Source organism: Sus scrofa, chromosome 2 (genome assembly GCF_054392235.1).
Source record: "Sus scrofa isolate SSC_HxYL_T2T_F1_AM1 chromosome 2, Sscrofa_HxYL_maternal_Yorkshire_Landrace_v2.0, whole genome shotgun sequence".
NCBI classification, from domain to species: Eukaryota; Metazoa; Chordata; class Mammalia; order Artiodactyla; family Suidae; genus Sus; species Sus scrofa.
In genome coordinates, this window is record NC_139384.1 from 85,752,108 (window position 1) to 85,886,378 (window position 134,271).

A 134,271-nucleotide genomic window follows, 5' to 3' on the forward strand; every position below is an offset into this window, starting at 1 on the left:
CAAATAACAAATGCTGGAGAGGGTGTGGAGAAAAGGGAACCCTCCTGCACTGTTGGTGGGAATGTAAATTGGTACAACCACTATGGAAAACAGTATGGAGGTACCTTAGAAAACTGTACATAGAACTACCATATGACCCAGCAATCCCATGCTTGGGCATATATCTGGACAAAATTTTCCTTGAAAAAGACACATGCACCCGCACGTTCATTGCAGCACTGTTCACAGTAGTAAAGACATGGAAACAACCTAAATGTCCATAGACAGATAATTGGATTAAGATGTGGCATATAGGAGTTCCCGTCGTGGCGCAGTGGTTAACGAATCCGACTAGGAACCATGAGGTTGCGGGTTCGATCCCTGCCCTTGCTCAGTGGGTTAACTATCCAGCCTTGCCGTGTGCTGCGTGCGGTGTAGGTTGCAGACGTGGCTCAGTTCCCGCGTTGCTGTGGCTCTGGCCTAGGCCGGTGGCTACAGCTCCAATTGGACCCCTACCCTGGGAACCTCCACATGCCGCGGGAGCGGCCCAAGAAATAGCAAAAAGACAAAAAAAAAAAAAAAAAAAAAAAAAACCAAAAACAAGATGTGGCATATATACACATGGAGTACTACTCAGCCATAAAAGAACAAAATAATGCCATTTGCAGCAACATGGATAGAAATAGAGACTCTCATACCAAGTGAAGTAAGTCAGAAAGAGAAAGACAAATACCATGTGATTTCACTTATATCTGGAATCTAATATATGGCACAAATGAACCTTTCTACAGAAAAGAATGGACATAGAGAACAGACGTGTGGTTGCCAAGAGGGAGGTGGAGGGAGTGGGAGAGACTGGGAATTTGGGGTTAATAGATGCAAACTATTGCCTTTGGAATGGATAAGAAATGGGATCCTGCTGCATACCACTGGGAACTATGTCTGGTCACTTGTGATGGAGCATGATAATGTGAGAAAAAAGAATGTATACATGTATGTGTGACTGGGTCACCCTGCTGTGCAGTAGAAAATTGACAGAACACTGTAAATCAGCTATAATGGAAAAAAGAAAAATCATTATAAAAAACTTTAGAAGTCAAATCATACAAAGTATGTAACAAAATTAAACTGGATATCAATAACAGAAAGTTATGTGGGAAAAAAACTCCAAAGATCTGGACATTCTTTTAAGTGATTTTTATTTTTCCCATTATAGTCAATTTACAGTGTTCTGTCAATTTCTACTGTATAGCAGAGTGACCCAGTCATATGACCTGGAATGAACATATGTATATATACATATATATTATTTTTCTCACATTATCCTCCATCATGTTCCATCACAAGTGACTGGATATTGTTCCCTGTGCTATACAGCAGAATCTCATTGCTTAACTATTAGATGTGGAGATTAAACAAGAAATCCTTAATAACCTAGACAGAAGAGGAAATCATGAGACATGAGAAAATACTTCTAATTCAATAAGAATGAAAACACAACATGTCAAAATTTGGGAGATGCAGCTAAAACAATGCTTAGAAAAATTATAGCACTAGATGCTTATATTATACATTATGTGAATATACTTAATGCCATTGAGCTGTACTCCTAAAATGGATAAAATGATAAATTTTATGTTACAGGCATTTAACAACAATTGAAAAAAACATAAGAGGGGGAAAAATAAGCTAACCCCACTTTTGCATATGTCATTGGTTAAAGCCAGTTGCAGGCCCCGCCCACACTGAAGGAGATAAGGTGAACTTAGGGCTGGGCAGGTGCAGATATGGAAGCTCTTTTCTCTGAACTGGACAGACCTTCCCAGCTCAGGACTTTCTCCCTGACCCTCCAGCCCTGCACAATCTGCCCATCAGGTTTCCAGCTGGATTTCATTCTCCCACCATTGCATTGACTTGACCCTCATTCATGCCTTTCCTGTAGCCAGGACTGCCCACCTCTGGCCCTTGACCCTCATCCTTGTCTTTTCACGCCCCACCCAAATGCCACCTCTGTCCTGGAAAACTTCCATGACCACCAGAGGACTTGACTCTTGAGTCCCTGGGTTTGCTCAGCAAATCCCTTCCTTCGAATTTCAATTTCCTCATCTGTACAATGGGTCCAATGCTGTCCTCTTCGCAGCTTTGTTGTGAGAGCTAATGCAATGTCAGGTGTCCCCAAGCCTTCTTTCTTTCATCAGACTTTTATTGAGCACCTGCTGTATGCTAGGTCCTGTACTGAGCTCCAGGAAACATAACACAACCAAGGCAGACCCCAGATTCAGGAATTTTGGGGGACTCTGGCCTCATCTAAGCCACTGCCCACCTGCAAGCCTGCACAAACCTCCTCTTTTTACATAATTTCCCTTGCAGTATGTTCTCCACACCACAGCAAGAGGGAGAATGAAAAAAGGCAGATGTGCTTGTCTCACTTCTCCCTCTGATAAAACTTTCCATGGCTCTCTATTGCCTTTTGGATAGGGACCACATCCTCATCAGTTCTCCAGGGCCTGTGATGCTTGACAGCACCCGGCCCTCCTTGCTAAATTATCCCAACTCCACTCCCTTCAGGCTACCCTTCTTAGTAGAAAGGAGGTGATATCTAGGGAAAGAGAGTTCTAGACAAAGGGCACAGCCAGTGCAAAGGCCCTGGGGAAGGACCATGTCTGGTGTGTTGGAGGAACAGCAAGGAGGTCCATGTAGCTGCAGCAAAATGAGCAAGTGGGAAAGAGGGAGGAAGGAAGGTGGGGGCAGGGGTGGGGGGGGGGAAACAAGGCAGGTTGTGCAGGGACTTGTGGGCTGTGGGGAGGACTTAGTCTTTTACCCCCAGGGAAGTGAAAGACTGGGTGGCTGTGACAGAGGAGGGTGGGCCCTGACTCAGGTGCTCACAGGCGCCCTCTGGTGGCTGCTTCAGGGAGGACAGACTGTGGGAGGAAGTGAGGGCTAGGCCAGGGCAGAGGGGACTAAGCTGGTCCAGGTGGGAGATCAAGAGCTAGGTCAAGTGGAAGCAAAGGAGGACAGCGAAGTGGGAAGATTTAGGATAAGCGTTTGAAGGCAGAGGAGACAAGACTTGCTAATAGATTGAGTATGGAGCAGGCAAGCAAGCAAGAAGTCAACGATAACATGGAGATATCTGGCCCCAGAACCTGAGAGGATGGAACTGCCATCTGCTGACATGGAGACGATGTAGGAGCAGCAGGACTGGGGGGGGGGCAGGAATAGTTCGATCCAAAAAACATCCACTTGGCAGTATCAGGTGGATTCGTCCTTCTGACACTGGGCTCCATTGAGGCTTTGATGGGGGGGGTACAGACAAGTAGAGAGTAGGCCCTTGTGCCCCTGGGCTGGCTGAGGACCTGGGACTCTTTCTGCACCCTGTCCCCAGAACCCGCTACACACCCTTATACCCACCCACTCAGGGCCCTCCGGCCAGGCCCTGGAGCTGTCCACGACCCCCAGTGCTGAAACTCCAGCTCCAGGGAGGAAGCAGGTTTTGGAGTAAAGTGCAGGACATGAAGTGAGCGCCCCAAAGATATCCCCAGACTTCACTCATGATAGTAATGCTCTTTCAGTGCTATCAGTCTGTGCTTGTTTCTAGGCCTCACACATCCCAGCCTGCATTGTACAGACCCCCAAACAGAGGCAGGTTTGTGTAGCTCTAAGTAGGTTCCAAACCCCCTACTTTATAGGAGGATACTGCGTCTTTAAGTATCACTGACTGTCACAATCACCCCAGCTCCAAAGAGAGGCCTGGGTTTGGGCAGTGGATTGGCTGATGGTCTTATGAATATGTAGATAACCCCCATAGGTAGGCTCAGGAAAGAGGGGGCAGAGAGGGGGGCAGGCACTGGGGGCGTGGTTAGGGTGCACGTTTTGTTCCCTGCTGTCTCTCCAGTACCTACCTACAGCAGCACCTGGCACACCCCACACCACCAACACTCAATAAATGCTTGTTGACATCTGAATCCAGTAGGAGTGAGGTCCCAGAGTTCACTTTTCTCATTCAGGAGGCCCTATTTTGCCTACTTACAAAGTTATAACTATAACGGCTGTTATTTGTGTGCATTCATCTCTGTCTCAATCTTAGATTATGCATAGCATTTTACTGATGAGGAAACTGAGCCTTGGGGAGAGAATGAGGTTGCTCTGAGGTTGCTCAAAGGCATGCGAACCTTTTCTTTCCTTTCCTTTTCTTTTCTTTTTTTGGCTGCAGCATGCAGCAACTTGATGTGGGATCTCAGTTCCTAGACCAGGGATTGAACCTGGGCCACAGCAGTAAATGTGTGGAGTTCTAGCCATTAGACCACCAGGGAACTCCCAAGGGCAGGCAAACCTTGAATAGCTAAGCAAATATTGAAGACCCAGAGGTGAGCATGCCAGTCTCCATCCTCATGGGTCTCAAGTCCTATATCGGTCACTCTGTTTGACCATCACGTGCCCTGCTTGTGTCCTCTGTGCAGGCTTCAGGCCAACCAGGCTATTCTCTCATTAGGACTCCCATCATTTACGCCTCTACACCTTGCCCAGTGCCATTCCCTGTGCTCAGAAGGTTACGTGTGCCTCCATCCCAACCCTGCATCTCAGAACTCTGGGAGGTGTTGGGGAAATCTGCATGTGCAAAGGCCAAGCAGCCAGACCACATTCAATCTATAGAGAGTAAGGGAGATGGGGCTGATCTCACAGGCTTTAAGGAACAGCCTAAGAAATTTGGACAAGGTAGCTTTTATGTCCCAGGAGAGAGGCCAGGGATCTCCTCACCACCTCATCCAGCCCCAGCGCAGGCACGGCACACTTCAGGTGCTCAATAAACGCCTGCAGCATTTCAAGCGAAGACTCCAACACTACTTAAGGAAGGCGCGTGTCTCTGCTGCCCCCTGCTGGTGGCCAGGAGCGAAGCCTCTGGAAAGTAAATTTTCAGTGGGGTTGATTCGACACTTGTCGCGCTTAGTCTGGGCTTTATAAATACCAACTCGTTCTTTCCCGCAGCAACCGTCAGAAGCACGTGCCAGACTAGCCTCATTTTCCAGAGGAGGGGGAGGAAACTGAGCTGCAAAGAGATCAGCTACTGGTCTGATAAATGTCCTAACAGGGATTCAAACCCTGGGCAGACTCCAGACTTGAGTCTCCAGATGTAAGCATTATGCTTTTTTTTTTTTAATTTTTTTTATTTTTTTGTCTTTTTGCTATTTCTTTGGGCCGCTCCCGCGGCATATGGAGGTTCCCAGGCTAGGGGTCGAATCGGAGCTGTAGCCACCGGCCTACGCCAGGGCCACAGCAACTCGGGATCCGAGCCACGTCTGCAACCTACACCACAGCTCACGGCAACGCCGGATCGTTAACCCACTGAGCAAGGGCAGGGACCAAACCCGCAACCTCATGGTTCCTAGTCGGATTCGTTAACCACTGCGCCACGACCGGAAGTCCCTCTGGCTTTTTTTTTTTTTTTTTTTTTTTATGTCTTTCAGATAAAGGTTACCGTTTTCTCACAACGAGTTTTTCTGAGGTTTATTCCAGGTACTTTATAGTTTTTTGTCACTGTAGTTATGAGGTTTTGCTGATGTGTTAGTGAGCATGATGAATTACCTTAAAACTTCACGGCTTAAAACATTTAGTATCTCACAGTTTCAGAAATCTGGGGTAGGGGTTCCCGTCATGGCTCAGAGGTAACAAACCTAACTAGTATCCCTGAAGATGGGGGTTCGATCCCTGGCTTCACTCATCCAGCGTTGACATGACCTGTGATATAGGTTGCAGAGGCAGCTTGGATCCCATATTGCTGTGGCTGTGGTGCAGGCTGGCAGCTGTAGCTCTGATTCAGCCCCTAGCCTTGGACTTCCATATGCTGCAGGTGTGGCCCTAAAAAGACAAAAAAAAAAAAACCAAAAAAACCCCAAAACTCCTCAGCTTTAGGGTCTCCCACAGGCTGCAACCAAGGTGCTGGGCTGGAGTATCATCTGAAGGCGTGACCAGGGCAGGGTCTGCTTTCAAGCCCAAGTGGTTGCTAGCAGGCTTCAGTTCCTCACTGGCTGTTGGCCGGGGGCTGCCCAGCTGTGGGCCTCTCAAGGGCAGTGCAGCACTTGAGTTAAATGTAGGTGCTTCCCCCAAAATTACCCCCAAACCTGTCTTTTCAGTATGTCATCCTTCAAAAATGTATTTAAAATAAATTCTTAGTTTCCTAAATAATACCTAAATATATTCACCTTATAAAGATGGCAGCTAAGGCTTTACTTAATCTTGGCCTCCAATTTTTCACTCCCCCAAAGCCACCCCCTTCATCATTTAGGCTAATATACTTCTAGCTTTTTCTTCTCATTCTTATAATCATATACATGTCCCCATGTCCCCAGAGAGAATGTTATACACACACACACACACACACATACATATATTTTTCTTTCTCACTCTCTAGCTCTTTTTCCAGCTTTCTCTCCCCCCCATCTTTGGATCACATTTTCTCTGGCTGCCCATGTCATAAGAAGCCCTGTAGAGAAGTCCATGTGATGAGGAACTGAGGCCTCCAGCCAACAGCCATGTGAGGAAGCCAGCTTGGAAGCAGTTCCTCCAGCCCCAGTTGAGCTGTCAGGTGAGGCAGCTCGGGCTGATGTCTTGATGGTGACCTCGTGAGAGACCCTGACCCAGAACCACTCCGCTAAGTTACTCCTGGATTCCTGACCCATGGAAACTCAGTGACATAATAAATGTGTGCTGTATTAAGTGGCTAAATTTAAGGAGGGGGGGGTTAATGTGTTAATCAGCAACAGCTAACTGATACATCCTGAGTGTCACTTAGCGTATTCCCCCCGGCTGAACACCTATATCACAGCCAGGGCTCAGCCATCCCAAGCAAAGCCCTACCCACTCTATGGAGACACTCAGGTAGAACCGCCTGAATTGGAAGGGTGCATATTCTAAATGTTTAACAACTTAGAGTCCAATTTAAAAGCTTAGTAGGACTATTGCAAGTAGTAACTTGAATTACAACCTAATACTTTTTTTTTTTTTTTTTTTTTTGTCTTTTTGCCATTTCTTGGGCCGCTCTCGCGGCATATGGAGGTTCCCAGGCTAGGGGTCGAATCGGAGCTGTAGCCACCGGCCTACGCCAGAGCCACAGCAACGCGGGATCCGAGCCGCGTCTGCGACCTACACCACAGCTCACGGCAACGCCGGATCTTTAACCCACTGAGCAAGGGCAGGGATCGAACCCGAAACCTCATGGTTCCTAGTCGGATTCGTTAACCACTGCGCCACCACTGGAACTCCACAACCTAATACTTTTGAATTTCAGCCACTACACAGGACAGGGAAGTGGGACAGCAAGTGGTTAAGAGACCAGCCTGAGAACCTGGGTTCAACTCCTTCTCTGGGCCCCAGTTTACTGACTGATAAAGTGGGACTATTAATAGGACATACCTCACGAGGTTGTGGCAGATTGAGCTATGTCCCATAAAATGTTTAGACCAGTGTTGTCCAAGAGAACTTCCTAAAGTGATGGACATGTGACTCTTGAGCCCTTGAAATTGTGACTGAGGAAGTAACATTATAATTTGATAAGTTGACTGAAATATAAATAACCACAGGTGGCTGGTGTCTACTGTATTGGATGACACAGGCTTAAAACAACGTTTGGCAAATAGTAAGTGCTTAATAAATGCTTAGTAAGAATATTATCCTGCCAACTTCTTCTCCAGAGTGCCAATTTATACCCCACTAGCAGCACAGAGGTCACCCCAGGAATCCTCCTAACACCCCAATCTCAAACACCCCTCCCCTGCTCAAAACCCTCTATGGCTCCAGATTGACATCAAGATAATGCCTAAGGTTTGCTGGTCTCCTTGTAGTTACAACTTTTAGCATGCTTGAGAATTACTTTTTTTCTTGTGGGGATGGGGTACTTTTGATTTTTGTTGTTGTTGTTGTTGTTCAAAAGTACTTTCTCTTTGGAGTTCCTGTCATGGCTCAGTGGTTAATGAACCCGACTAGTATCCATGAGGATGTGGGTTTAATCCCTGGCCTTGCTCAGTGGGTTAAGGATCTGGCATTGCGATGAGCTGTGGTGTAGGTCGCAGATGCATCTCGGATCCCGCATTGCTGTGGCTGTGGCATAGGCCAGCAGATACAGCTCTGATTCGACCCCCTAGCCTGGGAACTTCCATATGCTGTGGTTTTGGTCCTAAAAAGACCAAAAAAAAAAAAAAAAGTACTTTCTCCTTGACTGCAAGTTTGGGAGGGTGGGGACAAGATCCAGCACACAGTAGGTGGTTAATCACAAAAGAACCTCTGTAACCCAGCTTCTATCACCTCTGCATCCATCTCTTCATTCATTGCTGGAGTCTCAGCCAATGGTCCAATGACCACAATATTCCAAGCCTTTGAACCTTTGCCCGGGCTGTTCCTTCCAGCCAGAAAACCCTCCCAGGTAGATTCAGACTCACCTTTCCAGCTCCCACCCCAACTGGGCCTCCTTCTCTCTGCTGGAGCTGGAGCAAGGCACTTCCTGTCTCTGAGCCTCAGTCTCCTCAGCTGTAAAAAGGGATGAGTTGTTGACAAGATTAAAACGCCTGGTTTCTGCAAAGCCCCCAGCAGGATATTAAGTAGTTCATGAAAGGGAGTTAGTACTCATCCCATGAATTTGGAAAGGCTCACCTTGGATGTGATGAGCTCTCTCTACTCACACCTCTACTCCAAGCTTTACCCTGGAGCCCACTGTCCCCCACTCTGAGTCTCTGGATCTTTGTTTGTTTTCGTTTTTCGCTCTTTTTAGGGCTGCACCCACGGCATACGGAGGTTCCCAGGCTAGGGGTCCAATCAGAGCTGTAGCCACCAGCCTACGCCAGGGCCACAGCAACATGGGATCCAAGCTGCGTCTGCAAACCACACCACAGCTCCAGGCAACACTGGATCCTTAACCCACTGAGTGAGGCCAGGGATCGAACCCTGCGTCCTCATGGATGCCAGTCAGGTTCATTAACTGCTGAGCCACAACAGGAACTCCTCAGGATTTTTTTTTTTAAAGGAATTTTGAATCCTTTATTAGAGTGGGGGTGGGTCTGCAGGGCCTTTTGCTTTCGTTTTTTTTTCTGCCAAAGCCCTGTCATCTCTTGGATCCCACCTCCTTCAGGTCTTACCTCTTCAGGACACTTCTGGGTCCTTGAGGGCCTCAGGCCCAATGAAGGGGATTTCTGCCTCAACATTCCAATTCAGCTCTAGTGTGTAACACATATTGGGGCAGAGACACAGGAACTCTCACGTGTTCCTAGTGGTAACCCAAAGTTACTAAGACCCAGCAATTCCACTCCTAGGTACGTACCTGAGAGAAACCTACACACAAATAATTACAGCAACATGATTCACAATGGCCAAAAGGTGGCAACAACTCAAATGTCCATCAATGGATGAGTCGTCCCGCCACACACTGGAATACACTCAGCCTTAAAAAAGGAAAGAAACACACTGACACTTGCTACCACGTAGATGGACCATGAAAATACCACGCTCAGTGAGAGAAGCAGACACAGGACGACACACCGTGTGGGATTCCATGGATGGGAAACATCCAGAACAGGCATGTCCACAGACACAGAGAGTGGGTTCCTGGTTGTCAGAGGCTGGGAGAGGCAGGTGAGGAGTGACTACTGATGGGAAAGGGGCTTCTTTTGGGGTGATGAAAATCTTCTGAAACTGGAGAGTGGTGATGACTGCACAACTTTGTGAATGGGCTTAAAGACACTGAACTGTTCACTTCAGAATGGTAAAAACAGTGAATTTTTGTGTTACACAGATTTTAACTCAATTACAAAAACATGTATGATATAGTGTCTCTCCTGCCACCCCCTCCCCCATGCCCCCGCAGGCTGCCTCCTCAAAGGCAGAGCCCAGCACCATCTGATCACCACTGTGGCCCTGGTGGCCAGCCCAGGGGTCAGGCACTCCATAAATGTTTTGCTGGATGAATGAACGAGCATGTGAATCAACACATATAGGCACCTGCTCGTCTTGAGAAAGAACACTCCATTTCTTCAAGGTCTGGATGAATCAGACCGGACCCTGGCCATGGGAACATCAGAGCCTTCTCCTCCCACACCTGCTCACTCGGAATCCAGATTTCTCACCAGCTCAGGCACACCTGATACGGCCAGATGTACTTGATCTTTCTCGACGAGAGAGGGCAAATCAGTGAGGACCCAGGCCTTTAGCAAGTAAAACTTTTATTAAATAAACTTTCAGTTTCTCCAGACCAAAGAGAGGCGTTTGGGACATGAAGATGATGTCTGCAGCTTCTCACCTGAAACACGCCACCGTGACAAGGACCTCGAGGCTCAAACAAGTCAACCCGAAGTTCCCTCCAAGTCTTTTTCTTGTCTTTCTTTGTGTGTGTGTGCGTGTATGTATGTGTGTGTGTGTGTGTGTGTGTGTGTGTGTGTGTGTGGCGGTTTGTCTCCAAAAGTCAGTTTGCAAGTTGAAACTTCATGAAATTACTCGTAGCAGAAATAAAGTACATCGTACAAATCACGTAGGTCTTTGACGTGGAGTATAAAAATGGTATTTACAGCCAGTAAACATGGACCAGAGGATACACGCCACTGCACGCCAGCACGCACTCCCAAGCAGGCCTGGCGGGGGCGGGGCAGGGCGGGGCGGGACACGGACGAGGCCCCGTAGCCCCTGAGCACACACGCTTGCACACGCAGACGCACAGGACACAGGCACGCGAGAGAGTATCTCGGAACAATTATCAAACTCTGGAATATCGAAACAGGTTGGTCAGAAGATTTTTTTTTTCCTTCCTTTTTTTGTTTTTTGTGGGTTTTTTTTTTTTTTGGCTATGTTTTTTTTCTTTTTTTCCTTTTTTTTTTTTTTTTTTTTTTTCTGGGTCGGTCAACACATTTTGGTAGAAACAAAAGGGAATGCTTTTTTTTTTTCTTTAAAAAATTTTTTTTTCTTGAGCTTATTAAGTTCTCTGGCGCCTCGTCTGGCGTGAGGCCCCACCGGACGTCCGAAAAAAACCGAACTTGACTCTGTGCTTCAAGGGGGGTTTTCACGGTTTGAGTAGCTATACAGAGGCACCCCACAGGATATCCCTCCCCGCCCCAAGTAGGAAACAAAAATCCACTGTTTGATTTTGCCCCCATTTCTCTTCTTCTCTTTTCTTTGTACCTGCTCAGAAAGACCGAAAAAAAAAAAAAAAAAAAAAAAAACTTTGCAGAGGTATCTCCGGTGAAGGGGTGCTTGGCCAGTGCAGGTTGGGCCTGTCCAGTGCACGTGGCAATCTTGGTCATGAGATTGTGAATTCCAGGCTGGTGATCCAAAGGCAGGGAGGGTGTCCACCTGCCCTTGGGAGAGGGCTCAAGGGGTGGGGGGCTTCCCCCCAACCCTCTGCGCCCCCGACGGAAAGCTAAGGGCTATTGGTCACATGAGTAAGGCTATGACTGGGCGGGGGGGCGGGGGGAGGCTTGGGGGAGGCCAAGGGGTCTCTTTTGTGCCTACATCAGGGGAAGGCAGGGCCCTGGGACGAAGGGCATGGGGGCTCTGGAAGCTGCAGCTAGGACCAGGGACACTGAAGCCGGCTGAGCCCACAGGCCCGCGAGAATAGAGAATCGTCGGTGGCGGGGGGTCAAAAGTCCTGGAGGTATATCGCGTTAGGTGCTGATTCCCAGTGCTTCGCCGGCGCCCTGGTCTGACATGACAGCGGGAGGCAAGGGGACACTGGGCTGCCCCGCCAGCCTCAGCCCTTCTGAGCGTCCCTGCTGAGTGACCGGCCCAGGGTCACCTTCTCTTGGATGGAAGGAAGTTGAAAAAGTTTGGTCCCATGATCTATACTCAAAAAATATATATACTGTCTATAGCTCTATATATATATGCATATATATATATAGGAAAAGTTGTGATTTCGTTTGGGGAAGCCACAAAGTTTGTGTGTCAGGGGGTGGGGGGAGCAAGGAGATCTCCCAGGATCCCCCCACCCCCACCACCGCAGACCACGAAGCCCCCTCCCTGCTCCATGTGGCCTTCAACAGAGCTTCACATTTTGGGGAAGGGAGTAGGGGAGAAGGGAGAGGAGGGGGGGCTGGTGTCCAAACTCAGTTGTAATTTACGGAAAAGTCCTGGATCAGTTGGAAGCGGGAAACCCTCCTGGGGTGGGAAGGCCCCTCACCTGGCGGAGAAGGGAGGGGCGTTAGGGAGCGGCGATGGGGGAGGGGGCGCGTCGGCCGATGACATCACCTCCCACCCACCCCACTCCCCTGGCCAGACTGGGGTCTGGGAGCCCAAGGGCCCCCATCTTTGCAAAAAGAGTCCATTTCAGGGTTTGGAGGCTGACACGCCCTGCTTGGAAGGGACTAAGGGTTGCCAAGCCCGTGTCCTTATCCGGCTACTGGGGACAAATATCTGTTCCCGACCCCTTTCCTCTGCTCCCTGCCACTGAAGCTCCATGAAGCAGTTCCCCGGCCCCATTTCTGGTCACAGTGCCTGGTGCACAGCAGGTGCTCAGTGAGGATGAGCTGCCAGCAAGTTCAAAGCGCAAGGATCGCTGGTTGCTGGCTTCCGGGGCGGGGTGGGGGTGGGGGTGGGGGGTGGGGTGGATTTCCGTTGGCGCCCTCCCAAAGACATAGGACCCTGTGACTCAGCACCCTCAAATCTGTAGGTGCTGCCATGGCAGGGTCTGGGAGCAGGAACAGCCCCTCACTGAGCACCTGCTTCGCACCAGACCCAGGCGAGCCTCAGTGATCTCAGTGGCCACGGTGGTAAAGAGGAGAAAAATCAAAACGAGTTATCGCCAGCTTTCCAGGTAGGTGGCGGGTCCTGGGCTCAGCTGGGAAGACACCAAGTGCCCTGAGGGATTCCGTCCCATGGCCCCTGGGGGAGACCACCTGCACGGGCCCATTTGACAGATGAGGCTTGTCAAGGCTTAAGATCGGTTGCAAGTTTCCCCACTGGCCCCTTTTAGGCTCACAGTTCATTCCCCAGAGAAGTAATGAATTGACAGAGCTGGTCACCCTGATGGCACAGACACTCTTGGGTATCTGCGCCTTTGTTGGAGGGGATTTCCCTCCCACCCTGGCATGCCATTGGGTGGGAGCAAACTTTTCACTCTTCCATCAACCCACGGGGTATGAATTATGCCAAATGAAGAGTTCCCAGAGGGGCCTGGCTAGGAAAACAGATTCCTAAGACAGGACAGAAGACCCTCCCCACAGCCCGCCCCCACCCCAGACCTGCCTTCCAGGTGAACTTGGATTCATCATTCAAAGCCTTCTCCAGGAAGAATGCCCTAACCACCCTCCCCACTCCCATCCCATTGCTCTGCTTCCAGCCCTGACAGGGAGGACCAGGGGGACTTCGTCCAGCTCTGTCCCCATCAACCAAACCTGGGGGCTCCTCGTAGCCTCTTACAGCATCCCCCCAACCTTGGGGGGTTTGGAGAACAAGGAGGGGGTGAGGACAAGACCAGGGTGGGGGTGGGGCCGCCTGGCGGCTCACCTGGGCCAAGCCCGCAGCCTCAGGGCGGCTGTGGGCGCGGTCAGTAGGGGTGTCCCGGATCTTTGGGCCGCTTCAGCTGCACTTTGAGCCTCTTCATGCCGATCTGAAAGCCGTTCATGGCCTGGATGGCGGTCTGCGCGCTGGCTGGGTTGTCAAAGCTCACGAAGCCTGCGGAGACCGGGGTGGACCCACGATGGTGGGCAACACGGGCGTCCTCTGCTCGCTCCAGTGCTGCAGCCCTGGCTGCCCGGCTCACGGGGTCCTGGGGGTGGGGGTGTGTGCTTGCAGGGGCAGATGGCCCGGGAAGGTGGGAGGGCTTGCCAGAGGATGCACAGCAGCCTTGGCCTGCTTCTGACACCACCTGGACTTGCATGTCTCTGGGGATGGGGCGCTCACTCCTTACCTGGGGTCTGCTCTGCTGAGACCTCCCAACAGATGTGGGGGACAGGTGGGGCCCCTGTGGGTCACAGGAAGGCCACATTCTCCCTCCCCACCATGTCTGCCTCCTTCTATGCCCTGATGCCAACCCTTTAGCTCCTGTGAGACATCTATCCATCTGCAGTCTTATCTGCCCATCTGATTCTGTCCTTGTGTGCATGTGTCTGTCTGTCCTTGTCTCTCTGTCTTTATGTGTGTCCTGTGTCTTTGTATCCTTGTGTTTCTTCTCTCCGTCCCTCACTATCTGCCCCTTCTTTTTTTTTTTTTTTTTTTGGCCGTGCCCAAAGCATGCAGAAGTTCCCAGGCCAGGGATCAAACTCTACCCACAGCAGTGATGATGCTAGATCCTTAACCCACTGAGCCACGCAGGAATTCTTGTCTCTTCTCTTTTTGTGTCTCTCTCTGTTACCATCAGTCTGTCTAGCCCCAGTCTCCCTCCACCCTGGGCCATCGTATTTTTTTTTCATATTGAGTTATTTTATTTTTTTCCATATTGTAATATTTTTTTCACTATGGGCCATCAGAAGTGCTCTAGCGCCACCCCCGCCTTATTTTATACCAAAGTAACTCTCTCCCTACTCCCATCCCTTGTCTGTTGGTCCTCACGGACTTCCTGGAGGACTGTGCAGAGGCCACAGGGGCTGGGGAGCTCTCAGAGGGGTGGGAGCCACATGTGCTAGCATTTAGGGGCGGGATACCCAAGCTCTGTGTGAGAGGCTGGGTGGGAGGTCAGGCAGAGAAATGATGGGATCAGGGCTGAGGTGTCTGGCTGAAGGGTCTCACTGGGGAGCCATAGGGAAACCTGGGACTGGGATGGGTGGTTATCTTCCTATCACCCACACCTCCCCTTAAGTGGATGAGAAAACCGAGCCTCTGAGAAGGCATGTGACCCCTGACTGCTGAATGCAACTGAGAAGGTTTTCCTCTAGAAATTTCCTTCTTCCTTGTGGAAGCAGGGTATAGAGGAGGGGGCCTGGGCACTGGAGCGGGGCGGGTGCAGGGGGAAGCCCTTTACTTGCTGTGTGACCTCAAGCATGTTGCTTGACTATTCTGTACCTCTTTTTCCTCCACTTGTAAACTGGAACAATTTTCTCTTTTATGGGCGAATAATAAGTATATATAGGAGATGTTTAGAATAGTCAAAAGCCGATCCTTCAAAGAGGATAGGGTGGGGTTAGAGTCCAGATGTTGGTTCTAGTCTAGGTTCTGCCTGTTTGCTGCTGTATGACTTTGGATGAGTTACTCACCTCTCTGAGCTTTAATTTCTTCTGTTTTGGGGGTCAAGGAAATTCTCCCCACAGCCCACAAGGCCCTGCATGACCTGCCTGCCCTCACCCCCTCCTTCTCTCCTCCTCACTCACTCTGCTCCACACACAGAGGCCTCCTCACTGTTCCTCCATTGCATCAGGCCCCATCCTGCCCCAGGACCTTTGCAGACGTGGTTCCTTCTGCTTATAACACTCTTTCCCTAGATTCCCCCATGGCTGGCTCCTCATCATTCACGTCTCAGTTGAAACATTGCCTCCTCCTTATCATTTTCTTACTAGTTTCATTTTCTTACTCATTTTTCTTACTAGTTTCATTTTTTCTCCATGCCATTTATAACCCCCTGGCCTATATCCTATGTTTGTTTCTTTCCATCTCCTCCCCCTAGACCTATGCTTTCTAATTCAGTGGTCAGCAGCCACTGGCCACAGGGGGTTATTTAAATTCAAATTGCGGAGGGCAGGGATTTTTGTTGGTTTCCTTCACTGCTGTGTGCCTGGTACAGAGTAGGTGCTTCATAAGTGTTCATTCTGATTATAAATGTGATTCTTTTGAACCAGACCTGTCTCATGACTGACCACACCCTCCCACCCCACCATTTCCAAGGGCAAGGGGCACATGGGATGGGGCCTGGTAAGCAGGGAGGGGCACCCACAGCACAGACTCACCAAAACACTTGCTCTGGTTGGTGGCCCGATCCATAAACACCTTGGAGGAGATGATATTGCCGAAGGGCAGGAACATCTGCGTCAGCTCCGTGTCTCCAAACTCCTGGGGGAGGTGGTAGATAAACAGGTTACAGCCTTCGGGACCTGCAGGTGGGGGAGAGAAAGACATAAAGCCCCCAAGGAGAGGAGGTGGACCCCCGGGGGAGGGGCATGAGTCCGGAGCTCACATCTGGTGTCTCCAGCTGTTGGGAGAGGGGTGCCCCCTTGACACCCAGAAAGAAGGAGCATCAAAGTAGGGGAGAGGGGAGGCAGGGCACCTTCACCCCTTATCTATATAACCCCAAACTTGGACCCTCCAAACCTCTAATGGCCCCCGGGCCTCAGGGAATTTATAAAACTCAGATGACCCCCATCCCCCAGAACAGAGAGAAATCCCTCCATCCCAGACCCCAAATAATGCAAAAATCCCAGACAACCCCAACCTCTGGAAAATCCCTAAACCTCAGACTCCAGGTCATTTACAGAAATCAGATGAACTGGGCGTGGCATATATGGACATGTTGCATTGTCTTTGCAATAACTCTAAGTCTAAAACGGGTTTTGTTTGTTTTGTCTTTTTGCCTTTTCTTGAGCTGCTCCCATGGCATATGGAGGTTCCCAGGCTAGGGGTCTAATCAGAGCTGTAGCCGCTGGCCTACACCACAGCCACAGCAACGCGGGATCCGAGATGCATCTGCGACCCACACCACAGCTCATGGCAACGCGGGATCCTTAACCCACTGAGCAAGGCCAGGGATGGAACCCAAAATCCCATGGTTCCTAGTCGGATTCCCCAACCACTGCGCCACGCCGGGAACTCCTAAAACGGGTTTTAAAATGAAATGTTCAGGAGTTCTCCAATGGTCTAGTGGTTAAGGATTCTGTGTTGTCACTGCTGTGGCTCAGATTTGGTACCTGGCCTGGGAATTTCTGCATGCTATGGGCACAGCCAAGAAAAATTTTTAAATAAAAAATAATAATAGGAGTTCCCATTATGGCTCAGTGGTAATGAACCTGACTAGTATCCATGAGGTTTTGGGTTTGATCCCTGGCCTCACTCAGTGGGTTAAGGGTTCAGCGTTACTGTGAGTTGTAGTGTAAGTACAGACATGGCTTGGATTTGTCGTTTCTGTGGCTGTGGTGTAGGCCGGCAGCTGCAGCTCCAATTTGATCCTTAGCCTAGAAACCTCCATATGCTGCAAAGCTCGGCCTTAAATTATAATAATAATAATAAATAGGAAGATAATTTAAACATAAAATGAAACGTTCATTTTTTGAAATGACCACATAATAAAATAAGACAAGTAATTCCCTGGTCCCAATCTCCAAACATCCAGATATTTTTTGTTGTTGTTGTTTTTGGTGTTTTGGGTTTTTCTGCTTTGTTTTGTTTTTGCTTTTTTTTTTTTTTCAGGGCCACACCCTAGGCATATGGAGGTTCCCAGGCTAGGGGTTGAATCGGAGCTGTAGCAGCTGGCCTACACCACAGCCACAGCAATGCAGGATCTGAGCCACATCTGTGACCTACACCACAGCTCACGGCAATGCCAGATCCTTAACCACTGAGCAAGGCCAGGGATCGAACCCTCAACGTCATGGTTCCTAGTTGGATTCGTTAACCACTGAGCCACGACGGGAACTCCAATCCAGATATTTTTTAAAACCTTAGATAATCCTCCAAACCTGGGATAATTTTCAAAGCTCAGATGATGCAAAAATAAAATCAAGTAAAATAAAAAGGTAATTCTCCAGTCCCAAACCCCAAATATCCTGAAGCCACAGATAATTTTAAATGATATACCATACCAACCAGAGATAATTTTTTGAAACACAACTAACTGTCAAAATCATCCCTTTCCCTAATAATACCCACTGCAGGGCTCACATAAGAATAAATAATAATAGGGAGTTCCCTGGTGGTCTAGTGGTTGAGATTCAGTGCTTTCACTGCTGCAGCCCGGGTTCAATCTCAGGTCTGGGAACTGAGATTCCTCATCAAGCTGCTGCATGCCAAGGCCAAAAAAGGAAAAAAAAAAAAAAAAAAAAGAATGAATAATAAGAGCATTTAAAATCCTTGATTATTCGAAGGCATCAAGAGTCCTCAAACCTGCTGCTAATCTTAAACCTACAAAAGACCTTCTCCAAGGCCCCCCAAAACAAAGGTAACCCTCAAACCACTGAGAGTCCCCCCGTCCTTGCAATGAATATTCCCCACCCCAGAAAATACAAAAATCAAGATTAGCCATTCACCTCCACTTTACCTTTCTATTAGGACCACAGTTGCCCTAATAGGATTGTTTTTCAAAATGCAAGTATGTGTACCACACAAGTGACACTTTACAAAACAATTTTGAGCAGACACAAATTTTGTGTTTGCCTGTGTGTTATCTCCTCTCCAAGAAACACCTAGGTGAATGCAGACAGTCACGCCCAGCTGAACTGAATCTCCTAAGCAACACACACGCATACACACAACTCCAAAAACCAACTTTCTCAGTTCTCCAAGTGTATTATGAGCCACACCTGTCCCCATCTGAGGTTACAACTCTCCATCTGATGACAGACAAGCCTTTCCATCACTTCACAGTCACTCACATGGAGCAGCCCTTCAGCTGCCTCGTCCCTGTGCAAACTTCCGGTCTTTTCCAAGATAGTGCCCAATATATTATCATATTCATGTATTTCTTAACCATCAAACACACATACAACTGTGCTACCATTTTTACTAGGGTCTTATCTTTTATTTCCCTTTTTTTTTTTTTTTTTTTTTACCATGTCAGAGCCAACATTTCTGAATTGTGTACCCCTGACCCTATTTCTCCCACAAGCCGAGAGGTTCTGCAAACTCTGGTGACTCTCCAGAAGGCATATGTCATGTTATAGCAGCAGGGACTGCATCTGGACCAGCTTTTACCTACTGCACTCCGGCAGCATTCCCCTTCCTGCAGACCAAGGGCAAGTGAGAAATTGTACAGAGCCTTACAGAACTCAATGAACAGGCCAGGCCATTTGGAAGCTTCCCATGTCATGGGGCGACTTGGGGCTTTCCCAGTTTAGTCAACACTCCTCAGCACCCACCCATCCCAACTCCAACTAGATACGTTAAGGAGAGGAAGAGACTCCCAGGTGCTGAGTGCCTACTAAGGGTCAGGAACAGGCCTCTTGGCACAGATGGTTGCCTATGTGGCAGACAAGGGCAATGAAGTGCCTTCCTTAAGATGTTACAAGTCAGATCTGGGCGGATCTGAATCCTGGTTGTCCGACTCCAGAATTTTAACCCCTTTTCCCCTTGACTTTAATGAGGAAGCCTTATTTTACCTGAGATAGCTTATTATCCCACCCCTAAACTCAAAAAAGAGTTTTCTCTCCAAAATTTCTGAGAAACACCCCGTTCTGGACAGGGCTCCTGGTGGTGGCAGGTCACTGCTATCCCTACCAGGTCGACTAGAGAGAAAGAATCAGCTGCACCCCAAATACCCAGGGGCTGTGCTGGGACTTGAACCCATGTCTGTGCAGACCCCAGGCCGAGCTCTTAGCCGCTTGGCTGCCGGGCCGAGGGTCCTGGAGGTGGAGGGGGCGGTCAGAGGGCGGGGCTGGCGCCCAGGGGAGGTCACAGCCCCCTCACCTTCTCGCTGCTGCTGCTGCAGGAGGGGCGGCGGCTGGGGGACGCTGTGCGCGATGGGCGTGATGGCCGCGGTGGGGTACATGGCTGCAGAGACCAGGAGTGAGACACAGGGCAGAGGCGGGCGTGAGGCCGGCAGGCAGCAGGGTGCACGTGGGGGCGGGGCTAAGAGGTGATGGGCGGGGTCACGGCTGAGGGTGGGATCAAGACCCGCTGTTGGGGAAGGCGAGGGGCGCGGTCACTGGAGGGCGGGTCTGAGGGAGGAGCCAAGGCAAAGGGAGGAGCAGAGTGGGGCGGGGCCGTGAATCGAGGGGTGGGGTCGTGGCTGAGGGCGGAGCCAAATCCAGATTCGTGTGATGGGGTCGTGATCACTGGGGGGCGGGTCTGAGGGAGGAGGGGCCAAGGCACCAGAGAAGAGTAGAGTGGATGGGATCCTACATGCCTAAGGGCGGGACCAAGGCAGTCTTTAGGAAAAAGAGCCAGAGAAGCGGGCGAGGCTCCGGCAGAGGCTGTTCAGAGTGTGGGCAGGACATGAAGGGCGGGACCAAAGGCAGGCTTGAGGGGCAGGGCTAGATGTTAAAGGAGGGAGGGGGGCCAATAATTGGGATTGGGCCCAAATTAGGAGTCCTGACTAGGCAGAAGCGGGAGAACAGAATGAGAGGGCGGCCCCTGAGGTGTGTGGCTAGGGGCGTGGCGTGGCTAGCCCAGGAAGCTGGGAGCCGAGGGGCTGGGTCACGCGGGGTCGGGGCGTGCTGCCTCCCTCCCTACCTGTGTACTGCTGGACTCCGGAGAAGGCAGGATGGAGAGTCTCGGCCACCGTCGGGCTCTGAGCTGCGGGGCGGAAGAAGTGGCTGAACGGGGCGGCGCAGCAGAGGTCTTCCATCCACCCCGCAACAAAGGTCAACCCCAGCTACATTTCTGCATAAACGTTTTACAGATATGATCCTCATTTTACAGGTGGGAAAACTGAAGCTCGGAGAAGTGAAGCAGCTGGGCCACTCAGGTAGGAAATGGCAGAAACCGAACTTAATTTCTTCAGTTTCTTCGATTCCAGAGAGGTTTAACCATCACCCCTAACTCTTGTCCCCATTCTGGCCACCCTGCTCCACACTTTCTTCTCAGGATTCTCCAGGCCTCGAGGCCTCTGCTTCTAATCACTACCCACCCCCTTCCCTTCCTCCTTTTCCCTCCTTCACACCTCGATCATCAGACAAGCTTTGGATACCCCATGCGGCTGTGACCTTCCCAGGGTCCCTATGCGCGGACTAGGGGGAGGGGAGAGGTTGTCTAGGCAACCAACGCTGGAGAGTCTGGAGGAAATTGAGCCAAAAAACTACTTGAACGGCGAGAGGCTGCTAGAAGATGGAGTGGTGATGGAGGAGTAAGACAGTAAAGGGGTCACACCAACGAATTACTTTATAGAGATAGAAGAGTTTTGTAGGAGTTCCTGCGCTGGCTCAGCGGAAACTAATCTGACTAGCATCCATGAGGATGCAGGTATGCAGGTTCAATCCCTGGCCTCACTCAGTGGGTTAAGGGTCCAGCATTGCTGTGAGCTGTGGTGTAGGCCAGCTGCAGCTCCTATTCTACCCCCAGCCTGGGAACATTCATATGCCGAGGGTGTGGCTCTAAAAAGACAAAAAAAAAAAAAAAAAAAGAAAGAAAAGAAAAAAGAACAGCTTTGTATGCTGACTGTAGTGGTGGTTACATGAAACTTTACCTGTGATAAAATGGCATAGAACCACACACACACACACACTGTAAATAGTGAAGTGTGAATAGGCTCTCCAATTCCTTTTGGGTTCATACTGCACCGATGTCAGTTTCCTAGTTTTGACAACATACTGTGGTTACCTAAGATGTTGGCATCTGGGGACACTGGGTGAACAACAGTACCTGGACTTCTCCGTACTATTTTTGAAACTCTCTGTAAATGCCAATCATTTCAAAATAAAAATAAACAAATTCTCTGCGGTGGGAATGCAGATGATGTACTTCACCTAAGCAAAGTATGGGGAGATGTGTGCCTTGAAATCATGGCACAGGGTAGAGAAAGGTGAAGACCTCTGCTTCAGGAGGACAGACCCCAGCCCAAGTCAGTGTATGATCAATACTGAATGAAGGGGGGAAGAAATCTGGGCACTAGTATTTTCTCAACTGGTAATGATTAATAATGAAGATTGATGGTGGCTTTCTTGGTGCCAGGTGACACGTTAGCATTTTACATACTGACTGCATCATCGGTACAACCTCACAGGATGACTGGTTTTATCTGCCCCATTTCCAGATGTGCAAACTGAGACTCAGAGACTTAAAGAAACCACCCAGGGTGCCCAAACTGGAATTTGAACCCGGAAACGTCTGGATGCAAAGTTCCTATGTTTAAACTCTTTCTCTGTGCCCACAGCTATTATCTGTCCAACCGGGACTCCCTTTGTCCTGCCCCTTTGTTCCCTGGGCACCAAGGCATAGTCATGCTTGTCCCCGGGATGCCCTCCCTGCCAAGCTCCTAGGCCCTGGGGACCCCATGAGTTACCTGGATAGGGCACAAGGCCATTGGCATATACGGTTTCTAGGGCGGGGTGCCCACCAGGGAAGGGCACGACACCTGCGAAGCCATTGGTGATGGGAGCCACAAGGCCGGGCACGGCGGCGGTACCAAGCAGCGGGGGCGAGTGCAGTCCTGGGGAGCAGAAGAGCATCATGTGGCACCCGGTCCCAGCCCCGGCCCTGACCACCCATCCGCAGGCCCCTGATGGACTCTCACCAGAGGCAGGGGCGATAGGCGTGGCAGGCAGCCCATTAAGGCTGACGGCGCCGATCTGCTGGATGTGGCAGGGTGAGAAGGCCACGCCGGGGCTCAGGTAGCTGCCTGAGGTGGACAGGACCGTTGTCTGCTGCTGCATGAGCTGGGGGAGGAAAGGGAGTCAGCTTGCACAGTCAGTGTGGCACCTGGCCTGAGATCATGGCTCAATACCTGGGGAGGGTCAAACTGTGCGTCTTGGCCCAGGTCAGGGTCAGGGCTCAGTGAGGAATTAGAGCTCAGCCTGGGCTCTAAGGTCAAGGCCTAGACTAGGTTCAAGGCTCATTTAGAACTTGGTCAAGGATTGGGGTTCAGCCTGGGATTAAGGCTCTGTCTGGGACCAGGGAACCGCCAATGTTGAACTCATCCAAGAATAGGTCTCAGTTTGGAGTCAGCCTGGAGGTTTATTTAGATTTGGGGCCAATCTAGATTTGGGGGATAGTCAGGATCTGGGGGGGTCAACCCAAGGTTGGGTCTTTTTTTTTTGGCTGCCCCACAGCCTATGGAGTTCTTGGACAAGGGATCGGCTCCAAGCCATAGTTGCATCCTAAGCTGCAATGCCAGATCTTTAACCTACTGTGCCCAGCCGGGGATTGAACCTGAGTCCCAGTGCTCCCAAGACACTGCTGATCCCGTAGTGCCAGAAGGAACTCCCCAAAATTGGGTCTTAATTTGATGTTCACTGAGGGTTGGGGCTCAGGCCAGACTGAAAGGCTCGGTCTGGGTTTGGTCTCAGCCTGGATTTGGGGGCTGAGCCTGAGGCCCTGTCAGTTCAGAGTTGGAGTTCAGCTTGGGCTCAGAGCTCAGAGTTCATAGTTGGGGGCTCAGCTGGGGTTGGGGTCAAGAAGCAGCCTGGACTTGGGGATTCAGCCATAGCCAGAAAAGGACTCTGAGTAAGAGAGAGTAGGCAAGAGACAGAAAGATGGAGTTCCTGTCGTAGCTCAGCGGTTAACAGGCCCGGCTAGCATCCATGAGGACACGGGTTTGATCCCTGCCTCACACAGTGGGTTAAGGATCTGACATTGCCAGGAACTGTGGTGTAGGTTGCAGATGTGGCTTGGATCCTGTGTTGCTGTAGTTGTGGCCAGTGGCTACATCTCTGATTGGACCCCTAGCCTAGGAACCTCCATATGCTATGGGTGCGGCCCTAAAAAGACCCCCCCAAAAAAGAAAGATGAGCAAAGAGGCAAAAACCCTCAATAGACTGAGCCGGACCCCCAAAGTGGTCTCAGTAGCCCTACTGAAGGCAGAGGCCTGTGGGCCAGGGTCACTCACAGCCTGGGCGTAGGCACTGTAGGGGCTGAAGGGCAGTGTGAGGGATGGTGTCAGGATGCCCAGCTGGCCCACCATCTGCTGCATGCGCCGCAATGTCCGCTCCTTGTCAGTGTCGGCAAACTTGACCACCAGGCTGGAGGAGGCACCCTGCAGGGGCAGCCACGAGCAGGGAAGGAAAGAAGGGGGGACCCCTGGAGTCTGAGGGGTATTGGGGTGTAGATACCAGCAGCTGTAAGCCCTGCCCATGAGGCCCCACATGCCACAGTAAGTACAGCCTGGAGATCAGCATCTTGGGTCTCGCACTTGACCCTGTGAGCACAGGTGGGGTATGTGGGCCCCAGTGTAGGACCCTGTCAGCCACAATCTCAAAAAGGTAGAGAATCCAACTGCTAGAGAGGAACAATGGGGCCCGGATGGAGGACCCTATAGCTGCCACTCACACCTGAGAACAGGTAAGTGTCCAACCATCAGAGATGTTGAATACTTCCTTTCATGGAGAGCTCACTCCCTATCCGGTCCGCTAGCTCCATCACTGGACAGCTCTGAGTAGAAGAAAGCCTGACCTTGGGTGAGCTGACCCCTGCCTCTCCAGGAACTAAAACTAATGCCTGGGTACCCAGACAGCAAGAGAAGGGAAGATCTGGGACTATCCTGCTCTTCACACCTACTTTCCAGAAAAGTAGAAAGGAGAGTGGGTTCTCCAAGGCCTGTCTTCCCCATGACAGATCAGGACATGTATGTACAGTGATGGAGGCACCTGGGCAGGGCCACCCCCAAAGCCTGTGTGGTCACCCCGGCCTCTCAATGTTGCATACCCACAAGCTCCAGGCTTCAGTCTTGTCACTGCCCATCCCCACTCTGGCCCCACAGGGACTTTCCAAATGATGGGGCTCCTTCCCTCTCCTATGGAAACACTCTGGGACTCCCCATCACCCTAGGAGGAATCCCAGGCTGCTCAGCCTCCAAGAGCGGGTCCCGCCAGCCCCACCTTCCCCTGCTCCTGCCCCTCTGGGGTTCACACACATTTGCACACACTTCCACATGCATTCTACCCACAGACTCACACTCACCATCCACATTCACACACATGCATACACTCACAAATACATACATGTATACTCATACACTCATATGCACACATGACTGCCTACACTTAGATTCACACATGAGCTCACCCATCCACAGGCACACTCACACTCACTCTTGCCTTCACACACACCTACAGATGCACACATGCACGCTAATTCCCCCACATCACCCAGGCACACTCACACCTACTTATAAACACACATGTGCATCAACCACATGCTTGCACATGTGCACTCATACACACACCCACTCAGTACACTTGTCACATGAGTACACACGTGCATAGGCACCAACACATACATACTCACGCATCCATATCCATTTACATACATCTCATGTGCACACTGACACACTGACACCCATCTACTAACCATCCTTTCACACACAGACACACATGCACACTCTCAGACATGTGCACACCAACACACACCAGCAGTACGTCCATGCACACCCCACACTCACTCACATGCTCACACACATACAGACACACAAACTCACACATATACCCATCCACACCATCATCAGGGACTGCACATCTTCCCCTGCCCCACCCCATGCCCTCTCTGAAGAAGGGCCCGGGGCTATTGGATGGCTGGGGTGTAAGGCCAGGCCCCCTCACCCTTTTCCCACCCGCCTTACCATGACCCAGGGCAGCTCTGACTCACCGGCATGGTCTGGCTGCCGTGCAGGGCGTGGATGGCCGCCTGAGCCTCCGTGTGGGAAGAGAACTTCACGAAAGCACAGCCTGCTCCAGGAGAAGGAGAGAAGGTGAGGGCCCATAGGAAAGGGGCTGGCAGCCCTGCATGGCCAGTCAGCACAGTCATGGGCAGCCCGAAAGGCAGACAGTCAGACAAATGAGAGATAGCCAGCCATTTGTTCAGACAGACAGCTAGACAACAGCGGATTGGACAGTAGGACAAGGACATAGCCAGCCCGATAGCTGCTTGTGGAACACACCATCAGAGCGATGGTGGGAGGTGGTGCAGGGATAGTGGGAGGTGGTGCACAGTTGGGTAGTCAGGCCCTGCCCTGTAGAACAGGTGACAGGGGGCAGGCTCAAAGGACCTCCAAGCCATGAGATCCAAAGCTGTAATCAGATATGCAGAATTAAAATGACAAATCACCAGACACAGACACAGAAGATGCAGCGCTGTGGGCACACATAGGCAGGGGATACACTTGGACCCAGACAGATACACCCACGTGACCAGAACTGGATGGACAGGGATGAAAAGTCACCACGCAAGGGTAGAATCAGGCAGACAGAGACCCCCAGACACAGGCAAATCCAGATAGACAATCATAGGGAGAGACCACCAGCTACCATTCCAGACAGACAGAGGGCTATGGACGAGCCAGGCAGATCTGGGGGAGGCGGGAAATGGTCTGGAACCGGATAGCAGGGACAGTTGCACCACTTTGTGAATATACCGAAAAGCACTTCACTGTACACTTTTAAACGGGAAATTTTACAGCATGTTATCTTATCTCAATTTTAAGAAAGAGCCAGGCAAATAAATAGTCAGGGACCATCAGACACATTCAGTCCTAGTAAGATAATCACTCCCAGACAAATGAACCCAAGTACGCAGAATCAAGTAAACAGACAGAGACCACTAGACACATGAAGCCATTTGGTTATTGAGAAAGAGTGGCAAGGGAGTTTCCGCCATGGCGTAGTGGAAATGAAGACAAGTAGTATCCATGAGGTTGCAGGTTTGATCCCTGGCCTCGCTCAGTGGGTTAAGGATCCGGCACTACCATGAGCTGTGGTGTAGGTGGAAGATGCAGCTCGGATCCTTTATTGCTGTGGCTGTGGCTCTGGCCGGCAGATATATAGCCCAGATTGGACCTGTAGCCTGGGAACTTCCATATGCTGTGGGTGCGGCCCTAAAAAGTTAAAAAAAAAAAAAAAGTGGCACAGGTGGCATGAGACTCAACCCTAGGCACATATAGTAATGTGAAAGGCAAGAAAACAGGTTGCTGGAAGTGGTTCAACACTCATTTCTAGGGGGTGAAACTATATAGGAACGGTGAAGTGAGTAGGATCAGGCAGACAGTCCACAGGACACAGGCAAATCCAGATGGGAACAGTTCCAAGAACAAAGTCAGGTGGAGACTGGCAGCTGCAGACCTCGTGGGACCGGAGTCTCTGCTCGCCCCGCCCGCTAAGGGCTAGCCCCGCCCACAACCCCGCCCCCGCCCCCGGGATCCAGGGCCCTCTCCTGTGCCCACCCGCCCCACCCATTCAGTCCCGTCCCACAGCCCCCCCCTCCCCCGCAGGAGCCAGCCTCGCCCCCAGCCCTTCACCTTTGCTGCTGCCATCAGGCCCTCGGAGCACAGTGCACTCATCGATGACCCCGAAGGGCTGGAACAGCCGCAGCACGTCCTCCTCTGACTGCTGCTTGTTCAGCATCCCCACAAACAGCTTCCGGTCCCCTGTCGGCGGAGACACCACCTCAGCCGAGTCCCAGCCTCCAGGAATTTCTCCGTCCCTCCGGCAGAGTGGAGGCAGTGGGGCTCCTGGACCCTGCCGGCCCCTCTTCAGCACATGTGAGGGAGGACACAGCCGCACGCTGCCCCTGCCTCGGTCTCTCCATTCTCCACGTACCTGGGCATTCCCATCTCATGCAGTGCCCCCTACAAGAAATGCCCTCGCTGCCCTGCGGCTCCCACCTCATGGGAAAAAAATGGCCCTCCTTCCTGTGCCCTCAGAGAGACAGCCTACACATAGTACCAGGACTAGGAACTGTCTTGCCTGGCCTGGTCCCTGCTTTTCTGTCTGCCATCTATATTTTCCAGGCAGGGGTGTAAAATCTGATGGCCCTTACATCCTGTCAGTGCCCAGCAGAGCTCCAGGCCCAACCTTACCAGGGCTCAGGAGGGGACAAGCAATGAATGAATGTTGAATGAGTGAAGGCAGGTGTGTGCACAGGAACAGCTGTCTGGGGAGCCTGGGGTTGGCTTGGGACCTGGCTGGAGGCCTAGCTGGGACCTGCCCAAGTCTAAGGCCCAGGGGCCAGTCTGGGCCAGATTCTCATGTGAGGCCCCAGAGCCCTGGCCCTCTGGGTAATTGCACTGCTCCCCTGTAATCAGGAACGTGGCAAGCTTCCTCTTCCAGCAATGGTGAGCTGGGTCACTATGGAAACCCCTTCTCTGGAAGCTGTCACTCATGGAGGAGGGAGGGAGGGAGAGACACAGAGTCAGAGAGAGAGAGAAAGGGATAGGGAGAGACAGAGACAGGCAAAGAGAGAGACAGTTAGAGACAGAGAGACACACAAGCACAGAGAGAACCAGAGAGAAAGGAAGAAGGAAAAGGTAAGGAAACAGAGATATGGAGGGAGAGGGAGACAGAGAAGGATAAAGAAAGAAAGAGAGAGATGGAAATATGTAGATCCCACCTCTCTAATCCCTGACCTACAATGGCAACCAGGTTGGAGAGTGTAAAAACAGGCTCCCAGCCCAGATGGGCTTTACCAGACTCCTACACATACACAGAGGTCTTAAAAGCCCTGCCCCTCACATTACCTCCAGGGCTGGCTGTTCTCCCTCAGCCCTCAATCCATCTGAGATGGGGAGGGGGGCTCAAAAATATCCAAGAATGACCAGCATTGGATCCAACTGGGGACAGCCAAGCATCTCCCCCATGGCACACACCTACCCTGAGGTCAATCTCACAGACACTGGGCCCAGCCTGCAAACCCGAAAGCCCAGCCTGGAACAGTCAAGCATGCATGCTTTACATACACCGCCACTCACGGCCCAGGCATGCAGATGTGCACATAGATGGGCAGACACCCCTGCCCCACGCCAGTCAGAAACACACACACACATGTGCATACAGGCAAGCCCATGTGTGCATGCTCACTTACTCAGATGTGCAAACGTACACACACACAGTCCAGAAAGTGATCGACGGTCCTTCAGGGACCCCATCCCCTCTGTGTCTAAAGATCCCCATTGTTGCACCCCGAGATGAGTGGGGTATTTCAAGTTCTAGGGGAAAGCATAGGACCTGGCCACATCCTTCACTGCTGGGCCTGTGGCCCTGTGCTTAGCAAGAGGGGACCCAGCCTCCCTACTCTCCCACACCTACCCTAGCCGGGGGGCCTCTGCCTTTCCCACCACCTTTCATGCAAAAGTTTCCCTCCTTTTCCCATTCCTCTGCCAACCCGCAGCCTGGTGGCCATGGAGAGATGACAACTACCTCCGCGGCTTTCACTGTCCGCAGGTTTCACCTGGATTGGCCGCGCCATCTGTGGAGAGACAGAGGACGGAGGTCAAGGTCAGTAGTGGGGGTGGTGGGGGTGGGAACTTCACTTGAGCTCTGCCAGGCAATCCTGGCTACCTCCCCAGCCTCAGCATCCCACCAACCTCTGGCAGCAACAAGCATGCCTCCCCAGGTGTATCAATTTGCAATGACAGCCCAACTCCTGCAGTGCCTGTATGTGATGTGACTTTGTGGTTCTTCTCATCAAGAACTGGAGTCTATTTCCCCACCTTTTGCATCTGGACTTGGCCATGTAACTTGCATTAACCAAAAGAATGTGGTGAGTGTGAAGTTGTGGAGTTCTAAGTCTTGGCCTCAAGTGACCTTGTAGCTTCCATTCTTGCTATCTTGGAACCCTTGGGATTGCCAAAGACAAGTTCAGGTGAGCTACTGGAGGACGGAATAGCTCACCTACAGAGACACCTGCTGACAGCACATGGGAGTCCTGGCCCAGCTAGCTCCCGCCGAGCCCCAACTGACTGCAAATGCATGAATGACTAAGGACAAACCAGCAGAAGAACTGCCCAGCTAAGCCCAGCCTGGGATTGTTAGCCTACAGAATCATGAATAAATAAAATGTTTGGGCCAGTCTGTTACTCATTAGTGGCTGACTGATACACCAAGGCAGCTATTTTCAGTTGGCTCTCTTGGGTGGAGGGAACTGTCACATCTGAATGGACCAGCCTGCAATCTGGACTCACTGTTCTGGATAATTTTCTTTTCTTTTTTGGCCACTCCATGGCATATGGATTTCCTGGGATCAGATCCCAGCCACAAATTGAGACCTATGCTGCAGCTTTGGCAATGCCAGGTCATATAACTTGTCGTGCAAGGCCAGGGATTGAACCTGTGTCTTGGTGCTGCAGAGGCACCACCAGTCCTGTTGTGCCACATAAGGAACTCCTGTTCTGGATACTTCTGTTCCCCACCCCCAGCACTGAAACTGATGTTTAATGGAAGAAATCTTTCCCTAACACCCGGTCCTCCAACTTGCTCAGCCATGGATATAAGCTAATGTGGATATTTCAGAACAGACTTGAAGGGATGTGAGGTGGGGTGGCATTTGCCTCCCCACTGGTTCTAGGACAGAATCTCCCTCTCAACCTACTGTCTCTGGTGAACTAATCACCCTTCAAAACCCAGCTTAAAAGCCCCCATGGGGGCAATCCTTCCACCTTTCTGGGTTCCTTCCTCCCTCTGCCTCAGGGCAGGAAATGTCTATGCCTTTCTCTGTCTCCCTCCAGGCTGAGACCATAGCATTATCCTCCACCCCCTCATAGGGCAGGGTACATGAGAGGAGTTTGCTGAATCAAACTGACCAGGAGGAAGTAGCCAACACCTACCAGCATAGAAGGCACCTGGTTCCTCCACAGCTGGCCTTAGGTTGGAGCAAGTGCTGGTCCCAGCCCCCCACCCAGGTCAGACAATCTCAGAGTAGATCTCCATTCAGAAGTGCTTGATAAATGTCAGTTTTTCTGATCACCATGCAGTTGCCCAGCAAGCTTCAGAGAGAGGCACAATTTTTACCCCATTTTTATGGATGTCAAAATCAAGGCCTGCAAAGGTTATTTGTCTGCTCCCCCTCCCCTCTGAGAGTCTCTCCCCTTCAAATAATCTCTCTGAGTGTATGTCCAGGGCATATATGGGCCTTCTCAATTTGAACTCAGCTTTGGGAACCCCAGAACCAGAGAGGCCTCTGTCTCCTGCTTCCAATGCCCATAATTCCCCCAGCCCAATCTTCCAGCTGCCCAGTCACACCCTCAGAGGGTCCCTGACCACCTGGGAAAGGCCAAACCACATCTCCTTTCCCCCCACCCTGACATACCCAGACACACCCTGGCCCCTCTCCACCTGGGTACCACACCCCTCTAGCTGGAGGCAGCAGGGGAGAGTATTTCAACCAGATGGGACCAGTTTCTGGGCTAGGGGCAGACTGAAGTGGTGATGGGAGGTGGGAGGGAGAGGGCACCTGAGCTCCAGACTTCTGTTCCCCCACCCCTCCACCGGCCTCTGCTGGCCCTCACCTCCTCCCCCCTTCCCAGCACCTTGGGCAGATGAGGATGGGGTTGCCATGGCAATGCTGATTCACCACACGGAAGCTGGCAATTGTTGTTGCCATGGAAACCGCCTCTTAGGGGCGAGCCCAGCTCCTGCCTTGCACAAAAGAGATATTTAAATATAATCTTCTGGAGATGGATGAGTTGAGGGAGGGAGCGAGGGAGGGGGACCATGGGGAGGGACCCTGCCCCCATCACTGCACCCTCCACCCCCACCCCATTCTCAAGGCCTGGATACCTGCTTCCCATCTCCCCCACCCACTGCAGAGCCTGGGACCTTCTCCCTCCTACTGGGAGGCCCCTTCCGCCTCCTGGGTGGCCCCTTCCCCCTCCTGGGTCAGCTCGGCAGTGGTGGCGGTGGGGTAGAAGGGGTCCTAGTGTGGCTCTGAGAAGCCAGGTGGGTAGCCCCCTTCTATTTCCCCACTGGAAAGCCGAGGCTCCAAGGCCCGACCATCCACACCCCGTGGATCCGCGCTTCGCCTTACCCACCGGCCTGGAGACGCGCGCCAGGCTGGCATCCATGTGCCGCCGCCCGCCCGGCTGGCCCTGGGCGCACAAGCGCGCACACGCCGCACGCACGCTCGGGCTCCAAGCCTCGCTCTTCCGCGCCCAACGCCTAGGCGATCCGCCCGCCAGAGGCCAGGCCCTGCCGGCGCTGCCCGCCCAAGCCGGGAGGAGGCGTGCCAAGGGAGAGCTGGGTCTCCCCCCACCCCACCCCACCCCTCCTGTCGCCCCTGCCCGCCCATATGGCTCTGCCCACCTCCTTCCGGCTCCCTCTCTCCATCTGTCCCACTGAGGTCTCTGCCGAGTGCCCTCCCTTCTTCCTCCACCTTCTCTGGCTCCCTATCGCTGCAACCTTTCCCTGCCCCCTCCCTTCCTCTTTTCATTTATTCAACAACATTCCCGTGTACCTAATGCTGAGTAATTTTGCAACCTCAGGGAGCACCCCACTAGTCTGCCGGAGAGGGAAACAGGCATATGCAGACACCCCCAGACTCATGGGGTCAGGGTTGGAGCAGAGGCAAGGATCAAGTGCTTGGAGAGCCAAGAACAGTGAAGAACTGAAGGATTTCCTGGGGGTGCACTGAAGATGAAAAATCTGCAGTGGGTTTTGAGGTACAAATAGAAGTTGGCAGCCCAATGGTCCAACATGGTGGAGCGGATTGGAGCAATACCTACATCCACCGACTAGTTTAATCTCCAAACAACTTTATGAGGTGGAAAAATGCCCCTTTTACAGATGGGCAAATCAGAAAGGGAGAGGAGAAAGAAGCAGAGGACTGATCTCCTGCCAGTTTCCTCAGTGGCCTCTGAAGACCCAGGCCCTCCAGCCAAGGATCAAGTGGGCTAGGGCTCTGGGAGTGTCTGTGTCTTTGGGGGTGGGCATACATTACATGGCTGGGACACAGTCCTGGCTGGCTCTGCTGCCCAGCTTTTGCTGAGTGATTTCAACCAAGCCACACACTATTGGGAAAACAGGGCCCCTTATTTCTGACCTGTGTGTATTATGGATGGGGAAACTGGGACTACTGGTGGCGGGGCAACTGCAGGTAGTCCTCAGTAGACAGACTGGGGCCCCAAATATTTTCTGGGATTTGCAAATTTGTGCCTTTAGAAGATGCAGTGGCCCAGGGAAAGCCCCAACTAGTTTGTTTCTGGGTGGCGTGGAGAGGAGGGAACCAAGATGGACCCCTATCTAGGTCGCCTGGGCCACCATCCCAGCCTCTTCCTCTCCCACCCAAGCCCCAGCCCAGCCCCCATCAAAGCCCCAAACCAAGCCCCTCTCCTGCTCCGCATGCTGCCATGCCTCCCTTTTGCCCTCAGGGTAGAGTGCCAGCTCCTGGCATTGGAGGATCCTCTGCTGCTCAGTCCCAGTCACTCCTGCCCCCTCTGCCTCTCACACTCTGAGGACACTGGGTGGGACCAGAATGTGACCCTGAGCACCCCCCTCCTTGCCCTACAAGCCCCCCTAAATGCCACCTCCCCCGAAGCCTTCCCTTCCACACCCATCTGCTTTGGTTGCTCTGCCCAGGCATCGTCCCAACACACAGACTTGTCCCTTTTTGAATGAGCTCTTGAGGTCAGGGTTGGGGGGCTCTGGGACCCCCTCCCCAGCAAGACCCAGCACAGGGTCCACAAACGAGAGCTGAGTTAAGACGAGACAAGACCTGTGGTTTGCAGACTCCTGTCCCCTGGGCAAGAGTGAGGCAGGCGTGCCGGGCACTGTGCCCGGCACGGGAAGTAACCCAAGAGATTATGCCAGGCATGTCTGCACTGTCCCCATTTCATGGGAGAAAACGAGCTCGGGAAGAGATGTGGCTGGCTAGAGTCCCACAGCTCCACTTCCCTGGGACCGCGTGTTCATCCATTCATCCAGCATATATTTGCCGAGCGTGTTCTCTGCATCTGGCCTGTGTCACTTTACAGGATCCTCATAACACCCTGCAACCCCATTTTACAGACAAAGACAGTGAGGCCTGGGAAAGCCAAATCATTAGACATTCGGCACCTTTGGGCCCCCACCTGTTCCCAGGGCTGGCTCGACTCTGAGCCAAGTCATGGGATGGAGGGGTGGGTCCTGGGAAGGGGGTTCAGGAGGGACCTGTCAGGGGGAACTCACAGCCAGACACACTCATCCCTTTCCAGGGTGCTCAGATGTCCAGCAAGGTGGTGCCAGATCTGGGGTGTACCTCACCCCCCAAGAACTTCACAGAAAAAGAGATGATGCAGCCTCACATGGCCCAGCCATCCAAGAGTCCGGAGCCAGACCTGTTGCCTGACGGCCGAAGGGGACCCTTCCCATCCTTAGGGACCCCATCCTGGGCTTTGAGAGCATGGCACAGAGCCTCTGTGGGAACCAGAGGCATTGCCCAGTGTGGATTCCAGGGTCCTGGGGTCCATTCCAGCTTCTATTCTGGGATTCTGTTATTTAGCGTAGGATCCTATTCCAGAATGCTGAGATTTGATTAAACTGCATCCCCCACGGACGTCACTCTCATACCCAAGGAAGGAATCAGAAAGGGTGTCCCTTGCTGCAGAAAGCAGCATGATGGGGTAAGGGGGCTGGGCTGAGCCCTGGCAGGGGTGTGGGGGAGGGGATGAGGGAGGGGGAAGCACGGAGAGCTGGCAAACAACAGGGGCCACTTCCCTCCTGGTTCATCAAGAGATGAAAAGACTGGAGTTCCCGTTGTTGTTATGGCTCAGAGGAAACAAATCTGACTAGCATCCATGAGGATGCAGGTTTGATCCCTGGCCTTCCTTGCTCAGTGGGCTAAGGATCTGGTGTGTGGCCATGAGCTTTGGTGTAGGTCGCAGACACAGCTCAGATCTGGCATTGCTGTGACTGTGGTGTAGGCTGGCAGCTACAGCTCTGATTTGACCCCTAGCCTGGGAACCTCTATATGCCGCGGTGCAGCCCTAAAAAGATTAAAAAAGAGAGAGAGAGAGAGATGAAAAGACAGATACTGTCTCCCCCAATACACACACACACATATATACACATGGGGACAGGAGAGACGGTGGCTGTCTCTCTCTCTCTCTCTAATGTGACCCCATCTTCTGGCGGAGACGCCTAAGAGGCGGACTCAGACACCTGTGCTCAAATGCTGCTGACAGGCAAGGGGGGCCTTCTGCCCCAGGAGCCCTGGACTTTCCTCATGCAATGGAAATCAGCGAGCAAGCCTCCAGCGCTTGTTCTGTAAGGCTGATTCCACTACCACCGGTGTTTTTGGAGAAGGAGGCTCAGCCCCCAGATCCCCCCCTTCTTGCTCATGAGAAGTGGAAGATACACGAACTCCTGGGTTTGCGCCTGATCCAGAGGCATCAGGTGTCCACCAAAAGCAAAACACCAGGAAGGATCTCTATGTGAAACAGCAAAACCGGAAACAACCCAAATGCCCACCAGCAGGAGAACAGACAAATAAATGGTGTATTGGGGCCCGGGAATACCACACAGCGATGACAAAGCACATACCACTGAGGCATGATATTGAATCTCATCAGTGTCATGCCAGAAGAAAAGTGGGGGTGGGGTGATTACCACAAAAGTCAGTACAGTGGCTCCTCCAACAGGGACAGGGTCTGGGGCTTGGGGACAGGGGATGGGGTGGTTTCTGGGGCACCAACTGTGTGGTGATAACAGGTGCTTGCTTTATAATCAGCTGGGTTGCATGCATATTTCTCTAAGTGTGTATTTTTCAAATTTGAAGAAATATGTTTCTTCAAGCCAAGCTCTACTCCCAGAGGATAGTGCCCAGAACTGGGGGTGGTCCTCAGGGGCCCCTCTGTCCCCGGGGTCCAGCTCTGAGCCATCTTCTTATTTATCAAACATCTGTCCTCACCTCCAGGGGGCAGGGGCTAGCTTGCAAGAAACCCAACCAGAGAAGCCAGAGGCTCAAGGCCTGTGGAATGGGGCGGGTGGGGCTTCAGGCATCACCCTGCTGGGTGACCTCAGATGAGCCCCTCCCTCTTTCTTTGCCACAGTCTCTCCATCTGTCCAGTGGTGCTAGCAGCAGCCCCAGTGCCCCACTGATGGGGCAGTTGTGTGGGATGCCCCTGCAGTTCTGGGGAACAGTGATAATTCTAGGGAAACTGAGGCTCATAGAGAAAAAGGGTATTGCTTGAGACTCCTCGCTCCTCCCCAGCCGTGAACTGTTATCAAAGAGAGACCTGGAACTTCATATCTAGACGTAGGATGACACTACACCATGCTGCTGGTCTAGACCTTTCCAGGTCTGCATTGTAACATGGTAGCTGATCCCAGGTCTAGAATATTCTAGATTTGAACTGTCTAAGATGGTAGCTCTAAGACACATGTAGCCCCTAGCCACATGTAGCTGTTGAAATGTTTTGCTTTTTTTTTTTTTTCCTTTTAGGGCCACACCCACAGCATATGGAGGTTCCCAGGCTAGAGGTCCAATCAGAGCTACAGCTGACAGCCACATCCACAGCCACAGCCACAGCCACAGCCACGCTGGATCCAAGCTTCATCTGCTACCTACACTGCAACTCACGGTAACACCAGATCCTTAACCTACTGAATGAGGCCAGGGATTGAATCCACATCTTCATAGATACTAGTCGGGTTCATTTCCACTGAGCCACAATGGGAACTCCTAGCCGCTGAAGTTTAAATTTACATTTATTAAATTTTTTTAAAAATTAAATAACATTAACAATTCAGTTCCTGAGTCACATTTGCCACATTTCAAAGGCTTAATAGCCACACAGAGATATGGCCACCATAGCACAGCACAGCACAGACAGAGCATTTCCACCTTAGTAGAAAGTTCTGTTGGACAGTGATGGTCTAAAATGGGGATTGGTGGAGAGTTCCCATTGGGGCTCAGTGGAAACGAACCTGACTAGCATCCATGAGGATGCAGGTTCAATCCCCGGCCTCACTCAGTGGGTTAAGGATCTGGCATTGCTGTGAGCTGTGGTGTCAGTCGCAGATGTGGCTTGGATCCTGAGTTGCTGTGGCTGTGGTGCAGGCTGGCAGCTGCAGCTCCAATTCAACCCCTAGCCTGGGAACTTCTATATGCCACTGGTGTGGACCTAAAAAGACAAAAAAAAAAAAAAAAAAGAAAAATTTTAAACAATGGGGATTGGCAACTGCACCCCAAACCTGGCCCCTTGCCTGTTTTGTTGATAAAGTTTTATTGGCACACAGCCATGTCCATTCGTTTACTTGTTGCCTGTGATTGTCTTATGCTTTGAGTAGATGCAACAGAGGCTGTATGGCTGGCAAAGCCAAAAAAATGCTGCTCTCTGATCCTTTACATAAAAACTTGGCTGATCCTTGGCCTAGAACATTATAGAACTATGCCGTCCAGTACAATAGCCAACAGCCATTTGTGGCTACTGAGTGCTTGAAAAGCAGTTTGTAGGACTGAGGAATGGAATTTTAATCGAACTTAGTTATAATTATTATAAAGAAAAACTGAAGTCTAAAAACCTGATACCTGACTCCATTCTTGGAAAACCTTTTTTAAAGTAAGTTTAGATAGAGCGACTTGGGCAAATGAATCTAATTTTCACCTGTCAATTTTATAAAATGCAAATACAGATTGAGCCTCTCTGATAACAACTGAGGGTTCCAACTGAAATGGACAGGGGTGGGTGCAATAATCCCACCGGATTTTTGGAACACTTAGGATGAAAACTAGGAATGTGGATGATGTTGATAATAATCATTACATGGGCCATACTGACTACCTGTTGATAAATTTTGGAGAGATACTGGGTTAAAATGAAAGCTAGCACTAAAATTCATTTCACCTATTTCTGTTTCCTATTTATTTATTTATTTAGTCTTTTTAGGGCTGTACCCATGGCATATGGAGGTTCCCAGGCTAGGGGTCAAATCCGGAGCTGTAGCCACTGGCCTATACCACAGCCACAGCAATGCCAGATCCAAACCTCATCTGCGATCTACACCACAGCTCCTGGCAATTCTGTATCCTTAACCCAATCATCGAGACCAGGGATCAAACCTGTGTCCTCATGGATGCTAGTCAGATTCGTTTCCACTGAGCCATGATGGGAACTCCCTCTGTTTACTCTTTAAATGTTGCTCCTAGAAAAATGTCAGTGCTATATGTGACTTGCATTCTAGTTCTGTTAGCACTGTTCTAGAATATTCACCAGCTCCTTATGTTCCTAAACAGCATTTCTCAACCCTGGAACTATTGATTTGGGGATGGATAATTCTCCACGATGGGGAAGGGGCTGTCCTGTGCAGTGGAGGGTGTTGAGCAGCATCCCTGGCCTGTAACCCCGGGATGCCAGGAGCATCTCCCAGTTGTGACAAGCACAAATGTCCCCAGACATTGCCCATCGTCCCTGGGGGCAGTAAACACCCCCATTAAGCTTTGTGTGTTCCCACACTCAGCACACCAGGCAAGCTCCTGCCTCCAAGTCTTGGTACACCATGTCCTCGCACCACCACCATCTGCCACAGTCCTCCCCATCCCTCAAGATTCAGCTCAAATGCTCCACCTCCAAGAGGCTGCAGTGTCTGCCCTCCACGAGGTCATCAATGCAGGTCACCCAGTTCTCCCTTGAGATGCTGTCCCCAGTCACCCTTCCAATGTCTGGTCATCTTGTGGGTTGAATGGTGGGCCCCCCTAAAAATATGTCTAAGTCCTAACCCCTGGAACCTGCAAATGGGATATTATCTGGAAAAGGCATCTTTCCAGGGGTAATTAAGGGATGGGTCTTGACAGGAGGTCATCCTGGATTTGGGGTGAGCCCCAAACCCAATGACTGGTGTCCTTAGAAGAGAAAGGCAGTGGGCAATAGGAGAGATGCAGACACAGAGGAGAGACCACGTGATGATGGAGGCAGGGAGTGGAGTGGTGTGCCTATAAGCCAAGGATTGCCAGCCACCACCAGAGGCTGGGGGTCGGGGGAGCCTGGAACAGAATCTCCCCCAGAGCCTCCAGAGAAGGGCAGCCCTGCTGACAGCCAGCCTCTGGCTCCCAAACTGTGAGCCATTAAGGTTCTATTGCTTTTTTTTTTTTTTTTTTTTTTTGTCTTTTGTCTTTTTAGGGCCACACCCACAGCATATGGAAGTTCCCAGGCTAGTGGTGAAATTGGAGCTGCAGCTGCCTGCCTACATCACAGCCATACCATCATCACAATGCCAGATCCGAGCCACTTCTGTGACCCATAGCTCATGGCAATGCCAGATCCTTAATGCACTGAGCAAGGCCAGGGAGCGATCTCGCATCCTCATAGATACTAGTCAGGCTTGTTACCACTGAATCTCGACGGTTCTGTTGCTTTAAGACAGTTTGTGGGGCTTTGTTAAAGATGCCCTAGGAGACAGGTACGCCCCCTGATTTACCCCTACCCTCAAAGCCAGGGTCTGCCCTCTAGGGGCTCCCAATCCAGGGGGAGACATAGGCAGACACAGATATCCACAGCCCCGAGAGTCAGGGATGAGCAGAGGGACAAGATAAAAGTAGAACAGAAGCTCTCCAGGTAGGAAGGCAATTCCCCATGGATTCTCAGGCTGGAGTTCTGGTGGGATCCTTAATATCCGGTGAGTGAGAAATATTTTTTTTTCAGGGCCCCACTTGTGGCATATGGAAGTTTCCAGGCTAGGGGTCAGATAGGAGCTACAGCTGCCAGCCTACACCACAGTCACAGTGACTCGGGATCTGAGCCCTCTCTGTGACTTACATGACAGCTCACAGCAACACCGGATCCCCAACCCACTGAGTGGGGCCAGGGATCAAACTCGAGTCCTCATGGATACTAGTTTGTAACCCACTGAGTCACAACAAGAACCCCAGCGCGTGAGAAATCTTTAGGAGCTAAGGACTTCCGGAGACCAACACAGATGAGCTTAACATCTCCAAAAACAGAATTCACTTGGAGTTCCCGTGGTGGCTCAGAAGAACCAAACCTGACTAGCATCCATGAGGATGGAGGTTCGATTCCTGGTCTTGGTCGGTGGGTTAAGGACACAGTGTTGCCATGAGCTGTGGTGTATGTCACAGACATGGCCCAGATCTGGCATTGCTGTGGCTGTGGTGTAGGCCAGCGGTTGCAGCTCTAATTGGACTCCTAGCCTGGGAACCTCCACATGCCATGGGTGTGGCCCTAAAAAGATTAAAAAATAAAAATAAAAACCACTTTGCACCCACACTTCTCCCACTCCTCTCTCCATCCTGGTCAGATGGACAAGGTGGTGCTCATTTTGGAGACAAGGGTAACTGAGACTTTGAACGAAAGTCACTGTCAAAGTCACACAGCTTGGGATGGGAACCCACAGGAGCATGGAAGTGGGGGAAGGGGCAGTGCATGGAGGAGAGGTTCTGCAGAGCAGGGTGTGGGGACTGCAGGCTATAGGGAAGGAGGAGAAACCAGTTCTAATGGGATGCTGGGGCCAGTTTGAGCTATGCTGGGTCTAGGGTGCCACCAGGGCGTGGCTTCTGCACACAGAGTGTGTTTATTCCACAGGGTCTAAATCACCTTTGCATATGCTGTTCCCTCTCCTGGCACACCCTTCCTTCTCATCTTTCAAGTCTCTTCTCAAATGCCACCTCCTCAGTGAAGCCCTCCATGACCTTCTCTACAGTTTCTTCCCTCTACCCCACCCTGTTATACTCTTCCAGTGCTGGAGATCAGAGAGGCTAAGTTCCTTACTCACAGTCACACAGCAAGAGCAGGCTGGAGCTAACTGATGAACACTTGGGCCTCCTTGCCATTCCACCAACACACCAAGCACCATCCTGCCCCAGAGCCTTTGCATATGCTGTCCCTCTGCCTGCTAATGCTTCCTCATCCTTCAGGTCTCAGCCCAATGACAGTTGCATGCTAAGCCAGATTCCCTTGTGCAATCTGCAGAGTGCACAACCACACCGATGTGAAGTATAGAGCACAGGAGGCAGTAGGTACAGTGAAATGCTTATTCTGGTGATGACTTCTGTCTCTCTGGTCCTGAGTCCAAAGGCATGTAGGCTGCACAGCTGATTCCAGGCAGGATCTTAGCCTTCCCTCCATCCACCCCTCTTCCCATACAGCACCCAGGACTTACCCCGGGCAAGGTCTTCTGTTCGTGCAGGGCAGTCTGAGCTTTGATGGCAGAGTCCCTGGCACAGTAGGTAAGAAAGGCACAGCCTGGAGGGGAGAGAAATAGGGGTGTTAAGAGAAAAGGATGCCATACCCCATGTTCACAGCAGCATTATTCATAACAGCCAAGAAGTGGAAACAAACCAGGTGTCCAGTGACGGATGAAAGGATAAACTAAACACGGTCCACCCCTACAAAGGAATATTAGCCTTAAAAATGAAGGAGATTCTGACACTTGCTACAACATAGATGGACCTGAGGACATTATGCTCAGTGAAATAAGCCAGACACAGAAGGACAACTACTGTCTGATTCCACTCACAGAAGGTCCCTGGAGGAGTCTAACCTATGCAGACAGGAAGTATATGGTGGAGGCTGGGGGGCGGCGGGGCATGAAGAGTTAGTATTTCATGGGGTCAGAATTTCAGTTTGGGAAGAGGAGAAAGTTCTGGAGATGGAGATGGGGGTGGTCGCACAATAGGAGTGTACTTAAAACCACTGAACTCTGCACCTAAAAATGGTTAAAATGGTAAACTTTATGTTATGTGTTTTTAATAATCACAATTAAAAATTTTTTGGAAAGAAGGAAAAATGGAAAGAAAAGGCTGGAGCCCCCTTAGTGGGGGCAGTAGGAGTAGCTTGGCTCTCCCCTCCCACACCCACGCATCGCACTGGGTGAGATGGGGAAAGACAGAGAGAAAAAATAGCTGTTAATTAAATCCATAGCTGATGCTAAACAGCTGGGCGACATCGGGGTGGGGTGGGGGTGTGGGGCCTGGGGAGGGGGCAGAGATGCTGTCCCAGGCAGGAGGGTGGCGAGGGCACCAGCAGCCCTAAGGAGCGGGTAGAGGCCCCAGAACTGGAATGAGGTGCAAAACGGCTTGGCCACTAACCTGCTTTGTGGCCTTGGTTGGGGTGCTGCCCCTCTCTGGGCCTCAGTTTCCCCCTTCAGAATGAATGGCCTCGGAATACCACGGGATGGACCAACCAAGGGGCGGGGCGAAGCTAGAGGGGGGTGGGTTTGGTGTCAAGGGGTAGGGCCAATCAGGAGAGGCAAGGGGCAGAGCCGCCTCCCCCCTTCCAAGTGGTCCAGAACAAGGGTGTGATTGGATGACGTGCTGGGTGGGGGAGAGAGGGAAAGCAAAGCTTGACAGCCACAGAGACAAGAAAGGTTAAGAGACAGAGACAGAAGAGAAGGGAGCAGAGGAAGGTGCCCAGAGAAAGGCCAATGAAATCAAGGCTATTTTGAAAGATGTTTGCCTGAGGGGGCAAGGGGATGCTGACAGGTGTCAGGTTCCCCGGGATGGTCGCAGGGGTTCTGGCCCCAGCGCTGGGCCTTGCCTCGCTATCCTCTGTGAAATGAGACCCTTGTTGGGTGCCCTGATGCTGTCGGACCCTGTGTCTTCCACCCCCAGCTCCCTCCCCTTGGTCTCTCTGCCTCCACTCACGGGGACCCCCTGTGCAGACCCCCTGGGAACAGCTCCATGGTGTCCAATTCCGTCCCAGGTCTGGAGCTAATTAAAGCTGCATTCTGCTGGGCTATGCCCGCTACGTGGATTCTCCCACCAACTGGGCTTGGTGATGGGGAGGGGTCCCTGCCCCAGGCCTGAGAGGTGCCCTGGAGCCCTGAGGAGGGTGGCACAAGGCAGAGGAGGACAGTTTCTAGCATTTAAAAAACATTTGTGTTGGGAATGTAAAATGGTGCGGCCGCTGTGCAGAATAGTTTGGCAGTTTCTCGAAAAAGTTAAACATAGAATTACTATATGATCCAGGAATTCCATTTCTGGGTATATACCCCCAAAGAATTGAAATCAAGGGCCCAAAGAGATACCTGCACACCCACATTCATAGTGACATTACTGACAGTAAGCAAAAGGTGGAAGCAACCCAAATATCCATCAACAGATGAATGGATAAGCAAAATGTGGTCCATCTCTACAAGGACCACCAAGGAAGAAAAGAGATTCTGATACCTGCTGCAACATGGATGAACCCTGAAGACATCATGCTCAGTGAAATAAGCCACAGAAGGACAAAGACTGTCTGATTCCGCTCTTAGGAGAGCCTAGACTCAAATCCACAAAGACAGGAAGTAGATGGTGGGGCCGGGTCTGCAGGAGGGGATGGGGAGTCAGGGTTTCTTGGGGACAGAGTTTCAGTCTGGGGAGATGAGAAAGTTCTGGAGATGGATGGTGGGATGGTTGAACAACAGTACATATGTACTTAATGCCACTGAGCTGTGCACCTAAAGATGGTCAACTTTTTAATATATATCTTACCAGAATAAAAAATTATAATTGGGATGTATTACAAATACACTCTCTTGTGTGCTTAGCTTATCCTGCTTTGGTTATATTTGATGCATACATCTTCTCCCAATACATGCCTTGTCTTTTCATTTATGTGTGTGTTTCTATTTTGTGAATTGAATCTCCCAAGGTCTTCAGGGAAAGGAGAGGCACTAAGAAAATTGGCCATAGGGCCTGAGAGAAATTAGGCATGATTGGCAAGAAATTGGGCTGCAGGGAGTTGTAAAATAGGGGTGAACCCCTTTCTCCTTGGGTCCTTTCTTACTCGTGGAACTCTGTATGCAGAATGTGGAGCGTGCTGGCCTTGAGAGGGTAGGTGGGACCCCTGAGCAACCCTTCATCAGCCTCTAGTCTGGAAGGTTTGCAGAGCAAGGGGGGAAGAAAACCCTAAACAAACAAAACATGAGCCGCTGTCCCTGGTACTGAAATGTCTCCCAGTGGTTTTCTTGGCCCCGTATCTTTTCTGCCTCTGAGCTTCTCTTTTCTAGTTGGCGAAAATGTGTGATGTTTACCCATTTCTGGATAAACAGAGCCTTGAATTTTGGTTTCTATTAGGGTTGAATTGTTTATCCCCTCCCCCAAATTCATATGTTGTTCTCCTAACCTCCAGGACCTCAGAATGTGACATTATTTGGAAATAGGGTTGTTGGAGATATAATTAGTTACAGAGAGGTGATACTGGAATAGGGTGGACTCTAATCCAACAGGACTGGTACCCTTAAAAAGGGGGGTGTATTTAGACAGAGACACATGAACACAGGGAGAACTCCATGTGAACGTGAAGGCAGAAATCCAGGTGTTGTATTGACAAGCCAGGGAGCAGTAAGGATTGCCAGCACCACCAGAAGCTGGGAGAGAGGTCTGAATCAGATTCTCCCTCTTGGCCTCAGAAGGAGGCAGCCATGCTGACACCTGGATCTCAGACCTCTCTGGCCTCTAGGAATGTGAGAGAATACATTTCCTTTTTTTTCCTTCTTTCTTTCTTTTTAGGGCCACACCTGCAGCATACAGAAGTTCCCAGGCCAAATCGGAGCTGTAGCTGCCAACCTATGCCTCAGCCACAGCCAAACGGGATCAGAGACACGTCTGCGACCTACACCACAGCTCACAGCAACGCCGGATCCTTAACCCACTGAGCAAGGCCAGGGATCGAACCCGCGTCCTCATGGATACCAGTTGGATTCATTAATGCTGAGCCCCAGCAGGGATGCCCCACTTCTGTTTTTTAAACCACTTGGTTTGCAGTACATTGTCTCAGCAGCCCTAACAAAGGAATACAGGTCCCAAGGAGCACAGACTTTTAGTGATGTTCACAAAGTTCATTAGTCTCTAACACTAATAAGCTTATATGCAATATTGATTCATTTAATCCCCATAAGAACCCCACAAAGGAGCTGTTAGCATTGTCCTCCTTTTACAGACAGGGGGTTGGGGTACAGAGAGAGGAAATGACTTGTCTGCGGTCACACAGGGGGAACATCTCAGGCAGTCAGTTTCCTCTGACTGTGTGCTAGACATTGGGACTCACTGCCTGGAGTTTGCATCTTAAACATTTCCCCCAGGGCCTATGGGTAGTGTCACAGGCACCCGCCTTACCTTTCCCTGTGAGGAACCTTAAAATAGTACCACCTTTCTGAGAGATAGGGGGCTGGATCAAATGCTGAAGAGGCTTTGGACCCTATTTCAATGGTGTGGGGAGGTGGGTCTGCTTTGCTGTGTCCTAGTTCAAGAGGGACACTCCCAGGAAAATTTCAGCCCATCCAGTGCCCACACTGGGTCAGCCTCTCACCAGATTCCAGCCCTGGCTACCCCTACCCCACCAACTTTCTCAGGTGTTCTGCAAATCACACCACCAAATCCCACACCAGGCAAGCCCTGGGGTTCAGCAGAGGTGGGGCAGGTCCAGAGGGCAGGTCTGCCTGCGAGAATGGACTACCCAGAATGCTCAGCACTTGACAACCCTATGGTTCCCTTCACCTCCACCCCCATTTTCCCAGCCTGGCTAAAGACACCTGAGATGGAGCAGAGACCAACAGAGGGATCCTTGGGAAGCAAGAGATCTCCTCAATGTATGAAAGTTGTCTATCAGTTAGATCCACCTCATCATGGCCCTTCTGCAAGAGAGGGAGCTCCCCGTCCCTGGAGGTAAGCAAGCAGCAGCTCCCCAGAAAAGGCTCTCCTTTGCTTGGGACTAAATATTGGGGTTTTGGAGGTTTATTGGGGGGGGGCTTTTTAGGGCCGCATCCACAACATATGGAAATTCTCAGGCTAGGGGTCAGATAGGAGCTACACCTGCTGGCCTACACCACAGCCACAGCAATGTCAGACTCAAACAGCATTTGTGACCTACACCGCAGCTCACAGCAATGCTAGATCCTTAACCCACTGAGCAAGGCCAGGGATTGAACCCACGTTCTCATGGATACTAGTCAGGTTCATTACTGCTGTGCCACAACAGGAACTCCTAAATCTCAGTTAAGCTGCCAGTCTGTGGTCATTTGTAATGGCCAACCCAGGAAACTAGCACAGATGGGGACCCAGGAGAAGGTACAGTTTGGAAGGAAGATGTGGAGCTCGGTTTGGGCTCTGCTGGATCTGAGGTTTGGGGGTCATTGGGGGAAGCACCCCCAGGACCAACTAAAAAATCCCCCAAATGGCCCAGGAAGAAGTACCATCTGTGTGCACAGAACCAAGCCTTGGTACAGCTGCTTCCCCCACCTGTCGGCTACTTTTAATCCCACGTTACAGAGGAGTGAACCCAGGCTCAGATATGCTGAGCAGCTTTCCTGAGCCCATATGGTAAGGGGAAACAACCCCTAGTATTAAACCCAAGAGCCGAGGATGACTTAAGTCGCTGGAGTTTGTTACACTGATCTAGTGAACTAAAAAAAAAAAAAGTTTTCCTTTTTACTCTCCATTGCTCTTATTCTCGTGCATAAGTCTGGGATTTTTGTCACTTCCCAGGAATTTTGGTGGGTAGGTCTGGGGACTGTCCCTGATGGATGGTGGCTGTGTCACTGGCTGCACCCTGACCCCAGCCACACCCCAGGCCTTGGCCTCTCACTGTCGGCCCTTGAACTCGCTGTTTCCTACGCCTTCCTCCGCCTACACGACCTTACCCTATCTTTGCCTGGCTCCTTTCTCCTAAGCCTTCAAGTCCCAACTGGGTCACTTCCTTGGGAAGCTTCCCCATCCCCAATCGACGCTGGGTTCAGAAGGGTGGGGGCAGGAAGTGTCCCGGTCACTGATGTGTCCTCAGTGCCCAGCACTGGGCCCAGCACACAGCACAGGCTCAGTAAGAATTTGGCTACCTTTCGTGGTCTTCATCCTGGCTTCGCCCCGCCCGGATCAGAGCAGTGCCCGCCCCTTCCCCCGGCTCCCGCCCACCCCCTCACAGTCTGTCCTCCCTGCGGCCACCAGAGGGCGCCTGTGAGCACCTGGGTCCGGTCCCGCCCCTCCTTGGCCCACAGCCCTCCAGGGCTCCACCTCCCAGGGATAAAAGCCCAAGTTCTCCCCATGGCCCGCAAAGCTCTGCACTACCTGCCGTATTCCCTCTCTGCCCTCCCTTCTTCTCTCTTTCCCCCTCGCTCACTCTGCTCCAGCATCACAGGCCTCCTCACTGTTCCCCCAACACTCCAGGCACGGTCCTGCCCCAGGGCCTTTGCACAGGCTGTTCTGGAATATACTTTCCCCAGTTATTTGCACAGTTCACTCTCTCACTTCCTTCAGGTCTTGGCTAAAATGCCACCTCCTCAGTGAAACCTCCTTTGAGCACCCTGTTTAAAATGACAGTCCTCAACCACCTCCTACCCTGTTCTATTTTTTCCAGTGCCCTTATCACCATCTCATATGTCACATATTTTAATTTTTTGTTTTGTTTGTTTTCTGTCTCCCCAACTGAAATGTCTCATCCAAGAGGATAGGAAGAGGTTTGTGTTTTGTTCATTTTGGGGTAAATAGTGCCAGGCACACAGCAGGTGCTCAATAAATACTATTTGACTGAATGAATGCTTTTGCTCCCCAACTGACCTGCCAATAGCAAGACCACCTCCTTGAGGGCAGCGACCGAATCTGATTCACTTTTCTCCCTCCCCTCCCCCACCATGCCCAGCATGGGGTCAGTCAGTATTTCCTGAGCACCAATCAGGCACCTGCTGTGCGGAGAAACAGCTGCAGGAAGACAGCCTTGTTCATTTCTCCCTGGTCACTATCATCTCCTCCTCCCCTGCCCAGCCAGGACCTCAGCCGAAACCCATGTGTGAACCTCTAATCTCAAATCTCTTTGATCCCACCCCTGCATGCTGGCACCCCAGGTTCTAGATCCAGCTCTAATCTAGTGACTCAAGATGGGGATCTGGGGAGTTCCCGTCGTGGCGCAGTGGTTAACGAATCCGACTAGGAACCATGAGGTTGTGGGTTCGGTCCCTGCCCTTGCTCAGTGGGTTAACGATCCGGCGTTGCCGTGAGCTGCGGTGTAGGTTGCAGACGCGGCTCGGATCCTGCGTTGCTGTGGCTCTGGCGTAGGCCGGCGGCTACAGCTCCGATTAGACCCCTAGCCTGGGAATCTCCATATGCCGCGGAAGCGGCCCAAAGAAATAGCAAAAAAAAAAAAAAAAAAAAAAAAAAAAAAAGATGGGGATCTAACCCTGCCCCATGCCTTTCTGCTGTGTGATCTTGGGCCAGCCACTTGACCTCTCTGAGCCTCCACTTTCTCATCCATAAAACCATAATACCATCGGAGTTCCCGTCATGGTGCAGCGGAAACGAATCCGACTAGGAACTATGAGGTTGCTGGTTCAATCCCTGGCCTCACTCAGCGGGTTAAGGATCCGGGGTTGCCCTGAGCTGTGGTATAGGTGGCAGTCAAGGCTCGGAGGTGATGTTGCTGTGGTTGTGGTGTAGATGTAGCTCTGATTCGATCCTAGCCTGGGAATCTCCATATGCTGCAGATGCAGCCCTCAAAAGCTAAAAAAAAAAAAAGAAAAAGAAAGAAAGAAAAGAAGTCATAATACCATCCATTAGGGATGATAGGAGACACTCCCTTCTGCTCTGGGGCCACTCTCTCCTCCTCCCCCTCCATCCTCTTATCCTGAAGTCATCCCCAACTTTGCTGAGAATAGTGGGGCTGATGGGAACTTCTTCCCTATGCATGACTCCTCCCTCCATTTATAAACACATTAGTTCCTGTTTTGGGGGCAAGACCAAGGACACAGGGCTCACAATTCACTGGGTACATAGTCTCTGGGCTGACCTCCTACCTCCCTGGCTGCTGCTCCTTAGCCTCTGTTGCTGCCCCCTCTTCCACCCCAGCCTTATACACTGGGGCTTCTCAGGGCTCATCTGGACCCCTGATCTCCTGTCTGCAGCCATCTTGACTCCTCCAACAGGTTTAGTCACCATCACTGCACCAGTGATTCCCTCCTCAGGGTACCCACCGAGCATCCATCCGCTTGTCCATCCACCCACCCATCCGTCCATCACCTATTCATTTATCATCCATTAACTTATCTAACCATCCAACCACCTTCTGTATTTCAGGCACTGTTCTAGGCACTGGAGACATAGCAGTAAACACGAAAGGCAAAAACATCCCATCTAAATAGGGCTTCTAGTCTATTGGGAAGAGAGAAAAACAAATAAAATAAAAAAGTAAAGTCTATGGTATGACAGTTTTCATCTTCACAGAAAATAAAGGAAAGCAGGGAAGAGGGATTTGGAGTGCTGGAGAGTGGCTGACATTATACATCATGTCTGCAGGGACGGCTTCACTGAGAAGGTTAAGTTTGCAGTGGATGAGGGAGACAGCATGTGATTATCTGGGGGATGTGTGGTCCAGGCAGAGGGCATGGCCTGTGCAAAGGCCCTGGGGTAGGACTGTACCTGGTGTGTTGGAGGAACAGTGAGGGAGTCCTTATGGCTAGAGCAGAGTGAGTGAGGGGGAGAGAGGGAGGAGGTGAGAGCAGTGAGGGGACAGGGCAGATCATGCTGGTCCTAGTGGGCTACAGGGAAGGACTTGGCCTTTTACCCTCAGGGAGGTAGGGGCCCTGGAGGGTTGTGGCAGAGGAGGGCGGGGACTGACCCAGGTGCTCACGGGCACCCTCTGGTGGCGTTTTCAGGGAGGACAGATGGTGAGGGTGAGGGAGGAGGACGGGGGACCAGGGCAGAGGAGACTAAGCTGGTCCAGGTGGATGATGACGGGGTGGACAGGAGAGGGGGAAGAAATTAGTGGTTCTGGAGAAGTTTAGAAGGCATAGCTATCAGGAGGGAGGGGTAGGGAGGCGTGACAGAGAGGGGAGAGTCAGGGGGTGACTCCAAGTCTCTGTCCTGAGCACCGTTGAGGATTTGTCTCCATCACACCACACTGACCAGCAACTGCTCAGGCCAGAATGGTGGTATCATGCTAGATCAGTATCCCCCCTCAGCACTGCTGACATCAGGGCCGGGTCATCCCTCTGGGGAGGGGTATCCTGGATGCTCTGGGGGTGTGGAGCAGAATCCCTGACCCCCACTCAAAGCCCCAAGTTGTGACAGCCACAGATGTCTCCAGACACAGCCTGGTGTCCTCTAGATGCAGGATCTGCTACGTGACACTCACTTTACTAGATCCCTCCTATTCCTCACCTCCCCCCACCAAGAGGTGATGATTTATTAATTTTAGTTTATTTTGTATCTTTGGGCCACACTACCCATGGCATACGGAGGTTCCCAGGCTATGGGTCAAATCAGAGCTGTAACCGCCAGCCTACGGCACAACCACAGCAACGCAGAATCAGACATCTGACATCTGCGATTTACACCACAGCTCATGGCGACGCTGGATCCTTAGCCCACTGAGCAAGGCCAGGGATCAAACCTTCGTCCTCATGGACTCTAGTCAGATTCGTTTCCACTGAGCCATGATGGGAACTCCTGATTTGACTGTTTAAATGTGTCTCTAGGAGTTCCCATTGTGGCTCTGCGGAAACGAATCCGACTAGTATCCATGAGGACTTGGGTTCGATTCCTGGCCTTGCTCAGTGGGTTAAGGATCTGGCGTCGCCATGAGCTGTGGTGTAAGTTGCAGATGTAGCTCGGATCCTGCGTTGCTGTGGCTGTGCCTTAGGCCGGCAGCTGTAGCTCTGATTTGACCCCTAGCCTGGGAACTTCTATATGGCACGGGTGCGGTTCTAGAAAATTAGCAAAAAAGTATCTCTAGCTGGTCCTTCCCCTCCACGCCCAGCTCAGGCCTCACCCTTTCCACCTGGACAACGGCTGGGAAGCCTCCCTGACCTGTGGCCTCCTGTCCTGCCCCCATCCCTCCACACAAGCCACCAAAGAACCATCCCCCCACTCAGCTCTCATCTGCCTATGTCCCTCCCCAGCTTTAAACCCTGCCATGGCTCCCCAGTGGCCTCAGGTCAAAGCCAAGATCGCCAGCCTTAGCAGCGCTTCCCAACCTCACCACTGCTGTGTCCTGGCCACTTTCTTCAACATTCTCTCCACTGCCCTTAATGTCCCTCTGCTTGTAATTCTCCAGACACACAGCCCCCTTCACGCCTCCAGGTGCCTGACTCTGGGATTCCAATCCCTCCCTGATATTCCCATCTTTCCTCTAGGCAGCTTTTTCCCCAAATCACAATCTAAAGACACACATAACATAAAATTCACCGTCTTCACCATTTCTAAGGGCACAGCTCCATGGCGTTAAGTACATTCACATTGTCCTGAAACCATCCCCACCATCCATCTCCAAAACCTTCTCATTTTCCCAAACTGAAACTCTGTCCCCTTGAAATGCCGACTCCCCCTCCGGCAGCCCCCGCCCCACCATCTCCTTCCTGTCTCTATGGATCTGACTCCTCTAGGGACCTCCTGGGAGTGGAATCAGACAGTCTTTGCCCTTCTCTGTCTGGCTTCTTTCACTGAGCATCACGTCCTCAAGGTCCATCCATGTTGCAGCAGGTGTCAGAAGCTCCTCCGTTTTCAAGGTTGAATCATATTCCACAGTCTGGATAGACCACATGTTGTTTATCCATCATCCCCTGATGGACACTTGGAGTGATTCCACTCTTGGCTTCTGTGACTCATGCTGCTGTGAACATGGGTGTACAAGTATCTCCCCGCTTTCGGTTCTCTTGGGTCTGTACCCAGGAGCAGAATTGCTGGGTCACATGGTAACTCTGTGTTTAACTTTCTGACAAACCACCAGACTGTCTTCCACCCTGGCTGCACCATTTCACATGCCCACCAGCCCTGCACAAAAGTTCCAACTGACTTCTCCTCCTCAACAACACCTGCTGTGTTCTGTTTTGTTTTCATAAAGGCCGTGCTGGAGTTCCCATCGTGGCTCAGTGGAAACAAATCCGACTAGGAACCATGAGGTTGCGGATTTGATCCCTGGCCTTGCTCAGTGGGTTAAGGATCCAGCGTTGCCGTGAGCTGTGGTGCAGGTCACAGAGGTGGCTCAGATCTGGCATTGCAGCGGCTGTGGTGTAGGCCAGCAGCTGTAGCTCTGATTCGACCCCTGGCCTGGGAACCTCCATGTGCCATGGGTGTGGCCCTAAAAAGCAAAAAACAAGAAAAAAAATTAAAAAAAAAAAAAAGGCCATCCTGAGGGGTGAGAGGTGGCATCTTATGGGATGTGCTTTATGTGATGTTGCCCAGCCCTCAACCCAGGCTCACCCTCGACCCCAGACACCCCTCTCTGCCTCTCCCCCAACACACATCAGAACCCTTAGAACCAACTCAGCCATTCTGTCCGCTTTCTCCCAATGCACTGTGCTTCTCACGGGCACACAGTAGGTCTGGTTCGTTTAAAAGTGGCACACAGTTGCAGGACTCAAAAAAAACAGCTGAGAGAGGGGTTGGGCAGGTAGGTGAAGAAATGACCTTGCAGCCCTGCGCACCCACTTGGGGTAGCTCTAGATGCTGCCAGATCCCTTCCAGGGTAGACAATGCTATGATGAATATGCTGTGTGTCCCTAGGGAGGTGCCCTCCCTTCTCTGAGCCTGCATTTCCCCACTGTCTATAAGGTTAATCTAAAGACCCCCAGCTGTGGTGGGAATGTCTCTTCTGGCCCCTCCTCCTAGCAGAGGGTCAGGGACAAGGACTTGATGAGTGGCCCCTCGTCACCTCTCAGATGTGCAAACCCCACCATCAAAGGCTGCTGGGAGAAGCAGGAGGCTGGTTGGGGGTGCTCATACATTTACCCTTCTCAACATCCCCAGACAACCCGTCATCTCTTAGGAGCCCCTCAGAGGAGCTGGGCTCAGCCATGGTGGCAGAAATATCCAGCCACATTCTGGGACACTTGGTGCCTTAGTTTCCCCACCTAGAAAATGGAGAACCCATCCATGTTTTCCAGACATGGAGCTCCTCCTAAGAGACTCTGTCCTTTCCCTGCCCACAACCCTCCAGGCTCTCACCTCATTCACAGTTAAGCCCAGTCCTCTCCAAGACATGTGAGACCCTGCACAACCTGCCTTGTCCTCGCCCTGCCCTCACCTCCTCCCTGTCGCTCCCTTTCTCTGCTCCAAACAAATGGGCCACTGTTCTCCCAACCCAGCTGATTTATTCTGACCTCAGGGCCTTTGCACATACTGTGCCCTCCTCCTGGAATGCTTTTCTCTTGGCTGTAGAACAACTTTCTCCTTGGTCTTGCAGGTCTCATCCCAAGCGCTGCCTCCTCAGACACCTTCAGTCCCCTGAAGTAAGCTGTCACCCTCCAATCCTCCAATGTCACACATACCATTTTATTTCCTCCATAGCAATTCACTCCTACCCACATCTTATTTTTCTCTTTACTCATTTATTGTCAGTACCTCTACCCCTTGGATTGATTTGTGTCCCCAGAGCCCAGCTCAGTGCCTGGGACATCCCAGAGACTGGACAAACAGTTGTTGACTATCTGGTTGCCTAACCACTGACTGACACCAACCAAGTGCAAGACACTACTCATAGTGATTGCATTAACCACATCCTATAAGTTAATTTTAATTTTTACAACTACTCTGTAAGGCAACTATCAATATTCTTTCTCTTTTACAAATGGGGACGCCAAGGCTCAGAATAGATAAGGTGGATTGTCTAAGATCCCACAGAAATAAAAAAGCAGAGCCAGGAATAGAAACCAAACCTGTCGGGTTACAAAGCTGATGGTCATTCTTATTCACCAGGTGGTGGGGGGGCAGTGGTAAATGTTGGGGAGTGTCCACCTTTGATCCTTCAATCCGTCATCCATCTACCCATGCATTCCTCCATTGATTCATCCATCTTCCCACCTATCTATCCATCTATCCACCCATTCCCCTACCATCCATCCATCTATACATTCATCCCTTCACCCATCCATCCATCCACCTACCCACCCACCCATCCATCCATTTATCCACCCATCCATCCATCCATTTACCCACCTACTTATCCCTCCATCAATCCATTCAGCCTTTCATCCACTACCCACTCTATCATCCAGCAATACACTCATACACACCAAATCATTGTCACCCATCCATCCATTCACACCTGCACATATTTACTCATGTATCCATCGATTTTTCCATCTGTTAGCCAGCCCACCCTCCCCTATTCAACCACCCCCTCACCCTCCCACACTGTCATTCCCTCAGACTCTTGTTCATCCACAGGCTCTACTTCAAAATGGTGAACAGGACACGGTCCCTGCTCTCATAGAGCTTACATGTCAGCGATGATCACCATGACTACAGATCAACAGGACTATTGCTAGGTCAGTGTCTTCAAAACCTAGAAGCCTCCCCTTTTGGAGCGGGTCACCTTTAATCCAAGGACTGTCAGCATCCCTGGATGACTCTCACCCTGAGTCTACATTTCCACAATCACATCTCTTTCTCTGTCTCCTTTATTTCTTTTCCAAAGTAGGTCAAGTCTCAGGCTGGGAGGTGTGATGCCTGGCTATATTGCTGTGTGACTTGGGGATGGGTGTCACCTGTCTCTGAACCCTAATTTTGCATCTATGCATGGGGGGGAGGGGAACCTAGTTTTCTAAGAAACACTGTGACCTGAGCACATGTCTGCTTCTTTGCGTCCCTCTCATCGCACACTCTTTTATCCATCCAGGTATGTAGGAAGTGTACATATCCTCAGTAAGGCTGGGAGGCTGATAGTGGCAATGACAGTTAACAGGACTTGTGGCTCCCTTTCCACAGAGGTCTGAGATCCTCCTCTGTTCTAAATTCTTCTATGGCTCCCTAGTACCCTCAGGGAAGAGTCCAAGTTCAGTCCAGCATGAGAGGCTCTTCAGGATCTAGCCCAGGCTGACTCTCTGGCCTCTTCCCCCGTGCATCACTTAATTCCTCTTCTACTCCAGCTCTGTCCCTTCACACCTCCAGGCCTTTGCAGACCCAGTTCCCTCTGTCCACATTCAGAGGACAGAGACATCCACCTAGCTGACTCACTGCTGTGTTTCACACCCATAATGAGGCCCACAACACAGTAAGTGCTTCTGTGAATAAATAAATGTTCTTTCTGCTTGGCATGCTCCTGTTCATCCTACAAAGCCCCAGTTCTAATGCCCCTCCTCCATGCAGCCAGATTTCCCAGGCAAAGCCTTCAAGTTCCTATCCAGTTCCCTCAACTCTGCACCCCTTCCCTTTGATACAACCCTGACCATTACAGTTGGAGGGGCCAATGTCTAGTTCTGTCTCTCCATCAGAAGGATCTCAGATTTCTCTTGCTTAGTACAAGGCAAGGCCCCAAAAGGCTTTCAGGAAGTGTTGGCTAAATGAGTGAATATGGTCCTACTGAGTGCTCCTAATGGCCAGGGTCTCATCTGCCAGTATCAGGGGTGAAGAGCCAGAAGACTACTTCAGCGATAGCTCATGGGTCCACCCCCCAACCCATGCCAGAAGCTCTCAGAGGAGCCCTGCCAGATATTCACCCCCATCAGAAGGGGACCCTGGGGCTCCCAAACCCTTTGCTGTTTTCCCACCAGGGCAAAAGCTCCGCCCCACCCCCCACCCCCTGCCTGAACTTTCCCTGAGTCAGCGTTGCTCTGGGCCTTTGCACGTGCTCTGCCAGCAACACCTTACCCCAGCAGCAGATCTTCTCACCCTTCAGGTCTCAGCTTAGTCATATAGTAAGCACGGACTCTGTGCCCAGTCCTGTGTCAAGAGCGCCCCGCTGGTCTCCCAATTTTTTTTTTTTTTTTTTTGGTCTTTTTAAGGCTGTACCTTGGCATATGGAAGTTCCCAGGCTAGGGGTTGAACAGGAGCTTCAACTGCCAGCCTACACCACAAGCCACCGCAATGCCAGATTAGAGCCTCATCTAAGACCTACACTGCAGCTTGCAGCAATGCCAGATCCTTAACCCACTGAACGAAGCCAGGGACTGAACCCACAACCTCATGGATACCAGTTGCATTCTTAACCTGCCGAGCCACAACAGGAACTACTGGTCTCCCAAGTCTACAGATGACAAGGCTGAGCCTTGAAGAGTTAAAGACAGCTGCCCAAGTTTCCATAGCCAGCAAGATGCAGTGAATCCATACTCATCTTAATTGCTCTCCCAAACTGACTGCTTTCTCCAGGGAGCGCCCCCTGGTCTCTGTACCTGCAGGGGCTGGGACCTCCTCTTATGTATCCCTGATGATATGTTTCTACCATCACAGCCCTGACATCAGCACCCTGTATCCTCCGCCTTCCTCACTGTGTCCCTCACCATATGGGATCTGGGGGTGGGAGAGGTCTGGGAGAGGATTTTTATCTGTTTTGCCCAAGATTGTATCCAGGGTCTAGAACAGAGCCTGGGACACAGCAGGCTCTCAATAAATGTTGGTTATATGGGTAGATGGATTCATGGCTTGTTGACTCCATCATGCCCACAGGGATTCAATTCGCAAAGAATCTAAGCCCTGCAAAAACGCCAGCACACAGTAAGCGCTCCATTCATGCTCTGCCTGAAGGAAGCCAGAAACGATGTCACAGTCACCCGGAAGGCTCCGGGGGCCTCATAAAGGCCTCTTAAACCAATGACTGGTTGGGTGGATGGGGAAACTGAGGCACTGGGTTGGGGGTGCCTGGCCTGAAACCACACAGCCAGCCCTGGTGGCTCGCCCCAGCTCCCTGCCGCTGTCCCTTCCCTCGGTTCCCCCCCTCCCCCGCCAGGCAGCGCCTGCCGGCCGCCCATCCCGCCGTCTCCCTGGGGCTGGCACGTCACACTCGGAATCTCACGCCTCAGAGCTCGGCGTGCTCCAGCCTCCCCCCTGCCGCCAGTCGAGCAGCTGGCGCTCCCATGGAAACCGCAGGCCCCCACCCAGCCCTCCCCACCTGCACTGGCCCCCCTCACAACCTCCGCTTTAAGACAAATATTGTCATTAACATGCAAATGCATATGTGATTACCATAAATGGGGGCTGAGCGGCAGCGGACGAGTCCTATCTCGGGCGCCTGCCCCGGGCAGGATGGGCATTAATATTCAGCCTGATCGGGTGAGGGACAGCCCAAGCCACACCAGGCACCGTGTGTGTGTGTGTGTGTGTGTGTGGGTGTGTGTGTGTGTGTGTGTGTGTGTGTGTGTGTGTCGGGGCGGGGGGGGCGGGGAGTGCTCACGTGCACTCAGGCCCCTTGGAGGGAGGGTCCCAGAGGGGGCTTGTCCCCCAGCAGAAGACTGGAGGGGGTGATGACTGCTCACTGGCCAGCCGGAGCCCCCCAGTTCCTGGCCTGAGCTCTCGGCTGCACTGGGGGCACCCAGGGAGGCCTCTTTCTCTGGGTGAGGCATAGATCCGGACAGGGAAACGGTCTTGCAGCCTCCCTGCTCCCCCTTCTCCATCTCTCTCCCCGACCCCGCCCTCTCTCTGCCTCTCCCAGTGCGTGGGGGTTGGGGGCGGCCCCTCTCTCTCCCCCTCCCTCTGTATCTCTCTCCTTCTCTGCTCTAGCTGTGTCTTTCCATCTCTCTCTGTCTTCATCTCTCGCTCTTAAAAACAAAAAAGCCAGCGCCCAAGGCCTGCCCACCCTTTCAGAGGAAGCTTCACTTCCTACCCTACCCTCTCCCCCAACCCCTGCCCTATCCCCAGAGCCCCGGGAACCCCTGCCTTTCTCTGCGCCCTAGCAAGGCCCCACTGCACAGGCCCTTAGGAACTGCAGTGCCCCTGCCCTTGACCATGTCAGATGTCACAGCCCCCCGCCCCCCCGCCCCCGGCTCCCAACACCACCGCTTGGGGTCCTCCCCCTTGGCTTGGGGGAAACTGTCATCCCCCCACCTTTCACCACACAGATATACTTCTGCTTCTGGCCTCAGAAGAGGTGGACAGGTGTGTGACAGTTGTGGGATCCAGTATTTGCCCTCCCAGCCTCAGTTTCCCTTCTCTATGAAATGCATGGATGCTCGCAAGCCCACCACAGTGGGGATCAAACAGTCCCCAAATGTGAAAATTTAGGGTGAGATGGTGATCATGAGAATAATGCGACACTAGATGGCCCTTCTCCCACTAGGTGCCAGGGGCTGGGGTCAGGGGGACCACAATGGAGGTTTTCATTTTACCTCACTTCGGCCCTTTCGGCTCCCCAATGCCCAGCCTCCAGGGGCCCAGAAGGCTCTCAGGGTATTTCTCTTCACAACCTGGCATGTGCACTCCCATCCCACTGATCCCAGCCAGGACCCCCAGTAGGCCCCCTGCACCCTGTAGGCTCTCCAGAAACTAAACCAGATAAGTGTCTGTGGGAGGTGCCTGGATCTTCTCCCCACAACATAACTTTTCATTCGTCACTTCACTTCTCTTTGGCTGAGGTCCAGAGAGCGGCAGCCACTGATCAGAGGTCACACAGTTAAGCTCCATACACAGGTCTCAATCCTGGCTCCTGGGAGACGCTCCCCACCTCTAGCTCCACCCAGCTCCCTCCTACAGATAAGGCCCTGCCAGGTCCAGCACAGGTGGGGTCAGTAGGGGGACCCATCTGTGTCCTGAGATATTGGAGGTGGTTCTAAGCAGAAGGCCCTCCACCTCCGTTACCCCCAAACCTCCATTTCCGTCAGGACTTGTGAAAAGCGGAGGGTGAAGGCGGGGTGTCGTAGACACCCAGCTTCCTAATTTTCATTCTCCAAGGAAAGATCACAAATGGGAAACACCCTGAGGCACCCCCAATTCCAATATTCTCCAGAAAAAAGTAACCTTACATTCCTGAGACCTTGCTCTGTTAACAGCAGGTAAACTGAGGCTCTTATCCAGGTGAAAACTCAGCCAGTCCCTCCTTCACCTCTCCGTGTTGTGGGGGTGGGGTGGTCCCCAGGGGGATTTTAAAATGAGAAAGGCGGGGAGGACCACAAGCATCTCCATCTCCCTGCACCCCATCTGTCTCCCTGACACAGAGCTCATCAACAGCCTTTTAAATCAACATTTGGGGGGGCCACGTGGACATCCCCCATCATCAGAATCCTTCTAGAAATGGGTCCTTCAGACACACAGGGGGTGGGGGCGGGGGAAGGAACACTCTATACAGCCATGGACACTTAGTGTGTCTCCTGGGTGTGAGCACTCTGCCCTCCCAGGCCACAGGGAGGAGTTAGATTTTCCAGGCCCTTTTTTTCCTTTTTTTTTTTTTTTTTTTTGGTGATGGTAGGATTTGAAAAGAGGTGGGGGATGGGAGGGGTCGCTTTCCTCCCCCAGGGTACCAGCTGGAGGGTCTAGCTGAAGTGACAGGCCTAGGCTCCAAACCACCAAACCCTTGCTATGGTTTGTCTCGACTCGTCATTCATTCATTCATTCATCCACTCATTCATTCATTCATCCAACACACATGCATTCATGCTTACCATGCCTGCCACACTGAGGGAGGGGACAAATGGGGTGTGAAATAGGTCATGGTCCCTGATCCACCCCCAAGTCCCTCCAGAGTCTTGCCAGGGGTGTCAGCACAAAGCCTTCACTGTTCCCACCCCTAGTCCCTACCCTGCCAGGAGAACTGTCTGGGCCACCCCAATTCAGATACTGGGCCGTGATCAAAGCCCAGGGCTGGGGCCACAGCCCCTGGCACCCCCTCCGAGCATGCCATCAGAGAATCAGGTGGCAGGGAGGCAGGCAGGCCTCCCCACCCCACCTGCCTCCCCCGCTGGGCTCACAAGTCACCCACACCTCCCTGTCCACCCCAGGATCTGGGCTCTGCCAGATGGACGGTCCATGCTCGTCGTCTCTGGCCTCAGCCCTCAACACACTGCTAACAGGCTTGGCTAGTTTTAACTTGAGCCAAAGGTGGAGGCGGTGATGGTGGGGGAAGCATAGAGAAATGGAGGGGGGAATGCTGATCCAAACAGAGAGGGTGGGCAGAGGAGGAGGGCGAACGGTAGCCTTTTAACCACCGGAGGCTGGTGCTCCCCCCAGACTGGCTTAGCTCCATGCACCCCCACACCCCCACCCCGATTTCTTTGTAGTTACCGATTAGCCCGGGATCCTGGGCATCCGTGTCCCCCGCGGCCGGCTGGACCTGCCCCGCCGGCCTGGCTTTGTGAAAATGACCAAAGCAATGGAGTCCAGAGGTGCAAACTTCCCCGACGGGGCCTGGAGAGGCCAAATGAATCGGGGGGCAAGGAGGGGTGGCAGTGTTCAGGCAGCTCCCCCAGCAAAGGGGCAGGAAAGAGTGGGTGAGGGAGGGAGGAAGGGGTGGGGGTGTAGAGGGAATGGGAGGGAGAGGGAGAGAGAGAGAAGGATGCTGGAGGGGGGAGGATGGGAGGTAGAGAGAGATGAGAGAGGAGAGAAAAGGAAAGAGAGAGGGAGAGAGAGAGAGGGAGAGGAAGAGAGAGAGAGAATGCCGGAAGGTGGGGAGGGAGGGAGAGGGGGCGGAGGAGGGGAGGGGGCCAGCTCGGATCTGTCAGCTGCACCCCCAGAGGGGGGGAGGAGGGGGTGGGAGGAACGGGGTAGGGGGGGAAGAAATGATGCCGAGGCAGAGGCAAGCAGAGGGAGGAGGTGAGGAGAGGAGGGTTGGAGGGAAGAAGATGCCGGAAGGTGGGGTGGGGAGGCCGAGGGAGGAGAGCGGAGGGGAGGGAGGGGGCCGGGTGCCCACCTTTGTGCATGCCCGTGTAGGGGTCTTTGAGCACCGTGAGCTCATAGATGCGGCCGAACTGCTCGAAAAGCGGCTTGAGGTCCTTCTCGTCCAGGTTGCGCGGGATCTGGCCCACGAAGAGCTTGATGGCGTCCAGGTCCTTCATGCCGTCGGGCTGCCCCCCGGGGGGCTCGGGCCCGCTGCTGCCCACCGGCGAGGGCCGCGGTTGCAGGAGCTGCTGCTGCTGCCGGCGCGCCTCGCTCTCTGTCAGGCGGGCCATGGCGGGTGAAGGCAGGCAGCGGGCGCGGGACCGAGCCGGCGGCGGCGGCGGCGGCGGCGGGCGGCGGGCGGACTCGCAGCTGGAGCGACGGACGCCGCCTCCCGCCTCCCTCCCGCCCGGTCCCCGCGCCCTCCTCCCTCCTCCGCGCGCCCGCTCGCTCCAGCATCAGGACCACAAAAGGGCGGCTCCGCAGCGGCCCCTGGCGGCCAGAGCGCGCCTCGCGGCGGCGGCGCCCCCCGGCTCGCATCGCCCATCTCCCATCCCGCCTCCGCGCTCATCGCGCATCCCGCATCGCACCCGGAACATCCTGAATCCCACATCCGGCATCCTGGCGCCCAGTCCGATCCAGTAAACTGAGGCCAGCCGGTCCGTAGCCGCTGTTTTCTGGGTGGGTGACGGCAAAGCAGGACAGACCAGGCTTCCAGGTGGCACAGGCTCCTCCCACTAATAACAACAGTAAAAACTAAAAGTAGCGCACAGTTCTACAGGGTGCTTACTTGGCATTTACAGGGCTGTCCCTGGCATGTTTGTTACAACTCATGAATAATAATAATAGTAATAATAGCAACAAGAAAGAACACTTTGATAATACTATGTACTAGGCACTGCCATCAGCACTTTTAAGTTTGTAATTTATTAAAACAGAAATAGCAATCTTGTTATGTCAACAGCATCCAGAAGTGACACTTTTTGCCACACTTGCCATGTGCACATACTGTTCAAAATATTTTCAAGGATATGGGCACATTTGGGCCAAGTGCTCTGTGGGTGTCATGTCACCCTTGCTAAAAACTCTTCATCAAAACCACAACGAGGTATCACCTCAAACCAGTCAGAATGGCCATGGTCAAAAAGTCTACAAGTAATAAATGCTGAAGAGGGCGTGGAGAAAAGGGAACCCTCATGCATTGTTGGTGGGAATGCAAATTGGTGCAGCCACTATGCAGAACAGTGTGGAGTTTCCTCAAAACACTCAATATAGGAGTTCCCGTCGTGGAGCAGGGGTTAACGAATCCAACAAGGAACCATGAGGTTGTGGGTTCGATCCGTGGCCTTGCTCAGTGGGTTAATGATCCGGCGTTGCTGTGAGCTGTGGTGTAGGTCGCAGACGCGGCTTGGATCTTGCATTGCTGTGGCTCTGGCGTAGGCTGGCAGCTACAGCTCCGATTAGACCCCTAGCCTGGGAACCTCCATATGCCACAGGATCTGCCCAAGAAATGGCAAAAAGACAAAAAACAAAAACAAAAACACTCAATATAGAACTACTATATGATCCGCAATTCCACTCCTGGGCATATATCTGGAAAAGAAGAAAACTCTAATCCAAAAAGACACATGCACCCCAATGTTCATAGCAGCACTATTTACAACAGCCAAGGCACGGAAACAACCTAACGTCCATTGACAGATGAATGGATAAAGATATGGTGTGTGTGTATACATATATATATAATGGAATACTACTCAGCCATAAAAAGAATGAAATAATACCATTTGCAGCAACATGGATGGACCTAGAAATTATCACATGAAGTGGAATAAGCCATACATAGAAAATAAATATCATATGATATCACTTACATGTAGAATCTAAAAAAGTGATAAAATGATGAGAGTTCCTGTCGTGGCACAGTGGTTAACGAATCCGACTAGGAACCATGAGGTTGCCGGTTCCATCCGTGGCCTTGCTCAGTGGGTTAAGAATCCGGCGTTGCCATGAGCTGTGGTATAGGTTGCAGATGAGGCTCGGATCCCGCGTTGCTGTGGCTGTGGCGTTAGGCCGGCACCTACAGCTCCGATTAGACTCCTGGCCTGGGAACCTCCATATGCTGCGGGTGCGGCCCTAGAAAAGGCAAAAAAAAAAAAAAAGATAAAAAATAAAAAAAGAGTTCCCGTTGTGGCGCAGTGGTTAACGAATCCGGCTAGGAACCATGAGGTTGCGGGTTGCCCTTGCTCAGTGGGTTAAGGATCCGGCGTTGCCGTGAGCTGTGGTGTAGGTCGCAGACGTGGCACGGATCCCGCGTTGCTGTGACTCTGGAGTAGGCCGGTGGCTACAGCTCCGATTCGACCCCTAGCCTGGGAATCTCCATATGCCATGGGAGTGGCCCAAGAAATGGCAAAAGACAAAATAATAATAATAATAATAATAATAATAATAATAATAATATTCTGAAAAAAGATATATCAAGTTATTTTCCATTGAAGGATATATGTATATCCTTCATGAAAATGAGGCGGTTGAGTGCAAAGGCCCTGAGGCAGGAAGCTGTTGGACAGGCTGCAGAAACAGGGAGGTCAGTAGCTGCAGCAGGAAGAGCACCACACTGAGGGCTACTGGGGCCTCTACTCACCCTGACTTTGGTTCCAATTCATTTATTTTTTGTGTTTTTATTTTAAAACAAAAACAGGATCAGTAACAGTGTCACACTGAGCCAAAAGAAAACTCAATAATTCTGATTCTATTTAAAATGTTGACATTTTGTTCACTGTGGACCTTCTTCAGCATTATTTTTAGCTTTCTGAAAATTATCCCATTAAAATACTCTTTATCTTGATGCTGGAGTTTGGGGCGTCCTCTTAGACTTTGCTCCCCAGGTGAGCTCAACCTCAGAGCAAGTGTTAAGAGGTAAATACTGTTTATTTCTTTCTCCTTTCTTTTTCGTCTTTTTGTCTTTTTCGGGCTGCACCAGCGGCACATGAAGGTTCCCAGGCTAGGGGTCGAATCAGAGCTGTAGCCGCCGGCCTACACCACAGCCACAGCAACGCAAGATCTGAGCTGTGTCTGCGACCTACACCACAGCTCACGGCAATGCCAGATCCTTAACCCACTGAGCGAGGCCAGGGATCGAACCCACATCCTCATGGATGCTAGTCGGGTTCGCCAACCACTAAGCCATGACTGGAACTCCAGAGGTAAGTACTATTTCTATACCTACTTTACAGAGGGGGAAACTGAGGTTCAGAGAGATCACGTCACTTGGGCAAGGTCACAGAGTGAAAGTGCTGGGATTTGACCCCAGGCAGCTGGACTCCAGAGCCTACATGCATCCTGTGATTCTGCACCACCTTCCCCATGCTTTAGATAGGCAAGCCTTGGTCTCATTTGCTATGTGAGACTGAAGAGGGTGAAACTCCTGGCCTGGGTTCAGTGAGCTAATAGGTGAGGCTCAGCATAGGAGCCCAGAACATCTTTAGCGCTCAGTAAATGGCTACTATCATGGCTTTTACAGGCAGGCACCCGCCCACCCCCAGACAGGAGCAGAATGCCAGGACTGGGTGGGGAGCAGAGCCTGGGTGAGGGTCCAGGGTCCTCTTAAAACATTCCACCTCTTGGCTCTGCCCAGCCCCTGGTTCTGGGCTCAGCCTCTGGCTGGGCTGGGAGAGCAGGGTGGGAGACAGGCTCTGTCTCCATGGAGACCCAAGCCCTGTGGTCCTCTGATGTGCTGAGAGAGTAATTTAAAAGAATAAAAATAAAACTCCGCCCGTTCTTCTGTGAGTCAAAGAGGCATTTTTCTCAGACTCTTTACACTGGAGTGTGGGGAAAAGCCCAGTCTAGCTTGAGTCTGACCCCTGGGAGCTTAAAGTCAGCATGCTGCCTCCTGAACAACACACATCCTTAGAGTTTATTCTATTCCCTGACACACCTCAGCCATATCAGAGGCAGAGAAAACTGGGGCTGTGCACCCGAAAGCATTTGGAGCCCTTGAGGCTGAATCTAAATGATCATTATAGCCAGAGGAAATCTGGTCACGTCAGCATTATGGCAGGAGGCCCACGGTTTGGGCTGTTACTTAAAAAAGGCAGTGAGGGTGGGAACAGAGCCTGTTGAGGGCCCTGGGGCTGGGAAGCCTCCGGCAAGGTGTCTGGCTCTCTGGATCTGTCATCAAAAACCTGTCTCAGGACCTTTGCCCTTGCTCTGTGTTTATCTCCTAGAATAGGGTTTCTCAAAATAATTACACAAACTTAAAATAAATTCATCTTAAGGGAAAACTGTCTACACTGCGGGCTGGGTCATTCCCTGTGGGGGATGGAGCAGTACCAATGGCTCTACCCACTCAGTGGAGCCCCACCCCCCCGCCAAGTTGTGACCACACAGATGTTCCCAGACATGGTCCAGAGTCCCCTGGGGGCAGAATGGCCCAAGGTGAGAACTGCTGACGTGGACAGGTAGGGAACTTCCCTGGGCAGAGGGGCTGTGTTGGGGTTAGAGGGCAAAGTCCACGCTGGCACCTCTCAGGTGTAGGCAAGACCACCTGGGCTTGTTAAAAACGCAGATCCTGATCCTGCAGGGCTGTGGTGGGGTCTGGGACTGCATTTCTAACAAGCCTCCAGGTGAGGGACAGCCATGGGGCAAGGAGACATACACCATGCTCCCGACCTGATGTGTGATGCCAAGACTCCTTTCATTGGCCATGGGTGCAAAAGGACTGAGTCCGTGAAGAGAAATGTCCTTTCTGGATCCCTGCCTTGCTTGTCTCTACTGAAGGGGAGGTGGATGGGGGGGGGGGGTCTTCTGGGAGCTATCTTGCGCCAGTAGCCTCTGCCATTTGGTGGTCTCCGCAGTTGGCCTGAATGTCTTCCTGGGTGATGGTCAGCTGTGACTGTCCCCTTGGACTCTGGTGGCCTTTGGACCTGTTCCCTCCATGCCTCCAAGAACCTCACTGCCCAGGCTATGTAAGTTGTTATTAGCACACTCCCAGGAGGTTGAAGCCCCCCCAACTCATGACGGCCTAGGGGCTCAGGATGCATCTCCCCAAAAACACTACACCACAGTCCCTACCCACCCTAGACACCTTCCACCTTCACACACCTAGGGACAGAAATCAGCCAGAGATCTCCAGTTCTCAACGCCCCCAGCCCCATTGCCTTCCCTCAACTAGGAAGGACCTGACCGTCCACCTTTCTGCAGGGACCCCAATTCTCCCTGGTCTCCAGGGATGGGAAAGGACTTCTCATTGGGCCAACCCCTCACTCTTCCCTCTCTCAACAAACTCCACCTTCTAGATGGGGCGGGGGAAGGGGCGTCTGAAGAACACCTTGGCCCCCTCTGAGCAAGCCTGGGTGGGGGGAGGAAGGAAGAAGGGGATGGAAATAGGAATGGGGGTCCAGCATGCCACCCAGTGGGTGGTGGTCCCTTACCCCCCCACCCCAAACATACTGTGGCTTCACCCCTCTGGCCACAGGAGTGGACACCTGCCCCCACAGAGCCAGTGAGTTCTTTCCCTGGGAATTTGAGCTTGGGAACAAGAGGGTGTGGGCATGTGCCATGCTGAACTCAGGAGTTGTCAGGTTCCCCCCTTCAAGTGAGAATGAGAAAGAGATTAATATATTTTTTCTTTTCTTTTTTTTTTTTTAAGGGCCACACTCGCAACATACGGAGGTTCCCAGGCTAGGGGTTGAATCAGAGCTGCAGCTGCCGGCCTACACCACAGCCACAGTAACACCAGATCCTTAACAAACTGAGCAAGGCCAGGGATACTAGTCAGTATCCTCAAGGATACTAGTCAGATTTGTTTCCACCAAGCTATGACAGGAACTCCAAATTCTCTTTTCTTAATGAGCCAGCCTCAGTGTGTTCTGGCAAGTTGCAATCAAATCTGCGTAGGTTTAGACATTGTAGGATTCCGTTTCTGTGAAATGTCCAGAACAGGCACATCCACAGAGACAGAGAGTGGGTTCCTGGTTGTCAGGGGGTGTGGAGGGGATGGAGGTGACTGTTCATGGGGACAGAGTTTCTTTTGGGGGTGATGGAATGTCTTGGGAATTAGAGGTGATGGTCGCACAACACTGTGAATGTACTAAAACCCACTGAACTATATACACTTTTAAAGGGTAAATTTTAAGGTATGTGACTATATCTCAATGAGGCTTTTTTTTTTTTTTTTAATACAGAAAACTGAAAGCCAACTGTGCCCTTCTGCCACAAGACCCCAAGGCAAGACACTTCATTTGCCTGGATTTCCCTCTCGTCCTCTGTAAATTGGAGATTAATGCAGGTATGTGATGCTTTCGACGAGGACCTTTGGGAGGAGGGATGGAAGGAAAGTCCGTTTGGCATTTCGGGCAGGAATGGTCAATGGGCGCTGCCAATAGAGGAGGAGGAGGGTTTGCAGAGACTAAAGGATCACCTGCAACTTGCTTATGAATCACAAGGGGGGAAACAGCGACTCTCCCATGAGATGTCCGAGAGAAACGACATCACCCCGAGGTCAGGAGCGATGCCCTCTCTTCACTCCATGACGGCTACTCCCACCCCAACGCACAAGCCCAACCCAGGCCCGTGAAAGGCCCCGAGAGCCCGGAGAGGGGCTGTCCACAGAAACCTGGCCAGGATGCATCCAAAATGTCAAGGGCGTGGCATTCCAGGGTAAAGGTGGCTAGACAGGAACCAGGATGCAGTGCCTGATCTGGAATATTCTTCACTGCTGGGTACAATGGCCAACATCTAGGTAAAGTCTGTAACTCTTTAACAGTATCCTATCGGTGCCCATGCCCTGACTGTCCGGTGAGGAGGGAGAATGCCCTGGGTTTAAGGAAAGACACTTTGATGGATTTAGGAGTGAAGGGGTGGAGAGACAGGGAGAGACAGATACACAGGGAGAGAGAGAGACATGGAGAACGCCAGTGTGGTAACACACACAAAATAGATGAAGGGGTTGGAGGCTCTTTGTATTATTCCTAGGGCTTTTCTGGAAATCTGAAATTATGTCAGAATAAAAACTCAGAAAACAGAAAGAAAGAAAGAAAAAAAAAAAAAAAAACAAGCAAACAAGGAGAAAGCAAAAGCACTGGGCAACGAGCTGGATCTCCCCCTTCAGAACCACACATGTGGGCTGGCCCCAGGCCCGGCTAAGACCATCTGCCTGGCCCTGGCTGTGAGCACCTCTCCTCTCTTCCCTCGGCCTCGGTCCTACATCCTCAGGTGGCACTGGGCGTGGACTGGGATGCCCTGAGCGTCCCAACCATGGGTGGAGAAGCTTCCCCTGCCCCTTGGAACCACAGTTCCTCTATCGGACTCCCCTGGCTCAGACTTCCTCTGGACCTTCTGTGGGTCAAAGGGTGATTAAAACCATCAGTGACTCTCAGAACTGAGATGGAAATGTGTCCCGTGCAAAAGGACCACAGAGCCACTCTGTTCTGGCAGCAGCCTGAGGTTTCCCATGATGAGAATGGACAGAAATCAGAGGGCAGCTTGGGGACCATGGACTTTTCCTGGAAAGAGCCGGGAGGGTAAGCACTGGGGGTTTGCGGGCCCTGCAGTGAAAAAACACAGTTGGCAGTGGTGGGAGGGGGCGGTGGCCACAGCTGGGTGTCAATAAAGCTTTATTTACAAAGATGGCCAGTGGGCCAGACTCAGCCACAGATTGCAGTTTGCTGACCTCTGGTTAAACGCACTCCCTCCCAGTGTACCAAGAGGCACCTATGAGGCTTGCGATGGTGTGTCTATTCATTAGCAGGGCACCAGGTGGGTAAACTGTGGCACCTTCTGAGAACAGAATAGAACACAGCAGGAGAAAGGAGTTTGTGCATGTGAGTGAAAGATACCAAAGCAAGGGTTAATCAAGAGGACAGTATGATGCCATCCACAAAATATGTGTAGGTCACATACCAAGCAATGATGAATATTGTCCATGAATTCAAAAACATGCGTGTGAACAGTTTTAAAAGAATGAGAGAGTTACAGACCATGAATGATGCTCCTGTGCAAAAGGGGCAGACTGAGGTGCTTTCACAGGATGTTTGTTGTATAGCTTTCAAAACTCTCGGGAAGAGACTGAGGCCACCAGATGTGACTCCCTTGGGGTCTCAACTGGGGGGGGGTGCAATGTCCTCCCTAGGGTACTCTTACCCAGGGTTGATGGGGACCCAGCGGGATGCTCATGGTACAGAGCAGGGTCAATTTCATAACCAGCCTTCAGGAGCCAACGGCCTCTCCAAGGCCCTCCACTCCTTGGCCCACCCCTCCCCAGAGCTCCCCATCACACTGAGAGCAGAATGAAAAACACCAACCAAAGCCCTGGAGCCTCTCTTGCCCTCCCCCCACTCCCCACTCTCAGCTCCACACACAGGGACCTTCTCACTGTTCCTGCAACACACCAGGCCAGATTCGGCCCCAGGGCCTTTGCACAGGCTGTGCCTTCTGCCTGGACCATCGTCCTGGATTTCCACACGGCTTAGCCCTTCCTGTCACACCAATTTCACTCAAAAGCCCCCTCACAGTCCACCGCAGGTTATTTTTCATTACCCGTCTTCCCCAGTAGACCACAAGCCCCAGGGCCTCTCACTGGCAGCTGCATCCCCAAGCCCAATGCAGTACCTGGCGCTTGGTGGGGGGAAATACTGGTTGACTTCATAGTTGAATGACACTAATCTGCAGTGGCGTGATCAGTGGGCTCCTGGGGACAAGGAGGGTGCAGGGAGGGGTTGCAAAAGGGAAGCCTGGAGCACCTGTCATCCCCTGAATGTGGCAATGGCCTTGCGTGCCCCTCACTGCATGTCCACTGAGCCTACAGAGAGAAACACTTAAACCATTTTTGTACATGGATATTATTTCCAGAATGAGATTTCATTTACATACCTGTACACGCACCCACACACCTGGGGGAGCAGGATGAGAAAACACAAGCATGTAGATGGCAGCCATCTGTGCCAGCCAGCACCCAGCACTGCTGTTGTTTTCGTTTTCTTGGTTACAGTCAATAGAATATTTTTGTGAAAAAGTAAAACTGGTCCCTATCAGAACGGGACGAGGGGGCTGGCTTTCTCCCTGAAATGCAGTTTTACCTGAGTCCGTGCTGGGGATAGAGCCACCTTCCAGCCTGGGAGGGGGAGGGAGGGTCTGAGGAGGTGGCAGTGACCCTGACCCTGACCACAGGAGTCACTAAGAACACCTCAGCAGCGCCCCCTCCGGCCCACACACCTACTAGACGCTCCCCAGAGCAGCCACCAGAGGGCGCCCACAAGCATACAACTCAGGCCCTGCCCTTCTCTGCCCATAGCCTTCCGGTGTAAAGGATCTCACCGCCCCCTTCCTTGGCTCCACCACAGCCCTGACCCAACTGCACCCTCAGTACCACTTGCCTCCCAGTGGCTTAGTCCCTCTGCAACGCACACCTCTGTACTTTGCGTGTCCTCTCCACCCCCGAGAATCCAAGTTCCTGAGAGCAGGGACTCAGTTCAAGGCTGAGCACCACCCCCAACACACCTCTCTAGCCTGACGCTGTGTGACACCCGATGAATGTGGAATGAATCGGAACTAGGCGGACCAGGTAGCAGCTGAGGGATAAGCTCCAGACCGGGGTCTGCCCTGCCGATCCTTGGGAGCTCCCAGGCCATGCTGAGCAGCACAGGGCATCCTGGGACCCTGGCCCAGCCTGGATCTCCCTGAGCCAGGTTTGGGCCTCGGGGTAGGCCTGGCACTCAAAAAGCCACGGCACCCCATATTGGTATTGGGGCAAATGGTGTCCTTCCAAGCTCATGTCCACACAGAACTTCAGAATGTGGACATAGGTGGAAATAGGGCCTTTGCAGATGCAATTAGTCGGCGAGAGGCCGTGCTGGAGTAGGGTGGGCCCTAAACCCAAAGGTCCATCCTTAGAAGACATGGAAAGGACGGCCACGTGAAGATGGAGGCAAAGACTGGATGGGAACCAGTGAAGGCCAGAAGCTGAGAAAGACTTGGGACCCTCTCCCTCGGCCTCCAGAGCTGGGAAATGATACACTGCTGCCGTTTTGACACTGAGTTTACGGTTCCGTGGCCCTGCCCGAGGAAATGAATATGCCCCACTGTTCCAGCACCTCATGAGCTGGTTTTCACACCCATTTTGCAGTGGCATGTGTCGGGGGGTCCCAGCTGGGGGCAGGAAGGACGCTGACCTTGGGTTTCAGAGCTCCCCCACCGGGGAACACAAACCACCATGAGGTGGGTAAGGTCACACCCTGAGGCCCCAGCCCCAACAGGACACCCGAGGCAGTCGTTCGATATGGCTTTATTTCTGATCGTCCGGCTGCGTCCCACAACCAGCCTGAGCTCGGCAGTCCTGACGACCTGCCCGGGGAGGAAGAACGCTCACTCGGCACCACTCTGACCGCACATCCACGGGCTCGACCCACTGCACTCACACACAGGGAAGGGTGGCTGACCCTGGCTCCAGCCCACCCGGGGTGACGGGAGCTCAGTAAAGTCTTTGGGGGGATGGGCCACCTGGCAGGGAGGCAAGGGAGGGCCATGGCGCACCCGTTCCCTCCAATGAGCAGTGAGCCGGCTTCCTTCTGGAGGGAGCCAGTCCTGGCCCCTGGGGGCCCCTCAGTATCCAGGAGGCAGGTGCCAGGAGGCTCCTTGAATCCCCTCTCCTGGACCCTGACCCCCCAGCACTAACACTCAATTGATTATATTGCTAATGAATCGGTACACCTGGTCTCCCTGAGGTCAGTCCCAGCCCTGCTCCCCTCCCCACTTACAAGAGGCTCATGCCCCACAAGGCCTGGCGGCTCAGATCTGCCCCCTTGGGGTGTTGGGAAGAGCTGCCCCCAGGGCACATGTCCTCCTGGGGTGTGGGGAAGCCTGCCCCCGCCCCCGCTCAGTGCATCCTTCTTACAGATGAGGAACCCGAGGCCCAGGGAAAGGAGCAGAAGGGCTGCTTCTCGCCTCAGGGACTCTGCTGACACCTGTGCCCCAGGGGGACAGGCTAAGTGCAAGTCCCAAGGTGGTGGTGGGGGGACAGGGGAGCTGGGCTGGGCTTCCAGGGGCGGCAGGAGGGGCAGAGGCAGCTAAAGCAGGGCGAGCGGAGCAAGGGGAGGGGTGGACAGGGGGGTGTTCAGGGGAGTCTCAACCCAGGGCCACCCCTGGGCTGGCTCTCCTCAGCCTTGCTGGGGTGGGGCCACAGGCTGCCGAGGGAGGGGCGACGCTGCCCTCTCCAGAGAGGAGAGAAGGGGGTATCCAAGTCACCGGAGCGGGTGGGGACAGCTTGGAGGTTAGACGCAGAGCCAGCGAGGGGATGGTCTGGCCCTGGTCCCCTCAGCCTGCAACTGCTAGGTCCAAGGTCAGAGTCATAGGCAGGCTGTGCTGGGGGCATTTCCTCTTTCCTCCAGTGGCTTTTATGCCCTGAGGGCCACGGGGCCAACTCTGGGGCTGGGGGCTCGTCCACGCACTTGTCCCCGACCAAGTCCACAGCCTGGCCTGGACCTCCACCAATGCTCCTCCAAGGGAGCTCGAAGGACAGAAAAGAGAAAGAAGCCCCCAAATCCTCAAGAGCAACACAGAAAAGCTCTGTAATTCAGAGTTTCCTCGCCGAGGGAGTGAGGCCCTGCCCTCCACCAGTGTGGAGCAGGAGAGTGCAGGCGGCCGCGTCACTGCGTCTTGGCCTTCAGCAGTCTCTGAACAGTTTTGTACAGGAGGTCGAAGTGCTGGGGGCAGCGGGAGGGCTCCAGTGAGGTCAGGGCCACCCCACCAATGGGAGGGCCGCCTGTGGGGACTCGCCTGGTCAGGAGGCCCTGCCCCGCCCCCGCTTACCTGGACTGCCGTGTAGGCCATCCCGAGGTAGGCACCGATGCAGACGGCCAGGAGCAGGTCGAAGATGGCCGGCTTGACCCTGGGGAGAGGAGGGCAGTGGGGTGGCTCAGCTGGCTAGGCCAGCGGTCCCTGGACCCGGCCCCCTGGGCGGTGACGCAGAGTGCTCACCTGTAGGCATTCATCACCTGCTTCAGCTGGTCGTAGAAGACAAACTCAGGGTCCCTGGCAAGAGAGGGCTTTCTCAGAGGGCTCATCAGGCAACCCTGGAAGACGGCAGGGGATGGGGGCACCCTGGGGGTGTGTCTGCACGGGGCTGCCGCTGTCTCTCTGGGAAGGACCGTCCTTCACTCTGAAGTAATGTCTTTCCTGTTGTTTGGGGGGGGGTGTCAAAATGTACTCTCTAGAAGTAGTAATTGTGGATATTTTCTGGTCTGGGAAGTGTTCTACAGAAAAGGAGAAAGACTACAACCTAGGAATCGGAGATCCCAGCTCCGCAGCTGTGGGGCCACTCTGAGCCTCAGTTTCTTCCTCTGTTTTAGAGCTCTGTCTCCCTGGAGTGACATGAGCTGGGGGAGGCTGCCTGTGGATGCCCAAGGACACCTCTCCTCGGTCCTCCCTCACTCAGCCCAACCAGGGAGTTTGGGAGCGTCCAACAGAAAAAAAAAAATCCAGGAGACCTGTAGTGAGAAAATCCGGGAGGCCAGGGCTGGAAGGGACCTGGGTGGAGTGTGAGTCACCTGAGGCCCAGAGCACAGAAGGACCACAGAGGCTGGGTGGGAGTAATAGGGTTGCCAGATAAAACATGGGACTTCAGCTCTATGGGGAATGCAGACAAGGAAGAAGCAGGCTTTGAGCATAAGTATGTCCCAAACACTATGTGGGATAGACTTAGGCTGAGACAACCTGTCCTTCACCTGGAACCTGGATTTCAGGGGGCAACATACTTCTCACTGAGTTAGTTTTCACCCAGACCCTAGAGGAGCCACCTGCTGGCGAGCCGAGCCGGGGAAGGGCCAGGGCCTTACCGCTTGTCGGCCTTGATGTGGTGCTGCTTCACCTCCTTCAGGTATCGGCCCAGGTGGTGCTCCAGCGTGCTGAGGAACGTGCCGTCCTTGTCCACCAGCTGGGCGGCCCTTGGCTGGGTGGTGAGCCAGTCCATCACGGAGTCCAGCTGCTCCTGCTGGATCTGCTGCGGGAACGCGGCCGTGGTCACGGGACCCCTGCCCCCCTGCCCCCAACTCCCCACACCCGCCTGCCCAGCCATTACCATCTGCTCCGTGAAGACCGGCATGTCCGGGGGAGTCCCCTGTGGAGAGAGGAGGACACGGCCTGAGTCAAGACTGGACAGGGGACTCGAGGGGGGCGGGTGGGGGGGGGCCCTCACCTTCTCTGTCAGGTTGTAGATGACGCGGGTCAGGGCCTCGGCAATGAGCCTTGTGTTTCGCGTCAGGGTTTTAGAGTCAACCCGGGACCTTGAAGGGCAGATTTTAAACTGTGTTTAAATGTGTTTGGAACTGTCATCATTTATAATCACCAAAAACCAAGAAGCCCCATGTATCTCTGATGATAAAAACAGGAACAGCAACAGCCTCCCTGGCAGATGGGCCCCCCCCCGCTCAGGCTCCTCTAGGCCGGGCCGCCCTCCTATGGGGCCCAGCCTGAGTCCTGTGGACACACCTCTGCCTCCAGGGACTGGACAGCTCTGGGCCTAGTTCCTCCTCCGGAACCTGGAGGAGGTCAGGGCACTGGCCCATGGGCAGCTGATGTAACACCCCGCAGTGGGAGAAATGTCCCCCCAAATTCATACCCACCTGGAACCTGGGAATAGGACCTGATTTGGAAGTGGGATCTCTGCAGATGTGATAAGTCAAGTGGAATAGGGGGTTCTAAGTCCCACAGCTGGAGTCCTTATAAGGAGAGGGGGGTTTGGACACAGGCACAGGGAGAGGACATGTGATAACAGAGGATGAGTGGTGGCGCAGCCTCAACCTCAGGGACACCGAGGGCTGCCAGTGACACAGGACCACAGAGAGGAGCTTCAGAGGCAACACGTTCCTCCCAAGTGGGTGTGAGGTGCAGGCTGCCCAGGGAGGCAGGGTGAGGGGTGGCTGGCTCGCTCTCCCGCTCCCCCACATCCCCCCAACAACTCTTCTTTGCCCTCAGCTCCCTCTGCACTGCAACATCCTTCTCCTGGCTCAGGCCCCTTGGCTTGGACACCACCTCCTCCAGGAAGCCTCCTAGATGCCCCAGGACTGGCTAACACCCATCCCCCTGCCTGTTCGGACAGTGACCTTTTAACCATCCCTGCAGCAGACACGTGCCCACGCCCCGGGCATGGGGCTGACACCACCACACGACCTGCTGCTGAGGGCTGGTGTGCTAGTGGCGGACACGTGGGAGTCACAGAGGCTCAGCGTGGGCAGGAGGGAGGCCGCACTCACCGCACATCCATGATGCTGCTGCGCTGGCCATCACGGTGGCTCTCCAGGTGGGAGAGGGTGAAGGCAGGCAGCCGGCGGATGGCGAAACGCTCATGCTCCCAGGCCAGGATATCTTCTGCCAGGTTGATCTTCTTGTGCACCATGGAGAACCGCACCTCTGGGAACTGGTGGGCGGCCACCTGCCAGGGGCACCATCAGGGTCTGCCCGGTGCCTGCAGGCCTTGCCCCCGTCCCCACCACTCTGCGGAGAGAACCCCTTGTGCCTGGAGGGTCCCAATTCCCTCCCTGAACCTCCTGCCAATGTCCCAGCCAGGCCCCCAATCCTCAAGGCGCCCATCTGTGAAGTGGGCTTGTGTGCCTGGCCCTTGCGGGGTACTTACCATCTCAAGCTCCCGTAGGAAGGCATGCTGCAGCGTCCCCTCCCTGGGTGGCTTGGACACGTGCAGGTGCAGACTATCCCCCCGGCCCACGGTGTCCAGGCAGAGGACAAAGGCCACGTTGTCCTGGAGCAGGCTGGAATCTGTGGGCAGTGAGGGCTAGTGGGGAGGGGGAGGCAGCAAGTACCAGGGGCCTGAACCCCACCCCAGGCACCCGGGGCTGCTCACCTGTGTGGTCCAGGTTGTCTTCCAGCCAGCGCTTGGTGCCCTGGTAGTTAAACTTTCCTCCTCCGGAAGCAAAGAACAGGAGATTGTACCTGCCAGTGGGAGCGGGGTGTCAGCACTGACAGGAAAGAGCCTACGCACCTGATAAGGCAGAGAGGTCTCCCCAAGTACAAAATCCGACTGGCCCTTGGGGCATTCTAGGCGCTGTGGGGGGCTGGGCAGCGGCCTCGGCCTCTACTCACTAGATGCCAGGAGATCCCAGTCAGGACCACCACAGATGTTCAGCCAGTGTCCCCTGGGGACAAAGACGCCCCTTGGGTGAGAAGCATGGCTCCAGAGACCTCTCTGAGCTCTGGAAACCAGGAGTGACTGGGTGGCCCAACCAGGAAATAGACCCAAAGACAGAAAGCGACAGGAATGCAGCAACGCCTCCCTCAAGCAGGCCTGAAGCCAGGGATGTCATGAAGGCCGTGTCCCTGTGCCCCCCACCGCCCATCCCATCCATCCTACCAGGGCCACTGTGGTCCTCACAGGAGAGGAGAGACATGTGAGGGTGTGGCCAAGGAATGCATTCACTGATGGAAACCACCGTTGCCGAGGAGGTAGGAAGAACCCTCCCCTCAATCTTAGCAGGGGATGCAGCCCTGCTAACACCCCAATCTCAACTCCATACTCCTGACCATGAGCACCCCTGCTGCTCGAGCCACTGTGTGGGTGGAGTCTGGCACAGCAGCCCAGGGGAGACCCACCCTGACTGGCCGTGCTCAGTGCCAAGACAGAGACCCTAGCGTAAGTGGCTATTTCCTGGGTGTTTCTGCTTTTCATCGCTGGAAGCATGCCCAAGCGTTCCGGCAACAAGAGAAGCCTGGTTTCCTGGGTGGGATTCCAGGGGCTGGCTCATAGACGTTGTGATTCCCAGGTCGGAACTGCCCCCAGCCCCACGGTGGCCGTCACTTACGCAGCATGGGTGCGCTTGTAGGTGTAGAGCCTGGAGAAGAGGCGGGCAAGCTCCAGGAGCACAGAGATGCCACTTCCGTTGGAGTCTGCCCCGTGTGACAGCCACTGCAGGTGGGAGAGATAAAGCCAGGCTCACCCCACATCCACACACAGCACCTAGATCCCCCACTCCAGCCCCCTCTGAGCCACCCCCTAATCTTGCCTTCAGCCCTATTTCCAGCACACAGCTCGGATCACTCCCCTCCATGGTTCAAAGTCCCAGACGGACGGCCCCTTGGCCTGGCCCAGCCCCACACATGAGGATCCCCTCACTGATGGAGATACTGCCCCAAGCCCACAGGGAGCTGGGATGGCAGCCTCTGCATCTGCCCCAGGAACCTCGGGCCTCCTTGCTATGACTGGGTAGGCTTTCCCTCCAGCCAGACCACCAGTCTTCTGCTCCCCCATACTGTGAAATCCCGCTGACTTGTCTGGGTCCTGCGATCTAAGGTGACATTCCCACTGGGGGATAATGGGCTCTTAGTGGGAAAAAAATTGGCCTGGGACCCTCCCACTGTCACAGTGCATAAACCGACACAGTGTATTAAGGGTCCCAGGGAAGGGGCTTCACGATGTTCAGTGAGAGAAGCCAGACACTGAGGGCCCACAGAGTGTGACTCCATTGATCTGAAACAGCTGGAACAGGCATATCCACAGAGACAGGAGGGCTGGTGTTGTCAGGGGCTGGGGAGGGGGTGCAGGTGACTGATGGGGACAGGGCTGATTTTGGTGGTGATGGAAAAAAAACAAACTTAAGAAAATTTCACAGGAGTTCCCGTCGTGACTTAGTGGTTAACAAATCCAACGAATATCCATGAGGATGTGGGTTCGATCCCTGGCCTTGCTCAGTGGGTTAGGGATCTGGCGTTGCTGTGCGCTATGGGTCACAGAAGTGGCTGCGATCTGGTGTAGTGATGGCTGTGATACAGGCTGGCAGCCGCAGCTCCGATTCAACCACTAGCCTGGGAACCTCCATATGCCGCAGGTGCGGTCCTAAAAAGAAAAAAAAGAAAAGAGAATTTCAACAGAAGGGGGAAAATCAGGACAAAAATGTCTAAAAAGGCTCTGTGAAGGTGGGTAATGAACAGGGTGAGACGGCAGTTCCAAGCTGACTGTCCAGGGCTGGCCTCACAGGTACGGTGACCTCCATGTGGCACAGCTGGGAGCACACACCCGGCTGCAGGCCCTCCAACATGCCCCGTTTGGTCCAGGTGGTTGTTACTTCTCCTGTGTGAAGCCCCAGCCCAACCACCGTGGGGCTGTGAGAGCCCCAGGAGGCCTTCAGCCTGGAAGAGGGCCGAGCGCGGGAGCTCGCGCTGCGGATCTTAGGCCACGTTCTGGGACAACCACTCACCAGGTCAGCCCTCAAGGGTCTGGCACTGGACTCTGGGGGCTCCTGATGGGGGCCTGGGGGGGGGGCTCCCTGTCTCTACACTGATTGTGCCAACACAGGGTCTTCATGTGCACCTGCTCTCCTCCTGGAGTCTGGGGTCTCAGCCACGCCGGGCAGAGGCGCTTGCGTGACCGAGCCCAGTGAAAAGCCAGGCTAGGTCTCATGAGCCTCCCTGGGGACCCCGCCTCACTTATGCTGTCACATCTTTGGCGGAGCGAAGCTTCACGATGACACCCAACCCCTAGGGTGTTCAAAGGGACCCAAGGTAGTGCCTACTGGGCCTCCAGAGAGCATAGCGGCATGTCTGCTCCAAACTGGGCATGGAGGGTAAGAACGTACCGGGGCCACCCCGAAAGCGTCGTAGTGAGCCACGATGACGATGGTGGGCAGGTCCTCTCCACCCAGCCCGGTCAGTCGCCCCTGCAAAGACACAGGCATAAAGGGCCCGCCAGCCTGAGACAGTCTCCTGGGCTTTGCCAGCTATATGCGCACACATGGGGACTGGGTGGGCGTGACTATGCCAATAAAACTTTATTTACAGACACAGATTGAGGGCCACAACCTCAGGTGCCAACACTGCTTCTCCACCCAGAAACCAGGCCCACCCGTCAAAGGCTGAGCTCCAAGCCCGGTCTTAGCTGCCAGGTTGAGCTCTGCTGGAACAGCACAGGAGGAGCCCCGTGGAGTCTGGGTCAGAGGCCCTGGCTGGGGTCCTCCCGTGTAAACTGACCTTCCCTCAAGTCCAACAGGAAATAGAAAGACATCCTGTCAGGAGCACTGCCCATGGGTATTTGGCCAGGGACAGCAGGATCGGACCAGCTCCCCGCTGAGTGGTGGGGCAGCAGGTGGGGGCAGCATGTGCTGAGGCCGTGTCCCTTACGCTCAGACAGAGGCAGCTCCGCAAGGCCACAGCAGAGGTCTTGGTGGAGCCTCTCAGATGCCACTTCATGGGGTGGAAGGGAACAAAACCGCCAGAGCCTTTGCTGCAGCAGTCCCCTCAACCCAGTGACATGTCCCCTTGGCCACCCAAGGGGTTGACCCTCATGGGGAGAATGGAAGGCAGGAGACTTAGTGTTTGCTCTGGCCTGGATGCTTGCCCTGCCAGTGGGAGATAAGAGACTGGACTCTTTCATGTTTGGCTTTTTTTCTTCTTTTCCAGAATGGTATTTTTAAAAAAAATTCATCGAAGTACAGTTGATTTACAACGTTATGCCAATTTCTGCTGTACAGCAAAGTGAATCAACATACATACATTTGTTCTTTTTTTAAATATTATTTTCCATCATGATCTATCCCAAGAGATTGGATCTAGTTCCCTGTGCTGTACAGGAGGACCTTGTTCTGTATCCTGGACTGGGAGTCTGGGGTAAACAGATGCAAACTATGTATGGCTTTGATCACCACCCAGAGCTCTGCTCCCTCCCAGCTCAGGTGAGTTCCTGTAATGTTAACCTGAAGGGAAGGGCTCAGCCACTCGCGGAGAGAGGGCTAAGGGGCGCCTGGTGAGGTGGGGGTCAGGGGAGGCAGTGGAAAGGCCCTCTGGTGGGATGAAGAGGCAGGGCAGCTGCATGAAGCCAGCAGGAGCCCCACCTTTCCACAGAGCCCCAATCGGAGGCTTCCTCTAATGGAGTCGGGCACTCACCTCCACACTGGTGATGAGCCAGTCACTCACGGCCTTGCTCTGGACGCCGCTGGTAACCATCTGGAAGCCATTGGCGGTGGCGGTGTGGAGCAGCACTGCAGATGGAGGCAGGGAGGGTCAGCCTGAGCCCTGGTGCTGCCCTCCAGTGGCCCCTCCAGCTGGCATCCTTGTCACCCCTGCACCCCAGGTCTGAGTGAAAGCAGAACTGACCACATGGACTAGAACACAATGCATTAACTGCACATGGGAAAGAACCTGGGTGTCCAGAATAAGAGCTAGTGAAACAGGCACCTGGACCTCGGGCAGGCCGGCAGTGTGCTTCCCCACTCTGCAGGGCCATCAAGGCCCTGTTCCTAAATCACAGAGTCACCAACCCAAATTCCAAAGGATCAATTCTGGAGTTCCTGTCATGGCTAAGTGGTTAACGAATCTGACTAGGAACCATGAGGTTGCAGGTTCCATCCCTGGCCTTGCTCAGTGGGTTAAGGAACCGGCATTGCCGTGAGCTGTGGTGTAGGTTGCAGATGCGGCTCGGATCCCGTGTTGCTGTGGCTGTGGTGTAAGCCAACGGCAACAGCTCTGATTCGACCCCTAGCCTGGGAACCTCCATATGCCGTGGGAGTGGCCCTAGAAAAGGCAAAAAGACCAAAAACAGAACAAAACAAAACAAAAACAAAGGATCAATTCAGCAATGACCCCCAAACAGGAGTTTCCCATCAGAGGGCCTATAATCCTCCAGCCCAACTGTGATGGGCACACAAGATGTTACCCCTGGAAGCCAGGAGTAGGGTGCCCCTCAGGAACTGGGGTACGTCTGCAACTTCTTCTAAATCTTAATGTACTCCAAAACAAACAATACATTTATTTTTCTTTCTTTCTTTCCTTCCTTTCTTTTCTTCCTTTTTTTTTTTGACTCTTTAGGGCCTCAACTATGGCACATGGAAGTTCCCAGGCTAGGGTTCGAATCAGAACTGCAGCTGCTGGCCTACACCACAGCCACAGCAACGCCAGAGCCAAGTTGCATCTGCCACCTACACCACAGCTCATGGCAACACCAGATCCTTAACCCACTGAGCAAGGCCAGGGATTGAACCCACATCCTCACAGATACTAGTCAGGTTTGTTACCACTGAGCCATGGACGGGAGCTCTAAATGAGCTATTTCTGAGAGTGTTGCGACTGAGATTTATGATTTTGTATCCTGTTTTTTCCAGTAACCAATGGGAATAAGCACTTTCCCATGCTGCTAAAAAGTCTGGCCTGATATAATTTTTAATGGCTTCATGATATTGTGATATTCCATCAAGTAGCTGACTCCTCCTCCCTTTCATTCCAAATAGGAATTTAGGTCTTTCTAAAAACTCACTCTTCTGCTGCCACAATGCAAATGGCCATTCAACCTCATGGTTACTAGTCAGATTAGTTTCCCGCTGCCACAACGGGAACTCCTGTCCAGACTTTAATCTAGACCAGAGAGGGCAAACTTTTCTGTAAAGCGCTGAAGTCGAAATTTTTTGGCTCTGTGGGTCAAATGGTCTTTTGCAGCCACTTAACTCTGCTGTTGCAGTGGGAAAGCCACCATGAACCATGGAACACTGGCTCTGTGCCAATAAATCTTTATTACACAAATGGCAGCCAAGGGCCATAGTTTGCCAATCCCCAGTGTAGTACCCATGCAGCTAATAATTTGGCCAGGAGGAACCATCCTTCATTTACACCTTAAACACATAATGACAAACTATTTCTCCCAGGAGCTGGGCAAGTCCACCATGTGGACAAACCTGCCTGTCCCACCCACTCCCATGGGCTCTGAGGACTAGCTTCCTTCTCCTTTGACTACTTTTGCTAGTTTACTCCCCTTCCCCCTGAACAAACCGACAAACTGAGAGAGTTCCCAGCTGCCAAACACGGCAGCATCCCCCAGCTGATGGGTGGAAGGAAACGTTGGTGGAAGGGCCATCCAAGAGCACTGATGGCCCACCGTGACCTACACAAGACAGTGACACCAGAAGTTTACCAGGCAGGTAGAAGGGACTAAGAAAACTGTGCAGATGTCGGTGTTCCATAAACCATCCAGAAGCTGAGGACGGCAAACACCCCCCGTGGAATGAGTGGTTCTCAAGCTTTTGTTTGCATGGGAACAGGTGGTGGGATAGGGCGGGAGCTTTGAAACCCAAACTTTGCAAGCGGGTCTGGAGCCTCCACCATTACATATGAGGGATGGATGCCACACGCTTGCAGCAGGTGCAGGTAGCTGAAGAGCACAGCCTGGACCCTACCGTGAAGCCACCTCTCCCCAACCCCCCAGTCCGAGCCCACCTTCAGCAGCGGAGGCGGAGCCCTGGGAGGCGGAGGCAGCCTGCGTCTGTTCGTAGATGGACAGCAGGGCGTCATCCTCCACCGCAAAGTACACGGGGACAATGGTCTCCATGGCCAGCATCTCGGGCTCGATCTCCATGAATTGCTGTAGGAGAGAGATTCGGTCAGGTGGCTTCTGGCCAGGAGAGGGGGACCCACGGCCGCCCCTGGAGGGCGGGCAGCCAGGGCCTGGCCTGGACGGAGCTGGGCTGGCGGGGTGGGGAGGGGCTCACCCGGACGACGTCCTGCGGCACGGCGGCCATGGCCCGCGGCAGGATGATGACCACGGCGCCCGCGGACTGGCGCAGGGCGCGCTGGTAGCGCTCATACGAGAAGTCCAGCAGCCGCATGAGCACGCAGCGCCTGCTCAGCACGTCCGCGTCGATGGTGCGCGCCTCCGTGTTAAGCACCGCGTTCCGAGTGCCTACAGGAAGAGGTCCCTCAGCTGACGCTGGAACCCCGGCTGGCGCACCTCACTGCCCACCAGAGCCATACCCACCACAAACGTGGTGATCATGGGGCCTTTCAAGAAGCCAAGGAACACCAAGTCACTCCCCTTGGACCAACCTCCCATCTGCGCCCCCATTCCTAGACCAGGGCTCCACTGGCTGTCCCTGCTCTGGAACACCCCCACCCCCTCCCTTCACCCCCAGCTGCAGTCGCCCCTCAGAAAGTGACATCATGGGAGTTCCCACTGTGGTTCAAATGGTTCCCAGTGACAAAGCTGACGAGTGTCCATGAAGACGAAGGTGTGATCCCTGGCCTCGCTCAGTGGGTTAAGAATCCCATGTTGCTGTAAGCTGTGGTGTAGGTCACAGATGCAGCTGGGCTCCCACACCGCTGTGGCTGTGGCTGTGGCTTGGCTGGCAGCTGCAGCTCAGATAGGGCCCCTAGTCTGGGAACTTCCATATGCTGCAGGTCTGGACCTAAAAAAGCAAAAGACATTGTCTCTGCCCACCCAGCCACCCTGTGAGGATGTGTAGTCTGCCTGCTGGGCTCTCCCCACATGCCCTTGTGGCCCCACCACAGCTGAGGGGGGCTTAGTGTCCTCACCCCACCGGAAGAGGCTGCCAGTGTCCCCCCAGCCACCCGCCCACAAGGCAGAGGCAAGAACATCAGCAGGAGCACTGGATTGGATCCTGGACGGTCCTGCTTCCCCATCACTTCCACTGGGTCCCTCCAAACTCCTTGGACACAGAACCCCAGGCCCAGCCCAGGTTGGTGGGAGACCACCAGCGCTGATTCCAGGGTCCAGTCACCAGCACAGGGAGCCCCCAGGCTACAGGACTGCCCTCCACAGTCCTCAAAGCCCTGAGGAAAACCCAAACCCTGCCCTGGCTGACCCGAGCCGGTGGCCCTGGTCCTGCCCTCTCAGCTCAGTTGTGGTCCTCTCCTGGCCAGGCACCCCCCACCTCCACGGCTCTAACATCACCCTGTCCAAGTCTGTGGGGGCCTGAGCAGCACTCAGAGGGTGTAGTTGCTATCTACTCCCCTAAATAGCCTGGGGCTTCAGGGGGCAAGCGTCTCATTCACTGAAGCTTACACCCAGCATCGCTTGGCAACTCCTGGCCCAAGTGACAAAGACACACAGCGAGCCCAAAACATCTCGTGTGTGCAGGCTGACCCAGGATGCACAAAGCAAGGAAACAAACCCTATCATACATGAAGCCTGCATGTAGTCCTTTGGATCTCCAGTCTGAGACCACACAGGGAGTGTCAAAATAACAATGCAGGAATCCCTGCTGTGGTGCAAGGGGACTGGCTATGTCTCTGCAGCACCAGGTCGCAGGTTTGATCCCCTGCCCAGCCCAGTAGGTTAAAGGATCTGGCGTTGCCACAGCTTTCAGTGTAGACTGCAACTGTGGCTCAGATCTGATCCCTGGCTGGGAAACTCATACGCCCCAGGGCGGCCAAAAAACAAAAAAGAACAATGCAGAGGAATTTTCTTATGGCTTAATGGGTTAAGGATTTGGTGTTGTCACCGTGGTGGTTCTGGTTTTAGCTGTGGTGAGGATTTGATCCCTGGCCTGGGAACTTCCTGTGTGTTAGGCCAATAAAATAAAATAAAAATAGAATAACAATGCAGAGAAACGGGTCTGTTTCCCCACAGGAGTCAGAGTGTGCTGCTCGGAGGTCGAGGCAGCAGGGCAAGGTGACACCCAAGTCCTCAGGGATACACCAGGCCAGGCTCAGGGCCAGGAGTGAGGTCTCCACCTCTGCTTTCCAGGAATGCACCATGGGGGTAAAGGCAGCTTCCTACAGCTCATCCTGAGGGCTGTTCCCAGGGAGAAATGCAAAAATGACAGTGTCCCAGGTGGGAATGGGGAGGGCTGTCTCAGGGCCTTGGGCCTATGACCTAGGAGTGAAGCTGGGCCGTGGGCCTCAGGCTGGTGGCTCCATGCCTCTCCCCACCCCTTCTGGGCCTTTCCTCAGCTCTAGGGCCACCTTCAGAGCTGGAGGATGGCAAAGACCTTCAAGAGCCCTTGAAGCTTTGGGAATGCTGGGCAGCCCCTCCCCCGTGCCCCACCTGTCCCAGCCGCAGACTCCCAGGGGAGGTTCAGATGTCACCTCAGGGTGGGGACACAGAGGGCTGCCTGGGAAGCCTACTGTGACCCACTTTCTGCAGGGAAAGTAGAAGGAGGGAAGAGGTGAGAGCAGAGCCAGGTGGATGCCAACTCCCCAACTGTCCCCAGAGTGTGAGCACCCCGAGAACAGAAACAGTCTTTGCTGGGGTGAGGCTGGAGTCAGCATAGCTTCGGTCACCCTCGTGTCTGGGTGGGCACTGGACACCTGGACAGAAGTTACCAATTTCCACAACAGGATCAGACCTGAGCGGGGTTTGCAAACTTTTCTATCTATGGCCTAGTGCCAGTCTTCTCTCCTTGTGGGTGGCACTTGTCCTTTGCTGCAGGAAGCCACCAACTGGTGGGTATAGCCACATGCTGATAAAACTTTATTTACAACACGGGGCAGAGAGCCCAGCCCCAGTGAGGCAGTCCTACAAGCCTGCCCAGGTGGTTGGTTACATCCCCACCTCCCAGGACCTGTTTCAATGTGGACCAAGTGAGATGGGCACAAGCAGGCCACCCTAGCAGGGCCAGAGTCCGGGGCAGGCGGGGGGGGGGATGAGGTCACACCCCAGGGCCCAGCTCACACCCCAGCTCAAAGAGCACACGCCTCTCCTTCCCAGCAGCCCGCCCGCCTGTTTCTCAACAGGAGCGAACAGGAAATTGGGAAAGGAGGCCCAGCAAGGGTTGCACCAGGAGGCGGGGCGGGGAGCAAGGGTGTGCGCGGTGACACTGGGGACTCTGCAATCAGCAATGACCCAGCAGGTCAACTCTCAAAGCTTCCACCACCGGCAGAGCCAGGGGCTCCCTCTGTCCCCAGCATATCCCCAGCTTCTCAGCAGGAGAGGCAGAACAGGGGAGGGAGGAGGGCAGGGAGAAAGCAGAGAGGGTTCTCAAGGAGGACACTGGTCTGAAGTACCCATCTGCAGAGGGGAGAGTGGGCCACCCAGCAGGCAGGCCAGATTGATGAGGTGAGGGAACGGCGGGCAACTCCTCCTGGAGAGTTCCAGGATCTGGACCTGCTGGATTTCAGGATTGTCCAGACCAGGACAGCAGCTCATTACAATTAAATAACGCTGAAGATCCCTTTCCTCCGTTGCATGAACTACATCTTCAGTGGCCACCTGTGACAGCACTGCCGTGACAGCACTGTCTCCTCAGGAGGATGCCAACAATGCATACAGACGGACCACACGTTAGGGCTCCTGGCTTTCTAACCCACTGGTTAGGAGCCTGGGGCCTCGGGTCTAGAGCCATCACTGTAAGCCCCCTCTTGGCACTGCTGACATTCCAGCCCAGACCATTCTGTGGGGGAGCCATCCTGGGCACTGTGTGGGGTGGAGCACCCTTCCTGGCCCCATCCACTCAATGCCAGAGGCCCCCCTCCATGACAACAACAGTCATCACTCAGTGACCCGTAGGGTGACAATCATTGCACTAAACAGAAATGACATAACTCTGGGACAGGGAAGGATCTGAGAGAAAGTCCCAAGAAACCGGGGCCCCTCAAGGGCCTGGCAGTGGCAGGGGGTCCAGGCTGGGCCTAAGGTCCCAATTGCAGGGGCAAGTCCAAGAGAACCAGGGCTCAGAGATGAACCAGGACCAGGAGGAATGGGGAGGGGGTTTCCTCATAGGGAGGGCAGGCGTTAACTTGTGGGGACCTAAGACACCAGGCCGGAAGGTTCTGGAACACCAGATACAGCAAAGCTGGGAAAAGAGAGGGGAATTTAAAATGAGCTGGGCAACGAGGTCTGAGAGATGAGGGAACAGGGCTGGGGAGTAGGATCTAGGCCTCTGCGTCTGAAATCCTGGGAAGGAGCGGGAGTGTCCCAGGAAGCCGACAGATGGGTATGCACCAAAGGAGAGAACAAAATATGGGGTCTAGGAGATTTCAGGAGCCCAAACACAAGGGACTGAAAGGGGGTGGGGGCGGAGGGATTAGCTAAGCCCTTCTGAGGAACCTGACACATAAGCTGCGACCAGGAAGCAGAGCCTAGGAGAGAGAGACCTGGACACCGGGCCACGCTGAGGTTGGCGATCAGAGCTCTTGAGCCCTAAGGGGGGCAGAATGTGGGCACTGGACAAAGAGCACCAGGGTGCTCTGGGCTATGGATGGTTGGGAAGCTCAGCCTGGCAGAACCGAGCTGAGAGGCTCCAGTCCAAGTCAAGTAGGTCAAAGGTTGGAGCTCTGGTCCACGTGGGAATCAGAGAGAGAGGGGACCCAGGAGTCCAAACGCAGGAGGAGCCTGGCCTGAGAGTGAGAGCTCTGACTTCTGGAGCATATAGCCCTTGTCGGGGCCGGGGAGCTGGGAGTGCCAGTGCAGCAGGTTCCTGGGGCATTAGGCAGAGAGAGCTGGGGGCCTAGCGTGGATCTAGGTGTTCAGGCTCTGACTTGCCAGGGGTCTTGGGTAAGAGTCTAGAGACCAAGTGAGGTCTGCGCTTGGACTCCTGCTAGACAGGTGGGAGAGACGGGTCCTAGGGCCCGGAGAGCAGAGACCAAACCAAGGGAGAGAGGTATCCCGGCTGGAGTAGGCCAGGGCCCCAGTAAAGGGGGAGTCTGAGTGGGAAAGCAGGTTGGGGTAGGCAAAGCCGGGGTAGGCCAGGGGCCCAGGAGGAGAGCCGGACTCCGTGGGGAGATGAGGGGCCCGGGTCCACGTACCATAGGGCTGTCCCTGCAGGTCGTACTGCTGCATGCGGTACACGGTAAACTCGTGCGCCGCGTCGGCGGCTGGCAGCGGCGGCGCCACGAGCAGCAGCACGGCGGGCAGGAAAACGATGAAGCCAAGTGGCAGGCACGACGCCTTCAGCATGTTCTCCAGCACCTCGCCCGCTTCCTCCAACATCCTGGCCGGCGGCGGGGCCGCGCGGGGCGGCGGCGGGGACGGGACGGCGACAGCGGCGACTCCCGCGGACTCACCTCGGCATGGGTAGGCGCCGGGGTCCTGCGGGCGCCGTGCCGGGCAGCCTGCATCCGCTTCGGGGTCCTGAGGGCACCGCTGAGGGCTACATGCCCGCCGCCCTGCCGACTGGAAGTTGTAGTTCTCCAGGCGCGCGCGGAGGCATCTGGGAATCGTAGGCCCATTCCGTTACTTCCAGATGGCGAAGGGTGAAGGGGACCGTTTGGCTAAAGTTTCACATAAACTCCAAGCCAGAAGCTACAGAGACTTTAAAAATGCTATTAGCAGTGGAACTTACTGAAATTCTGCTTTACTTTGGGAAAAGAGGAGGGAAGGGGGTGTGTTGCAGGATGTGACCTCGCGACCCGGAAGTAAGTTTGGAAGCAATTGGGGACGGGGGGCGGGGGGGAGTGGAACGTGATACTCTAGGTCTCCTGGGAATTGTAGTCTAATTGAGCAAGCGCAAGGGGTCATGGGAGCTGGAGTCTTTTAGACAGAAGTTGGAGAAAAATCACTTAAAATTCCCAAAGAATATAGATGTTAAACTACATAAGGACAAAGAATTTTGTCTGCTTTGTGCACTGATTTATACCTCATAACGTAACACAGGGTCTAGCACACAGTGGATGGTTTATATAATTTTTGGATAAATGAATGAAATAGAATAAAGAAATCCTGATAGAAGGTTCCTAAGGGATGTCGCAATGGATTGTGGGACTTGTAGTCAGGAGCCAGGCGTTGTGCCAAGATTGGAGAGATAATTATTTTGTGCTTATGCTTATTTATATTGGGGACATTCTCATAGTAAAAAAAAAAAAAGTTTAGTGTTAGAAATTCAAATTTCACTGGGTGTCTCAGATTTGTATTTTCTTATCTGGGCACCCTAAGAATCCAATTGTCTCAGGGTCCCTGGAGGCGTTGAAGAGCATTAGTAATTCACACCCTCTTGTACAGATGGGAAGACCGAGGCCACAGGGTGCAGAGCACACTGGCCCTAGCCCCCAGACTCTGATACTGTTGCCAAAGGAATTGGGCCCTCCCTCCTACCCAAGGGAGAAGTGGCAGTTATGCTGATTAATAGCATGGGTTCAAGTCCCAGCTCATCCACTTCCCAGGCTGTGTGACCTTGGGCATGTTGCTTCACCTCTCTGACCCTCTTTTTCCTCAGCTGCCAAATATGATCATCAAACACTCTTCTTGGGCTCCCCAGGGGTGTGTAAAGATTCAATAAGATAATCCACGTGAACCGACTTGGAAAAAGCAAGGCAGACGTGAAATGCTCAATAAGTGTTGGTATTAGGAGAAAGCACCAAGCTTGTGCAGCCTCAGAGCTGCTGCATCTGCTATCCCTGCGAAACACTCACGCCCCTCCCCCACCCCACCTTTCTGCATGGCTAGCTCCTTACTGAAATGATGGGCATCTCTTAGTTTGAGGCTTGTCAACCCTACCAAACTGTGACCGTTATGTGGGCAGGCACCAGGTTATTTTTCGCTGGAACTCCAGTGTCCAGAACAGAGCCTGACACACAGTGGTTGCGTGAGTGAATGAAAGAGTCATGAACACCCCAACACACCAGCCCAGCCCTCCCAGCTATGTCCCCTGCTTCTGGCCATCCCGAGGCCTCTCCAGGGAGGTCCTAGGCACCAGGAGTAATGAGCGGCCCGGTAGGGCTGGGAAAGGGATGAGAACTCATTCTGGCCCACATAATCCTCAGCAGCAAATGTTTATTACCTGCTTCTCCATCCAACCCTATTCTTCCACTCCAGGCTATGAACAGGCAAGACATGCACATGCGTCTCTCACACACACGCACACACACACTCACCCAGAATTAGAGAAAGAAAACAGCCTGAACTTGGCTCAGATAGCAGGAATTCGACTCGAGAGCTGTTCATGCTGCCTCCTCTCCTGACCCTTGGTTTTTTCTGTCTGTAAAATAAGATTCAATTAATCCTGCTTTGTGGATATGAAACCTAGGACAGCCCAAAGGATGAAATGGAACATTTGTTCTGAGTTTTCCAAAGAGGGAAGGAACTGGTATTTATTCATTCATTCATTCATCAAAGAGGCAGTAACAAGCAGGGATCAAGAAGTCACCTGCCTGGGTTTGACTCCCATCTCTGCCTCTTCCCAGCTGTGTGACTTTGTGTAAGTTATCTAACCTCTCTGGGCATTGGTTTCACCATCTGCAAACTGAAGTTAATGATGATGTCTGCCTCCTGGAGGTTTTGCAAGAATTAAATGAGTTAATACAAAAGTGACAAGAATATTGTTGAGTGATATATAAGGCTTTGTTGTTATTTGTCATTTAAAAACATACACATAATAGTCTGAGGGCCTTTATACTCCTTGCTTATCAATATCCCTGGACGGCAGGGGATATCAATATCCTCATTTTACAGATGAGGAAACTGAAGCCTGTAGTGTGTGGCAGAGCTGGAGAATGGAAATGAGTTACAGACACCTGAGCCACCTAACGAGCAGAAGTCAGGATTCATGGGGACAGTGCCACCACAGTCAGGGAGGTGGGTTGAGAATAAGGAAGGGGAGAGGCTTCCAAGGCTCAGTGGAAGGAGTGCTGCTGAGTCCAGTTCTCTCAGAGCCCCAGATCATGGAGCACCTACTGTCCGCTGGGCCCTGTGCTGACCTAGACACTGTCACTATTTCCACTCTCACAGAGCCCAAAGTCCAGGGGAGAAGGTGGATGTGTGACCAGGGGGTGATTGGAGCTATGATGGGGATGCACAGGCAGCTGTAGGAGCCCAGAAGAGGGCTAGAGAGGAGGAAAAATCAAGGAGACTTCCTGGAGGAGGTGATGTTAAAGTTGAGAACTGAAGGATGGTCAGGGCAAGTGCCAGGCAGACCACTCTAGTGGGAGCAACAAAGGCAGGTGCAAAGGCCCCAGACAGAAGGTAGCAACAGGAGTTCCCATCGTGGTTCAGCGGAAACAAATGTGACTAGCATCCATGAGAATGCAGGTTCAATCCCTGGCCTTGCTCAGTGGATTAAGGATACAGCATTGCCGTGAGCTGTGGTGTAGGTTGCAGATGTGGTTCAGATCTGTTGTTGCCGTGGCTGTGGTGTAGGCCAGCAGCTACAGCTCCGATTGGACCCCAAGCTGGGAACTTCCATATGTTGAGGGTGCAGCCCTAAAATGAGACAAAAAAAAAAAAAAAAGAGAGAAGGGAGCAACTAACAGTCCAACTCAGACACGGCAAAATATGACACGCCAGAGGGCAGAGGGGGCCACGGGACCAGCTTACACAGGCCTGGGATACAGGATTCAAGGAGGTCCAGACTTCACTCATGCCAGATTTCACCAAGACCCCACACCCTGCCTGCCACCGTCCCAGATAAACACACCAGGAGTCAGGTAAAGGTAAGAGGTACCTCAGCTTATTCTGCATCTGATATATGCTTGGAACTTTTTCCAGCCTGGCCAACAGAACTTTCTGTTCTGATGGTGGAAATGTCCTGTGTCTACACTGTCCAAAACAATAGCCACAAGCCACTAGTCCCATTGAGCACTTGAAATGTAGCTAGTGTGACCGAGGGTTACAGGCTGAATTGCGTTTCCCCCAAAAAATTCATGTCTTGAAATCCTAACCTCCTAAGACCTTATTTGGGAACTAGGATTGTTACAGGTATAATTAGTTAAGATGACTCACAATGGAATAGGGTGACCAAAGGGGAAATTTGGAGTTCCCATTGTGGCTCAGCAGGTTAAGAACTGGACATAGTGTCTACAAGGATTCGGGTTCGATCCCTGGCCTCCATCAGTGGTTAAGGATCTGGCGTTGCTGCAAGCTGTGGTGTAGGTCACAGATGCAGCTCAGATCTGGTGTTGCTGTGGTTGTGGCTTAGGCTAGCAGCTGTAGCTCTAGGCTGGAAACTTCCATATGCCACAGGTGCAGCCCTAAAAAAAAAAATAAATGAAACGAAAAATTAAAAAAATAAAAAGGGGAAATTTAGACTCAGATGCGCATATAGGAAGAGTCCACGTGAAGATGGAGGCAGAGATGGGATGATGTGTCTCCAAGCCAAAGGACGTCAAAGATTGCCGGCAAAGCACCAGGATCTAGGAGAGAGGCCTGGCACAGTCCCTCCTCATGGTCCCAGAAGGAACCAACCTTGCCAGCACCTTTATCTCAGACTCCCAGCCTCCAGAACCAAGAGAGAATCAATGTGTTGTTGAAGCCCCCCCCACACACACCCCGGTCTGTGGTATTTGGTATGGCAGCCCCGAGAAATGCACCAAGAAACTGAACTTTTAAAATACATTTTAATTCATTTTAAGTAGCCACATGTGGCTAATGCCTGCTTTCCTGGACAGCACAGGAAAATGCTTTCCCATCGCCGCATCCTCCATCCTGCAGAGGAGAATCGGAGGCTACTGTCTTGGCTGGGAGGATGAAGACAGAGAACTTCCTACCAGCCAAAGGTGGCTACATATGGAGGGTGAACCCCTACACTGTCCTGTACTGCTGCCTGGAGTCTCACGGGCCATTCAAATGCAAATGGAGTCCAAGTTCAGTTCTTCAGTAGCACTGGACATTTATCAAGGGCTCAGTAGCCATGTGGGGGTCCCATGCTGGATGGCACAGATGTAAACATTCCCTCCATCGATGGACATTTGGTTGCACACCCTGATGCCATGTGCTGCCGCAAGAGCCCTGAACGAGTAACTGACAGCCTCCTGTGGTGGGGGGGGTCTGTCCCCTATCAGCCCATTTTACAGATGGGGAAGGGTGAGGCAGTTAGTGCTAAAGGGAACTCTACAGGTGTGGGTGAGATTCCCTGAATGAGGCCAGGAGGGCCAGGCAGCTCCCCCTCTGCTGGCCCCCAGGCTGAGGCCCAAAAGATGCAGAGGCCAGAGGTGGGGGAAGGAGGCTGCCTGGAACCTAAGATGAGACATAAGGCAGGGAAAGGGGAAGTGAGCGAGAAGGGGCGGGTGTCAATGTCACAGCCCCCTCCTCCCCACTGCCTGGCAGCCTCCAGAAACACTCACCACACACCAACAGAGTGGATTGGTCACACACATGTGTATGGCAAGCTATGTCTGTGCACACACGGGCACATGAGCACATACCCATAGGCACAGCTTGTTCCGCCCTCAGCCTCTCTCACACACACACATACATCCCCCCCCCCCCATAGTCCACCACTTTCTGTCACAACCACACTTCCCAAGCACACGGACTCATGGCCCTCCTGGGCCCCCGACACAGCTCAAGCAGAACCACAGCCCTCATCCCGTCACCTGGGTGCCACCTGTGATTAAGGAGAAGCTTCAACATCTCATCCTCTCATTGACCTTCTGTTTTGTCTGGGCATGGACCCCATGGCCCAGTCCTTGCAGCCTGGGAGCCCCACTAAGGCCCAGAGAGGGGTTGGAACTGCCTCAGAATCACACGGGGGCAGGAACGCGGGGGGAGGGGCGCCATACACAACAACCTCATTCAACCCCATTCCAGGAAGCTCTTGGTTCCAAAGAGCAGTTGCCTCTCGCTCCCAGCAAACTGTGGGAAACGAGCTCTGCATCAGCAGCTGCAGGAGGCTTCGGGGAAGACCACGGGGCCCTGGAATGCACGTTCCCAGTTGCCCAATTCCTTCATCTCCACGCGGCAGGCGGGCCGCCTGCAGCTCCCCCGCGCGCCAGCGCGCACCGCGTGGATGGACCACCGCCCCAGCCATGGGCTCAGACGCTCCGCACGCTGGAGATGCTGGACAGAGGCTCCCGCATCCGGAAGCTGAGCGAGCGTGAGCCGCGAAAGCTGTCCCTTGGCCTCAGCGAGCTGTCGGTGTTGGAGGCTCCAGATTGAGCCTCCGCCGCCTGCGCCAGGCAGTCCCCAGGTCCTCGCAGGCCGAGCCGTAGACACGGGCAACAGAGGAAGCTCAGCACAGCCCGGCGCACGTCCCGGCTGCGGAAAGAGTAGATGAGCGGGTTGATGCCTGAGTTGAGCACAGCCAGCGTCAGAATCCACTCCATGCCCCGCAGGTACTCCTGGGCCCAGACGTTGGAGCCGAAGATGTCGGCCAGCAGCAGGCCGAAGAGCGGGCCCCAGCACACCACGAAGGCCACCAGGATCATGAGCACCGTGTTGAGCAGCGAGCGGGCCTTGCGGCGGGCGGGGGCGCGCATGGCCTTCTGCCCGTTGGCCCGCACCACCCGGAAGATGGCTCCGTAGAGCACCGTGATGGTGGCCAGGATGCAGGCGAAGACCACCACGCAGAAGAGAATGTAGTCCTTGGAGTAGAGCGGGAGCAGGCTGGAGCAGCGCTGGAAGGCGCACACGCAGTTCCAGCCCAGTAGGGGCAGCAGGCCCAGCAGGGTGGCCAGCAGCCAGCACAGCCCGATGAAGCTGCACACGCGGCCCCTCTTGGTGGCCCCGCTCTCGGCCACCGGCCGCACCATGGTGGCAAAGCGCTCGCCGGCTGTGAAGAGCAGGCTGAAGGTGGAGGCGGCCAGCGCCATGAAGAGCAGGCCCTCGCGCAGGAACCACTGGGCCGGCGCCAGGCGGAAGGTATGGGCCCCCGACAGCAGGACATTGGCCAGGTATGCAGCGCCGGTGAGCAGGTCACTGAGCGTGATGTTCACCAAGCAGTAGTAGACCCAGCGCCGTGACCTCATGCGGCTGGCGATGGCCACCAGCACCAGCAGGTTCTCCAGCACCACCAGGCAGCTGACCGCCACGAAGAGCCCGCGCAGCAGCCCCAGGCCGCCCTCCTCCGGCCCGCCCCGCCCTGCCAGCCGGCCCGAGTGGTTGTAGTGCAGGATGATGAGCCGGCTGTGCCCGCCAGCCGCCAGCTGTTGGCAGGATTCGGGGGCCTCAGCCGGGGCCTCCGTGGTGTTCATCACGGTCCCGCGGGGCAGACTGAGGCCCGGGGTGGCTCGCCCCAGGCAGGGTGGAGCCGCCTGCCTTGCCCGGTCTTGGTTTCCTGTTATTTGAAATTTCCTGTTATGTTCAAGGTACCCCCAGGGTGGGGGTGAGGCCAGGACAGGGAGGGGCATCCCAACGGTCTCAGCTCCCACCAGGGCCCCAGGGAAGGACCTGCGGCCGCCCCCTGCTGCGAGACCCCAGCCCTGCCCCCTTCCGGTCCTTGAAAGCCCAGTGCGGTTCCACCCCCCACCCCACCCCAGGAGGGAAAACCAGCTAGCTCCCTTGTGGCCCCTGGGCTGAAGGACTTCCTCGCTCCCATGAGCTACGCCCTGCAGGGCCCACGGTTCCTCACCAGCTCCCCAACTGCTCCAAGCCCACCTGGCACACAGTAGGTGCCTAATTATTGTGCACCAAGTGACACACAGGCTATGGGAGCAGTGGCAGCTCCCTCATCGATGGCGCAGATGCACTTCATTTGATCCTCACGGCAGGCCCAGGACCGACTCGTCTACAGAAGGGAAAACTGAGGCCTGGAGAAGCTCTATGGTCCAACCGGAGTCCCGCAGAAGAACTTGCAGCCAGAAGTGAGCCCCCACATACCCACACGCTCACACAGGGGGAGGGGGCTACTCTCCTTACTGGGGTTTTCTGTTGCCTCTCCTGCCCCTGAGCTGGCCTTCCTAGGAGCAGAGCTGCACAGGACCTCCACCCAGGGCAGCAGCTCACCTCTGGAGGGGGAGGGGTCACTGGAGAAGTGGGGAGCTCCTCCTGCCCCCACTGCTCAGCCATCTGACCCAGGCTCAGGCTGACTCAACCTGAGATGGTTGAGGACAGTGGTGGGGGCACCAGGTGGAGGAGAGGAAGTGGGGGTTGATGTGTAGAGCGATGCTTGGGGAGCCTGAGGGAGGAGGCTTAGCCCTGACCAGTGTCTGAAGGGGGAGGCATAGGTATCTGAGGGGCTCAGGTATCTTCCATGTGTGTTGAGTGGGCAGGGGGCCAGGGGCTCAGAACAGCCCAGCAATCCCTCCCTGAGTTCACTGTTCAGCTCTAGGAGCAGGACAGTTACAGGGAGGCTTAGAGGGAGGGGCTGTCCTGGGAGGCAGCAATGTCCCATCACTGGAGGTAACCAAGCATAAACAGATCAGAAGGGGGGAGGGTGTGGGGGGAGGGGAAGTAAAAGTGGCTGGAGTGTGTGGCGAGGGGGTAGGGTGAGTGTGCAGTAGGCCTAGGGAGCCCCAGTCTTGGGCTCACAAGAGGCCACGGATCCAGGCACATCCACAGCAAACACTGCATCTTCTGAGCCTGGACCCTGAACTGAGCCCTGATCCCAGGCTGAACCTTGACCTTGGCTGAGCCCTTGACCATGGGCTGACTCCAACCATGACTGCTGACACCTGACCCTGGCTGAGACCTGACCCCAAACAGAGCCCTGATTCCAGGCTGGGAGAGCAAATTCAGAACTAGACTAAAATGCTATGAGAGAGCACAGTTTGACTAATTTGAGACCAAGCTGTCCAACAGTGACCTTCTGCTATGAATAACCTGCTGCCTGGGTGAAAGGCCATATGTGCATTAAACCTTACATAAGCTTATGATTATCCCCAAGCTATAGAAAAGCAGTCCCCTCTCTAGAAATTTGTCCTGAAGACATAGCTCTAACCATACACAAGTAAGTATGCAGAAGGCTATTCATTGTCAATGCAAAACATTGGAAGCAACCCAGATGTCTGTACGCAGGAGAGAAGCTGGTGCATTACATTGCACCCCATGGTGGAGTACTACACATCTATGAAAAAGAATGGAGTGATCCCTGTGAGTGGAGTGGGGTGATTTCCAAGACATGCTGTTAAGCTGAGGGGGAAATTCAAAACAATGCATGCAGTATGTTACTTTGTGTATAATAAAGAAGTGGGGATAAAATGTCCACATATCTGCCTCCATTTTGCAAAAGGAAAGAAAAACCAGGAATCATCAAATTGGTTATCTGTGGAGGTGGATGGAACTGAAGTTGAAGAGAGGAGGAGATGATAGCGTTTTGTATTCCTCTTCATATAGTTTTTAAACAGTTAAAGCTTTCTGTATTCAACAAAAAATTAAATCCACACTAATGGAGCAAAAAAGCTTTAAGATGGAATATAAATAGAAAACAAATGAGTTGAACTGTATTTCAAATGAAAATCATAACTACACAAAAATAGAAAAGAACCAGCTTATGCAACTTTTGGACATGGTACTCACTCTAGAGACAAAGGGAACTACAAAAAAATTTTTTTTAACTTGGTTCAGTACATTTGTTTTCACGAGGGGTATGGGTGTAGTGATTCTGAAACTATCATGTGTATTGTGGGACTGAGTGAAGTAGCAACTGTGTTGATATTATTAGGAATCGGGTCTTCACTGGGGGAGAAAGAAGTTGCAAAGATTAAATGGAAAAATTCAGAAAAGAAATGCATAGGGAGGGACTAGGATTAAAAGTATCAGTGTGGGAGTTTCCACTGTGGCTCAGCAGAAATGAACCTGACTGATATTCATGAAGATACGGGTTCAATCCCTGGCCTCGCTCAGTGGGTTAAGGATCTGGCCACAAACTGCCATGTTGGTCGAAGATGTGGCTTGGATCCAGTGTCACTGTGGCTGTGGCATAGACCAGCAGCTGCAGCTCTGATTCAACCCCTAGCCTGGGAACTTCCAAGTGTGGCCCTAAAAAGAAGAAAAAATGGGGGTGGGGGAGAAAAAAGAAAAAGTGGGAAAAAAAGAATGATCTTAAAATCAAACAGAAAGAGGGATGGTGGGTTTGGGGGTAGGGGAGGGGATTCAGAGTTAGTGTTTACTGAGGACAGAATTCCAATTTTACAAGAGGAAAAGAATTCTGCACATGGACAGCAGTGACATTGGCAAACATGGTGAATATATTCAGCCCTACCTCTGAAATGTCCACTCCCCATGATTCATTTTATGTTATGTGTATGTATATATATATATATGTTGTTTTTTTTTGCCTTTTAGCCTTTTTGTCTTTTTGCCTTTTCTAGGACCGCTCCCGCGGCATATCGAGGTTCCCAGGCCAGCGGTCTAATCGGAGCTGTAGCCGCCGGCCTACACCGCAGCCATAGCAACGTGGGATCTGAGCCACATCTGCAACCTACACCACAACTCATGGCAATGCCGGATCGTTAACCCACTGAGCAAGGGCAGGGACCGAACCCGAAACCTCATGGTTCCTTGTCGGATTCATTAAGCACTGCGCCACAACGGGAACTCGTGTTATGTAGATTTTATCACAATAGAAAACAACTGGTGGAGTTCCCATTAAGCACTGCGCCACAACGGGAACTCGTGTTATGTATATTTTATCACAATAGAAAACAACTGGTGGAGTTGTGGAGAAAACAACTGGTGGAGTTGTGGTGCAGCAGAAATGAATCCAACCAGGAACCACGAGGTTGCGGGTTTGATCCCTGGCCTTGCTTAGTGGGTAAAGGATCTGGTGTTGCCATGAGCTGTGGTGTAGGTTGCAGACACAGCTCAGATCTGGCGTTGCTGTGGTCGTGGTGTAGGCCAGCAGCTGCAGCACCAATTAGACCCTAGCCTGGGAACCTCCATATGCCGCCAGTGCGGCCCTAGAAAGCAAAATAAATAAATAAATAAATAAATAAAAGGGGTTGGGGGGAGGAAAGAATGACCTTTCTGTAGGACGCAGCAATTCCAATTCCAGGCATTGATTCGATCACAGGGCTACAATAATCACTCTATGATAACCATCCCAGCAAATGATTGATCCAAGCAAGATTCATCAGTGGATGCTAAAATGATTGGGTGGAAGTTTATTAGGGAGCAGGATATTTACATCATCTCAAATTTTCTTTCTATGCATGACTTATCAATTCTAAAGGGAAAAACACCTTACTTAGAAACCTGGTAAATAGCATCTTAGCCAAGCCACCCACGTAAACACACTGGGAATGGGAGAAAAAATGGGCCTCCTGATATAATGTGCTGAGGACACATCACTACTAGGATACACCTGCCAAACACAGACAACCTGTATCTGATTGTGGGAACCATCAGACAAACCCACATGGAAGGACATCCTACAGAATAAGTGACCTGGTCTCCTAGAGTCAAGGTCATAAGAGACCAAAAAAAAAAACAAAAAACAAAAACAAAAACAAAAAAAGGCCAAAGCTGCCTCAGAAGCCTCAGAAACAAGGAGATTGGAGATTTATGAAACTATATACAATGAGTGATCCCTGACTGAATATGAATACAACACTGGGGGATGGGAAGGAGTTGCAATAAAAAACAATATGGGACAACTGGTGACATTTTCCTATGGGCTAATATTAGGCCAGTATTGCTAATAGTAGTAGATGCTATTATTTAATCAGTACTAGTTTTCCTGAAATTGACTATCACCTTCTGGTTATATAACAGAAGGTATTTGCAGGAAATACATGTTTTGTTTTGTTTTGTTTTGGAGTAAATGTACATGATGGAGCAACTTTGGAATCATTTATAAAAATGAAGAAAAAGAATACAAATGTGAATATTCTTTATAGAATATATTGTGTGCTTTTAGATTATGTTTATAGAGAAATAGAAAGGAAAAGGTTAACTGTGGGAGGACCCAGTTCAAGGGTCTGCAGACTTCTTTTGCAAAGAGCCAAATAGTGGAGTCTACTAGTGGCTCAGTGGGTTAAATATCTGATGTCACTGCTGTGGTGATGGTTCAATCCCTGGCCCAGGAACTTCCGTATGCCTCAGGTGTGGCCAAAAAAAAAAAAAAAAAAAAAAAAAGCAAGTGGTAAATTTTTTTGGTGTTGAAGGCAGTTCTTGACAACGATTGAACTCTGCTGTTGTGGGGAAAGCTGCTCCAGACAGGTGTAAATGAATGGGCATGGCCGTGTGCCAATAAAACTTTATTTACAAAAACAGGCTTAGAGCAGGTAGTGACCCCTGACCTAGAGAAACGGTATATGGGAGTTCATTGTCACCTTCGTGCAACTTATGTAGGTCTGAAATATTTTCAAAGTAAAAAAGATGTGGGGGAGTTCCCATTGTGGCTCAGCAGTAACAAACCTGACTACTATCCATGAGGATGCATGTTTGATCCCAGGCCTCACTCAGTGGATTAAGGATCCAGTATTGCCATGAGCTGTGGCATAGGTTGCAGATGCAGCTCAGATCCCAAGGTGCTGTGGTTGTGCTGTAGGTCAGCAACTACAACTCCAATTGGACTCCTAGTCTGGGAACTTCCACATGCTGCGGGGTGGCCCTAGAAAGATAGATTAAAAAAAAACATGAGTGGGAAGTTCCCATTGTGGCACAGTGGAAATGAATCCAATCCATGAAGTTGCAGGTTTGATCCCTGGCCTCGCTCAGTGCGTTAAGGACCTGGCATTGCCGTGAGCTGTGGTGTAGGTCGCAGATATGGCTTGGATCCCATGTTGCTGTGGCTGTGGAGTAGGCCAACAGCTGTAGCTCCAATTTGACCCCTAGCCTGGGAACCTCCATATGCTGTGGGTGCAGCCCTAAAAAAAGCAAAAAAAAAAAGAGTGGGAGTTCCCTGGTGGTACATTGGGTTAAAGATCCGTCATGGTCACTGCAGTGGCTTGGGTCATTGCTGCAGAGCGAGTTTGATCCCTGGCCTGGGAACTTCCCTCAGCATGGCAAAGAAATAAAGAGAGTGGAGGAGAAAGAAAGAAAGAGAGAAAGAGAGGGAGAGTGGGAGGGAGGAAGAAAGAAGAAAATACGGCTTTCCTAACTTTGTGGTCTCTAAAGATCATTGCTGATAAAAGGAGGCAGGGCTCCTTAGAGAAATGGCCAGGTCTGGGGTTGGGGCTGGAAAGTATGGGATGAAGGGAAAGCATCTCGTTGTGCAGGACTCTGAATCATGAGGCCACTGGGTTACATCCAAAGGACTTAGGCACCAACTCGAAGAGGTCTCCACTGGCCAAAGATGGACTACTGTGGGCTGAAGGGAAGAAAAAGATGCCCAGTGGATGGAAACAATCAAACGTTGCATCCATGAGTTCATAGTGACACAAAAGAGAAAAGAACGTCTTGGGTGATCTTTTGTGTATAGTGAGGAACTAACTCATTACTGAGAAAATTGCTAATTAAAAGTCAAGAATCAGACATCTACCCTGTCTTTTCTGCACAGCCTTTATTTCTGGGTAACCACTTACTTGATAGGGGAAGGAGTTCTTAAATAATACTCCATTTCAAAAATTGTTCTTAATGGGTAAAATATATATGGCATAAAATTAGCATTTTAACCATTTTTAAGTACTCAGATCAGTGGCATTAAGTACATTCACATTGTTGTGCGACCATCTCCACCATCCATCCCTCAGAACTTTTTTTTTTTTTTTTTGTCTTTTTGACATTTCTTGGGCCGCTTCTGCGGCATATGGAGGTTCCCACGCTAGGGTCCGAATCGGCCAGCCTACACCAGAGCCACAGCAATGCGGGATCCGAGCTTCGTCTGCGACCTACACCACAGGTCATGGCAATGCCAGATCCTTAACCCACTGAGCAAGGCCAGGGATCGAACCCGAAACCTCATGGTTCCTAGTCGGATTCGTTAACCACTGAGCCACGACAGGAACTCCAATCCCCAGAATTTTCTAATCTTCCCAAACTGAAACTCTGTCCCCATGAAACACTGACTCCCCTCCCCCTCCTGCAGCCCCTGCCCCACCATCTCCTGCCTGTCTCTGTGGATTTGACTCCTCTAAGGACCTCCTGGGGGTGGAATCAGACCATCTTTGTCCTCCTGTGTCTGGCTTCTGTCACTGAGCACAAGGATCTCCAGGTATGTGCATGTTGTAGTGAGTGTCACAATCTCCTTTCTCATTAAGGCTGAATCATATTCCACTGTATGGATGGACCATATTTGTTTATCCCTTATCCATCAGTGGACACTTCGGTTGCTCCCAACTTTTGGCTACTGCAAATAATACTGCTGTGAACATAGGGGTACAAATAGCTCTTTAAGACTCTGCTTTCAATTCTTTTGGGTGAGGTGGGGTTTTTTTATTTTTAAATTTTTTTATTTTTATTTTTTGCTTTTTTAGGGCTGCACCCATGGCACATGGAGGTTCCCAGGCTAGAGGTCGAATGGGAGCTGTAGCCAACGGCCGTCACCACAGCCACAGCAACAACAGATCTGAGCAGTGTCTGTGACCTACGCCACAACTCGTGGCCACGCCAGATCCTTAACCCACTGAGCAAGGCCAGGGATTGAACCTGCATCCTCATGGATGCTAGTCAGATTCGTTAACCACTGAGCCATGATGGGAACTCCTGTTCGTTTTTTGTTTTTTAATAGAGCCATTCCAGACAATAAATTCAAGAGGAAATGAAAGTATTATAAGTCACTATTTTTGCAACTCCTAATGATGTATGTAAACAATGATATCAATGGCCACTAAGACCATGAGGAGAGAGGTTCATGGGGGAAATTCACAATGGATGAAATAGACGGATGCCCCCTGAACTCACTGGTCAATCTTAATGAGAGAGAGAGACGGAACCAATCAGATGTTATGTTGTTATGTGTCTTACAGACATACACAGAGAGAAAACCAACTGGATGCTATGTGTCATCCAGTGGGGCTCACACCACCTAGGATGCCATGTTTCTGGGTAGATCAATGACAGGGGAGAGGGGAGCTCACTCATCCACACCTGGGAAGCAACCTGCCCGGTTAGGAGGCTGAGAAACCCTACCAGACAAATGACCTGGTTTCTTCATCACATAAGCAGCAAAGAAAAAAAAAAAAGGCTGGGTGATTGATGGCTTTAGATGAAAAGAGTCATAAGAGATACAGCAACCAAATGCCAAGTGTGGACTTTGTTGGGGTCCTGACTCAGATGAACCAACTGTGAAACAAAAACATCTGACATTTCATTACCAGTGATGAGATTTTTTGTTTTGTTTTATTTTTTGTTTTTTGTCTTTTTGCTATTTCTTGGGCCGCTCCCACAGCATATGGAGGTTCCCAGGCTAGGGGTCCAATCGGAGATGTAGCTGCCAGCCTACGCCAGAGCCACAGCAACATGGGATCCGAGCTGCGTCTGCAACCTACACCACAGCTCACGGCGACGCCGGATCGTTAACCCACTGAGCAAGGGCAGGGATCGAACCCGAAACCCGAAACCTCATGGTTCCTAGTCGGATTCGTTAACCACTGCGCCACCACGGGAACTCCGAGATTTTTTCATTATTGACCCACCCTGTCTGATGCACTGAGGACCCTGTGGGATTCTTGTCCCAAATGTATGACATTAATCAAATCACGAGCACACATCCACCAAAGCCCAAATTGTGGATGTTCTGCAAAATAACTGGGTCGAAACCTCTAAATGGGTCACGACGGGGAAAGGCTGAGGAACCAACCCTGAGTAGGGAGACAAAGATGAGGAGGCGCAATGTGTAATTCTGGCCCAGGAAAAGGGCAGGAGAGGGAAAACTGGCCAGATTCTCATAAGTCTAGAGGTTAGCTAATAGGATGATGGTTGATGTTGATTCCCCAGCTTCAATAACCTGGCTTGTTACCTAAGAGCTTCACATCAGAGGAAGCTGGTGAAGGGTGTTCAGAAACTCTGCACTATTGCTGCAACTGTGCTGTCAATCTAAGATTACTACAAAATGAAAATTTTGGAAGACATTTACAAGACACATAGGAAAATCTAAACACTGACGGGGTATTTAATATTAAAAGATCATTGCTAACTTTTTGTTTTTTGGCAATGCCTGTGGCATGCAGAAGTTCCTGGGCCAGGGATAAAACCCATGCCACAGTAGCAACTGGAGCCACAGCAGTGACAACACTGGATCCTTAACCTGCTGAGCCACCAGGGGACTCCCACTGCTAACCTTTTTAGATGTGATAATGTTGCATATGGTTATCCTTTTTAGAAGGGAGTCTTTATATTTTAGAAGGATGCAGATGAAGTGTTATGATATCAGGGATAATGAAAATAACCAAGAGGCAGAACGGGCGGGAAGGTAGGATGGAGGGGTATGAATGGAACAGGCTTGAGTGGTTAATGTTTGAGGGATGATGGGATTTACATACAGGTTCAGGGTCAAATTAACATTCAGGCCCTGGGCCCACACCACATTTAGGGGCTCATGAAATGTTTCAGTTTTCATTTCCTTTTAAGATCTGAAGAAGGAGTTCCTGTCATGGCACAGTGGTTAATGAACCTGACTAGGAACCATGAGGTTGCGGGTTTGATCCCTGGCCTTGCTCAGTTGCCGTGAGCTGTGGTGTAGGTCGCAGACGCAGCTCGGATCCCGCGTCACTGTGGCTCTGGCGTAGGCCGGTGGCTACACCTCTGATTAGACCCCTAGCCTGTACCCTCCATATGCCGAGGGAGCAGCCCTAGAAAAGGAAAAAAGACAAAAAAAAAAAAAAAAGGTGCCTAACTCAGACAGGGGACCAAGTCAACACCAAGAGTGGTTAAGTCATGTTGATGGCATGTACTTTTTTTTTTTTTTTTTTTTTCTGTCTTTTTGCCATTTCTAGGGCTGCTTCTTCGGCATATGGAGCTTCCCCTGCTAGGGGTTTAATCGGAGCTGTGGGATCCGAGCTGCGTCTGCGACCTACACCACAGCTCATGGCAATGCTGGAGACTTAACCCACTGAGCGAGGCCAGGGATTGAACCCACAACCTCATGGCTCCCAGTCGGATTCGTTAACCACTGAGCCACGATGGGAACTCCGATGGCATGTACTCTTGATACGATGGGACGAAACCTCTTCTCCCCTGTGCTCTTCCTCCTTAAAGCCCAAACTTCGGTCTAACCACAAGAAAACATCAGACAAAACTCAACCATGAGACATTGGACAAAATACCTGTTAGGAGTCCTAACTCCTGGTATCTGGGAATGTGATCTTATTTGGAAATCAGTTCATTGCAGGTACAGTCAAGTTAAGATGAAATCATTCAAGGAGGGCTAATTCAGTATAATTGGTGTTTCTATAAGAAGAGGGAATTTTGGACACAGACACACACAAGAGGAGACGGCAATGTGAACATAGAGGCAGGGACCAGAGTGACGTGGCAACAAGGCACAGGACATGGGGAGTCACCAGAAGCTAGAGGAGGCAGGAAGGACTTAGGACTTAGAGGAGTGCAGCTCTGATGACCCTTTATTCTCAGACTTTGCCCCCAGAACTATGGGAAAAAATATTTCTGTTGTTTTAAGCCCCTCTGTCTGTGGTATTTTGCTACAGCAGCCTGGGTGATAGCTGACCAGGAGTCCTCAAAACTGTCAAAGCTAGAGTTCCCGTCATGGCTCAGCAAAAACAAATCCCACTAGTATCCATGAGGATGCAGGTTTGATCCCTGGCCTAGCTCAGGGGGTTGGGGGTCCGGCGTTGCTGTGAGCTGTGGTGTAGGTCACAGAGATGGCTCTGATCCTGCATTGTTGGCAGCTCCAGCTCTGAATTGATCCTTAGCCTGGGAACTTCCATATGCTGCAGGTGCAGCCCTAAAAAGTTAAAAAAACAAAAACAAAACTGTCAAAGTTATCAAAAACGAGAAAAGAGTGAGAAATCATCACATCACAGAGGAGCCTAAGAGACTTGATGATTAAATGTCATGTGGGATCCTGGATGGTGTCCCAGGACAGAAAAAGGATATTTGGGGAAAACAGGAAATCTGAATCAAGTGTGACTTCAGTTAATAATGTGTCAATATCGGTTCATTAGTTGCTTTTTAAAAAGGACCATATTAATTAAAATATTAATATGGGGAATCATGTATCATGTGTGATTTTACAAGGCAGCTCTCTGGAGTCACAATTTTTCTGTAAACCTAAGGCTATTTTAAAAAATAAAGTTGATTATTTTAAAAGTGTAAAAAAAAAAAACCCCAGCTGTGAAATGAATAATAGAATCTTGGCTCGGTCACCTGCCAGTTGTGTAACCTTAATCCAATTATTCAGTTTCTCTGTGCCTCAGTTTCCTCATCTGAAAAATGTGGGTGGTGGAGCTTGTGCCACGTGGAGTTGCCCTGAGGGTGGTGGGCAATCAGGATCTGGAGTAAACGGAGCCATCATCTCCATCAGAGGTGAGGGGTGGCTGCTGCTGGACTGTTGTGTGAGTAGCAACAGACGGTCGGTCGGCTCAGATATCCCCGGGGGCCAGGGAGAGAGGTTGGACTCCCCTTCGGGGCAAAGTGCATACAGTCCTGCACAGCTATGTGTGCTGTGCCGCCTCGCACGAGGGGGTGGACAAGAAGAACTTTTTCTTCCTTCACTATGTTGCTACCCCTAGCCGGGATAAGCGACCTAAGAAGGGACCGCGTGGGGCGGGGACGTAGTGGGTATAAACAGGACACCCCTAAGAAATCATAGGTCTCCAGAATGTCATTTCTTTAATGTTCACCCTTGCAAGGGGCCCCGCAGATGAGGGAATAAATACAGAAAGTTGCAAGATGCAGCGCGCCGGGCCCCAGCCTGGGAAGGAGAGGAGATGCCTGTGTGCCTCGGTTTCCCTCGTCCGCAGACTGGGGCGGGACCCATTCCTGGGACAGTGTTTTCTTCCTCTTAAGAAAACGGAAGTCCCGGACCTCGGTTGGGATACTACTGTCCGCTAGGGGGCGCCGGAGTCCGCATCCCGGGGCATGAAAGACCACTCCCCCCAATCCAGGGGCTGGTGCATCACCCACAAAAGGGTCCCAGACCCCTGCTCAAGAGGGGAAATACCTGGAGGTGGGGGTCCTAAGAGGGCCCCTTCCCCCCCCCAGTCCAGGATTCCCCTCCTCTTTTCACCTTTTCTGCACCCTGATCTCCCAAATGGCCATTGTGCTCCCTCCCCAAGGAGGTAAACTGAGTCAAGGGAAGAAGGACCCAGGGGCTGTCCTGGTGAGGGGCGGAGAAGAGAGGGGGTGGCAACTGGCCTTCCAGCCCGACTCACTTGTGGCCCTTCCGCACCTGGGCTTGGAACGACAAGAGGTACCTGGGCTTGCTGAGCGCCGGCCCATCCTGCGCCCACAGCCCGCAGGTTCCACCTGCCACGCGCGGGCCTGGGGCGACAGGCCTGGGTCACAGCAGATTGATCTCATCCAGGTAGCGGGCCAGGACCGAGTCCCGCACGTCCTTGAAGACCTTGCGGATATTCTGTGTGTCCGTGGCACACGTGTAGTGGCTGAAGAGGCGGCGGGAGCGCGGGCCTTTCCTGCCTCCATCCGCGCCATCCACGCAGCCGGCGTACATCCTGGTGTACATGTCCAGAATGAACCTCTTGGCTGCCTCCGCGTCCTGCTTCGGGCCTGGGGGCAGGGGTGGGGGCAGTCAGGGAACGCGGTGACTCGTGGCAAGCGAGAGATCCTCCCTCCCGGAACCAGTGCCCACTCTGAAGATCCTGTTCCCAGTATGGGCGACATCACAGTTGCAGGGCCCACCCACCAGGTTTCCTCCCCCAACCTCCAACGCAGGTCGCCGCCATCTTTTGCCTTTCTAGCTGGTCACATGGCTCAGGCCCAGCCAATAGGAGCATCAAGGGTGGGCTCGGTTGGGTCACACGACCTGGAAAGGACCAGTAAGACTGGTCTCTGGGACTTTGAGCAGAACTGTGTTGAGAAGAGGCCCTCCCACTTGGCTAGGTTTGAGCTGGGGCTATGGGAATCCAAAGCTGCAGAGAAAGACATCTTGGGGAGGTGTATATGAGGAAACCAAAGCCAAGAGAAGAGGAGGAATGGCCATCCTGATGAGGCACACTTAGGATTCACCCCGCCACACACCCATCTCTCATTCGTACATATAATGTGTGTGAGTTAAGGGCTTTTGGAGCTCAAGACCTGGCCCTGCTACTTACTGGTGGGGTTACCTCATATGTTAACCCACATAACCTCTGTGAGCTTTAGTTTCCTCATTTGTAAAATAGGGCTCATAACGGGCCCAGGCCTCCCCGAGGATTTAACATAATCATGTCTAGTGCTCCGAGCTCAATAATCACAAGGCTTCATGAATGTGTGCTATCTATCATCAGTCTTTCAGAAAGGCAGGTTTGCATAGTGGTTAAGGCCAGCCAGCTCTGAATCCAGACAAACTGGGTTGGAATCCTGCCCCTGCCACTCACTGGCTGTGTGACTTTTGGCAAATGATTGTACCTCTCTGAGCCTCCGTTTCCCGTCGCTGTAGTGGTAAGAATGAGTGCTACCAAATAGGAATTTTTAATGAGTGCTACCAAATAGGAATTTTTAATGAGGATTAAACAAGTCAGTACAAGAGGGTACTTCCATCAGTGTTAGAAGGTTTAGCGATTATTGGTTTATCATTCTTGTCATGACTATAAGGCCAAGAACCAGAGATGAGCAAAGAGTGCTCCAGCCTCTGCATCTGGGAGAAAAGGATGAGTTATGTGGGTTCCCTTTGACCTGAAGGAAAACAAACCCTCCTCAAAACTATCCCCTTTATTCCTGTTCCCAGACTCTCCAAGCCGTGGTCCCACTCCAAGCACTACCGAGGGGGTGGTGTGGGAAGGCCATGAAGGGTGTCCAGGCCACCATCATGGAATTGACATCTGATGCCAGACCCCAAGTCTTGTAGGTATGATTAACTAGGGTTGGCCACGTAGGTTGTGACAGACCAAGGGTCACACCCCTGGTGACATCACCAAAACTTACATGCCAAGCTCACCCTCAGGGCTTCATTTACCATGGTTGATTGTGTATTAGGAAGAATAGTGCCCCCCCAAATTCATGTCCACTCAGGACCTCAGAATATGGCCTTCTGTGGAAATAGGGGTCTTGCATATGTAATTAGTTGAGTTAAGATGAATAATTAATTAAGTTGAAATGAGATCATACTAGATGAGGATGGGCCTTACATCCAATGACTGGTGTCCTTATAAGAAGATGAGACAACGGAAGCCGTGTGATGGCAGAGGCAGAGATTGGAGTAATCCATCTATAAGTCGAGGAATGCTAAAGAAGTGCAGGCAACCAGCAGAAGTTAGGCAAGAGGCCTGGGACAGATTCTCCCTCACACCCTCCAGAAGGAACCAACCCTGCTGACACCTTGATTTCAGACTTCCAGCTTCCTGAACTGTAGGGGGAAAAAAATCCCACTGTTTTCAGCATCGAGCATGAAGCCTTCTGTTATCTTCTCCCCATTCTACAGTGTGGGGGAAGCTGAGACTCGGAGAGGTTGGGCAGCAGAAAGAGCTAGGTCTGCAACTCAGGTCTGTCTGTCCAATGGGATTTGAAACCCCACTGACTCCAGGCTGGGGTAGGGCCTGGACCAGCATCTCTCTTGGGAGCTGCTTTGGAGCAAGTGAAGGGGATGGAAAGTTCTAGAACCACTCACCCTGGAAACTGGGGAAGTAGGTAGCCAGGTGGGAGGTGGGGATCTTCTCCTCCAGGATGTCGGTTTTGTTGAGGAAGAGGATGACAGAAGTGCTTTTGAACCAGGGCAGTTCCAAGATGGTGCCGAACAGGGCCAGGCTTTCCTTCATTCGGTTCTGGGTTGGGAGGCACAGGCAGGTCACTGATCCAGACAGCCAGCTTGGCTCAAACAGGACCCCTCTCCCATCTAGCAGCTTGAGGCTCCCCACTTCCCGCTCAGCTGGGTCTGAGGGTGGTGTGGCCAGCTGCCTGTGTATGCCTGGGATGGTTTTTGTGCCTTTACTGGTTTGGCTGGTGTCCCCCCTGCCCCAAATTCATGTCCATCTGGAACTTCAGAATGAAACATCTTCAGGGTCTTTGAGGATGTAATTAGTTAAGAAGCAGTCACCCTGGAGGAGGATAGGCGCCAAGTCTAATGACCGATGTCCTTATAAAAAGGGGAAATTAGGACACAAGGAGATACCCAGGTGAAGATGGAGGCAGAAATAGGGTGATGTGTCTACGAACCAAGGGACACCACAGATTGCCAGCGGCCACCAGAAGCTGGGAGAGAACCTCCTTCATAGGTTCAGGAGGAACCAACCCTATAGACACCTTGACATGGGACTTCTGGCTTCCAGGACTATGAAACAATAAGCTTCTGCCGTTTCAGCTCTGCCCCCCCCCCCCCAATACCACCTTGCCTCCCAGTTTGTGCTACTTCATCACGGCAGCCCTAACAAACTGGGACAACTCCTGTGGCTGGACTTGAGCAAGATCTGTGTCAGACTAACCTCAGGTTGATTCTATCTGAAAGTCAAAATTATAATATCCGACCCTTGGATCCTGAAACTATGTGAAACTTTAACCCCAAAAAGTGCATATGTCAGAGATAATAATGTGCCCAACCTTCATACTGGGTGTTAATTAGGAGCAGAGTCCACAAAAGAGTGACCCCAGCCTTTCTGAATAAAAAGCACGACACTGTCCTCATCCCCACAGCACTGTCCCTGTCCCTGACCCACATTCCCAGGACAGCTTATGCTGTGCTTTAGACGTGGGGGAGTGGACATCGTGGGGCTTGAGTGTCCAATTGTGTGTGTGTGTGTGTGTGTGTGTGTGTGTGTCCAGGGTCCTGGTGTCACAAATGCTTGTGGATCTGTGTGTTGGGGTTCAAGGGTCTGACCACAAAAGAGTGGATGGTGAAGCTCAAAGCCACGCCAGACACACAAAGGCCCACTCTAGAGTGGCAGTGGGGCTTCTTGCTCCGCTGCAGGACCCTGGGCCAAGGAGGCGAGGTGGGAAGAGTGGAGGAGACAGTGCCCCGAAATCCCCCATGGCCTCTCACCTCTTGGTTGTTTTCCTCCAGACACTGGTCATATTCACTCAGCGAGGCTAGGTAGATGAGGGCGATCACATTCTCGAAGCAGTGGATCCACTTCTTGCGTTCTGACTTCTGGCCCCCAACATCCACGATCCTACCAGAACCACCCCTTTTCAGAGCTCAGGCCTAACTGGGACCCCGCGATGAGGCACCTGGACCCCAGTCATGGCTGGGACATGCCATGATAAAGATTAAGAGCAGCAAGAATAAATAGCAGCCGCTTTGTGTGTTACTGCATTTCCCCACATGGGGCAGGTAGCACTATTGTGCCCATTTTACAGAGGAGGAAACTGAGGTGTACAGAGGAGAGGGGACTTTCCCAAGCTTCTACTGCACTGGGCCAGCTGGTTGGACCCATTCTCAGTCTGCCCTGGAGCCGTCTTGGTTGACCTGCGGAAAACTGCAGAATGTCTCCAGAACTCAGTTTCCCCATCAGCTATGTTCTGGTGGACCATGGGAGTATCCAGTGGCCACACAGATGGGTAAACACTATCTCCTCTGTGTATGGAGGGCCCTCCTCCGCCCCCCCACCACAACAACAGCCAGAGCCCTCCCGCCTTCCTGTTCTCTCTTCTAAGAAATGTGGGTTACTGATAAGAAGCCCTGCGTCATTTCCGTGGGGATGCGACCATTACTCAGGCAGCCGGCAGGAAATGCCAGAAGCCTCAGAGCGAGAAGAGACTTGCCCTGGTGTATGGGAGGAAAACCTAGGTTGGTGCTTGTGACTCCTGATTCCCGACACTGATCCCTCTCAGGATCTTCAGACCCCCCTCAAATCCCATATCCAGAGTGAGATGGAGGGACAGTGGTTGAAAGCGGGGTTCTGGAGACTGAGACAGGTAGGGGGTATGCTACCTGAAGCCTCCCGGCTTGGAGTTTCAGTTTCCTCTGAGCTTTCTCCTTTGGCCTAAGAACATACGCAAGTTTCCCAACCTGAAAATCCCCTCCTCAGCCAGCCTTCCCTCTGAATTTCCCCAACTGCTACTTTCACTTCTAATCTTTTACCAATTCACCAACTCATCTATCTATTCATTCATCCATCCAACCACCCACTCAGTCACCTAACTATCTATCTATCTATCTATCTATCTATCTATCTATCTATCTATCTATCTATGTATCCATACACTCATCCATCCACCTACCCATCCACTCACTCATCCATCCATCTATCCACCTATTGATCTATCTATCCATCTATCTATACATACATATACATATAAAACCCATCCACTCATCCATTGATCCATCTATCCACCCACCCATTTACTCATCCATCCATCTATAAATATATACATAATACATACATGCATACACATGTACATACATCCACCCATCCACCCATCCATCTACACATCCAATAACTCATCCATTCACTCATCCATCCATCTATTGATCTATCATCTATCTACCTACCTATACATACATACATACATACATAAATACACCCATCCATTCACCCATTTATCCATTCATTGATCCATCTATCCATCCATCCATCCATCCACCCACCCACCAGTCCACCTATCCATTTACTCATCCATCCATCCACCCACCCGTTCACTCAATCCACCCACCCATCTATCAACCCAATGATCTATCTATACATACACCCATCCAACCATCTACCCATCCAATCACTCATCCACTCGCCAATGCATCCATCCATTCACCCATCCATCAATCCATCCATCCATCCACCCTTCCATCTTTCCAACCATCCACTCACATTTACAAACTTCCACTCTGATCTTCAGCTGATCATCACTAATGAAGCAGGAGAATCAAACGCAGCCCTCACTTTGAGGGGCTCTCCATCTAGTGGAGGAGACCCAAGGCAAACAGATAAATTATGAAAATTATGAACTTCCCTGGTAAAGACTACTGTGGAGGCCAGAACAGCATGGAGGGTGGGGTGGGCATTCAGGCAAATAAGGGATCAACGTGGGTATGTTGAACCCTGTAGGGTCTTAAGCATTATCTTGCACCCTCCACAGCTCCCTGCTATCCTCTTGATAAAGTCACTGAAGAGTCTCTAAATGCCAATCCCAGAAGTTGCTTCTCTCTCTCTCCTTTTTTTTTTTTTTTTTACTTTTTAGGGTCGAACTCGCAGGGTATGGAGGTTCCCAGCTTAGGGGTCCAATTGGAGCTGTAGCTGCTGGCCTATGCCACAGCCAAGCAATGTGGGATCCGAGCCATGTCTGCAACCCACACCACAGCTCACAGAAACGCCAGATCCTTAACCTACCGAGCAAGGCCAGGGATCGAATCTGCAACCTCATGATTCCTAGTTGGATTCACTTCTGCTGCACCACGAAGGGAACTTCCAGAAGTTGCTTCTCTTGCTGCATTCTCCCTGACCTCTCCTTGGCCTTTAACACTGGCTCTCACTCTGCCTGGACCACCCTTTGCTGCACTGGCCACCCGCACTTCTGTCTTCCAGCTCAGGCCTGTGTGCATCCTGCCAGCCCCCGGATGCCCTAGACCCCTCAAACCAAACCTGCCCCAAATGACTTCACTGTCTTATCCAACACTTCCCACCCCACTGCCACCATGATGGTCCACCATCTGCTCTGCCATCTTGATGGGGACCTCATAGGGAGTCATTTGTGAGTCCCCACTCTAATTTCCATGCTTCTCTGGTCCTGCCCATTCTACACCAGAAACAATTCTTGCACCATGCTCTCATTTCCATCCCCATGGCCACTGCTGGCCCTTCCCAATACTCTCAGACTGAACCATGGCCCCTGCCTCGTCCTGCATTTCCTGACTGCCAACCTTACCCCTCATTGGCAACTACCTCATTGGCAACTACCGGGATCACCCTCTGAGCTTCCCCAGCCCAGAATCAATCCCTTGGGTCTAGCTGTGACCACAGTCTTTTCTTCCTCCTTCCCATCACCCTCTAAACTAGTGAACTCCTAGTCATTCTTCAATGCTCTAATACCAATGGCCCCTCCTCCAGGAAAACCTCCCCTCCAGGAGATCTATAGGCTCAGTCTAGGCTCCTCCAGTTCTCAGTCCTGACTACATGGGAGGCTGGAGGTGTCTATGTCTAGTTTTGCCTCCTCAGCTCCCAAGGGGCTGAGAGTAGGAAGCTCATACTCATCCCTCAGCACCCCAGCTCCTTTGCTCCTCCTACAGGAGTCTTCCCCACCCACCAGGTGCTGCACTCACCGCAGGTTGGTCTTCTGCACAGAGAAGCAGTACTCGTTGATGCCGGTGGTGGGCATGCGGCTACGAAGCACGTCCTGCGCGGTGGGGATGTAGCCGTCCTCAGTGATGCGCTCCAGATTGGACAGGTAGCTGTGGAGCCAGAAGCCCTGAGGCCCAGCCTGGCAATGTCTCTTCACCTCTCAGAGCCCCCACCCAGAACACCATGAGGACCCAGCTGGGGGAGGAGAGCTCCAGGCTAGGGACCGGGATCTCTGGGGTCCCCCGACGGCTCAGGTGCACCACTCCGAGGCCATGGGAGCATTGGAGAGAAGCAGCTTCACCCTTAGTGCAGCCTGACCCCAAGAATAGTCTTACTGGGGAAGGCACCACCCCTGGGTGAATTGTCATCCCAGGTGCATCACTGCCCCAAGAACAGTGATGGCATGGGAGCACCAGATACCCAGCATCATGCCCAGGACAGCATGATAATGAACAGTGTCACCCTGGGGCAGTGTCATCCTTGAACAGTCACCCCAAAATGTGCCATCAACTCAAAAACAGGGTCACCCCAGAAATGACGTCATTCCAGGAACAGTGCTCCCCAGAAGCTGTGCCACCCCGGGGAGCAGCGTCACCCTAGGTACAACATCATCTTGGAGCAAGATCATCCACAGTATCCCCCGCAGCAGGAACCGGTGCCTGGGGCCCTCTGCTGGCGCTGATCCCTGGGACTGGGTCTCCATTGGCTGCGCCTCGGCACCACCTCACTCCACACCCCAGCCCCACTCCCAGTCCCTCGGACCCCAGACTCACTACACTGCCGAATCGAGCAGATGGAACTCGCGTCTTCGCTCATAACAGGCACGGATGCCAGCGTCCCTCCACAGCCACTGCATGGCCACGGCGTAGCGCTTCTCGAAGGTGGTCACTTTGTAGGGGTCCTGACTCATGACCAGGCTGGCGTGGTGCTGGGGAGGGAGGGACAGATGAGGGGGTCAGAGCAGCTGGCTGGGTGGGCTGCCCTCCCTGGATGTCTCAGCCCCCTTTCATCCAGGCAACTGTCCACGGAGGGGCAGCAGGGGGCATGCATTGCAGGGAGTGCCAGTTCTGGGGGACCCTGCGCGGGGCCCCCCTCCAGCCCTTTATAAGCCATGGGGCTTTGGCTCCCAGGAGGTAAGTCACTATCTGTTTGCTCTTCTTCCTCAGGGCAACCTCTGCTCCACCTGTACTTTCTCTGTAGCAGAAGCAGGCACTCATGTTGTTCAGACCTCTGGGATGGCCTGTGAGTGTGCACGGGTGTGCCTGGGTGGGTGCACACACGTGTATATGCAGGCGAGCGTCTTCATGTATCCATGGGCATATGCGTGTATCTTTATGGTGGATTTGTGTGTGCACGTGTAGGTATATGTGTTTGAATTTATGTGTGTGTATGCAGTTGCGCTTGTGGGTGTGTGTTGTGTGTGTATGAGTCTGCAGGCACATGGATGTGTGCTTCTGTATGCATTTGCGTAGGTGTGTGCATGTGTTTGGGTGGGTGGATGAGTGTTGCACATGCGTTTATGAGGCAATGACCCTCTCTATTGTCTGGGTGTTGGACGGAGAGGGTGTCAAAGGAATAGGAGAGTCAACGGAGTCCTGGTAGGACCTAGGACCCCAGGACCAAAGAGGTGGCCGAAGACACTTTTGGTGTCTCTTACACATCCCTTATGCTCCAAATCTATTTCTAGATAGATATTCAATGGAAATGCATGTATTTTCATAAATATATTTGCAGATGACCTAAATGTCCAACAACATAGAATAATACAGAAATAATACAGAGTTCCCATTGTGGCACAGTGGAAATGAATCCAACTAGGAACCATGAGGTGGGTTCGATCCCTGGCCTCACTCAGTGGGTTGAGGATCTGGTGTTGCTGTGAGCTGTGGTGTAGGTTGCAGACGCAGCTCGGATCTGGTGTTGCTGTGGCTGCAGCGCAGGCCGAGCAGCTGCAGCTCCAATTCAACTCCTAGCCCGGGAACCTCCATAGGCTGCGAGTGCTGCCCTAAAAAGCAAACAAAACAAAACAAAACAAAAAAAAAAAAAACACCACCATGGCATTCTCTTATACTGGAAACGAACAAATCACAACTATGCCCCAAAAGATAGATGGAGTCACAGACAGTCTGTGGAGCACGGAACAGACATAGAGAATATTCTGTAAAATTCCACATATGAGAAGTTCAAAAACAAGCAAGGGGGGTTGCCCTTGGAGGGTAGTGATTTCCGGAAGGGGCCTTTGGGTATGTTTTGCTTCTCGCCCTGGGCAGTGGCTACATGTGTGTGTTTGCCTTGTAATGATTCCCCAAGTCTGTCAGTTGCATCTTCGTTTGCTTGTGTGTTACAGCTCAATTAAAGTGTTATTTTATTTTTATTTTATTTTATTTTTTTTGTCTTTTTGCTATTTTCTTGGGCTGCTCTCGCGGCATATGGAGGTTCCCAGGCTAGGGGTCGAATCGGAGCTGTAGCCACCAGCCTACGCCAGAGCCACAGCAACGCGGGATCCGAGCTGCGTCTGCAACCTACACCACAGCTCATGGCAACGCCGGATCGTTAACCCACTGAGCAAGGGCAGGGACCGAACCCGCAACCTCATGGTTCCTAGTCGGGTTCGTTAACCACTGCGCCACGACGGGAACTCCAAAGTGTTATTTTATAAAGCAAGGTAGCATAACCAAAGCTGATGGGTGGTTAGGTTAGTGGGTGCTCATATTTGGTCTTCTGCTTGTGGACTAAATCTTGAGCCAATTGCTTTATCTCTTGGAGCCTCCTTTTTTCTCATCTGTAAAGTGGGGGTGGTGGCATCCAGCTGAAATGGGTCATTGGGAGGATTAAAGAATCATACTACCCACTAATCCTTTCTGAGCCCATACTACATTTCAGGCCCTGTTTGAAATCTTTAAGAATTTTTAGGTTATCACATTCTTATATCAGCCCTAGAAGGTAGGTACTACCAGGCTCCAGTTGATCTTCCAAAGTCTTTGGATCAACACAGATTCATACATTAGAAGCTTTCAGATTTTAAAACAGTGATATGACCTCCTTCCTGTTAGGATGGCTATTATAAAAAAAAATAAACAGGAGTTCCTGTTGTGGCACAGTGGAAACGAATCCGAATAGGAACCATGAGGTTGCAGGTTCAATCCCTGGCCTCACTCAGTGAGTTAAGGATCTGGTGTGGCTGTGGCTGTGGTGTAGGCTGGTGGCAACAGCTCCAATTAGACTCCTAGCCTTGGAACCTTCATATGCCATGGGTGCAGCCCTAAAAAGACAAAAAAAAAAAAAAAAAAAAAAAAAAAAAAAAAGACAAAACAAACAAAGAGTTTCCTGGAGGCTTGCAGCCGCTACAGAAAACAGTATGGAGGTTCCTCAGAAAATTAAAAATAGAACTGCCATATCATCCAGCAATCCCACACCTGGGCGTATATCCAGACAAAAGTATAATTCAAAAAGATACATGCTGAGAGTTCCCTGGTGGCTCAGTGGGTTAAGGATCTGGTGTTATCACTGCTGTGGTTCTGGTTACTGCTGTGATGCAGGGTCCATCCCTGGCCCAGAAACTTCCACATCTCAGGTGGGGCCAAATAAGTAAATAAATGATTTTTAAAAATGAGATGTGGAGAAATTGAAACCCTCATATGCTGTTAGAGGGGAGTGCAAACTGGTACAGTCACTGTGGAAAACAGTGTGGAGTTTCCCCCCAAAATTAAAAATAGAACTATTCTATGATCCAGCAATTCCACTCCTGGATATTCACCCAAAAGAACTGAAATCAGGATCTAGAAAAGATATCTGCACTCCCATGTTCCTTGCAGCGTTATTTACCATAGCCAAGATGTGGAAAGAACCTAAATGTTCATCAATGGATAAATAAAGATAAAATGGGTATATATGTATAAAGATGGAATATTATGCAGATTTTTTTTTTTTTTTTTTACTTTTTAGGGCCGAACCTGTGGCATACGGGAGTTCCCAAGCTAGAAGTCAAATCGGAGCTGCAACTGTTGGCCTATGCCACAGCCACAGCCACGCCAGATCCAAGCTGCATCTGCGACTTATGCCATGGCCCATGCCAACTCCGGATCCTTAACCCACCGATTAGGGGCAGGGATCAAACCTGCATCCTCATGGATAATAGTTGGGTTCATTACCACTAAGCTAAAATGGGAACTCCTGCAGTCTTTAAAAAGAAGGAAATTCCACTACAGGAGACAATGTGGATGAACCTTGAGGACATCATCAAACAAGGCACCGAAGGACAAATCCTACATGATCTTACTTATAGGAGGCATCTAGAATAGACAAGTTCATGGACATAGAGGGTAGGATGGGCTGGGGGAAGGGAGTTGGAGAGTTTCCATTAGGCAAGGGGAGTACATCCTACAGTCATTGCATCTGCTGTTGCTCATACTGTATCATGCCCTTGAAATTGGTTAAGAGGGTAGATCTCAGATTGAATGTTCCTAACACAATAAAATAAAACTTTCAAAGGGAAGGGTGATGTAAGTCAGGGTCTGCACAGAAGGCCCTCCCCTCAGGAGTGTGGTGCAGGAATCAGGAACCAGCCCATACTAGTATTTCTGAACAAAACACGTGTTGACTCAGGACTCCTACAGGGCATCATGCGGGTCCACAGGGGACACAGGATGTGGGAGGGATGATGGCGTGCTAGGTCTGTGCTACCTATAATACACAGCAGGATGCCAGGAAACCCAGGTGGGGGGTGATTCTTAACAATGACTTAGGGGTCCCGAGGGACATGGCTCTGGCCTGGGGGTTTGAGGGGACACGGCCTGGACCTGGGGTGGGTGTGAGGGGGACACAGTCTGGCTCCAAAATCCTAAGGGACCCCCTCCCTGTGTGTTGCCCGCCTGGTGAGGCCCTGGGACACGCACCTTGCTCTCAGGCCAGCTGAAGGGGATCTGCAGCCGGTCCATGGCCTCGATCATGGTCCGCATGGACACGAAGATGTTCTGGTAGACCAGAGGCCGGAAGCTCTTGCGGTCCTCCTCTGAGTAGCCGGCCCCATGGATGATGCGCATCTGCTTGATGAACGTGCTCTTCCCGCTCTCGCCAGGACCTGGGGAGACACAGTGGTTAGCTTAGCCCTTGAGGACCCCCACTACCCGCAGAATCCCGGGTTCCTATCCCAGCTCAGAGAGCCAGGGTGAGCATCTTCACGGCTCTGTGCCTCCGTGTCCCCACCTGTAAAACGTGGTTCTTTTTTTGGGGGGAGGGGCTTTTTTAGAGCTGCACTCGCAGCATATGGAGGTTCCCACGCTAGGGGTCCAATTGGAGCTGCAGCTGCTGGTCTATACCACAGCCACAGCGACGCAGGTCCTGAGCCGCATCTGGGACCTACACCACAGCTCACGGCAATGCCAGATCCTTAACCCACTATGCCAGGCCAGGGATTGAACCTGTGTCCTCATGGATGCTAGTCAGATTTGTCAACCACTGAGCCACGATAGGAACTCCAAAATGTGGTTTGAAATGGCCCTGCCTGCTGGGTGGACATGAAGGTTCAACCATTACCTCAAAAGGTGCACCCAGGAGGGCCAGCAAACAGTCTTCAGAGAAAGCCAGCCACCAGCCTGTTTTTGCATGGCCAGCGAGTTTTTACCATTTGCATGGTTTTTACATTTCTAATACTTTTCATGGTTACAGTTTTTCCTTTTTTTTTTTTTTTTTTTTTTTGCTGCACCCTGAGGCATGCAGAAATTCCTGGGCCAGGGGTCTAACCCGTGCCACAGCAGCAACCTGAGATGCCGCAATGACAACACCAGATCCTTAACCTGATGAGCCACCATGAAAGTAGTTTTTACATTTTTGGGTTTTTTTTGGTCTTTTTGCCATTTCTAGGGCCACTCCCTCGCCATATGGAGGTTCCCAGGCTAGGGGTTGAATCAGAGCTATAGCCACCGGCCTACGCCAGAGCCACAGCTATGAGGGATCTGAGCTGTGTCTGCAACCTACACCACAGCTCACGGCAACGCCGGATCCTCAACCCACTGAGCAAGGCCAGGAATCGAACCCGCAACCTCATGGTTCCTAGTGGGATTCATTAACCACTGAGCCATGATGGGAACTCCTACATTTTTTAATGGTTACAGTTGTTGCTTTTTTTTTTTTTTTTTTTTCTTTTTTCACTGCTCCACAGCATATGGAGTTCCTGGGCCAGGGATTGAATCAGAGCTGCAGCTGTGACCTATGCCACAGCTGTAGCAATACCAGATCCTTAACCCACTTTCCTGCGTCAGGGATCACAAGGTTGCCTCCACAGAGAGAAGCTGGATCACTAACCCACTGTGCCATAGCGGGAACTCCAGTTTTTGCATTTTTTAATGGCCGAAAGGAATCAAAAGAACACTATTTGGTGAGAAGTGAAAATTACAAAAAATTCAGGTTTCAGGAGTTGCCGTTGTGGCTCAGTGGTAATGAACCCAACCAGTATCTGTGAGAACTCGGGTTTGATCCTTGGCCTTGCTCAGTGGTTTAAGGATCTGGCATTGCCATGAGCTGTGGTGTAGATCTCAGATGTGGCTCGGATCCAGTATTGTTGTGGCTGTGGTATAGGCCAGCAGCTGCAGCTCTGATTTGACCTGTAGCCTGGGAATTCCATATACCAAGGGTGCAGCCCTAAAAAATAAATAAATACATAAATAAAAAATCCATGTTTCAGCATTCCTAAATAAAATTTCATTACCCATGCCAGTTTGTATACAACAGCAAAGCTGAGGAGTCAGAGAGATCCCCTGGCTTGCAAAGCTAGACATTTACTACCTGGCCCTTTTCAGGAAAAGTCTGTGAAACCCTGGCTTAGAGCATGCTTCAACTTAACTAAGAGCTACATTCTTCAGTATTATTACCAATCATCATATTTACAGCAATTGTGATTATTACTATTATTTGCCATAATAAGTTCAGGTAGAGAAAGTTTACTGAATGAAATACAGTAGGATCAATAGATGGTGACTACTACAGCTGAGTATTGTGGATGGCTTCTTGGTGGCTGAGTTCTGAAGGTTGGGCGAAGGTGGCTCTCATGCCAAGATCTGGAGGAAAGGTGCACCAGGCAGTGATCACAGCATATGCAAAGGCCCTGAGGCGGGTCAGGGCTTGGTGAGTTGGAGGAACAGTGAGGAGACCCTAGTACCTGGAGCAGAGGGAGTGACGGGGAGAGGGGGAGGAGGTGAGGACAGGGAGAGGACGGGTCAGATCATGCAGGGCTTTGGGGGCGGCGAGGAGGACTTGGACTTGGGCTCTTTTTTTTTTTTTTTTTTTTTACCCAGAGGGACTCCCCAGAGGGCTGTAGCAAAGGAGAGGCGGGGCCTGACGCTTATGCTCACGAGTGCCCTCTGGTGGCTACTCCGGGGAGGACAGACTGTGGGATCAGCCAAGGTAGGAAGAGGGGACCTGGCCAGATGGAACTGTACTGGTCCAGGCAGGGGATGATGAGGCTGGACTCAGGTGTCGGCGTGGAGCTGGAGAGGAGGGGACATAGGTACGAGATATTTGGGAGAGAGGATTCACACAACCTTGTTGATGGACCAGAGTGGGGGGAGGGGTCCTTCTACAGAATTTACAGGGCCAAGCGCACAGTGAAACCACAAGGCCCTTTTGAGGGCAGGAGGCTGTGGGACTGCTGGGGTCACACACGTGCAAAGCTGGCCCTGGGTCTGTGATAATAACACTAGAATCTTCAGGAGCTCAGGGGCCTGAAGTTTAAAGAGCAAGCCCTGGCTCCCGGCTGTCTGAACCCTGATATCTCCCTCTCTGAACCTCAGCTTTGTCATCTGTGAAATGGACATGACAGCCAGGTGAGAGGTGCTGGCCCAGGAGGCTCCTCCATCATCTTGTCACCCTGCTGGCTCCTGGGGGACATGGGTGCAGGATCCTTCCAGGGGCAGGAGAGGGGCCTGGTGCAGGAGGAAATGGGATCAACAGCAAAAAGGGAAGGGGTGGCAGGGTTGGAGCCAGAAAGAGGAACTGGGAGTGGTGGGAGCACAGGCGGGAGGACAGGGGTGGGAAATGGCAGAAGGGGGGGCCTCTTGTATCACCCCGGAGGCTCCCTGTTTCCTGAGGGTGGTGAACGCAGGTCTGGGAAAAATAGTCAATTTTCTCTTGCCCTAAAGGACATGGGGAAGCCATGAAAGCTGGCAAGATGTGTAGGTGACAGGACCCTGGCAGGCTCACCACCTGCTCTGGATCATCATGCAGGGGGGCTTTGCTTTTTAGTGGGACTCAAACCCACTGAAGTTTTTAGGAGGTAAAAAGGTATCAGAGCTGCAACTTTACTCACAAACAGTTCAGGGAAAATAAATATGTATGTATTAAATATATAAATGTATATATAGCACATTAATTATAGATGCGATTAGGCACTGTGTAAATTATAGGTATATACACATATACTAATACAGTGTATATACGTGTGCGTAGATAGACAGATAGATAGATAATAAGCAAGAGAATAAAAGATGTGGTAAAATGTTATTTGTGGAAGAAGCCAGATGCGACTTTTCTATAATTCTGAAATTATTTCAAAATGAAAAGTTAAGAAAGGGGGGGAAAACCCCTAAACGCCCTGTGAGATTCTGCGTTGGAGACTGAAACAGAAAGGGCCTTGGCGGAAAAACCATTGACAATTAAAATCTGAAGTCGAGTTCATGGACATGTAACAGTGTGGTTCCCATATTAACAATATCTCAGCTGTGACAAGCCTGAGGTGCTTATATAAGATGTTACTATGAAGGCGAAACTGTTTAGGGGAATGCAAGAATTCTCCATACCATCTTTGCCACTTTTCTGTACATCTAAAATGATTCCAGGAGTTCCCTGGTGGCTCAGTGGGTTAAGGATCCTGCATTGTCACTGCAGAGGCGAAAGTTCGATTCCCAGCCCGGGAACTTCTGCATACTGTGGGACTGGCCAGAAAAATACCCTAAAAATGAACAAACAACACACAAACACCACCCCACAGATCCACAATCAGAAACACTTCAGTAGGGTCTCAGATTTGGGAATCCCTTGGGTTGCAGGAAGGGCCACAACAAGCTCACTAAATATTCCTACCTGCCACGGGACACCTGAATATCACTGGCAGTGAGATGAACCCACAGCCTGGGAAACCTGGGCTGGTCTCTGGCACTTCTGCCATTTGGAGATGGACAAGGTGGTTGTGAGGGCTGGGTGGTCCCCATGCACCAGATCGCCCAAACCCATGAAAGCAATGGCCCTTGGTCCTACTTTTCATGTGTGGAAACTGAGTGCTGGATGGGCTGGGTCATGCATCTGGTGAGTGGCCAAACTGGACTCCAATCCAGTTCTGTCTGAGTCTAGAGCTCATGGGCTGTTTGATGATCATATTGGGAAGTTTCCCGTGTGCAGCCTAAACCACCATCACCATCGTTGTCATCCTGGCGAGTGCGATTTAACTTATGGCATCTGCCAGACTCTGGGCCAATGTCCTCTGTGCATGACCTCGGTCCATCCTCACAAAGATCTGCACTGTTTTCCCCTTCGTGGAGGTGACATGGGGGCTCAGAGAGATGAAGTGACCTTCCCAGGGTCACACAGCTAGTAGAGAAGCAGAGACGTAAACACAAGCCCTTAAGGATCTTTCGCCAGCAAAATAGGATGCAGCCAGCAGGCCGAGTCAGGTATCATCAAAATATCAGGTAATGTGATGTTTCTACAGACATTCGGAAGCTCAGCAGCTCCCATGGGTGCTGCCAAGCAGTGGTGAGACCCACAGTGGAGGACTGTACTCTTGGACCTCCCTCTGGGTTGCCCCAAAAGTGTGGAGAACAAACAAAGATCTCACCAAGCAACAGTTAATTTTTTTTCTTTTTTGGCCACCCCGTGGCATATAGAGTCCCTGGGCCAGGGATCAGATCCAAGCAGCAGTTGCAACCTAAGCCGCAACTGCGGCAATGCTGGATCCTTAACATACTGTGCCAGGTTGGGGACTAAACCTACATCCTAGTGCTCTGAAGCCTCTGCCGATCCCACTGCACCACAGCGGGAACTCCAAGCAACAGTTAATTTTGTTGTGAAGCACCATTTTTTTTTTCTTCTCTTCTCTTCTGTTTCATTAAAGAAAAAAAATCGTGGTCGCCACCCACAACATGGATTTTGTGATTCATGAGCGGGTCACAACCTGAAGTCTGAAAAACTCCACTTTTACAGCTGTGACTCTCCTGGAGCCACTGAGGATCCGGGAACCTCTCCGCCGCCCCTATCCTAGTATGCTCCAAATGGGGCTGGGGGCTGTGTGGAGAGGTGTTTCCACCTGGTGAAGCCTCACAGTCCAGACGGGAAGTGATTGCTTCCTCCTGGGGGGTGGGTGAGGAAGTGGCAACTCATAGGGGACAGGAGCTGTGCCAAAGCCTGGGCATCACGAGATGCCGTGCAGCTCCTTTCAAGGGGAATGGCAGCCCCGGCCCTGCCATCCCCTCTTGGGAAATAGGGCTACTGGGGCACAGCTCTGCCTCAAAGCTGGCTGCAGACCCCAGAGCAATCCTGCACCTCCCTGGGCCTCGGTTTCCCCATCTGTCACTAGGCTTCTGTAGAGGCACAGTCACAGCGTGATCAAGCTCATGGACTTTGGAACTGGAATTCTACATTCCAATCCTGGCTGTGTGATCTTGGGCGAGTCACTTCACCTCTCTGTGCCTCAGTTTCCCCATCCGAGGATAGGAGTGATTCCTACCTCATTTAATACAGACAGAGCTGGCTCCTTGAACTGCTTTATTCTGACTCCTCTCCCTCCTCAACATGGTGACCACTTCCTGTCAGGGACAGACCCCTGGTCCCTTGGCCTTCTTCCTCAAAAGGGTCAGCTATCTTCCAGAAAAAAAAAAAAATGACTTTTGGATTCAATTCCTGTTTTTAAGGAGGGCAGGTGTGGAGCCAGCCCTCAGGGCTTGAATGCGGGTGGTTGAAATCACAGTCCACAGGGCCTCTGTCAGCACTTGGGCACGTAGACAACCTCCCCTGCCCTCTTCCTTCCCCCACAACAGCAGAAGGGGCTTCATGCTTTGGGGCTGGCTGTGCAGTGGTCAGAGTGATGGGGCAAGGGGCTTTCCTAGTTCCGAGAAGACATGGTACGGCTCTGGGGAAAATCACCCCTGAAACAGGATTCATTCATTCATTCACTTATAAGCATGCATCGGATATCTGCTCTATGTCAAGTTTACTGTACTCCTGTACTAGAAAATGGGGCTACAGGAGTGAATAAGATGGACATGGTACTCTGTGTAACTGGAGAGACAGACAATAAACAAGAAACCAAAAAGACAATGGAAAGGATATCATTGAGAGAGTGCTATGAAGAAAAATCAGGCAGAGGAAGAAGGATGGAGCCAACTTTAAAGGTAGGGAAATTAGGGAAGATTTCTCTGAGGAAGTGACACTTAAGCTGAGACCTGCCTTGAGGGAGAAGATTGAGAGCACCTGGCAGAGCAAAGGCTTGAGGGAGGCTGAGAGCCCTTGGTGGGGAGAATGGCAAGTGCCAAGGCCCTGAGGTGCAGTTAAAGGAATTTGAGATGTGCAAGGAAAGGTCACTAACACTGACAGATCCCCCAGCCCTACAGGTCAAGAAAAAAGGATCAAAGACAAAGAATGAAAAAGGAGACATCATTACAAATCCTACAGACATGAAAGGAGATAACAAGGGAATGTTATAAACACACCTGTAAATCTGACAACTTTGAAGAAATAGACAAATTCTTTGGAAGATACAAATAACCAAAGCTCACTCAGGAAGAAATAGCCTAAATAGCCCTATTTATTTAAAAAGAGTAAATAATATATCATATATACTATCAATGTAATGATAGCCTAGCGATTAAAGAAAGTGAATAGAGATAGCTGTTAAAGAAATTAAATTCTTTTTTTTTTTTTGGTCTTTTGTCCTTTTAGGGCCGCACTTGCGGCATATGGGGGTTCCCAGGCTAGGAGTCAAATCGGAGCTACACCACAGTTCATGGCACTGCTGGATTCTTAACCCACCGTGCAAGGCCAAGGATCAAATCCACAACTTCATCGTTTCTAGTCAGATTAATTTCCACTGCACCACAACAGGAACTCCAAAGAAATTAAATTCTTTTTTTTTTTTTTCAAAGAAGTTAAACTCTTAATGAAAATCTTCCAAGCTCAGAGAGCTTCGCTGGGGTCCCGTGCCCCCTGCCCTCTCTCTCTGCTGCTCAGGGCTGCCCTTTCCTACTGAGCAGGAGAAGAGAGAGGGTGACCATTCAGATGACCAAGCTCTTTGCTCCTGGGGGCAGGCAAATGGGACTTGAGGATACCCAGGACCTTCGCAACCACACTTCCAGGACTCAGGCACTCCCAGAGGACCCTCCAAGGTTGAAGTCCCTGGGGTTAGGCCAGTGGGGCCATTCGCAGGGCAAGATGGCTGGGGGAGTGGACCCATGTGGACGATAAGATGTGAGGTCTCAAAGGTCATAACCTCAGAGACTTCCAATCCACCACCCCTGTGTCACTCCTACTCCCTCACTGTGTTCTATTTTCCTCCTATTCTTCTTCCCGCCGGAAATTATTTTCTCTGCATGTTCGTTTAAGGCCTTAACGGCTGTCTCCCTCACCGGAAGCTGAAATCGCTGAAGGCAGGGACGGCTCTTTGTCCTCTGTTGCTGTGTCTCCAGGAATTACTCAGTACATCTTAAATGAATGAACCAATCAATCAATCAGAGGCACTTGGAAGTGCTCTGCCCACAGGTCAAGCCTTCCAGAGAGACTGGAGGGTCCTGGATGCTCTGGAGTCAGAGGGCCAGACGGAGGTTCCTGGGCCTGGGTGGCTGCAGACCTGAGCTCACTGCCTTCCCCTGAGCTTACAGTGGGAGCTGGGCCTGCCCGGCAAGAGCCACCTGTGCTCCGCCAGATGCTCCGCAGGAGTCCAGGCCAGGGGACCAGCCCACAGCTCACCCCTTGGGATGAGGAAGTGGGCCTCAGTCTACTCATCCCGAAAGTGGGCTCCCAGGAGTTACCCGCCCGGGTGTGGCGAGGGCCCTAGACTCACCGAGCAGCAGCAGCTTCAGCTCCCCACGGTCCCGCTTCTTCTGCTCCAGGAGGATCTTATTGATTTCCTGGTCGATCCGGACCGCCGACTTCTCATCTTCGGTCAGGCACCAGGGGCAGCAGCGCCAGGTCAGCGAGCGGGCCATGATGCAGGCCTCAGCGGGCACGAGGCGGCCTCGGCATCGCCCCTGCCCCTGGGGAAGGGCACCCCGCCTGGGGCCGCTCTGGGTGGGACTCCCGGCAGCCGGCGTGGATGGTTCCCCTCGTTGTGGGGGTCGCCCCCCCAAGGGACCCCCAGCTTCTTGGCCTCGAGTGCCCGGCAGCCCAGCTCCCAGCTCAGAGAGGCCTTTGTGCCAAGTACAGGAAGAAGAGGAGGAGGAGGAGGAGAGGAGATGCGGGCTCAGGGCTCCCCGCCCATCCCCAGACCTGCCCGGCCCGGCCCGACAGGTTGACGGCAGCAGAGGGCGAGGTGAGGTGGGCGCCCCCGGGGAGGGCGGGGCGGTGAGGGAAGGCCCGGCCAGCTGCAGTCTGGGTCTGGGCCTCCTTCCTCATTCTGGAGAAGGGGTGGACCTCGTCCTCCCTGGGCCTCTGACGCTGGCCCTGGCCCCCTCCCTCTCCCCCTTCTGTGGGCCAATTAGAAGCAGTCATCAGAATTCCAGTAATGATCTTTTATTTTAAAAAAACAAAACCCCAAAAACCAGCCCTGGTAGCACCTACAGTTTCAAGTGCTTCTGTGCATGTGTACAGGTGGGGGTGGTGGTGGTATCACTCGCACAGCACCCTAAGTCTGGCCATCCCCACCCACTGCGCAGATGGGGACACAGAGGCACGGCCTCGTGGTGACTCCCTGGGAAGCCGGCCCCCACCCTTGGTGCCCCAGGGTCTCAATGAGGAACAGGTAGCTTTAGGGACAGGCCATTCGTTCTTCCTGCAATCATTTACACAATGCCTACTGTGTACCAGGCATTCTATGGCACGGCAGGGAACAAAATGACAAAATCTCTGATCTCCCTGCCTGACACTCTTGACAGATAGATAAAGAAATTCATTAAATACATGTATATGCGAGCCTTTCAGATGGCAAAATATTGTGAGGGAAAAACAAAGCTGTGAAGGGGGATGGGAGATGGGGGGGTGAGGGGCACATTTGTGGCTTGAAAAGGGGTCAAGGAGGATCACTCTGACAAGATGGAATTTGGAACGAGGAGGAGAAGTCGGGCAGACAACTTGTACATAGGGGGAACTTGGGAGTCGAACCCGCTTCCCAACAAGACCCTGAGACCCTTCTGCCCTGACCCCTCAGCCCTCAGGACCCTAGAAGTAGGAGGGGACACAGGGTGCACACATGTGGCTGCTTCCTGTACTGTGACAGACTGTCTCCAATCTGGCACAACTTTGCTGTGCTTGGGTGCAGAATCCTCTTTGAGACATTCTAGAAAGTTCCAGAATACCCCTCCTCCCCAGAGACAGAGAATCAGGGAGCCCCTGGGACCCTCACAGATTGTACTAATGAAGCTCAGAGAGGGTACTTCCGTGCCTGGGGTCACACAGTCACAACTGCCTCCTTCCACCACACCCCAGCCTGCACCCATGTGGTTTTCTTTGCTGTTGATTCATAACGACTGGCAGATGGGAAGTTCGATAGGGGCCCAGGGGCCCGTTGGGTCACTGGGGCCAGCAGGCGCTGCCCTGCCCACCCCCATTCCCACCCCCAACCGGATGGCCGTGAGGAGGGGTTCTCCCCAGGGCTGAGGCCTGGGTGACTTCCCACTCCCGGCAGGTGAAGAAAAGCAGAAATTGGTCTAGGCCATGCAGAGCTGGGCGGATGGCAGCAGATCAGAGCCAACCAGCTTGGCAACACCAGACGGGAGGCCAGGCTGAGTCACAGACTGGAGAGCGGATGGGATGGTGGGGCGAGGCCCAGGAGTGCCAAGGGCTAGCTTCTCTATCCGTTTCCTGATGGACACCAGTTCCCCAACATGTCACACAGGGCTAAGATGGCCAGCACTGGTCTAATACCTTCCATGGCTCCCACTGACCTCAGGAAAAAACCTACAACTCAGTGCCTAGATCCACTCTCCTTCAGGGCCCCCCTCTGTGAATTACTCCAGCTTCCAACAAATCCACTTCCCAGTTCCCTAAATAGGCAATCTGCTTCCTGGCCCCATGCCAGGTGCCGTTGTGGAGGTTGTGTGCCTATTTGAAAATACACAGAGGGAGTTCCCACCATGGAGCAGCAGAAACAAATCCGACTAGTCTCCAAGAGGATGCGGGTTCGATCCCTGGCTTTTCTCAGTGGGTCGGGGATCCGGCATTGAGGTGAGCTGTGGTGTAGGTCACAAACGTGACTCGGATCCCACGTGGCTGTGGCTGTGGCGTAGGCCAGCAGCTGTAGCTCTGATTCGACCCCTAGCCTGGGAACTTCCATATGCTGCGGGTGCAGCCCTAAAAAGCAAAAGAAAGAAGGAAAGAAGGAAAGAAGGAAAGAAAGAAAGAAAGAAAGAAAGAAAGAAAGAAAGAAAGAAAGAAAGAAAGAAAGAAAGAAAATACACAGAGAAAACACATAAAATATGAATATATAATCTAACAAATTCCTGTGACACCAACAACCACATGATCCCCACTGAGGTCAGGGATAAGGGCATCAATAGCCCCATGAGGGCCCCCGGGTGTACTTTCCAACAGGAATCCTCTCTTGCCAGGCAGGCAGCATGGCCCTGACTAGTACAGTGTTTCCATGTTGCGGGGGGGGGGGGGCATACTTTGTGGTAAAAAGATTTATTTGGATAGAATATTTTACCCACAAAGTACCCCTGCCCCCCAACACAGAAACACTGTCTTAGTCAAGGCAGTGCAACATCACTGATTATTACAGAAATGCAAATCAAAACTATGATGAGGTACCACTTCACACTGGTCAGAATGGCCATCATTAGTAAGTCCACAAATAACAAATGCTGGAGAGGATGTGGAGAAAAGGGAACCCTCCTGCACTGTTGGTGGGAATGTAAATCGGTAAAACTGGTATGGAAAATGGTAAGGAGGTTCCTCAGAAAACTAAATAGAGAATTACCATATGATCCAGCAATTCCCTCCTGGGCATATACCCAGACAAAACTTTCATTCAAAAAGATACATGTGGAGTTCCCGTCGTGGCGCAGTGGTTAACAAATCCGACTAGGAACCATGAGGTTGCGGGTTCGGTCCCTGCCCTTGCTCAGTGGGTTAAGGATCCAACGTTGCTGTGGCTGTGGCGTAGGCTGGCGGCTACAGCTCCGATTCGACCCCTAGTCTGGGAACCTCCATATGCCGCGGGAGTGGCCCAAGGAACGGCAAAAAGACAAAAAAAAAAAAAAAAAAATACATGCACCCCTATGTTCACTGCAGCACTATTCACAATAGCCAAGACATGGAAACAACCTAAATGTCCATGGAGAGATGAATGGGTAAAGAAAATGTGGTACATATATATAATGGAATGTTACTCGGCCATAAAAAAAGAATGAAATAATGCCATTTGTAGCCACACATGGATGCAACCAGAGATTCTCACACTAAGTGAAGTCAGACAGAGAAAGACAAATACCATATGATACCACTTATCTATGTGGAATCTAAAATATGAACCGAAGAAATCTGTCTATGAAACAGAAACAAACTCACAGACAAAGAGAACATACTTGTGGTTGCCAAGGGGGTGGGGTTGGGGAGGGATGGAGGGGGAGGTTGGGGTTAGCAGATGTAAGCTGTTATACATGGAGCGGATAAACAACGTCCTACTGTGTAGCACAGAGAACGATATGCAATGTCCTACAATAAACCATAATGGAAAATAATATTTTAAAAAGTGTATACATAACATGAATCACATCGCTGTACAGCAGAAATTAACACAAGTTGTTCTACAGCAACTATACTTCAATTTTAAAAAATATCCTTTCTGGCGTAATGAGGAATAGGATGTTTATATAGTTTCAAAGTACCTCGCATTCCTCAGCGGATGGGAGTGTTGGTAACTTAGGGCCACACCCGAAGTCATGCCCCCTCCCACCAGGGCTGGCCCAAGCCTAGGGAATCACTAAGGTCCATCCCCTCCCTTTATTACTGATGAATCAAGAATTTGATTCCACTTCTGCGTTTATATCCAAAAGGACAGAAAGCAGGGTCTCCAGCGGGTACTTAGCACCCATGTTCACGGCAGCAAAGTTCACCTTAGCCAAAAGGAGGAAACACCCAGGTGTCCGTCGCCGGCTCTCTGGGCCGGCTTCGTGGGCGAGGGACCCGTGCTCCGAAGGCTTTCAGTCTTAAAAACCTCCTGGTGTTGTCACAAAAGCCCTGCATTTTCACCTTGCACTAGCCCTCCTGGCTGGACCCGCCGCGGCTGGGGCTCAGGTTCCGGGGCGCTGCCTACCGTCAGAGCAACGGCCTGGCGGTTCCCTCCCGGTTTTCCTCTTCGAACGGTGTTGCGGAGAAGACCTCTCGGGCGTGTGCATGTTCGAGCTGCAGGTGGGCCGGCGAGTGGAGCGCGGGAGAGCGGCACCTGCCGGCAGCGAGGGGCATGACGGCCAGCGCCGACGGCCGCCTCCGCTGGCTCCCTCCCTGCACCTGCTGCCTGAATCCCACTCCCATTGTCTGCCTCCCCCGGGGGACCAGCCCATTGGCTACCCCAGGACCAGTGCAGCCCCTTTCCCCCCGGCCTCCGATCCCTCCCAATCCCAGTCTGTCCTCCCCGTAGCAGCCACCAAAGAGGGTCTGTGAGCGCCTAGGTCAGGCTCTACCCTACTCTGCCTACAGCCCCCCAGGTCTCCCACTTCCCACCAAGTAAAATCCCAATCATCCCTGCAGCTCACAAGGATCTGAAGAACCTGCCCGTCCTCTGCCTGCCCTCCCCTCCTCCTTCTTGTCTGCTGGATCGCTGCACTTCAGACACTAGGGCTTGCTCTTCCAACTCAGCAAGCATGGTGCTGCCCCAGGGCCTTTGCACCAGCTGTGTCCTCTGCCTGGAAAGCCCTTCCCTTAGATCACAGCACGGCCTCTTCCCTTCACATCTGCCAGAATCCTATTTGAATGCCACCTCCTCAGAAAGGCCTTTCCTGAACAGCCTGTCTGAAACGGCCACTATTGCTCTTTATGCCTCTTCCCTGTTTTTCTTCATAGATTAAGTCATGGTGTTAAGTGCTGTCTTCTCCCTGTATCTGCAGTGCATAGGACAGTGCCTGGCACACATGGGGACTTCAAGGCATTTCCATCCCACTGATGAACGAGTAAACAAAACTGGAGGGGAGAGTTTCCTGGTGTTTCAGCAGGTTAAGGATCCCTGTTGTCACGGCTGTGATGCGGGTCTGATCTCTGGCCCGGGAACCTGTGCATGCCGCAGGCGCATGCACAGCTGGTGGGAGCATGAAATGAGGCAGCCGCCAGTAGAAACAGTCTGGCAATTCCTCAAATACTTAAACATAGAATCACCACGTGACCCAGCAATTCTACTTCTGGGTTTATACCCAGTAGAATGAAAAGCAGAGTCTCAAAGAGATACTTGCACACCCGTGTTCACAGCAGCATGACTGATAGTGGTCAAAAGGTAGAAACACTCCAAGTGACTATCAACAGACGAATAAACAAATATGGTCCATCCAGACTGTGGAATATGATTCAGCCTTAAAAGGGAAGGAGATTCTGATACCTGCTCCAACGTGGATGGATGGAGCTTGGGGACATGATGCTCAGTGAGAGAAACAAGACACAGAAGGACAAAGACTCCACTCATATGAGGTCCCTGAAGGAGTCACATTTATAGAGAGAGAAATAGGATGGTGGATGAAAAGACAACCCACAGATTGGGAGAAAAAATTTGCAAATGAAATGACTGACAAGGGATTCATCTCCAAAATGTACAAATACCTCATGCAGCTCAATACCAACCAACCAGCCAAACAAACAAAACCACACAACTCAAAATAGATATTTCTGGGAGTTTCTGTTGTGGCTCAGCAGGTTGAGAACCTGACTAGTATCCACGAGGATTCGGGTTTGATCCCTGGCCTCGCTCAGTGGGTTGAAGGATCCAGTGTTGTCACAAGCGGCATAGGTCATAGATGTGGCTTGGATCTGGCGTTGCAGTGGCTATGGTGTAGGCTGGCAGCTGTGGCTCGAATTTGACCTCTAGCCTGGGAACTTCCATATGTCGCAGCTGCGAAAGAAAGAAAAGATGCTCAACATTGCTATTTATTAGAGAAATGCAAATCAAAACTACTATGAGGTGCCACATTACACCAGCAAATGAATGGCCATCATCAAAAAGTCTACAGAGATTGGGACAGGCTGGCGGAGTCCTAAGACTCGAGAGAACTCTCATGAAAATACCAAAATTACACTAACTGCTGAACAATCACCAATGAAACAGACTGGAAACTACCAAAAAAGATATCTTACACCCAGAAACAAAGAGGAAGCCACATCCAGATGGAGAGTAGCTGACCACTGTAAACCAAGGTGTTCCCAACCAAAAGTTTACATGCAGTTGATGAAAGTATGTTCCACCCCCTCAAGTTCAAGGCCAGTGCTGCTGTGGTCAGGACAGTGTCTTAAATCCAGACTTAAGGGCACATGAGTAGAGGAGAAGACGATATTTAGGATAACTGGACCAATGGAAACAATGGTTCTTGCCCTAAGTCTAGCTGGTCATGATGTGTGGCTTATAGACCTGATCTTTCCCTAAAAGCAGTGTTTCCTGCTTGCTACTCTTGGAAAAACTGACTCTTCTGCCCTATGGCTCCTTGATTCTGGCATTTTCTTGATGATTCCCTCCAATCACCTTTGCTCCTGGGCTCCAGCTAGGCCAGAGTGAGGCGTTCATGGATGCTAGCATTCACTTATTCAACAAGCAAAAGTATGTGACTTGAGAAGACATGGTCTTCCATGAATCCTGCAGAAAACGGGAGCAAACCACATCCACAGCTGACTATATCATGAATACTTCTTGCTACTACTAACAAAGATGATCATGATGAAAAAAAGTCTACAAACAATAAATGCTGGAGAGGGTGCAGAGAAAAGGGAACCCTCTTACACTGTTGGTAGGAATGTATAGCACAGGAAACTCTAACCAATATTCTGTGATAATCTCTGTGGGAAAAGAATCTGAAAGAGAACGGTTGTGTGAACATGTATAACTGAATCACTTCATTGTACAGCAGAAATCATCACAACTTGTAAATCAGCTATACTTCAATAAAACGTTATAAAATGAAAAAAGAAAATAGGGTGGTTGGTGGGGCCCAGGTGCTTGGGGAGAGGAAGGGGAATTACTGCTTAAACGGTGCAGTTTCTACTTGAGGTGATGAAAAGGTTTCACAGCCAAATAGCGCTGATGGTCGCACAACAGTGTGAATGAAATTAATGTCCCAGAATTGTACACTTAGCGATTTTTTTTTTTTTAAAGAAAGAAAAGTCTGAGCTTTCAGGGAGATCGCTGGTCCAACATCCGGATTTACAGAAATGGGGTGAAGGAGGGGCACGTCTTCTCAAGAACACCCAGGACAGTGATTGGCAAGTTAGGCTCCTCCCCACTCAGTCCCCTGCCCCGGCAAAAGGTGCCTCTTTTGCAGGATGCACCAGCCACATCAACTTGAAGTCAAGGGCCAAATTAAGAGGACCTCTGAGCAGGGGCCCTGGTGCCACAGTCCCAGCCCAGGGCAGGAGGCACACCCTGGGCAGCTTGGCTGTGGCTCCTGTAAGCTCCAACCCCATCCTGGAAGTGCCAGGGTCCTACAAGGAGCCACACAAGAATCAGGGGACACCCAGGGGGCCTCCAGGGCCTCTCTGCTGCAACCCCCACCCCCAGTAACAGGAAATAAGCCAGAGGGGGCCCAGTGTTTAGGAACAAAATTTATTCCAATTTAAAAGAGAATTCATTTCAGGAGAAAGATATGAAAAGTCAATTTCCATAGGTATCTCTGGATTAAGGGGTCAGGGCCCCGATATGCTGAGCAGAGCCACCACCACTGCCTGGACGTGGGCAGCTCTGGCCACAGAAGGTTGGCACTGAGCTGATGGCGCCCGGCCCTCAGCCCGCACAGACAACACATGCATTTCAATGACCAAAGGTTTAAAAACAGCATTTTTATATAATATTCTTTTTTAAATAGGCTAAGGTTTAAGTCATCTGAAATCAGGACTGTTTAATATACAAGTACAACCGGACAAGGTCGCCCCCACCGGCCAGCCCGGTCAAGGTCCCTCACTGCCACTGGGGGTGTTGGCACTGGGAGGGCAGTTCTGATGGGTGATGGGACACAGTGGGGGCGGGGGGTCGCCACTCAGGGGAAGCGCCACGGAGGTGAAGTTCACCAGAAACTAACCTCACACACTGGGTGAAGAAGGGGCCGAGGCTTGCCACCCCAACCCTCCTCTGCATGGCATAGGGCCAGGCAACTGTTGGGGGCACCCGGCCCGCAGGGAGGTTTGGCACTGTGGCCAAGCTCACTCTGGGATCTTGGCACACTAATCCTCTATGGAAGCTAATACTTTGGGTGCCCCCATCCCCGCCACCCACGTGCTCACACCACCCGATCCAGTTCCCTGTGTGATCTGGGCCTGTGGGAAGCCCACCGCCAGCGGCACCTTCTGCCCCCCAGCGCACACATCAGGGTTATGGCACAAACTCTCTCTCTAGTGGTCACACAGCACAAAAGATGGCCCTTTCAGTGGAGATGCCAGAGAACAGGCCCAGAAGCTTGGGTCCTGCCCACTCTGCCCCCATCCTGGGCCCTGCGCATCAGGGGCAGGAGGGAGGCAGGAGGGGACGCCAGCCAGGGACAGGGCTGGTGTGGGCTGGTGTGATTTTTGAGTTGTTCCTCTCTATTTGTCGAGGGC

General features: G+C 52.1%; 4 protein-coding genes across 34 annotated transcripts; all 4 read right to left on the bottom strand.

Moving 5' to 3' along the window:
* Positions 1-10,164: 10,164 nt before the first annotated feature.
* On the bottom strand, positions 10,165-60,209 carry CELF5 (CUGBP Elav-like family member 5). 27 transcript variants are annotated; one of them, XR_014837803.1, is made up of 13 exons: positions 59,882-60,209; positions 40,527-40,609; positions 28,860-28,908; positions 26,963-27,091; positions 25,318-25,397; positions 23,564-23,710; positions 22,253-22,394; positions 22,022-22,168; positions 20,254-20,316; positions 19,489-19,572; positions 15,825-15,927; positions 13,453-13,620; positions 10,165-12,127 (listed from the first exon to the last, which is right to left on the bottom strand). XR_014837803.1 is itself a non-coding variant. In XM_021084138.2 (13 exons), exons 1-12 carry the CDS (start codon positions 60,138-60,140, stop codon positions 13,493-13,495), a joined length of 1,455 nt encoding a protein of 484 aa, XP_020939797.1. In that variant the 5' UTR covers positions 60,141-60,209; the 3' UTR covers positions 10,165-12,127; positions 13,453-13,492. The 27 variants fall into 27 exon arrangements, 19 of the variants coding, with proteins under 19 accessions (XP_020939797.1, XP_084869421.1, XP_020939795.1 ...); XR_014837801.1 differs by having other exon boundaries at positions 10,165-12,458; positions 12,713-13,620; positions 15,825-15,968; XR_002341694.2 differs by having other exon boundaries at positions 28,857-28,908.
* An 8,462-nt stretch (positions 60,210-68,671) lies between these two features.
* NCLN (nicalin) lies at positions 68,672-86,595 on the bottom strand. 5 transcript variants are annotated; one of them, XM_005654712.3, is made up of 15 exons: positions 86,311-86,595; positions 81,318-81,508; positions 81,046-81,190; positions 78,727-78,821; positions 77,424-77,504; positions 75,654-75,757; positions 74,699-74,787; positions 74,474-74,613; positions 74,094-74,272; positions 73,037-73,124; positions 72,920-72,958; positions 72,678-72,838; positions 71,821-71,874; positions 71,653-71,731; positions 68,672-70,188 (listed from the first exon to the last, which is right to left on the bottom strand). In XM_005654712.3, the coding sequence occupies exons 1-15, from the start codon at positions 86,492-86,494 to the stop codon at positions 69,940-69,942; spliced, it is 1,878 nt and encodes a 625-aa protein (XP_005654769.1). In that variant the 5' UTR covers positions 86,495-86,595; the 3' UTR covers positions 68,672-69,939. The 5 variants fall into 5 exon arrangements, with proteins under 5 accessions (XP_005654769.1, XP_005654768.1, XP_005654770.1 ...); XM_005654711.3 differs by having other exon boundaries at positions 72,678-72,841; XM_005654713.3 differs by having other exon boundaries at positions 70,114-71,546.
* A 4,217-nt stretch (positions 86,596-90,812) lies between these two features.
* On the bottom strand, positions 90,813-93,436 carry S1PR4 (sphingosine-1-phosphate receptor 4). The gene has a single exon (XM_021084143.2). It carries the CDS (start codon positions 93,403-93,405, stop codon positions 92,248-92,250), a length of 1,158 nt encoding a protein of 385 aa, XP_020939802.1. The 5' UTR covers positions 93,406-93,436; the 3' UTR covers positions 90,813-92,247.
* An 11,365-nt stretch (positions 93,437-104,801) lies between these two features.
* GNA15 (G protein subunit alpha 15) lies at positions 104,802-125,933 on the bottom strand. Its single transcript, XM_005654729.4, has 7 exons — positions 125,399-125,933; positions 117,252-117,436; positions 113,130-113,284; positions 112,338-112,466; positions 109,125-109,254; positions 107,760-107,913; positions 104,802-105,721 (listed from the first exon to the last, which is right to left on the bottom strand). Exons 1-7 carry the CDS (start codon positions 125,541-125,543, stop codon positions 105,495-105,497), a joined length of 1,125 nt encoding a protein of 374 aa, XP_005654786.3. The 5' UTR covers positions 125,544-125,933; the 3' UTR covers positions 104,802-105,494.
* Positions 125,934-134,271: the final 8,338 nt, after the last annotated feature.

Bases quoted from the DNA above. Each gene is read 5' to 3' on its own strand.
- S1PR4 (XM_021084143.2), bottom strand. From the start codon at position 93,405: ATGAACACCACGGAGGCCCCGGCTGAGGCCCCCGAATCCTGCCAACAG.
- CELF5 (XM_085013290.1), bottom strand. From the start codon at position 60,140: ATGGCCCGCCTGACAGAGAGCGAGGCGCGCCGGCAGCAGCAGCAGCTC. The intron at 20,317-22,021 runs GTAACTCATGGG...TCCGCCCCGCAG, and splicing joins TGGCCTTGTGCCCTATCCAG to CTCAGAGCCCGACGGTGGCC. The intron at 13,621-15,824 runs GTGAGTCTGTGC...CGGTCTCCGCAG, and splicing joins CAACCAGAGCAAGTGTTTTG to GCTTCGTGAGCTTTGACAAC.
- GNA15 (XM_005654729.4), bottom strand. From the start codon at position 125,543: ATGGCCCGCTCGCTGACCTGGCGCTGCTGCCCCTGGTGCCTGACCGAA. The intron at 112,467-113,129 runs GTGAGTCTGGGG...CTGGCTCCACAG, and splicing joins CTGCTCGATTCGGCAGTGTA to CTACCTGTCCAATCTGGAGC. The intron at 107,914-109,124 runs GTGAGAGGCCAT...CTCCCAACCCAG, and splicing joins TGGAGGAAAACAACCAAGAG to AACCGAATGAAGGAAAGCCT.
- NCLN (XM_005654711.3), bottom strand. From the start codon at position 86,494: ATGTTGGAGGAAGCGGGCGAGGTGCTGGAGAACATGCTGAAGGCGTCG. The intron at 81,191-81,317 runs GTGAGCCCCTCC...TCTCTCCTACAG, and splicing joins TGCCGCAGGACGTCGTCCGG to CAATTCATGGAGATCGAGCC. The intron at 75,758-77,423 runs GTACGTTCTTAC...TCCCACCTGCAG, and splicing joins ACGCTTTCGGGGTGGCCCCG to TGGCTGTCACACGGGGCAGA.